This window comes from Schistocerca piceifrons, chromosome 3 (genome assembly GCF_021461385.2).
Source record: "Schistocerca piceifrons isolate TAMUIC-IGC-003096 chromosome 3, iqSchPice1.1, whole genome shotgun sequence".
Classification (NCBI taxonomy): domain Eukaryota; kingdom Metazoa; phylum Arthropoda; class Insecta; order Orthoptera; family Acrididae; genus Schistocerca; species Schistocerca piceifrons.
The window spans coordinates 84,859,858-84,981,753 of NC_060140.1; the positions used below are offsets into that span (position 1 = coordinate 84,859,858).

At 42.3% G+C, this 121,896-nt stretch overlaps 1 protein-coding gene across 2 annotated transcripts; it reads right to left on the reverse strand.

Moving 5' to 3' along the window:
• Window positions 1-51,053: 51,053 nt before the first annotated feature.
• LOC124789570 (mitochondrial cardiolipin hydrolase) lies at window positions 51,054-119,203 on the reverse strand. 2 transcript variants are annotated; one of them, XM_047256975.1, is made up of 4 exons: window positions 118,901-119,203; window positions 107,078-107,262; window positions 51,710-51,940; window positions 51,371-51,499 (listed from the first exon to the last, which is right to left on the reverse strand). In XM_047256975.1, exons 1-3 carry the CDS (start codon window positions 119,137-119,139, stop codon window positions 51,735-51,737), a joined length of 630 nt encoding a protein of 209 aa, XP_047112931.1. In that variant the 5' UTR covers window positions 119,140-119,203; the 3' UTR covers window positions 51,371-51,499; window positions 51,710-51,734. The 2 variants fall into 2 exon arrangements, with proteins under 2 accessions (XP_047112930.1, XP_047112931.1); XM_047256974.1 differs by lacking the exon at window positions 51,710-51,940 and having other exon boundaries at window positions 51,054-51,499.
• Window positions 119,204-121,896: the final 2,693 nt, after the last annotated feature.

The following is a 121,896-nucleotide window of genomic DNA, read 5'->3' on the forward strand; positions in this document are numbered from 1 at the left end:
CCCTTATGTCAATGGGCTGGATGTTGGATGGAAGTGGTCTTCTACAGATTGCTATGACCTGCGTCTTTGTGGCGTTGAAAGACAGTCCCCATTTCGTTGCCCATTCACTCAGCTTATTACATGCTTGTTGCAGTCTTGCCTGGAGGTGTGCAACATTCATACTTCGGGAGTAAATGGCTGTATCATCGGCGTATAAGGATAGGTGTGTTCTGGCCGTCAATGGTAGGTTGGATGTATACAAGATGTATAACAGTGGTCCCAGAACACTGCCCTGAGGTACTCCTGCTTTGATTGGTCTGGTGGACGATGTACCATCTTGAGTGCGGACATGAAAAGTCCGGTTTTCTAGATAACTCTTCAGGAGTGTTGCGTGTGACACGGGGACCCCTATATCTAGGAGTTTATAGAGGAGTCCCTCGTGCCACACGCAATCAAAGGCACGAGAAACATCCAGAAATACAGCCCCGAAGAATTCTTTGCTTTCCATGGCGCTGAATGCTTCCTCAACTAGGCATAGTAGCTGCTGGGTGGTGGAAAGACCTTGGCGAAAGCCGAACTGGACGTCTGGTATCAGATGTTCTGCTTCCACATGCTGTTGAAGTCTCTTTATGTATAAACGTTCTAAAAGTTTCGATATGGCAGATAAAAGACTGATTGGTCTGTAATTAGCGGGTGATCGAGGGTCCTTTCCTGCCTTCGGTATGGCGACAACCTCTGCATGTTTGAAGCTTATAGAGGTCTTTACCAGCTGTTCTGAATTGAAAAGGGTTGCAAAGAAGGCCCTTAATAGTTTGCAGTAGTATCTTATAGGCCTCCTTGAATTCAATGATGATGGGAGGAGGTTTCTGTTGTGATTGGCAGGAGAGCCAACACCGTGTTACTAGAGGAGGCCGAAAGGCACGCGGTTTAGCTCACGCAGGCTGGCGTGAGGTCTGGAACAGGACAAGGAAATTAGAATTTAGAAAAAACGGACGTAGCTGGTGGAATACTTAACTTTAATCCATTAATGGTGAACGTCGGTCTTGACGGTACATGATTCACAGTATCAATAGTAACTGGTAATGGTGCCTTGCTAGGTCGTAGCAATTGACGTAGCTGAAGGCTATGCTAAACTATCGTCTCGGCAAATGAGAACGTAAGTAGGCAGTGAACCATCGCTAGCAAAGTCGGCTGTACAACTGGGGCGAGTGCTAGGAAGTCTCTCTAGACCTGCCGTGTGGCGGCGCTCGGTCTGCAATCGCTGATAGTGGCGACACGCGGGTCCGACGTATACTAACGGACCGCGGCCGATTTAAAGGCTACCACCTAGCAAGTGTGGTGTCTGGCGGTGACATCACAGTTTCTGTGCTCTTGTAGAATTCTGGGCCGTTGTAGCCGAGGTGTCACTTTGGTCGGTTGGTTCGGCGCCCATAGCCGCGAAAGAGTTGTTTGTTGATATGGCAGCACTCGTAATTTTTCGGGCAGGAGCCGTCCGAGTGGCTGGATTGAATCCCTCCTCATCAGCGATGGGGCGGGACTTCAATCGCGAGGCAGTTAACGTGATTCTTCGTCAATGTGAATATCCAGGAGATACTGTAAACCTGCCACTGTCCATCGGATGTTGTTACTCGACTCCCAGGAATGTTTCAAAGCACAGGCCGTTTATAGCGTTACTCGCTTGCACAGAAGTCGGCCTGGTGCCTGTTGTCTTCTATCGCGAAGCATTTACTGTGACTCATCGTCAATGTCAAGGTCTAAGGGTAGCAATAAACCTGTACTGGTGGATCGGAAACTACTACTAGACTCCCAGTAAAGGTCCCAACCGAAGAAGGTATTAGGCGTTACTCGCATGGACAGAAGTCGGCATGATGGCTGTTGTATTTAATCGTGATGCTGTTTCTGTGTTTCATCATCAATGTGAAGGTAAAAGGGTTTCAGTAAACCAGCAGTGATGCATCAGAAACTACTAGTAGATTCCCAATAAAGGTCCATACCGCAGACCGTATTACTCGTTACTCGCCTGGACAGCAGTTGGCATGGTGCCTGTTGTATTCAATCGCGATGCAGTTTCTGTGTTTCATCGTTAATTTGCAGGGCCAAGGGTTAAGGTAAAACTGCCCCTGTCCATCGGATATTGTTACTGGACTCCCAGGAATGGTTCAAATGAGAGACTGTTTATAGCATTACACACCTGGACAAAAGCCGGCATGCTGACTGGTCTATTCAATCGCAATGCAGTATCTGTGTTTCATCATCTATGTGAAGGTCCAATGGTTACAGTAACCATGCTGTAGTGCATCACAAACTTCTACTAGACTACCAGTAAAGGTCCGAACAGTAGACCGTATTAGGCGTTACTCGCTTGGACAGAAGTCGGAATGGTGCTTGTTGTATTCAATCGCGATGCAGTTTCTGTGTTTCATCGTCAATGTGAAGGGCCAAGGGTTACCGTAAAGCTGCAGTTGTGCATCGGAAACTACTAGTAGATTCCCAGGGAAGGTCCAAACAGCAGACCATATGTGGCGTTACTCGCCTGGACAGAAGTCGGCATGTTGCCTGTTGCATTCAATCGCGATGCAGTAATTGTGTTTTATCGTCTATGTGAAGATCAAGGGTTACAGTAAACCTGCCACTATCCATCGGATATTGTTACGGGACTCCCAGGAATGGTTCAAATGAGTGACCGTTTATGGCGTTACTCGCCTGGACAGACGTTGGGATGGTGCCTGGTGTATTCAATTGTAATGCAGTTTCTGTGTTTCATCATCAATGAGAAGGTCCAACCGTTATAGTATACCTGCAGTGGTGCATCGGAAACTACTAGTAGACCCCCACTAAAGGTCCAAACAGCAGACCGTAAGTGGCGTTACTCGCTTGGACAAAAGTCGGCGTGGTGCCTGTTTTATTCAATCGCGATGCAGTTTCTCTGTTTCATCGTCAATGGGAATATCCAAGAGTTACAGTAGACCTGTCACTGTCCATCAGATATTGTTACTGGACTCCCAGGAACGGTTCAAAGCACATACTGTTTAAGGCGTTACTCGCCTGGACAGAAGTCGGCATGATGCCTGTTGTGTTCAATTGCGATGCAGTTTACGTGAGTCATCGTCAATGTGAAGGTCTAAGGGTAGCAGTAAACCTGTACTGGTGCATCGGAAACTACTACTAGACTCCCAGTAAAGGTCCCAACCGAAGAAGGTAGTAGGCGTTACTCGCCTGGACGGAAGTCGTCATGGTGGCTGTTGTATTCAATCGTGATGCAGTTAATGTGTTTCATCGTCAATGTGAAGATCCAGGGGTTACAGTAACCCATTGTTACTGGACTCCCAGGAATGGTTCAAATGTGAGACCGTTAATAGCGTTACTCGCCTGGACAGAAGTCGGCATGGTGCCTGGTGTATTCAATCGCGATGCAGTTTCTGTGTTTCATCATCAATAAGAGGGTCCAAAGGTTACAGTAAACCTGCACTGGTGCATCGGAAACTACTAGTAGACTCCCAATAAATGTCCAAACCGCAGACCGTATTATTCGTTACTCTCTTCTACAGAAGTCCGCATTGTGCCTGCTGTATTCAATCGCGATGCAAGTTCTGTGTTTCATCGTCAATGTGGAGGTCCAAGAGTTACAACACCTGCCGCAGTCCATCGGATTTTGTTACTGGAGTCCAAGGAATGGTTCAAAGCAGAGACCATTTAAAGCGTTACTCACGTGGACACAAGTCGGCTTGGTGCCTAGGATTACAATCGCGAAGCAGTTTCTGTGTTTCACCGTTAATGTGAAGGTCCAAGAGCTACGGTAAACCTGCAGTGGTGCATCGGAAACTACTACTAGACTCCCAGTAAAGGTCCCAACCGCAGACTGTCTTAGGCGTTACTCGCCTGGACAGAAGTCGGCATGTTGCCTCTTGCATTCAATCGCGATGAAGTTAATGTGTTTCATTGTCAAGGGAAGGGCCAAGGGTTACAGAAAACCTGTTGCTGTCCATCGGAGATTGTTACTGGACTCCCAGGAGTGTTTCAAAGCAAAGACTGTATAACGTGTTACTCGCCTGGAAAGAAGCCGGCATGGTGCCTGTTGTATTCAATCGCGATGCAGTTTCTGTGTTTCATCGTCAATGTGAAAGTCCAAGGGTTACAGTAAACCTGCCAGTGTCCTTCGTATATTGTTACTGGACTCCCAGGGATGGTTCAAAGCACAGACCTTTTAAAGCGTTACTCGCCTGGACAGAAGTCGGCATGGTGCCTCTTGTATTCAGTTGTAATGCAGTTTCTCTGTTTATAGCCAATGTGAAGGTCCAATGGTTACAGTAGACCGGCCACTGTACCTCGGATATTCTTACTGCAATCCCAGGAATGGTTCAAAGCACAGACCGTTTAAAGCGTTAAGCGCGTGGACAGAAGTCGGCATGATCCCTGTTGTATTCAGTCGTGATGCGGTTTCTGTGTTTCATCGTCAATGTAAAGCTCCAAGGGCTACAGTAAACCTGCCGCTGTCCATCGGGTATTGTTACTGGACTCCGAGGAATGGTTCAAAGCACAGACCCTTTAAAGCACTACTCGCCTGGATTGATGTGGGATTGTGCCAGTTGTATTCAATCGCGATGGAGTTTCTGTGTTTCATCGTCAATGTGAAGGTCCAAGGGTTACGGTAAACCTGCAGTGGTGCATCGGAAACTACTACTGGACTCCCAGTAAAGGTTCCAACCGCAGACTGTCTTAGGTGTTACTCGCCTGGACAGAAATCGGCATGTTACCTGTTCCCATCAATCGCAATGAAGTTAATGTGTTTCATCGTCAAGGCCAAGGGCCAAGGGTTGCAGTAAACCTGCCGTTGTCCATCGGAGATTCTTACTGGACTCCCAGGAGTGTTTCAAAGCAAATACCGTATAACGTATTACTCGCCTGGACAGAAGGCGTCATGGTGCCTGTTCTATTCAATCGCAATTTAGTTTCTGTGTTTCATCGTCAATATCAAGGTCCTATGGTTACAGTAAACCTGCAGGTGTGCATCGGAAACTACTAGTAGATCCCCAGTAAATGTCCAAACCACAGAGCGTATCAGGCGGCACTCGGCTGGACCGAAGGCGGCATGATGCCTGTTGTATTCAATCGCGATACTGTTTCTGTGTTTCATCGTCAATTGGTATGTCCATGGGTTACAGTAAAACTACCGCTGTCCATCGGATATTGTTACTAGACTCCCAGGAACGTTTCAAAGCACGGACCGTTTAAAGCGTTAAGTGCTTGGAGCGACGTCGGCATGGCGCCTGTTGTATTCATTCGCGATGCAGTTTCTGTGTTTCATCGTCAATGTGAAGGTCAAAGGGTTACAGTAAACCTCCCGCTGTCCATCGGATATTCTTACTGAAGTCCCACGAATGTTTCAAATCACAGACCGTTGAAAGGGTTACTCATCTGGATTGAATTCGGCATGTTGGGAGTTGTATTCAATCGCGAATCAGTTCCTCTTTTTCATCGTCAATGGGAATGTCCAAGTGTTACAGTAAACCTGCAACTGTCCATCGGATAGTGTTACTGAACTCCCAGGAATGGTTCAAAGCACAGACTGTGAAATCGTTTCTCGCCTGGACAGAAGTCGGCATGGCGCCTGTTGTATTCAATCACGATGCAGTTTCGGTGTTTCATCGTCAGTGGCAAGGTCGAAGGGTTATTGTGAACCTGCAATGGTGCATCTGAAACTACTACTAGACTCCCAGTAAAAGTCCCAACCGGAGACCGTATTAGGCGTTACTTGCCTCAACAGAAGTCTGCATGGTGCCTGTTGTATTCAACGGCGATGCAGTTTCTGTGTTTCACCCCAAATGTGGAAGTCCAAGGGTTACAGTAAACCTACCGCTGTCTATCAGATATTGTTACTGGACTCCCCGTAATGGTTCAAAGCACAGATAGTTTAAAGCGCTAGTCGCCTGGACAGAAGTCGGCATTCTGCCTGTTTTATTGAATCACGATGCAGTTTTTGTGTTTCATCGTCATCTCGAAGGTCCAATTGTTACAGTAAACATGCCGCTGTCCAACGGACATTGATACTGGACTCCCAGGAACGGTTCAAATCACGGTCCACTTACAGCGTTACGCGCCTGGACAGAAGTCGGCATGGTGCCTGTTGTATTCAATGGCGATGCAGTTTCTGTGTTTCACCGCCAATGTAAAGGACCAAAGATTACAATAAACCTGCCGCTGTCCATCGGATATTGTTACTGGACTCCGAGGAATGGTTCAAAGCACAGAGATTTTAAAGCAATACTCGCCTGGATAGATTTGGGATTGTGCCAGTTGTATTCAATCGCAATGCAGTTTCTGTGTTTCATAGTCAATGTGACGTACCAAGGGATACAGTAAACCTGCCGCTATCCATCAGATTTTGTTACTGTCCCAAAGCACAGACCGTTGAAAGCGTTGATCGCCTTGACCGAAGTCGGCATGGTCCCTGTTGTATTCAATCTCGAAGCAGTTTCCTCTTTTCTTCGTCAATAGGAAGGTCCAAGGGTTACAGTAAAACTGCCGCTGTCCATCGGATATGGTTACAGGACTCCCAGGAAAGGTTCAAAGCAATGACCATTTAAAGCGCTACTCGCCTCGACAGAAGTCGGCATTGTGCCTGTCGTATTGGTTCAAATGGCTCTGAGCACAATGCGACTAAACTTCTGAGCTCATCAGTCGCCTAGAACTTAGAAATAATTAAGCCTAACTAACCTAAGGACAGCACACACATCCATGCCCGAGGCAAGATTCGAACCTGCGACCGTAGCGTCTGTCGTATTCAATAACGATGCCGATTCTGTGTTTCATCGTGAATGTGAAGGCCCAAAGGTTACGCTAAACACGCCGCTGTCCATCGAATATTCTTATAGGACTCCCAGGAAAGGTTCAAAGCAATGACCATTTAAAGCGTTACTCGCCTGGACAGAAGTCGGCATTGTGCCTGTTGTATTCAATCACGAAGCAGTTTCTGTGTTTCATCGTCAATGTGAAGGTCCAAGGATTACAGTACACCTGCCGCTGTCCGTCGGATATTGTTACTGGACTAAAAGCACAGACCGTTTAAAGCGTTTCTCGCCAGGACCGAAGTCGGCATGGTGCCTCTTGTATTCAGTTGTGATGCAGTTTCTGTGTTTCATCGTCAATGCGAAGGTCCAAGGGTTACAGTAAACCTGCCGCTGTCCGTCGGATATTGTTACAGTACTCCCAGGAAATATTCAAAGCAATGACCATTTAAAGCGTTAAGCGCCTCGACAGAAGTCGGCATTGTGCCTGTTGTATTCAATCGCGAATGCAGTTTCTGTGTTTCTTCGTCAATGTGAAGGTCCAAGTGTTTCAATAAACCTGCAGTGGTGCATCGGAAACAACCACTGGACTCCCAGGAAGGTTTACAAGCACGGACCGTTTGAAGCTTTACTTGCCTGGACAGAAGTCGGCACTGTGCCTGTTGTATGCAAACGCAATGCTATTTCTGTGTTTCATCGTCAATGGGATATTCCAAGGGCTACAGTAAACCTGTAATTGTTCGTCAGAAACTACTGCTAGAGTCCCAATAAAGGTCCCAACCGCAGACCGTATTAGGCGTTACTCGCCTGGTCAGAAGTTTGCATGGTGCATGTTGTATTCAATCGCGATGCAGTTTCTGTGTTTCATCGTCAATGTGAAGGTGCAAGGGTTACAGTAAACCTTCCGCTGTCCATCGTATATTGTTACTGGACTCCCATGAATGGTTCAAAGCAGAGATCGTTTGATGCATTATTCGCCTGGAAAGAAGTCGTCATGGTACGTGTTGTATTCAAGCGCTTACCTTAATCGCTTCAGTAGCTACTGCTGAATGCACTTGCGAAGCAGTTGATGAATTCCATCTTCAATGTGATAGCGCCAATACTACAATAAACATAAAAAAGTACTTTTGTTACAAGTTATTTATACTCGCAAGAGGTTCATGAGCTTACCGTAATCGCTTCAGTACCAATAGAAACGTCGTATTAGATCATGTTGTATGCAATGGGGAAGCAAATACTGTGTCCCATCCTCAATCTGAGAGTGCCAAGTCTAGAGTAAACATGCAAGAGTGCATAGGTTACAAGTTACTCAGGACGGTGTCTCCTCTAACCGTAACAGCATAAGTACCAATTAAATCGACTGGTTAGACAATGTTGTTGCTATGGCGAATCAATTTCTGTGTACCATGATCTATGTGACAGTGCTGAGGCTAGAAAAAATGCAAAAGTGCATCAGTTACAAATTATTTACACCCAGGAGAAGTTTCAAGCGCTTACCGTAATCGCTTCAGTAGCATAGAAACGTCGCCATGGCTACTGCTGAATGCAATTGCGAAGCAGTTGCTGAATTCCATCGTCAATGTGATAGCGCCAAAACTCGAATAAACAAGCAAAAGTGCTTTTGTTACAAGTTATTAATACTCAGGAGACGTTTCATGAGCTTACCGTGCAATGGCGAAGCAGTTTATGAATTCCATCGCCAATGCGATAGCGCCAATACCAGAATAAACATGAAAAAGTGCTTTCGTTACAAGTTATTTATACTCAGGAGAGGATTAATGAGCTTACCGTAATCACTTCAGTACTAATAGAAACGTCGGGTCAGACCCTGTTGTATGTATGGCGATGTAGCTGAAGATGAAATGGGAGATACGATACTGCGTGAAGAGTTTGACAGAACACTGAAAGACCTGAGTTGAAACAAGGCCCCGGGAGTAGACAACATTCCATTAGAACTACTGACGGCCTTTGGAGAGCCAGCCCTGACAAAACTCTATCACCTGGTGAGCAAGATGTATGAGACAGGCGAAATACCCTCAGACTTCAAGAAGAATATAATAATTCCAATCCCAAGGAAAGATGGTGTTGACAGATGTGGAAATTACCGAACTGTCAGTTTAATAAGTCACGGATGCAAAATACTAACGCGAATTCTGTACAGACGAATGGAAAAATTGGTAGAAGACGACCTCGGGGGAGACCAGTTTGGATTCCATAGAAATATTGGAACACGTGAGGCAATACTGACTCTACGACTTATCTTGTAGACTTAGATAAAGCTTTTGACAATGTTGACTGCAACACTCTATTTCAAACTCTGAAGGTGACAGGGGTAAAATACAGGGAGCGAAAGGATATTTACAATTTGTACAGAAACCAGATGGCAGTTATAAGAGTCGAAGGGCATGAAAGGGAAGCAGTGGTTGGGAAGGGAGTGAGACAGGGTTGTAGCCTCTCCCTGATGTTATTCAATCTGTATATTGAGCAAGCAGTGAAGGAAGGAAAAGAAAAATTCGGAGTAGGTATTAAAATCCATGGAGAAGAAATAAAAACTTTGAGGTTCGCCCATTACATTGTAATTCTGTCAGAGACAGCATAGGACTTGGAAAAGCAGTTGAACCGAATGGACAGTGTCTTGAAATAAGGATATAAGATGAACATCAACAAAAGCAAAACGAGGATAATGGAAAGAGTCGAATTAAGTCGGGTGATGCTGACGAAATTAGATTAGGAAATGAGACACATAAAGTAGTAAAGGAGCTTTGCTATTTGGGGAGCAAAATAACTGATGATGGTCGAAGTAGAAAGGATATAAAATGTAGACTGGCAATGGCAAGGAAAGCGTTTCTGAAGGAGAGGAATTTGTTAACATCGAGTATAGATTTAAGTGTCAGGAAGTCTTTTCTGAAAGTATTTGTATGGAGTGTAACCATGTATGAAAGTGAAACTTGGATGATAAGTAGTTTGGACAAGAAGAGAATACAAGCTTTCCAAATGTGGTGCTCCAGAAGAATGCTGAAGATTAGATGGGTAGATCATGTAACTAATGAGGAGGTATTGAATAGAATTGAGGAGAAGAGGAGTTTGTGCCACAACTTGACAAGACGAAGGGACCGGTTGGTAGGACATGTTCTGAGGCATCAAGGGATCACAAATTTAGCATTGGAGGGCAGCGTGGAGGGTAAAAATCATAGAGGGAGACCAAGAGATGAATACACTAAGCAGATTCAGATGGATGTAGGTTGCAGTAGGTACTTGGAGATGAAGAAGCTTGCACAGGATAGAGTAGCATGGTGAGCTGCATCAAACCAGTCTCAGGACTGAAGACCACAACAACAACAACATTCTGTTGGAGGTTGAACTTGCCGTCATTTTCTAGGGGATGGGGGATTAGGTTAGTGGACGTAGCCCAATTGGTCTATTTTCTCGCCATTTTCGTGGTGTGACGCATTATCCTGCTGGAATTTGAAATTCTCGCCAATTTTTTTCTGGAGGGTTAGGTTAGTGGAAGTAGCCCAATTGACCTATCATCCCGCCAAAATCCGCCATCTTGGATGGCGTCATGCGCTGTTGCCAAGTCTACAGGCCGCCATCTTGGATGACGTCTTCGCCTCCATCTTGAATAAATGTGGCAACAATGGTATGAGGGGATATACACAGGTTGTCCCACTACTCTTAGGACCCATACAATATTGGCTACCAGTTTATTGTTTTTCAAGTATCTAGATCGCTCCCACATGAGCACAATGTGCTCCCTACAAAAACATTATTTATTACTAACTGGACATGAAAACGCAGATACTTCCACTTCTAACGACATCCTAACCAACACAAAGCAACCCATCCAATACTAACCCATGTTCCAGTGGAACACCTTGGTGACTGCAGCATAAGTCTCCAGGCGTGCATTGGAACAGAACCTCCTTCTTCCCGTGGAGAGCAAGAGCACTGCGTGGCTAGCAGTCGTCACAAGCCTTTTGCAGCGTGAGACTTTCTGGAAGAGAGTGAATAGGGTTCTGGAAGATACCGACGGGGAGGTGGAGCCATGCCGACTCCATCGCCATGGCCAGCAACACTAGGTTTCTGAGTTGAGGATCCATGGCACTTACAGCTCGATCGAGGCGGTCCTACATATTCTCCATTGGATTTAAATCCGGGGAGTTTGGCGGCCAGCACTCTCCCTAGTGCTCTTCGAACCACAACACGTACACAGCGAGATGTGTAACACATTGCAGTGTCCTGTTGGTAGATGCCTTCGTACTGAAGAAAAGCAAACTGCATGTACGGATGTCCATGGCCACCAAGGATAGATGGATTCTTGTGTTGATCCACTGTGCCTTCTAGAGTGACGAGATCACCCAGAGATTACCACGGAAATATTCCCCACACCACAAAGCTCCCTTGTCTGGCCTGGATCCTTCCGACAGTTGTTGCAGGGCCGTACACGCCAACAGCCAACATTCAGTTACGGTACTGACGTGCAAATTTTAGCCTTTATCGCCAATGAACAGTATTCAACATGGATGCACGAACCGGGCGCCTGCTGCAGGGGCCCATACTCAGCAGTGTTCGCTGAACGAACGTTGAGTAGACATCGTTGGTAGCCCCGTGGTTCACCTGGGCAGTCGTTAGCAATTGCAGGTCCATTCGCCCTTTTACATCTCAGCATCCGTCGTTCACCGTGTAATCTGCGGCCCTTGGGCACCATCGTGGACTCGGCACCGTTTTTGGATAGCACCATTTTGTCTTGCATGTTGTACATTACCACGGCGGCATTCGGACGGTTTAGAAACTTAGGCGTTTCGGAAATTGTTCCGCTCTTGGCCCGCAAGCCAATGATTGTGTCCTTTTGGAGGTCAGATAGATAAACCGCCCCGTTTCCGCATTAGAACAACGACTGCACTGTTTTCCGCCTCCCCCCCCCCCCCCGAAGTGCTTTGTATACCCTCCACTGCTAGTACTGCCAGCTGCAGTCTGTCATTGTTACTGCACGTTGACGTTGAACATAGGCGGTAGTCACATTACTGATACTAAAATGTAGACTTTCACGGTCGGAAATATCATGTCCATTATAATTATCCGGGCTGTTATGCCGTGGTCGGTTGGTGAATTCTGTGTCAATTCCCAACGTTTCGTCTCCGACTGCGGGAGACATCTTCAAGGGGGTCCGTAGGTCGATGGAAGGTCCAACACACCCACTGGCTCGCTACTGACTGCCGCTAAAGTCCGTGTCCGCGCGCTCCCGCGCCGCAGCGTGACGCCACGTGTTTTGAATGGAGGAAGAGGTAGACGGCAAATTACATTTCCTCGATGCGCTTGTTTTTAGAAACGAAAATGGTAGTTTGGGCCACTCAGTATACCGCAAACCCACGCACACAGGCCGTTATTTGCACCGGGATTCGAACCACCACCCACAACAGAAGCGGGATGTTATCAAGACGTTAACGGACAGAGCTAGAAATATCTGTGAACCTGGGTTGCTCGACGCTGAGATGGAACATCTCCACAATGCACTAATGAAGAACGGATATTCTTCCGTCGAAATAAAACGTGCGTTGAGGCAGCCACGCAGAAATCATAGTGAAGTACAGGCTACTGCAAAATCTAAGGTTTTCCTGCCGTTTGTTAAAAATGTAACGGAAAGAATAGGGAGGATCTTGACGAAGCGGAATATTACCGTAATTTACTAGCCCACCAGGAAGATACAGGAAAACCTTAAGCCTGCCAAGGACTCTCGCAAACCATTTGAAAAAGCTGGAGTGTGTAGGATCCCATGCAGCTGTGGAGATGTTTATGTGGGTACCACTAAAAGAACTGTTTCTAAACGTTTGGAAGAGCACAAGGGCAATTGTAGAAGAGGAGAAACGGAACGATCAGCTGTTGCGGAGCATGCTTTCCAGCCAGGGAACCACAATATTCGTTTCGAGGAGACGCAAGTACTAGCGGCCACAAGCGGATATTACGAAAGGCTCTACAGGGAGGCAATCGAAATCGCTAAACACCCTAATAATTTCAATCGAAAGGAGGAGGGCGTGAATTTAAACGGTATATGGATGCCGGTGTTAAAGAAGATGTGTACCACCCGTCCACTACTGGGTGATGGCAACGGCGATCGACGGCGACGGACAGTGGCCAATTGCACTGACGTTTTCAAAACACGTGACGTCACGCGGGAGCGCGCGGACACGGACTTTAGCGGCAGTCAGTAGCGAGCCAGTGGGTGTGTTGGACCTTCCATCGAGCTACGGACCCCCTTGAAGATGTCTCCCGCAGTCGGAGACGAAACGTTGGGAATTGACACAGAATTGATCAACCGACCACGGCATAACAGCCCGGATAATTATAATGGATAGTCACATTACTGTGACTGGACTGACAACGTTGATCATTTTTCCATATTTCGTATTGTGGATGGCTCTCTTGGAACTGTCCTCGCCACTTATAGTAACATAAACGCGAACTTTTTAACTCAGCACGTCAGCACTTACATCTTGTTTACCAGGTTGCTGAATAACAAACTGAAACTCACTTATTCTCAAAGCCCACCTTGTTAGTCTGGAACTTGGGTCCTCTAAGGTAAATGCCCATTTTAATGCGGCATGGTCTCTGATCACTGTAAGAGGAGGAGGATGAGATTAGTGTTTAACGTCCCGTCGACAACGAGGTCATTAGTGACGTAGCACAAATTCGGATCAGGGAAGGACGGGAAAGGAAATCGGCCGTGTACTTTCAAAGGAACCATCCCGGTATTTGCCTAAAGCGATAAAGGGAAGTCGCAGAAAACCCAAAAGGGGATGGTTGGAAGTGCATTTTAACTGTAATCCTCCCAAACGTGAATCCAGTCTGATAGCCACTGCGCTACCTTGTTTAGTGTGCTCATTGTAAATTTTCTTCCTGTCAAGAAATATCTGTCATGTGTTGCACCAAGAACTAAAGCACGAAGCTCCTTTCCTGTTGCAGTGTTAATACATGCTGCTTTATTTAATCGCCTGGAAGCATATGATGTTGGGTGTTAATGGCTGTCGGTTTCTTGAGACGAAATAACACAACAGCAAAGTTTGAAGGCTCTGTTGTGAGAATGAAGACCTTCCCGAAATCTGGACAGGCTAACACTGGAGCTGTGATTAGAGCGATTTTAAGTCCTCCCATTTCCTTTTTGCATTCTGTCGACCAACTAAATGTAGTTTCCTTTTTGAGTAACTGTGCTATATGCTATATTTGCATAACTGGCTATGAAACGTCTACAGAAATTCTCTAATCCCAAGACTGGTTGTAGTTCCTTTAAATTCTGTGGTTCAGAAAAGTTCTTGATAGCTTCAATTAATTTTGGATCAGGTAATCGCCTTCACTGCTCTTAACATATCGTATGTGGTTCACTTGACATATATCTATTGATAAACACAGATTTGCGCAACTTTTATGTTCGAAAATTGCTTGAAATACCTCAGTACGGTGCTTCGTGTTTACACTGAAAGCTATTACGTCGTCCAGGTATGCAAGAACCTGTGCTGATGTGAGCCCTCATAGAACTGAATTCATCAGGTGCTAAAAGGTGACTGGCGTATTGCGATGTCCAAATGGCATATGGAAGTATTTAAGTGTCCCTGTTGCTGTAACAGATGAAGTTTTCGCTTCGTCACCTGGACTCACTGTCAGTTTAACTTATCCACTTGTTAGATTGTAAACCGAAAAAATACATCTGCCCAAGTGATTCAGGGTATCTACCAAGTTCGTTAATGAGCAAATGTCTGGTGTGGTTGCTGCATTTAGAGCTCGGTAATCAACGCAAAAACGGAACTGTGATTCCCCATAAACGGACTTCTAACAATAACAGCTGGTGAAGACCAGGCTGGATCTGCGCGACCTTGCTTCTAGTAGTTCTTTAGTCATTTCTTCTCTTTGGCTGAATGGTACTCTGTAGGGTTTCTGAGTGATCCGCGCTGCATTTCCAGCATGTATACGACGCTCAACCAAATGAGTGACAGGTAAATTTGAAACTTCTCGGAAAAGATCGTCATACTCCAATAAAATAGGTGCTAAAAATTGCTGCTCTTCAGCTATCAAATGTTCTATCTTTCACCAAATCTTGTTCTTAATTTCGACTTCTTGTTGCAATTTTTCAGTACCACTATAAAAATCTGTCTTCGTAATTGCGACATTTGAAACCTCGTTTGGAATCTGTATCAAATCACTTTACTTATGCTCGACAATTTAGCAACCGTCATAACAGCGCATTTTGTCTGGTGACTCACAATTATCGGCCGTTTTTTACATTGGGGCGACTTGACTTCGACATAGATTGTTTTTACTGCTCCCTGGAGAATTTGCTGATGCTGATGAATTTGTACATCATCTCGGAGGGTTTGAACTGATGCATCGGTTGCGTGGTCCAGTACCACAAGTTGAGTACTGCTGCTCGTTTGCTACCAATCTGAAAAACGATTTTCTAGGAAGCAGTTACTACGCCCTGGTCTGACATTTCCTTCTGTGACAAAAGTCTCTGTCCCGTTAGCATACAAGAAATTAAATCCAAGTACACCACATAGCGCAGTTCATTATTTGGAACTACTTGTAGCCTCGCTGTTTCTTTTTCTTGACCTAAACGTAATTCGGGTTCCGCCATTTAACCTGTGTGCCTTCGAACATGGCAGTCTTAACTTATCCTTTTTGTCAATGTAACAGCACGTTAGTGAGGTCTGTGTTCCTGTGTCAGTAAGTAGCTTGATTTGTCATTCACACCGGCCTTGGTGGCCGAGCGGTTCTAGGCGCTAGTGTCCGGAACCGCGAGACCGCTACGGTCGCAGGTTCGAATCCTGCCTCGGGCATGGATGTGTGTGATGTCTTAGGTTAGTTAGGTTTAAGTAGTTCTAAGTTCTAGGGGACTGATGACCTCAGAAGTTTAGTCCCATAGTGCTCAGAGCCATTTTTTGTCATTCACGACATACAGCACCAACCACAAAGTCATTGTCGATCTCATTTGTGTTCGATCAAACAAGAAACACTAGTAATAGGGCAAACTATGTTTCAGGACAATTTGTTAGTGTGAGTTGCCTAGATTCAGGGACAACCCTATTTTTCTCTTTTGAATGACAGGTCCTTGTTCTGCTAAGAGTAGCATGACCCCCTGGGGATAAGCCATCCTTTTGATTGACAGATCCTTAACCTATTGTTCAGTTAAGTGGGTTTCATTGCCACCCCACCTCTCCCCCTCCTCCCCCACAACTCTGGAAAATCCATTCGCCGGTACAAGCACACTTTTGTTATCAATTTGATTGACTAATTAATTAAATCTATCAATTAATTAACCCCTCCCTCTCAGGGAATCCCCCCAGCCCTCCCCCACCTCGAAATTTGTGGTAAAAAGACTCAGTTGATCGACCATTTGGAGGGAAATCGATTGCAGTGTATGGAATATTGTTTATTTAAACACTTTATGGGTTACGAGACTGTGTATGGAACATAGTTTATTCATTTATGTAAGGGATTTGGCTGATGGCAGGTTAACGATTGCGGGGTATAGAATATTGTTTAAACATTTTAGACAATGTGTCAAATATTGTTCACATAAAAAATTTACTGACATATAGAATATTTAAACCACTGTGACGCTTTTTTATTCTGATCGTGCAAGGAATACAGTCATGTAACACCAATACACGTAATTACACTGTTAAAAAACTTTCGATCACGAAGCATTCACCGTCTACTGAACAGCTCAGAATACCATCCACTCTGGCTGCCTGAAGTCAGCAGGGTGCACCGGGGCCCCACAAAGCGACATGTCCGTCAACGGCTGCGCCACGCGCCGGTGTCCAAGAGATGTCCGTTCGGGCCTTGCGACTGACTGACAGGATGTTGCGCAAATCCCCGAACAAAAGCTTCAGGGGGCAGCAATCCTTTGACACCTGATACCCAAGAAATTCCTGTCAAAACGTGTGCTCTCTGTCTTTCTCCTCCTGTAACGTCTCACTGCCGGGCCAACATGCACCTTCAGTTGAGGTCAGACTGAACCACAAACAAAGCAGTGTTTACCTGGTAAAACCCTGTGGATTACCGACACACGTGAGAATTCCTACCAAGGCAATTGCCTGACTGACAATGGAGTCCACTGGGGGCTCTAAGCTGCCATCTGTGCTGCAGAGGACGGCTCTCATGACAGCAAATTCAATTATATAGCATAAGATATACTGTTTATTTATAAAATTTAATTCCCAGGGGCTGTATATCACTTTTATTTGGTGGGAAAAGCTCACACCCAGCAACTACATGTCCCAATTATGTAATTACTGCTGCAGATGGGAGGTGTCGTCCTTTGGAGACTTTTCATGTGTGTGCTCACCTTGACATGCAGTGATTAATTGAGCTAGTGGACAGTGTCACCACCAGAGACTGTCCCACCCCCTTTCCCTTCACCTCCTCGTTCCCCATCCATCTTAGAAAAAATTGGTAGGAAAGAGACTCATTCTGTGCTGCAGAGGAAGGTTTTCACGACACGAAATCCAAGTCAGTCAATAATATATTGATATATATTCTTTCTATAATTAGTTTGCAGGAGGTAGGCTTCCCCCACTTGGGTAGACATCATGGCAGCACCCTCCACCCTCGCTCCCCATGAAATAATAACCGTAATCACTAGGGAATGGAATGAAGTGCATTGTAGAAGCCACCGTCTGGGGTCTCCCGATTGTGTGTCTATCCTCAGGGCGCCGCCACGAAGATCAAAACAGCCCAATGTCCTAATTGCAGATCACGTTACTAAATACCATCAACTATGGGCCGGATACCGGCCTCTTTTGAGCTCATGATCCCCAAATGAAGCATCAAGTGGCGGCATTCTGTTGAACGACAAATTCCAAACTCGCTTCATGTCTCTGTTTCTCTCAAGAGGCCATGCCCTTATTGTCTGTGTGAAACATCTCCAAACACGAAGATGGAGGTTTTCATCTCTCCTCAAAATACAGTATTCATATTGGCTAATGCTGGAGACAAAGGGAAGCTGACGCAATTTCGATATCAAAAATAGAGTGAAATAATCCATTTGCACTACCCTGTCAAATTAATTGTTTAACAATTTACAGGAGTCAAATACACTCACTTCCACCTTACAATGATCCTTCTTCATAATGAAACATATTTTCAACGTTTGAATATAACATGCAAACCTTATGCAGATCAGATAATGAAATTTCCGTTAGAAATAGATCATAGCGCTAAATATATCCGAGGTCTTGTACACATAGATGTTTGAGAGCATAAACATCCTCCTCCACCACAACATTTCCAGTCAACATATGTGGCAAAAAAAAGTCCTGACGATCATGAAATGGGTCGTCCACTGACTTCAGGATAGCTCCGTCTGCGCCAGCTGGGAGAGGGAGACCCACACCTGCGCATGTCATGCCTGCCCGTACCAATTGCATGCATGCACCCAGTACAACTATCAGAAACCATAAATTGATCAATCAGGCATTTCACATCGTGATTGGGTTTTTAAAAATGTTATAGAGTTTCTAAATTAGTTCTCTCCACTACACTTGCAAGGAGGGAGGTAGGTTCAACTGCGTGATAGAATAGTGACAACAGCAAATACCACTGCAAGACAGACCCCACTGCAATGAATTGAGAAGCACTAGCGATATGCTGCCGTAGCTAGATGTCACAGATTGCTATCAATTGGGAATCTGATGTCGCGATTGGGTTTTCCCTAAATTGCTTCCTTCCGCTACATTTGGAAGAAGAATGAGGAGAAAGTTTCCACTGTATGACAGGGCAGAGACAACAGCAAATGTCACTGCAAGAAAGAGTCCACTCGATGTATTGAGAAGCGCTAAACACGACGCACTTAAACCATGACCCAGCCTGTAGCAGCAGTTACCATGGGTAGATGTCGGAGTACGCTGAAACACTGGAATATCTCGCGCACTCACCTCCCAGACGTCCGAACACAGTGCACCCGTCGACTCGTACACCAGCGCTGGCGTTCGGGGACCAGAAGAAACTGGAGCCGCAGCCGCGGATGGGCGTGTATGCCAGCGTGCACCATCCCTGGCGAAAATCAAAAGTATAGCAACAGTCGTTTCGTACCAATATGAAACTGAATACTCGATTTACATCCATGATGTGACAGAGAAATGGGCTACTTCGCAAACATCTTTGTTCGTCTAGAGGAGGGCACCGAAACAGGTTTTCCATCAATGGTCATGATTTGGAAGTCCTCTGATGACTGTGGTTTGGAATGGTTTGCTTTTAACGATCGCAGGTAGATAGTGCTCTAAGTCGCACACAGATCACACAATTGTGTATGAGTTGATTGCAGGTTGTACCACACAAGTGATGCGGCTCGAGAGAACAACGGTAAAAATTGTTAAATGCGTGATAACATCTCCCTCTCAATCGATCACTCCATCTACTTACTATCGTCCTTTAACGCAGATCCATGTAAGTTTAGAAGCAGATGGCTCTTTTTCGCAGGAAAACATCAAAGACAGCAGTTGACTTACAAGTATCAGTATAACCTCAATAGACATACTGTAGAATGTTAGCATACAGCTGACGCCGCAAGGTTGTGATTAGCGGAGAATACAGAGAAGCACATTGTAAATACTATTTGTTAGAGTTTCAAACATCTAAATAGTCCTGCACAGGATAAAACACGCAATCCATCCTGTAGCTGTGTACTGCAGTCGCCCCAAGCGGTAATACAACGCTCTTTAGCTCAGGAAACTTTATAAAAATTTATAAAGCGATTACCGCTAACTTTGAGGTCATACTTGGGCTCGTGAGCCGACATATATACATTTATTACTCTATATTTTATGATCATCCACGATAAGCATCTTACTCCAATCGTCTTATCACTGTTGATGCAGAATCACTGTTTGCCTGGCTCCGGTGCTTCCATGTCAATGTTTTTTCACATTCCTCTTTCTGTCGCATATTCCTTCCCCTGTACAAGAATTACCCACACCAAGCAGAAGACATGCAAGGACTCCCGCATTTCGGCGTATTTTCCCTCCATTTACACGTATTATCCGTCCATTTTTATCCATTTTATATCACATCTACACATGCAATCATGACACCACTCCTTGTTCCATATTCTAAAATTGCTTGTAAGTGTAGTACAGTTGCCAAACCTTGCGTAAATGCATTATCTTTCCCGTCAGACGGTATAGTACAGCACTGTGCTCAAGTTCATCCAGTTATCTCCAACCTATCCTATATGCATGCAAGTGGATCATCAGGGAGAGGGCAAGTCATGCATCTCTGGAGTCCTTTGTAGTGTTTGGGTTACAGAGAATCGATGTTTCCTTTGATATGTAAGGTAGTGATTTTATCACTTTACAGTTTGCCGCCATAGTTTATCGTAGATAAACTTACTTGAGGAATGTATATCGTGCGCTGGGGATATATTTCTTACATTGGAGTATTAACAGCGTTCAATTCCGTATGATTAATAGGACAGAAGCTGCACTGCTTTAGCGTTATAGCACGTTTTAAGTGCAGAACTGTGTTGCCTTAGGAATGCATGTATTTGTTATCTCTTACCAATACCTTCTTGGTACTGACCTCACACACTAGAACAATTCTTCTAAATCGATAGCGCAGTAGATTTACGTAAAATGCTTCAAACTATGTCCGCCTAGCGCTCCATCATGCGTATACCATATGCTTCTTCTTCATAACAACCTGTTATATCATCACAACACTTTCGTATCTACTACACACCGATAAGAGATGCTACCCTCCTCGATATGTGCGGATCTGCAGACATCTTGTGCACTTAGTAGGGTGCTGAGATTGGTGCGGAACAGTAGTTACAGACTCGGCTTGCTCTGCTCCTTTACAGGATGTGGAATGCGGCTGTTTACTTCTAGTCAACTGCAAATTAGATCGGCTATTATCCTAAGAATGCGAGAATGCTTTGTGACTCCCATCCACATAGGGAAAGACGGGCGATCGTAATTGTAAATTACGCCCTATTATCGAGGTGCTAGAAATATGTAGATCGCTGTCTGGTATATTTTGGAGTGTGTGTATGTGTATATACAGGGTGTTACAAAAAGGTACGGCCAAACTTTCAGGAAACATTCCTCACACACAAATAAAGAAAAGATGTTATGTGGACATGTGTCCGGAAACGATTAATTTCCATGTTAGAGCTCATTTTAGTTTCGTCAGTATGTACTGTACTTCCTCGATTCACCGCCATGATTTCATACGGTATGCTCTACCTGTGCTGCTAGAACATGTGCCTTTACAAGTACGACACAACATGTGGTTCATGCACGATGGAGCTCCTGCACATTTCCGTCGAATTGTTCGTACGCTTCTCAACAACAGATTCGGTGACCGATGGATTGGTAGAGGCGGACCAGTTCCATGGCCTCCACGCTCTCCTGACCTCAACGCTCTTTCATTTATGGGGGCATTTGAAAGCTCTTGTCCACGCAACCCCGGTACCAAATGTAGAGACTCTTTGTGCTCGTGTTGTGGACGGCTGTGATACAATACGCCATTCTCCAGGGCTGCATCAGCGCATCAGGGATTCCATGCGACGGTGGGTGGATGCATGTATACTCGCTAACGGACATTTTGAACATTTCCTGTAATAAAGTGTTTGAAGTCACGCTGGTACATTCTGTTGCCGTGTCTTTCCATTCCATGATTAATGTCATTTGAAGAGAAGTAATAAAATGAGCTCTAACATGGAAAGTAAGCGTTTCCGGACACATGTCCACATAATATATTTTCTTTCTTTGTGTGTGAGGAATGTTTCCTGAAAGTTTGGCCGTACCTTTTTGTAACACCCTGTATATGTGATCTGTCTATATTCGCAATCTAAGATATGGTACTCGAAAAGTAGTGGAAGGGTGGTTTAGCGGTGATAGAGAAAGTAGGAAGCATGCTGCCATGTCACTGGTCGGCGTTGAAAAACTGATGAAATTGCTAAAATTGATTGCGCTATCAGCTGTGACACTTATTACATTACATCGACGATGTCTTTTCCATCCCATCCGCCCACTGGTACGCCGTTGATTAGCACATAATGATTGACTGACATCACTTGTTTGAGATGGGGAAAGTCCTGGTGGAGGGGCAACAACTTCCGGAGATGGCTAGCACCGAAACAGTGATCGCATACATGACTGCAATATGAGGAATCATTCGAAACAGAACACTGAGCCATCTGCTACCCTATCACTGTGAAAGATGAGTTTAAATGTAGAGGTCATCATTCATATTCCGACAGCTGTTTGGGAACAGTCCACAATGCCGGAAAACTCTTCCAGTTTCTGTACATTGTGACTGTCTTTTATTTTAATCATCCAGTGCGCATGTTGTAGGAGCAGCAGCAACATGATTTACACCATACTATGTCCGGTTCACTATGAGAGCCAAGGGACGAAACATGTTAAGGTCACTTTAGCACCTGAAACATACCTCGAAAGCGTGATGGAAAAAAATGTATGAGTGTGTAGAAAGCTGTAGTAATACAGGGCTTGGATCTGTTACAGCAGAAAAAAACAGTGTATCAGACAACAAAGCAGGAACCTTCTCTTGCGAATGATAGTCTGTGGGATGCTCCAATGGATCAATACCTGTATATTTAATAGGATCGCCACATGCCAGCATATAGCTATATATAACTGAAGACAGGGATGGGGAAAAATTTTCTCGAGTTCTCTGGAGGATGATATTAGCGGAGCTGTTATAGTTCCCAGTTATTCTCTGTTGGATGGTACAAAATAATGATGATAGAATGTTTGGGTGACAGAGTGAATGCTCCCTGAGAGACGCATATCGCCTTTGGAGTGCAGTATGTATATGTAGTTCAAAGACACACAGCAATGCGCTAGGAAAACCCTCGTCCTTCTTCCAGTTCCCATACTGCCTTTTAGACTACCTGGTGTTATAGGAGAAAGCTTCAATTTGGCGCTGACCTTACACATTATACACCATATGCAGAGATACGACAAAAGACCCCATTTTCACAGAGTGGTCAAAAAAGATGGACCTGACACATTAACTCAGCTCAACTGGTTTCTCCACGGGATGCAGAAGGTGGTAGATACAGTGCACTCCGACTTCTGCTCAGTTTCGACTTAAATTGGGACGATCACAGTGACTAAGCTGCAGGGAGGGCGGGGAAATGACTGAGGAACAGTTACGAGATGGAGAGGGACTGTTTGAAGCCACGTTGGGGTTTTGCTGTAGCAGATAGGTTCGAAAAAGGTGATTCGCTTCGGGATGTGAGAGTGGTACGATTGTGATTCACCAGTGGTTGTAACCATTAAAAGACATCTCCACAGGATCCAACGCAAGTATGTGGTTCATAGGAGAGACTTCACTACAAATCACAGACAGCATTTCTACCAGAAATCGAAACGCTATCAGCAACTCTTGTGTCTGCATGTAAACCCAAGACCACTTTTTAAGCAGGTGACGGTAACACAGTCGTTGTGATCGTGTTTTTAATAGTGCGGTCTTTACACGAAGTGTATGTTGCCAGCGGGAGAATCCTTCTGTGGTCACTTCAGATATCGGTTCTCAATAGTGTTCCTCGAAAAGAATATCGTTTTGAGTGCAGCCTGACTATTGAAAAAGAAAAACTTCTCGACATGCAAAGTGACTCTCATGATCAATTTAATTAATTAACCTATGAATCTGAAAAATGGTTCAAATGGCTCTGAGCACTATGGGACTTAACATCTATGGTCATCAGTCCCCTAGAACTTAGAACTACTTAAACCTAACTAACCTAAGGACAGCACACAACACCCAGCCATCACGAGGCAGAGAAAACCCCTGACTGCGCCGGGAATCGAACCCGGGAACCCGGGCGTGGGAAGCGAGAACGCTACCGCACGACCACGAGATGCGGGCTATGAATCTGATATCAGTGACATGCCGCCTGGTGGATAGAGGCAATGGCTATGGAACCACAGATATGATTCTTAACTTGACGTTTTCTTTCGTTGGGATGATATCTTTCCACAATATTTGAATCTCTCACCTGTACAGGGAAAGACGACCATCGTAATAAAATCAGATGTACTACCAAATTTATAAAGTGATACGCAGTATAAACTTTATACACACATCAAAAGAAGTTTTGCATCACCCCGGTTCCCAGACCTCCTGAAGATAGACGTTGACTGTGGATATTGTAGCACAGACACAGTCCCTTTGACTGTTCAGAGATGTCATTAAACCCGCCTAAAGATGTAAACAACCATGCATGAGCACTGCCTATTAGATGGAGGGGGGTCCGATGGCCAATCAGTTCCAGTCATTCCACCAGCAAAGAGGTACACAGCTCATGTTGTCTGTAGTTCAACCATGCCTAGACAGTCAATACCACGGTTCTATTGAGTCGACATTGCCATTTTGTGCCAGGAAGGGCTCTCAACAAGGGAAGCGAAGCGTCCAGGTCTCTCAGAATGAACCAAAGTGATGTTGTTCAGACATGGAGGAGATACAGAGAGACAGGAACTGTCGATGACATGCCTAGCTCAGGCCACCCAAGGGCTACTACTAAAGTGGATGACCGCTACCTACGGATTATGGCTCGGAGGAACCCTGACAGCAATGCCACCGTGTCGAATAATGCTTTTCGCGCAGCCACAGGAAGTCGTGTTACGACTCAAACTGCGCGTAATAGGCTTCATGATGCACGACTTCACTCCCAGCATCCATCTTTGCCACCACGACACCATGCAGCACGGTACAGATCGGCCTAACAACATGCCGAATGAATTGCTCTGGATTGGCATCACGTTCCCTTCACTGATGAGTGCCGCATATGCCTTCAACCAGACAATTGGCGGAGACGTGTTTGGAGGCAATGCGGCCAGGCTGAACGCCTCAGACACACCGTCCAGGGAGTGCAGCAAGGTGGAGGTTCCCTGCTGTTTTGGGGTGGCATTATGTGGGGCTAATATATGCCGCTGGTTGTAATGGAAGGCGCTGTAACGGCTGTACGATACATGAATGCCATCCTCCAAGTGATAGTGCCACCATATTGGCGAGGCATTCGTCTTCATGGACGACAATTGGCACCCCCATCGTGCACGTTTCATGAATGACTCGCTTCAGGATAACGACATCGCTCAACTAGAGTGGCCAGCATGTTCTCCAGACATTAACCCTATCGAACATGCCTGGCATAGATTGAAAACTGTTATTTATGGATGACGTGACCCACCAACCACTCTGAGGGATCTACGCCAAATCGCCGTTGAGAAGTGGGACAGTCTGGACCAACAGTGCCTTGATGAACTTGTGGATAGTGTTCCACGACGAATACAGGCATGTATCAATGCGAGATGACTTGCTACTGGGGATTAGAGGTACCGGTGTGTACAGCAATCTGGACCACCACCTACCATACACTGTATGGTGTTACAACATGAAATGCGTGGTTTTCATGACCAATAAAAAGGGTGGGAAATGATGTTTATGTTGATCTCCATGCCAATTTTCTGTACAGATGCCGGAACTCTCGGAACCGAGGTGACGAAAAATTTTTCTTTTCTTGTGTTTAGTTAGAACTTCTCTGTGCTGTTACTTTAACAGAGAATCTGAAAATGAGGAGGCATCCTGTGGCACTGGTAGATCTTAGCAGTCCATCATGTGAAAAAAGTGAACTTAATGTTCTAGTCCTGTGATGTACGACATGACAGATAAGAAAAGATGTTTTTCTACCTGATGAGAGAATACTTAGAAGGCATATAGCCCATGTCAAATTCGATGTGTACAGTAAACAACATCGCTGCCTCAGATTGGGTAAAGTAGATTTTTTAATCTGGTGGGTCTATGTTGGGGTTGGAATTGTTTAGAAATACTGTATATGTCCAAGCTGCCGCTGCTTGTTTTGCAGTGAACTGCAGCTGGCTGCAGTGGCAGTCACGGGGATTCGGGAACTGGAAGTAACAGATTATCTCAGCCTGGGTCGGGTACAAAGAACGTGCCGACCTGACTGATCTTACCCACAGCACCTAGTGCTGGCAAAGTGGTCAGCGTACTGGGTGGCGCGACATATGTGTTATGTGAGCGAAGATTCAAAATGATAGATTTTTACACTGGACGTATAGATAACTTCCAAATTCCTACCACTCCAGACATTCCCAGATGCTTTCCACGGCCAGGTGTGGTGCACTCTGACATACAGGCATCTCCGTGACTGCGACTATAGCCATGACTGTTGTTCCCTCCGGTCCGTGAACGCTGGTGCCAGGGTTGTAATAGTGGACAGGCACACCATGTATGGACACTGGGATGTGTGAGTGTATCAGCGATCTCTCACATGTACCCATGACAACTACTGCTCCTGACTGGGTCATAGTTTAAATGTGTCATAGTTAGGCCTTCTCATTACATCGTTTTTTTCTCTATTCTGTCACGTAGTACATCCATCCTCCCTCCTTCTGAATATAGCGGAGAGAAGCAATTTAGGAAATCTGTAGTACTTTTGAAAACCCAATAACGACATGAAATTCCTGATTGATCAATTTATTGTTTCTGATAGTTTAGTTCAGGTGAGAATGGCCGGTGCGGATGTGGGTCTCTCTCTCCCAGCCAGCGTGGATGGGGCTATCATGCAGTCAGTCATCAGAATTTTTTTTCACCATATATGTGGAGTGGAAACGTTGTGGGTGAGGAGGGTATTTATGCTCCCCAACATCGATGTGTACAAGACCTCGGATGTATTTAGTGCTACGATCTATTTGTGACAGAAATTTCATTACTTGATCTGCATACGTCTGTGTGTGATACTCAAACGTTAAAAATATGTTTTATTATGAATAAGTATCATCGTAAGATGGAAGTGAATGTATTCTGTGATCTATTTGAATCCTGTAAATTGTTAGTTAACTTGACAGGGTAGTGTAAATGGATTATTTCACTCAATTTTTGATATAGAAATTGCGTCAGTTTCCCCTTTGTCTCCGGCATTAGCCAATATGAATATAGTATTCTGAGGAGAGATGCAATCCTCCATCTTTGTGTTTGGAGATGTTGGTTCACTCAGACAAGGAGGGAGTTGCCTCTTGAGAGAAACTGAGATATGAAGCGAGTTTGGAATTTGTCGATCAACAGAATGCCGCCACTTGATACTACATTTGGGGATCATGACCTAAAAAAGGCCGATATCCAGCCCTTAGTTGATGGTATTTAGTAACGTGATCTGCAATTAGGACATTGGGCTGTTTTGATCTTCGTGGCGGCGCCCTGAGGATAGACACACAATCGGGAGACGCCAGATGGTGGCTACTATACTGCACTTCATTCTATTCCCTTGTGATTACAATTGTTATGTCATGGGGAGCAAGGGTGGAGGGTGCCGTGATGATGTCCACCCACGTGGGGGAAACCTGTCTCCTGCAAACTAATTAAAGAAAATATATATATCAATATATTATTGACTTTCATGTCGTGAGAACCTTCCTCTGCAGCACAGAATGAGTCTGTTTCCTACCATTTTTTTCTGTGAGGGGTGGCGAGGGAGGAGGTGAAGGGAAAGGGTGTGGGACACCCTCTGGTGGTGGCATTGTGCACTAGCTCAGTTAATCAGTACATGTCAAGATGAGCACACACATGAAAAGTCTCCAAAAGACGACATCTCCAATCTGCAGCAGTGTAATTACATAATTAGGACATATAGTTGCTGGATATGAGCTTTTCCCACCAAATAAAAGTGAGATCCAGCCCCTGCAAATAGAATTTTATAAATAAACAGTATATCCTATGCTATAAAATTGAATTTCGTGTCATGAGATCCTTTCTCTCCAGGACAGACGGCAGCTTAGAGCCCATGGTGCAATCCATTCTCAGTCAGGCATTTGCATCGGGAGGAGTTTTCACATGCATCGGTATTCCACAGGGATTTACCACGTTAACACTACATTTTTGTGGTTTGGTCTGATCGCAACTGGTGGTGCGTGCTGGCCCGGCAGTGGGATGCTACATGAGAAGAAAGAGAGAAAGCACAGGAATTTCTCGGGTATTAAGTATAATGCTTTTGTTTGGGGATTAGCATAACATCTGGTCTGTCAGTTACGGGTCCTGAGTGGACGTCTTCTGGACACTGGCGCATGGCGTGGCTGCTGATGTGGACACGTCGTTTCACAGGGCCCCGGTGCACCGCAACTACAGGCAGCCTATGCAAATGGCATTCTGTGTGGGCCAGTGGACAGTGTATGCTTGATTGAAAGACTTTTAACAGTGTAATTACGTGTGATGATTGTTTCATGACAGTATTCATTGTGCAATCGGAATGTAAAAGCATCACAACTGTAAATATTCCATATATCATCTTCTATCCAGTAAATTTTTTAAATGATAAATTTTTGACACATTGTCTTAATTGTTTAAACAATATTCCATACCATGCAATCGATATCCTGCCAGCCACCAAATTTCTTACACAAATGAATAACTATATTCCACACACCATCTCATATTCCATAAATTGTTTAAATAAACAATATTCCATACATTGTCTAAATCCTTTAAACAATTTTCCATACACTGCAATCGATTTCCCTATAAATGGCCTATCAAATGGCTCTTTTTTCCACCAATTTTCACATGGGGGGGGAGGGGAGGGAGAATGCTGGCAGAATTCCCAGAAGGTGAGGCGTTAATTAATTGATAGATTTAATAATATCAAATTTATATCAAAAGTGTGCTTGTATTGGTGAGAGGAGTTATCAGAGGGGTGTGGAGGAGGAGCAGGAGGAGGAGCAGGAGGAGGAGGAGGAGGAGGAGGAGGAGGAGAAGGGGAGGGGTGAGTGGCATAGGAAACCAATTAACTGAACAAGGACAGACTATCCCCAGGGGTCATAATCCTCTTAGCAGAACAATAGGTTAAGGACTTGTCAATCAAAAGAGAACAATATGTTTGCCCCTGAATGTAGGCAAACCACATTAACAAATTGTCCTGAAACATAGTTTGCCCTACTACTAATACTGTCTTGAGAAGGGGACAGACAGTGTGGTGGCAAGTACGCACCTCTGTCGTTCAGTGATCTGCCAAGTTGTCTCGCATTACTTTCTCTTTTACTGCAACAATCTCTCAATATGTGACCCTGTATCCCACAACTGGATCAAATCCGATTCTCCTTACTGTCTCTATGGTTGTGACCAGCCTTCTTCCGTCTGTAATATTCTACATTTGTGTTGGACACGTGACAAACTCTTTTTGGCATAACATTTGGCTGTCTTAATGCTTCCACAAGGCCAGCAGCTACTTCTACTGGTCCCTGAAACGTCTACATCGCACCAGTCGGACTGCTTTGCTCACTGCCTCGCCATACAGTCCGTGGATGAACGTGCCCAGAGGTCTACAATCGGCTTTGAACAGCTGAACACGATTCTCAGTCGTCTTCTACCAGCTCGTACCTTTGAGCGCTAATATCGAATTCTATCGGCAGACTGCCCAATAAATTCGTCTTGTCTCATCAGCAGACTATGAAGTTGCTCTACGTAGAATCTGATGGTATTTTTGAGTTTGAATATCTGAACAACTGTCGCTATTAATTCATTGCAACTTTATGATTTCACGCAAGTGGGCTCCGTGCTAATGAAGTCTTGTGCGGCTCCCCAAATTCTTAATTTCGCAACTACTAATCCATCTGAATCAGTCCGCGAACCCAACAAGGCAGATCCTTCGAGTTCCTGCAAGAATACTTTTACGTCTTCCTCGGGTTTCCTGCTAAACACTGGTACTGATGGCAATAATGAGAAATTCCTTATAGAGCCAGCACTGTAAGAGTTCTCATTTCACAAGTCATGTGGAAGGCTGCGGTCACTTCTGTCTGTTTTTAAGCGCTGAATCTCGTTTCGCAAATCGTCTGTATAACTCGGATTAGATTCTGCCATATTGATTAATGTACACTAAGAAAATCACTCTACCACACAAAAAGTTTTACAAATGCATCACTGCCTTTCGTACGGCGCCAGATTTGAGTAAACAAACCTGAATTCCAGCGTTGGATGTCCCCCTAACATCGGATGATCTCGATGTTGATGTTCACCGAGGTTAAAGACGCTTTAAACAACAAGATATCGACACTTGCGAAAAAAAAAAAGCCAAAGCTCAGAAGCTCATGTGACGTGTAAAGTGGGTTAATGATGTCTCACTGGCGCCAGATGTCACCACAATTCTGAACAACGCCACGGTGGACGTGTCACACGATGGGAAGGTCGTCACAGCCCCTCTCATCCACATTTCATCCCTTCTTTTGACATCGCAGCTCAGAATCTAAACGAAAAAGCCTCAGAGGGTGGGATAAAGGGCGTCAATGAAACCACTCCTTTCCATGGGGCGATGATTCCCACACATTTCTCCATTGAAAATTATAGTTCGCAGTGTGATGAGCAACAGTAAGATTCTCCTGACAACCTCTGACACTGCCGACACCCTCGGACTTGTCAACCCTTCTCCATGGACGTTGTTGACCATGATCGCACACGTTTGGAGTGCAGCACGGCCGGAATTTTTGCTCTCGTGTACAAACTGAAACCACTAGAGACCATTTAAAACATTCGACGAAATCCTTATGCTATTGCAGTGCTCCTACTTCACGCCCTCCTGTGGCGTGATCAAGGAGAGGTGCGACATTGACGCATGTAAGAATAAAATAGCAAATGGTCCTTCTAGGAGTCCCCAGTTTGGCAGAATTCTTGCTGGCACCTGTCCACATTTATTGAGAATTTTAAAAACGTACCTTCACAGAAGTTTTAAAAATGTACCTTTATAGAAAAAAAACCGAAGTAGCCTGAGGTGCCTGTAGATAGAAAACCACGTGACACATCTCCAAGTACAAGCTTGCAGGCGCCTAGGAGCAGTTCGCAGGTTTCTTGTGTAAGGCACATTTTTAAAATACTTGATAAATATGAGCAGGTGCCGCCGAGGTTTTGCCGAAGTGGTCGCGTCTTAGAGTGAGCCTTTGCCGTTTTCTTCACACATTTTTCATTGTGGCCTCTCTCCATGTTCATCCCACAAGAGGGCGTTAAACAGAAACACTAATAAAGTAAATCTTGAGGTATTTCTCTACAATTTTGTAGCACTGCGACGTCTCTGTATACGAGTACAACAGCATCGTACATGAAATGCCTCGTGGAACTTCAGACTTCATCCACTGGGTCATATATATATATTGTCAAAAGTAATGGTCGTGTAAACCCTTGCGGCATGCCCAAAGTTACTTTGATGCCTAAAGTGTTGCCTCTGATGAGAATGACGTGCTGTGTTCTGTTTGCTAGAAAGTGTAGCACAGAGCCATACCAAGATCATCCTATGCCGTTGGCAGAACTGCCAAAGCTGCATAAACCCCCCCCCCCCTTTTTCCTAGAAAAATTGCATCTCTACAATTTTCTTCTACAAAGGTTTAGTAAATTTTGTAATCTGTAACGTAGATTTTCTATAATATAGTAACAAATTATTACTTACATGAGCTATATACATGAGAAATATTGCATGCAATAAATTAAATGTATCACTTTACTAAATAAATTGAGTAACTTTCTTATACAATTGAGAGTAAAACAAAATCTATGTCTTGTTGTTTATGGCAGCTACTGTACATTGATTTTAGTCCAGTCTATATAAAGAACAGATTTTATTTGTTCTTCTTAAATTATTAATAGTGCAAAAAATATCAACAGGAAATAAAAGAAACTATGGCTATAATTAATGGCTAAGCACACATTCCTTGAAACGTCTCCATAAGAGTCATCCCATTGGTTTTATTGAGCTGACTTTGGTTTTCCGATATTTCTTGGCACCTCCTTTGGTGCATATCTGTGCTTTGAACATGCTTTATTTGACAGCCACAGTAGCATTTCAGTATTTAGCTCTTCTTATTTTTCAATTTTTTTTTATTTCACGCACCTGTATGTCTATTGAGTGTTTATGTACTCTCACAACGATGTTTCATTTCTTGAGGGAGAAATACATCCATGGCAGAGGCAGGCGAGTATTCAAATTTGGAACATCTTTGAAATATAGAAAGGACTTGTGCCATAACTATGTTTATTATGCATCTAAGCTATGTTTGTGTGTTTCCTTTCATACTACTTCTCTCATCTGCTTGAGATAGCGCATGAATGTTTGTATTTGATACTTCAGAATGCCTTGATACAGGGGTACAGTTTCTTGGATGTTGATGCCAGTTCAACCAGCTTTTATGTAGAGTTTGGGTAGAGCTATGCTGGGTCAATGAGGAGTTAGTGGCCACTGGTCAACAGCTATTTTGTAGGCTGGCACTTGTTTTCTCTAACCATTTCTAGCGCTACCTGGGTACGCTAGTCTGGTAGTGCGGAACCTCCTGAAGATGTTCTTCCTGGTCGTCTCTAATGGAGTAATCGAGGAAGCTGGAATGTGTAAGACTTAGCTTAGTCTGGGGTTGTAATGCGTTTCTTTCAAGTATAAGCATCGAAAAATCATGCTGGATAATTCATGTCAGGCAGCGAGTAATAGTGTTAGTGTTAATACTAGAAAAGGACCATGCACAATACCTCTCGAAGTAGGGTAATTTTTTTTCTTTGAGAGATCACGTGTTAATACCATATATATCAGTTTAGGTTGTGCACTAAGCTTCTCTAATTTATCTAAGAGAAATGGAATATGTACATGGTCATATGCTTCTTTGACATTGAGAAATACCACAACCATAATTTGTTTCTCTCGTAATGCAGTTGTTGTATCAATACTGACAATACTGACAGCTAGGGTGTCTATTTAATTATCAATTCATTTCTAGCAAAGCTGCATGGTCATCCACGGTAACTGTTCTTTCGGGAACAGATACTACCGTTATATATAGTATATAAATTGTTTATGATCCCCTGCGCTTTTCTGAACCATATTGACTCTTGGGCGTTAATTGAGAGCTTTCCAGCCCACACTGTAGTTTTCTTTTAATAATACGCTCCCGAGTTTTTGTGATACATGATAATAATGCTATCGGTCGATAGCTGGAGTACAAATTAGAGTCTCTTCCTGTTTTTAATATTGGTAAAAAGCGTCGTCAAGGACAGTCCTCTTCATAGCTCAATGGATGGCTACTGTTTTCGCCTACAGCCGTTTGCGTTTCGCAGGTGAAAGCTGTCAAAAGGGCTGCCAAGTTTCAGGGATTTCCTCAACTAGGCTAAGTAGCAAAGAGTACATGTACAGTATTAAAACTTTATGCATGATGCGGCATTATTCGGGCATCTCAGTGTTTATGGCGTCATATCTCTTGAACTATGTATGGTACCAAAATATAATTCAGTAGGTGCATTTAGTGGCATTTGTGGAAACTGTATGCAAAATTTATTGCGAATAGACTTAGTACATAAGTACCGTAATAAATTTAAACGTCATGCATGATGCGGCAGTTTTTCGCGCATCTCATGTTTATGATGTCATATCCCCTGAACAATGATTGGTAGATAGTCCTTAGTCCCACAGCGATTGTTGCCTGACATTGAGGAATATATGCACCAAGTTTGGTGACTCAATCGGTCCAGTGGTTTAGGAAGAGATGTGGAATAAACTCACATACATACATCCATTTTATAATATGTATGGATTCCGTTTCTCTAAGTTGATCTCTTGATCTACCGCAACTTAGCAATGGGAGTGTGTTGTAACCAAGCTATGTCTAAATTCCGTTAGTTTGCATTTATTACGTGTGAATTCGTTGTGTGTTCTGCATATGTTCATGCTAGAATTCTTCTTTTGTTGTTCGTTTTCATTGAATTCTCGGGATCTCCGAATTTCTTGTAGTGTGCGGGATTGTGTGACAGCATCCATGTGTTTCTCAAATGGCGTACAGAGCCTTTAGCTCTGGTACTCTATCTACTTTTGTTGTAGCCATTTAGTAGTCTTCCGTGTGACCGTGATTTCATTTTCAAATAATATTTTTCACGACTTCATTGTTTTTCAGTGTTTCTTATGTGAGTTACATCACATGTGTTTCGACCCATGGGAGCTTCCAGACCAATGTAACCATTCCTCGTTTTGCTCTGAATATTAAATTCAACTTCTTGGTAAATGTGGTATTTATAGAATGGTCAGTGGTTTTTATGCATGTTTACTGAAGCAGAACCTTTTTCATTTCTGAGCTGTACAGTAGTTGATGTACTCTGGGACGAGAAATTCAAAAAAGATTGCCAGATAATTTGTCTATTCAGGAGACGATAGCCAATCTTCACCCTCAAGTCGCATTGTCTCAAATGAAACCGAGTATGTCTGGCATTTTCACTAAAATTTACAAAACTCGCTTATACAGCGACAAGAATGAAATAGAATCGGAAAGGAATCAGTTTGCAAAATAAGTCTTGGTCGAATGTAACCAACACCATTGAATTTTATACTGAGGTATTTCAAGATTGTGATTCCACTGGAGAAAAGCGTTTTGGAAATATAGCCAAATTTTCAATGGCACTACTCACGCTACCAATATAAAACTCAAGTGTCGAACATGCTTTTTCGACATACAGTGTAATTAAAAATAAATTACACAGTAATCTGTCTCTTGAAGTACTTCAAAGTATCATGATGGTAAGATTTATATTGCTGGGGTTTGTGTGTCAAATTCGTTCAGTCCACTCGTATGCTCGAATTATTCAGTATGTATGATTACAAACATGTTGTTGTTGTTGTTATTGTTGTGGTGGTGTTCAGTCCTAAGACTGGTTTGATGCAGCTCTCCATACAGTAAAGCTGCATGCCCTCGGGAAAAATTATGGCTGTAGTTTCCCCTTGCTTTCAGCCATTCGCAGTACCAGCACGGCAAGGCCATTTTGGTTAGTGTTACAAGGCCAGATCAGTCAATCTTCCAGACTGTTGCCCCTGAAACTACTGAAAAGGCTGCTGCCCCTCTTCAGGAACCACACGTTTGTCTGGCCTCTCAACATATACCCCTCCGTTGTGGTAGCACCACCTATGGTACGGCTATCTGTGTCGTATCACAAATGTGCAGGCGGTAAAATGCAACATGGTACTCAAGCCTTTGATGTTTTGTAAGTTGAAATCGGAGCACATTTTTATCATTTCCGAAATATTTTTGTTCCATGTTATAAATTAGAAGAATTCGTGTTGAGCATTATTTTTCCCCATTATCATTATTGTCTTAACTCTCAGATTTACTGACCTTGAAGATTGTTAACAAACAGCATTACTAAATATTTCAGATAATGAATCAAACATCCTTACATAAAAATGCCTATTTTTATGTCAATTATCAGCATCACAATGCTTATCATAATAGGGCATTTAGATTATAAGTTGCATTGTATAAAATACAACTATGTAAATAAAATCATCTTTCTTCCTACAAAAATATTTTTATTAATAGTTCAACGTTTCTATCAAACAAATAAGCCTATTCAGAATTTTAGGGGGTTTGAAGGAAAATTTAGGGGATTTCGAATTGCTCCTAGGGGGAACGTTTTTTAGGAGTTGGCAACACTGGCACACGATCGGTATGCTTTGAAGAAGTTGGTAGCAATATGGTAGACAGGGGAAAACTTTTCTCATGTATTTATGTCTACTTCGTTTTGCTTCTCTTGGTGGCTATGTACACACCCGATTTTTGTGTACACATCTATGTCAATGTTCCTTTAGAATAATATAAGCTTCATTGGCGTCCTCATCTAATTAATTTTAAAAATCAGTACTTCAATGTTCTATGTCCATGTATTAATATTAGGCCTATGATCGTTCAGTAAAACAGTTGCATTATAATTATGAACATCCACATTCCTATTACTTTCTCTATGAAGAAATTGTGTCTGTTTAGTTCTGTTTTTTCACTCTTATCCATTACTGTCATCCTTCTACGCCGCACAGTCTGAAACAAGTATAGTTTTCATATAAGAAGGAAAGTCAGAAGTCATAGTTACTCAAAATGAAGAAAATAAAAATTAGGAAGTTACTTCGAAGTTTCTGGTAACGATGCCACATGACCACAAAGTTATTCCTGCAGAAGAGTAAACAAAATAATGGCGCCAATATACAGTGTTAGTTACAGATTTCACTACTACAACATTTTGATTTCTATTGCTGATCATCGATCTAGCAGTTGTTACAATGTAACTGCCCGGTATGCGTATGTTACTGCAAATGAACCATGTAAACATGAACATCCCTAGAATGCGATTTCACGAAAAGATGTTACTTTCCTGTATAATTTCTACCATAGTAATTATCAATCTCTTTATTCATCCATTAACAATATACATTGAATGGATGTATTCAATTGCAATAAAATTTCTTACATTTAATTTGTTTCAAAAATTTGGATAATAAATACAAATACTTTATATCAGTATATATAAACAATATTACTTTTCCATATTCAGATACTCGTCAATGTTATAATATCTATGTGTTACTAAAAATTGTTTAAGATCTACATTGAATTTATGAAATTCTTTAATTTTCTTTATTGTAGCGGGCATTGCACTAAAAAGTATTTTGGGCTGGTAGTTTACACTTTTTTGGCAGAGCGCTCCTTTGTGGGTCTCTCTGCGAAAAACAACTCTGTTCCTTGTTTAACGTTTATGAAACTGATTATTTAATGTTGAAAATTCCTCGTGAGTTTTCAGAAAGCATACACATTCATTGATATGTGACTGTGGGCTTTCCCGGCGTAAACTGTTGACGAATGTTTCTCGGATCTCCAGCCAGGTGGTAGCGTTGATATACTGTGACGTTTCGGGAAGTGTCATACTACCCATCTTCTGGCGAAATGTCGAGATTCGCAGATAGCATGGTATTTACGAGGGAAATCCCAAAAGTAAGGTCTCCTATTTTTTTTATAAGTACATAGACCCGTTTATTTCTACAATGGTTTAAATCCGTTTACAGCTTGAACATTTAGCTATTTTTCGACATAATACCCATTTCTGTCGATGCATTTTTGTAGACGCTGTGGCAGTTTTTGTATGCCCATGTCATACCAGCTCGCCGCCATGCTGTCCACAAAGTTATAAAACTCTTCTTTCACCTCGTCATCGGAGCTGAATCGCTGGGACCACAATTAATGCTGATAGGTACTGTGAGACTCTGAAAAAGCTCAAACGGGCAATTCAAAACCGAACAGGAAAGTTGAGCAAGGGCGTAAACATTCTCCATGACAACACTCGCCCACACATCGCTCGGCAAACCGTTGCTCTCCTGCAGCAGTTTCAGTGCAACAGAATCACCCACCCACCCTATAGTCCTGACTTGGCGCCCAGTGACTATCACCTGTTCATTGGTTAAAATAACATTTGGCCGAAAAGCGATTCAGCTCCCACGCCGAGGTAAAAGAAGAGGTTCATAATTTTCTGAACAGCATGGCGGCGAGCTCGTATGACATGGTCATACAAAAACTACCACAGCGTCTACAAAAATGCATCGACAGAAATGGTGATTATGTCGAAAAATAGCTAAATGTTGAAGCTGTAAACTGATGTAAAACATTGTAGAAATAAACAGGTCTATGTACTTATATAAAAAACTGGAGACCTTACTTTTGGGATTACCCTTGTATACGCGTGGTCACCCCCCTCCACTAGACCTCGGGAGGCTGCGGTGTACCGGCATCTTGCATCTTGCGCGCACTGGTGGGGGTACCGGTCGCCCCCCCCCCCCCCCCCCGTCCTTGTTCGGTGTTCGGTTCTCGGTATAAGCATTCTGTCTGCGGCGGAGGACGTTGATGGGTGCGCTCCCGACGGATTGCTGTTATCGCAGAGTCCCATGCAGCACAGGCTGGTATTCCTCAGCCCTGTTGACCAGGTTGTCGTGAATTCTTATTTCTAGGGATTCTTTGATAATACTTTCCCAGAATCCAGATGCCCAGCACAGCACCTTCATGTTTTCGAAGTTGAAGATGTGTTCTTCATTTATGCCTGATTTTTCTGTGTGACCTAGTCCCACACATCTGATATGTTCTTCACAGCGTTTAGATATACAGCGCTGTTTCTGTCCAATGTTAACCACATTTGCATGGGATGCTGTACATTCCTGGTGCGTTAAGTTTCAGCAGGTTATTGGCAGAACCTAAGAGCTCCCTCTTCTTCAGTGGTGGGCGGAGAAAGGTTTCAATACTGTATTTGCCCAGAAGTTGTGCAAATTTGGCCGAGAGCGGACCCACGTACAGAAGGAACATGAGTCGTTTATCTTCTTCTTCTTCTTCTGGGGTTGTCCCTCTTCCTTTTAAGCGACCTGTTGATCTGCACTTCACTGTAGACATTTTGGTGGAAGACTTCCCTCAGGTACTGCAGCTCAGATGGTAGGCTGTCTTTGTTGCAAATGGCATGATCCCTATGCACCACGGTGGTCAGTACTGTTTGTCTTTGTGCTGGATGGAGGCAGCTCGTTGCATGAAGGTATAGCTCTGTATCTTCTTCCTATGTACTGCATGACCTAGTGAACCATCTGCCTTCCTCTTGATTAGTATGTCAAGGAAGGGGAGGCATCCATTTTCCTCCATTTCCATCGTAAATTTGATATTCAGATGGATGCTGTTGAGGTGCTCCAGAAACTCATCTAGTGCCTGTTTGCCATGAACCCACACGACAAAAGTGTCGTTGACATAGTGGAAGAAGTGCTTTGGTTTCTGTCTGGCAGTTTGAAGGGCCACCTCCTCGAAATGTTCCATACAGAGGTTTGCAATTGCAGGAGCCAGTGGAGAGTTAGGTGAGTATTTATACTGGTAGAACTTTGTTTCATTACCTTGTACGGAATTCCGTCAATACCACAAGATATTTTATTTTTTAGTTTATTAATAGTATTTCTAACTTCACATTCTGTTACTGGGTACAGAAACCATTGTCTTTTCACAAGTTGGTACTTTTATGTTTTTGTTGTTACACAGACTTTTAATTAGGTTCGGTGCTATGTTCATATAATGTTCATTAAATATATTGGCTATCTGTTGACCATCTTCTATCACATTAACCTCACTTTTAATTTTGAAATTATGGGTCTTGGTTTTACATTTTCCTATGCTATTTTTTATAACCTTCCAAATTGATTTTGATTTATTGCTTCCCTTGTTAATGCATGAATCACTGCTTAGCCTTTTTGCTGCCTGTAAAACTTTCCTATAGACCTTTCTATATTTCCTATAGTATGGTCTTACTGTTGTATTTATTTTAACGTGTTTGCTTTGGTTTCTAAGCGTGACTGCTGATTTTTTAATCCCTTGTGTTACCCATGTGTATGTCTTCTCACTGACTTTAATTCTTTTTAATGGGAATGCCACATTGTAGCAATATTTATAATCAGTAAGGAAACTGTCATACTTTTTTCCTACGTCATCAGTTTGTTCTATGCCCCACTGCCCCCTTTTTAGCATACTATTAAGGACCCTTATGTTGTTTGAATTAATAAGTCTTCTTTGCACATATTTTTCAGTGACTTTGCATTTCTTATTGTTCTCATTCCTTATCATTTTTAAAGCCATATGGTCAGAAAAGCTTGTATCTGTTACTTCAATATTGTACTCACAGCTTTGTTTGTTGGTAAATATCTGATCAAGTGTTGTTTCAGACCCATCCCCATATCTGGTAATTACCTGTATGGTAGGTTGCATATTGTATGACTTAAACAGATTTAATAATTGTATATTGTTCTTATTACTTTTGTTAAAGTCACCAAGAACTATTGTGCATTTTGACCTGTCTCTCAATTCATTTAAAAGATCATCAGATTTAATAACTGTATATTGTTCTTATTACTTTTGTTAAAGTCACCAAGAACTATTGTGCATTTTGACCTGTCTCTCAATTCATTTAAAAGATCATCTATATAATATAGGAATTGGGTAAGGTCACCTGATGGGGATCTATAGATGCAAGCAATGATAGTTTGACAGTCTGTAAGTTCACAAAAGAAAACATTTAAAATCTTTTTCTACACACTTCACCTTGCTAAGTTTTACCTCTTTAGATTTAACATTGCTTCTAACATATATGCATACACCTCCACAATAAGTTTCCCTGCAAAAACTACTTATTAAGTCAAAGTCTGGTATATCTGCTGCACAAATCTGAGTGTTCCGAAGCCAGTGCTCATTGATACATAGCACGGAAACCTCCATAAGATTACAGTTTAAAATTACTTCCAGCTCACACGTTTTGTTGCCTAGTCGTTGGACATTCTGATACAGCAAAGTCAAGCCACCTAGATTTGGTGCACAGCTCACCTTAGTGTCCCCTTGGAGCACAGGTTTCTCATAATCTAACTTTGTAGTTAATGGTGGTGGTTGAAGATTAATAGGCCTAGATCAAGACTTGTAAGAAAAAGTCTTGGTCATCACTGCATGTTTCCCTGCTTGAGACTTTGAATTGTTTTCTGCAGTTTTGATTTATCACTTACAACCTTTTCAACAGCCTGGCATAAAGTTAATTTAGCAGAGTAATTAAAGTGCTGTCCATGTTTTGTGTAATAGTCCCTTTTGAAAGTGCTTACGTTAATTACTGTCACATTATTAAAATGATCACAGATTTGGTTGTATCTAGTATTAGTTTTTGATACTTCTTTGTTTATACATGAAGCTTCAGTCAAGTCATGTTGATATGGTATGTTCACCATGATGCTATTTGTAAGTGTGAGGGCAGAGGTTGCATCAGATGCTTGATTTTTTCTGACATCATTTGATCCACCAATTACAACAACAAAATGTTTAGTAGACAATTCAGGGAAGTCAGTTTTACTAATTGGTATGCAGGGCAGAAAGTTTGTAGTACTTCAATTTTTGATGTTCACCTATTTGAAATTTTAACACATGACAAAAAAGGTATCATCAAGAGTTATGAATATGAAATTAATTACTTCCTTTGCCACTCTTAACAGCTTCGTACACACGATTTTCTTTGTGCACACATATGGCCAAGTACCTTTCAAATTGTATAAGTTTTATTGGCCTCTTTGTATAATTAATATTAAAAATCAGTACTTCCATTTTTGTGTTCACGTGTTAATTTTATGATGACAGCTCGCTCCTGGAAGAGAGCACTCGTATATGCAATAAATATCGACTACAAGAGAACATACTTTCCTTAAATTAATAAGTTTCCAGACTCTTTAGAAAAGGAAAAAAGAAAATATTGGAAGGGGCAGGACGTGAATCAACAAATCAGCTGTACTTGACTTCTTAACCCAATACTCTACACCATTTGCCACCAAGGACACTAGAAATGTCACATTCGGTTTCGTATTTAGACACCCCAAAGACTTAAACTCCCATTGTGTTTTAGCTTATATTTAATTATAGCAAATCCTAAAATAATGATGATCCTCAATATTTGAAGCAGCATATATTCTTAGGACATACATTGTTGCTTAAGACTTATCAAATATGACTTCTCCAACTTCTCAGAACTCGATACGACCATGAAAGTCGATACACGTCTCTGACGGTCAGAACTGGGGACATACATGTCAATGTGACATCATGGAGCAGTGTCATCGAGGTAAAACTAGGATCTCCCACTGTTGTTGGAGGGAGTGCCATGGCAGACGTGTGGAGTGGGGAAACCCACAGATTCTGGTCGGGAGTGCTGGTAATAGCCCTAGCTGGAATCACAATCTGCCTTTCGGCGAGTTTGTTGGGCAGATGCAGCAGTAGCAGCGGGGGCCATTTTCTGCTGCATCTTGTTATCAACCAATCTTTGGTATCCTTTGCAGCCTCTGTAATTTGTCGGATGTTTGTCTTCGCAGTTTCCACAAATGGGATCTGTCTTCTTTTCCTTTTTACTTAAACTAGTCAAATGTGGGCCTGCACATTTTACACTTATTTGTTTCCGACTGCAATTCTAGCTGATGTGACAACTGTTGGCACTGTCCAGGGCCCTCATGCTTGTTATATTTTCCTCTCCTCACCTAGAAGCCAAGAATTAGTCTGACACTGAAAAGTCTCTTCACCTCATCACTGTTTTAAGAGCTCAGCAAGGAAGTTTGGTTCTTTCTTATGCCCTTCCCCTTTTCTCATTGTGGAGCTGGTTTGGTAAATTAGTGCATGATCGTGACCTCAAACCCTCCCGCCACTAGTGCAGCCTGTATTTCACTGGAAACCTCCTCACTCAATAGATCCCCGATGAATTCTTGTAACACCTGCTTTGGCTCCACAGTGTATGAGTGGAACTCTATCTCCTGCTTTTTTTAGTTCCTTTTAGAGTTTATGATAGACTTCCATTGACTTTACCTGCATCTTAGTCATTCTGGAGTGGTAGACTGTAAAACTACTATGTTCTGCAAATATCAGTCTTTTTCCTTGCAACTATATTATTTCACTTCTTAATTTTTCTTTTCTGGAACTTTGAGCTTATAAATAAACTTCACTTCCAAGAAAAATTGCTATTATGGGACACCCTGCAGGAGTTTCAATGTTTGTATCAGTGCTGGAATTTCCATTCAGTTTTTCAACCTGAAAGTAACACATAGGCATTACTTTAATTGGAGACAGTAAGGTGCATTAAAATTTAATTTATACAAATGTCCCAATTTACGCCCAGAACTATATGTTCACTCTAACATATTATGTAACATGAATCATATTCATTCAATACATGATGATTCATCAAGTGTCACAAAGAAACTTTTGCTAAGCTTTGTCCTAAGTATGAGATGTTTCAGATTTTCCATTCTGTAACTGTTGGTGCAGAATGTCTTCTTCATTTCATCCAGCAGTAAGTACAACAATGTATCACAAACACTAATTTGAGAAATGTGGGTCTACTTGCACAAACTCCTCATGACTGAACAACAGGCTACTTACACATGGTGCCATCAGGCAGCACACTTGGTGCCAGAGCACTCAAGTAAAGTACTTTTAACTTCTATTTTTTTCCGTATTGTAGTGAGATGTGGCTTTCCTTCCAACTTTAAAAACAATTTCAGTATGTTAACTACATTTAGTACACAGCAAGGTATAACATAAAATGAACCAAACGTAAAATAGCCACTGACAACATTTTTCACTGAAAATCCTTCAAATTTTATGCTGCAGAATACTTGGAAACAAAGTATCACAGTAATGATGATCAATATCGAAAAAAACAGACACTTCATCATTGAGCTGTGATGTGAAACTATGAGATATGAAACAAATCAATAGTGTGCGCCAGTTTCCTCAGAATCGAATGAGAGGTATTACACAGAAGTACAGAAAATATGCAAATGCAAAATAAATCATTTATAATTTTTTACAGGAAAAGGAGAACCTCTACTAATCTCAAGAGTTGATGTAGTTTTGCTTCATTTACACACAGTATTTTTTTACAGTTTAATGATATTTCACTGTTTACAGCAAGAAAATCAGAAAACTCAATTTTCTCATGTACTGCTATCAGCTGCTTTGTAGGAACTGCAATTTATTTCCCCATGTAGTCTTTTCTCTTACTATTGCTCATTATATGTTTCATTATATATAAAAACAAAGATGAGGTGACTTACCGAACAAAAGCGCTGGCAGGTCGATAGACACACAAACAAACACAAACACACACACAAAATTCAAGCTTTCGCAACAAACTGTTGCAACAAACTGTCGCAACAAACTGTTGCCTCATGATGAGGCAACAGTTTGTTGCGACAGTTTGTTGCAACAGTTTGTTGCGAAAGCTTGAATTTTGTGTGTGTGTTTGTGTTTGTTTGTGTGTCTATCGACCTGCCAGCGCTTTTGTTCGGTAAGTCACCTCATCTTTGTTTTTATATATAATTTTTCCCACGTGGAATGTTTCCTTCCATTATATTGATATCATTATATGTTTCTAACTCTAACAGTACATCAAACAACTGTTTACCCATTGGAAAGCCCAGTAGCTGAAACACGCAGTTAACAAAACATATCTCTCTGCCTTTGGTTAACTCGGTTACATGATGGCGGACTTCGCACAGCCACACTAAATTTTGGCTCATGGATTGCAGTCAAGTTCCATTCCACATACTCCCTATTCTATGACGAAGCTACACCATCTGTCAGACGTTTTTTGTGTCACCTTGCGATACTGCATTATGTTTGTCCCTCATCTCCATACGACAGCTATTCACATTAGAGCCAGTTCTACCCTTGGTAAATGAGGGTATCCATGCCCCATGTAACAGGACATCCTCCTCTAGCATTACTTTTCCTCAGCAGTAATTGTTGATACCAGTATTATTTTTTGAATTTTAGACATGTCAATATTATCTAAGTAGCTTTTCTGAAAACTTTCATATAATTTTATACATAGTATGTTATATTTCAAGCTAAAATTTATGACAAGGAAGTACTTTATAAAATATTTTAGTTTTGATGTTATAATTAATAAGTACTAGTTCTAAATGTACCATTAAAATTATTTTTTTAGAAAAATTTGAAATTACAAATTATTTGCACACTTAAAGTTTCTATTATTAATTATGCAATCCTGTACTGTTTACTATGTTTATTTCTGGATTCATTTATGAAATAATCAAAATTAATAGTGTTAAGAAAAAATTGTAAGCCCTTTGGAATATCGTTATTTCCGCAGAGTGTGAGAGTCACAAGCTTGCCTCTGATGTGATCAGACATATTGTTGTATAATATGTGTGAACAATGTAATTTCAGCTTTGTTAATGTGAACAATCAAAATACTGTATGATACACTAAAATGTGAGAAAACCAATGGAAAATATATTTACATAAAAAATTCTGCAATAACAATCTTCCAATTTATTTAGTTCAAACCAACTGTGAGAACCTGATGTTAGATTTTCAGCTTCAAGAATCAGACCCCTAGACAAGAAGAACTGGATCCATCTCAACATGATAAGCTAAGTAAACTTTATAGTTTGTTGTAATCTTCTCTCAAATGTTCATAAAGGACTTTGCTTATTAATTACTTGGACTGGGCATTTTTTAAGGTGGACGATAGATGGAAGAAGAAGGGAGACTACAAGTGCAATGGACCCTGGCTTGAAAATGCCCTACACCATGGAAGGAGGAGGGAGGACGCCCCAAGAAAAGAAAAGGCAGTGGCAAAGGCGACTCCAAAGTGCCACCTCTGTTTCGCAATTCATGCCCACAACTTCCACACTCACCCGTATACCAGCAAACGGTAACGCTACATTTGCAACATGCGAATCTATCAGGTAAAAACATGACAACTATGCTCCAGGATGATCACAAAACAAGGTAATTTTGCCAAAACGCTACAAAAACTCCAGAGGGAGAGTCCTAAGGTAGCAGCAGCAGTATGAGGGCGACACACTCCACAAACGCTTCTACTGTGTCCGTCCACCAGTCGTTCTGCGTCCTCTGACAACACATCTCCTTTTATAATCTCAAGCCTGCCTCTTGTGACATCTAGTGGTCAAGTCTGTATCGAATATGGATGTCCGAATACTTTTGATCAGATATGGGGCCATTCTCTGTTTACATGCCCTTTAACATACACACAACTTGTTAGAATTTTCTGTCAAGTCTGTAAATATAATTTTACTTTCAGATTTGTTGAATGCTCATGCTTGGCTCTCCTTACACTAATTTTGGTATTGTTCAGTTTTTGTTTGTCTGCGGCATTTTGGCTGCTTTTAAATTTGCATTGCAGCTCATTTCTAACGGTCTGTCAAACTACGGTGGGTTTTTTCATCCCTCACAACTTTGATTGACACATACATGTCTAAGGTGCATTGCACAATACATTTCAACTGTTGTCTATTGATGCTCAACATTTTAGGCCCTGGAGACAAATTTTTCTAGTTGAATGCTCAAGTAATCTTAAATCTGATTTTTGTCGCTCTTGCTGAACAGAAATATCTCACCACTTACATTCAGTTTCCTACATACAACCATATTCAGTGTTTCTGTAACTGCCTTATAACAACTCATTCCCTGTCCTAACACTAATTAAATTGAAAAGTTTGGGTCTGCTGGTGACCAGGAGATCTAATATGTTGTCTTCACGAGTCACTTTTATGATTAGCTGCCAGATGTAATTTTTGGATAAGGCATTTGCAACAGTTTCACATGAGTACCTTTTCCCACTACCCACCTTAATCATTTGTCTCCCAGCCTACAGCCGACAAATTGAAGTCTCCTACTTAATACTAAAACATGGCCAGAAAATTTATGCAAAATATTCTCCAAAAGTTTTTCCTCAAATTTTTCCAGAGGCAAGGCTTTATAAAAGTATCTGATGACCATGTTTGATCGTTTAACACTTATCTGCACTCAAATATTTCACAGTAGTAATCTATACTAACCTCATTAGATATTGTCACATTTTTACAGCTATAAATATGACCACACGATTGGTGTTCAACCTATCTTTGCAGTACATATTCCAACCAGAATTTAGAAATTCACTGGTATTAACATATGGCTTCAGCCAGTTTTCTGTCCCTTGTACCACTTGGACATTTATAAGTGAAGCTAATTCTGGGGACCTTTGACTCTCCTGTACCTGGTGTCTCAAACCTTTTGGTCAAACTGAAACAGGTGGGTGCACAACAGATTATATGAAATAGGAAACCAACAGTCAGAAATGCATGTTTGTTGTTTTTTGGTCATACATATCATACATCATATAACAACAACGTAGCTCACAGTAATTGTTCAAAGTGACGACCACCAACCTCAGGGCATGTATTGCATTGGAACATGCAGTTCTGTTGTACACTGTAACAGACAGCAGTTGATAAACAGCGTACACTACTGACTACCAAATATACAGCACACAACTTAGCTCTTAGCAAGTGTGTCATGTGACAACCACACGCATCTCACCAATGCATTAACCTGTGCCATACACACACTGCTATCCCTGGTGCCAGTTGGCCATTGATGTGTCCATGGTGAGCTACATAACTGTATATGTACATGACACTTAGTCAAAGATGGAACATTACTTGGCCCAGGAGGTGGCAGAGAGGCATTTTTTGTACGGTGTGGCAGGATGTAATGCTCATAAAGCAGCACGAATGTACAGAGAACACTTCCCAACAGGCATCATCCTAATAGGAAGAACCAACTTAGGAAATATGGGGTCATTCACGCCACAGAGAGCTGGCCAAGGTTCCTGCCAAAGACACATCTGCACACCTAACTTTGAGGACATTGTGTCAGATCGTGTGGCCGACCGCCCAGCAATAAGCAGCCATCACTTTGCCAGTGAAATGCACATTTCAAAGGATACAGTGTGGAGAGAACTGGGGAAGGGACTATCGATGCTGGCTGCCTCGGTACTCAAGTTGTACGTTATACATCATTTAAAGTGGATTCTCACTGTTTAGTAATATGTAAATAGATGTACTATTGTGTACCATATTTGTGCCATGTAACAAGCATCTGTGAGCAATATGTACAAGGACATGGCCTTTTGGACAAGGTGCTGTGTGCTTTTAAATATTTTAGCAATGACAAACGTTTATAATGCACTGAGTTTTATCCACTTGACATCTTGTGCATAAAGTTCAGTGAAAAATGAACATTTCACTACAAAAAAAATGTTTAAGACCTGAAGATGACAGCTAAGACTTGAAACTGGTTGTCTTGAATAAAGGATATTTTGTGTGATCTTGGGTTTTGAATGATTTGTAAGAAAGAAATGTAAAGTCTTCAGTAATGAAGTGGGATACCTAGGCCATATCACCAACGAAGGCTGAATCCAATCATCCGATGCTAGTGTGAAAGCAATAAAAAAGCTGCCTCATACAAAGAACATCAAAAAACTAGACTCTTTCATTGTAAAAGTAAATTACTACAGCAAATTCATCAAGGGATTGGCTTGAATCACTGCACTACTAAACCAGCTTCAAAAGAAAACTGCACATTACAAATGAATCATGCAGCAAGAAACAGAACTTTTATAGTTTAAGAAGGAAATTATTAATGGAATGAAACTGTTGCACTTTGACCCTACTCAAACTATGGTATCAGCTACTGATGCATCATTGTATGGAATCTGAGCAATATTGTCTCACAAGTACCCATATGAATCAGAAAAATTCATCACCTTTGATTCAGGCCAGGTACAGCCAGATTGAAAAGGAATCACTTTTCAGAATCTACAGTGTCAAAAAATTTCTCCGGTATTTGTATGGAAAAGTTTGAACTGATCATAGACCACATGCCTCTGGCTTCAGTATTTCACCCAAGCAAGCAGATATCAGTAATTGTAGTTCAGAGACTACAAAGATTGGATATAACAATGAAATCCAATGCAGGTCCACAGAAAACCATGGCAATATTCATGCCTTATCAACTTGCTCACTGGTCTGGATGAAAAATTCCATATACCTGAAGACTTCTGCTTGCAACTTTATGAAGAAATTAATAAACAGATAAATTCATTTCCCGCTGATCACGAAAAATTGTAAAGGCATGAACAAATGATGCAGCACTAAAAATGGTGTCTTATTATGTGAAACATGGAAACCCAAACTATTTCCCAAGAAACACAACTTTTTGCAGCCATATTTTGACAAAAGGATTGCAATGACTTGTTACTTCTCCAGACATATTTTACAAGGGTTATATCCAAAAGGTAATTTGGAAGATAGTTCATGATGGACACTAGGGCACTGTCAGAATGAAGCAAATAGCAAGAAGATGTTGCTGGTGGCCAAAAAAGGACAAAGGAATTGAAGAAATGGTGTGATGAACTTTATCAATAGATAAAACAAAATCCAAAAATCGATTTTCAGAACAAGTCTCAAGAACAGAACCATAGGAAAGGATTCAAAATCATCATGCTGGATCATTCTAGATAGCATCCTGGTTCGTAAGAGTGGACACACATTCATAGTCCTCGTATACGAGGGTTGCCCAGAAAGTAATGCACCGCATTTTTTTTTTCTTCAACAATTCTTTATTGAGCATAATAAGAATTACACACATGAAAGAATGGCATTTTATCTACAAATCCTATTTTTCCACATAATCACCATCCCATTCTATGCGAAACACGGGCGTGTATGCAATGTCGGTACCAATCCATGTCCTGGTGGTGGAGCCAGTGCGTCACTGTGTGAATCACCTTCTCATTATCCTCAAAATGTCTTCTACAAATGGAATCCTTTAATGGCACAAACAAGCGGAAGTCCAAGGGGGCTAGGTCAGGGCTGTAGGGTGGATTGGGTAACACCCTCCAATCCTGTTTGTGATGTGTTTAGCAGTCCTAAGACTTGTGTGGGGCCGAGCATTATCGTGTTGCAGCAAAATATCTCCTGGGTTTCTGAGGTCACCGGAAGCATGTCTTAAGTTTTGTTAATGTGTTGACATATGTTTCTGAGTTAATGGTACCACATCACATCAGTGATAATCACATCTTCACAGTCCCAGAACACTGTGATCATGACCTTACTGGCGGAAGCAGTTGCTTTAAATTTTTTCTTCTGTAGGACGTGGGAATGGTGCCATTCCATTGACTGTCATTTTCTTTTGGTCTCAATATGGTGAACCCAGGTTTCATCACCCATCACAATCCATCCAGGAATTTTGCAACAAATGCTTTTTCTGTGCGATTTGGGATCCAGTGTTAGACACTGCGAGACCCATCTTGCACACACTTTTGAATAGCCAAGAACATGGATAATTGCATCCACACTTCCTTTGCTGATTGACAAATGCAGCACCAACTAACTGCCAAGTCGTAATCCGTCTGTCCTCGCGAATGATAATGTCATCTCGCTGCAACATGTCAGGGGTGACAGCTGCGGATGGTCTCCCTGACTGCTGCAAATAGTGGAGCTGTGCCGAACAGCCTTCTGATGACATCACCCTCCATGCCCAGTAACTAACTGTGCTTTCTTCAACAGCAGATGCTCCATAGACTTTGCAAAAGCATTTGTGAATATTCCCCAGTTTGTTTCTCTACAGTGAGAAATTCAATGACGGCACATTGCTTGTAACATAATTTACCTACAGGTGCCATTTTGTAACTGTCCTTCAGCTACACTATCTGTTGGAAGTGACGGAAACTTGGTGCGCTCACTCAGGAAAAACTGTGGTGCATTACTGTCTGAGCAACCCTCGTATATGTATTTGACATAACGTCAACTACAGAAGCCACACTAAAGGCACTCCAAAATTTTTTTGTCACAGGATTCCCCAAGACCATTGTTTCTGACAATGGGGCACAATTTGTATCAAAGAAATTAGAAGATTTCTAAGGCAGGAATGGCATGGAACACATGACTACAGTTCCATTTCTACAGTTCCATTTCACACTGCTTTGAATGGTGGAGCAGAAAAATCTGTCAGACCTTTCAAAGAAGTCGTGAAAAAGGCTAACCAAGAAGGAGAGAACAAGAAAGATGCTCTCCAGAAAATGCACATCTCCAAATCCAATAACTGGAAAACCACCAACTGAATTGCATGGCTGGCAGCGAAGTACCACATTGTAGCTGATTCTCACATCAAAATAAGATACAAACCCAAAGAAGAGATCCTAGTTCCAGATCAGTTATCAGCTATATGACAAAAATTTCTCAAATGAGTTGTCAGTTGGTTCACCATGGATCATTGGCAGTGTAATCAAACAGCTGAGAAATATCCTATACATCATGAAACTGCCTTACCGACCTGTCTATAGGCATCAAAATCAGCTCAGAAAATGCAGCATTTTTAAGAATACTGGACAATACAGAACTGAAGATGAATGGCACTTAATTCAACTACCTCCTGAACCAACAGTACAACAGAATAAAAATGGACACAGGGACAACACTTCACGGACTGGATCAGAAAATATACAGATTGAGGTGAAACATAATGAACTTTAAGAAATCAACAAGGATTTGCTGAAGTGGGTACACGACAGCCCATCCTGAAACTAGCTGGATAGGAAATGTTGTGTCTCAAGTGTTCTACATTTTTAAAGAATTTCTATCCAGGTATAGAAGTGCCATGACTATCAGTACTGTATTCAATTGTTAATTTGCCGTGCTTGTGTATTTTACAGAACGTATGATAGCACAAACCTATTGCTTTGTGCTCTGTGTTAATAAATATGCATATTAATATATACGTTGTTTCAATACTTACATTAATTACAACTAATGTGGCCACTAAGTAATAAACATGTTATCTGCTAACAAAGTGAGTGGCACAAGGTCACATAGAAAAGCCAAATAATTGCATAACCTTAAGACAAAGTTCTTCTACAAAGCAATTGGCTCTCTCTCTCTCTCTCTCTCTCTCTCTCTCTCTCTCTCTCTCTCTCTCTTTCTCTATCTGTCTCTCTCTCCTGTTTTTTAAACAAATGTTTAACATCATGAAAGCATTTGCATTTAACTAATTTATCTTATTGAGCACAATACACAGTTTCTCACCATTTTGTACAGCATCATCATTAATTAAAATGGAATTAAAAATCATCATCAAATATAGTAACACTAATAAAATATGACACTAACAAGTAGTACCATTATCAACATAATTTCAGTCCTGCATTGATGACTCAGTATAAAACCAATCACAGTTATTGAAACCAATCACAGTTATTGCAATAATGGCACTATCACTGAAAACAAAGTATAAAAATGCATTACTATCAACACGTATCTAGTGAAGGTCGTGAAAATTCTGTCCATAGTTTTTCAAATTCACTAACAAATGGTTGAACAATATCTGTCTGCGAAGTAACAATGACATTGTCCCAGTTGCCACTTATGGCCTGTAATGTCCAATTGAATGAGCCGGTTGCGAGAAGTTCATCATCCACAATGAAAAATTTGTGGTGCATCAAGTATGGAGATTTCTTCATACGAACTGGTATACCTGCACAACAGTTTAAATCAGTTCAATAAAATTAAATGTATGAAACATATAGTAGAGATGAAGATATTAATATGAGTTAGTTCCATTTCATTAATTGGTAAACTCACTCAAACCGGGGCAGGAAATTTATAAAATCATTGTGTTTCTGTAATAATATATTTTTCTTACTTTAAGTTATCCTTAAAAGGTGAAGTAATAATGTAACTGTACCAGGAATTGAACCAGGGTCTTCTCACTATTTTACAGACTGTGATACTATCGTCAAATGCAAGACAGTGTGCAAGTGTGGAGCAACTTTGCTATTTTGGACTGCAGGATATTTTTGAAGCTTGAGTTCTGTTGTGGGACCAGGCTTCAGCATCAACACCCTTGCAATAAGGTAACTGGTGAGAAAGAATAACTGAACACTTGTATGACAATTCTTTCTCAGCATGCCTTTCTCTGAAAAAACAACATATCACATATGAATGGTGACACTGATACAGAAACTGATCTGTTTTGCTGGATCAGTCTTCAGCAAATTTTTTGGAAGTAATTTGGTTTTGTTGCAAACATCAGTAGTAAAAATCACAGCAGTTATTTTAGTCTCAATTCATAACAGCATACTGCAATGAAAATTGCAAATTTCTTGGACAGAACATACAAAAGAACAAGCTGGATATCTGTTAAACGTTCTCAACCTAGTAGTCAGAGATAAATGAGGTGGAATGCTGAATGGCTAGTGTTATCCAAATGCAAATGTACAGATTAACATAAAAATCAACCTAGTACTGGTGACTCAGTTCCAGCACGAGGAACTTTGATGTTCCATAAGAAGGTCCCTAACTTTCAACAAGAATGGGTTGGTAACTGTAAATCTGTCCACTTACATTATGTTTTAGTTCAAACATATGTATATGTATGGCTGTACTCAGATGGCAAATAATGATAATAAATTAAAAACAACATATCGACATAAACCTAACAGACCCACACGAGACCCAAAAAACTGTGCATATAAAAGATGACCCTCCTGAGGTGGGGGGTGAGGGTGGGGGTTGGTGGAAAGATCTAAATGTTGTGGCATGGAGACGGAGCTATGAAAAATGACCCAGCAAAGGAGAGTAAAGAATGACAGGCAAGACAGAAAGGCACAGGTGGCCCTCATTAGAAGTGAAAAAGTTAATAAAACACTGTCACACCTACCGAATCACTGTAACAATCTGGCCCCCCTTGCACGCCGCACGCATGCAAGCACACAAGCACGCACGCACACACGCGCACACACACAAGCACACAAAGTTGATAAGATTGTGTACTTGGTCAATTTTAAAGAGCTCTGCCAAAAGAAGGAGTAATACGGAATTTTCGAATTTTATCCATTTTTGGTCCTCATCTGTCAGTTAGAGGACCAATAGGATGAAAATCAGTGTGGGTTTAGGCCTCTTAGAGGTTGTCAGGACCAGATCTTTAGCTTACGGCAAATAATGGAGAAGTGTTATGAGTGGAACAGGGAATGGTATCTACGCTTTATAGATCTAGAAAAGGCATATGACCGGGTTCCTAGGAGGAAGTTATTGTCTGTTCTACGAGAGTATAGAATAGGAGGCAAACTTTTGCAAGCAATTAAAGGTCTTTGCATGGATAGTCAGGCAGCAGTTAGAGTTGATGGTAAATTGAGTTCATGGTTCAGAGTAGTTTCAGGGGTAAGACAAGGCTGCAACCTGTCTCCACTGTTGTTCATATTATTTATGGATCATATGTTGAAAACAATAGCAGTCTTGCATATGCGGATGACTTAGTGGTGACGGCAGATTCGATTGAAAGTTTGCAAAGTAATATTTCAGAGCTAGATCAGAAATGTAAGGACTATGGTATGAAGATTAGCATCTCCAAAACGAAAGTAATGTCAGTGGGAAAGAAATATAAACGGATTGAGTGCCAAATAGGAGGAACAAAGTTAGAACAGGTGGACAGTTTCAAGTACTTAGGACGCATATTCTCACAGGATGGCAACACAGTGAAAGAAATGGAAGCGAGGTGTAGCAAAGCTAATGCAGTGAGCGCTCAGCTACGATCTACTCTCTTCTGCAAGAAGGAAGTCAGTACCAAGACTAAGTTATCTGTGCACCGTTCAATCTTTCGACCAACTTTGATGTATGGGAGCAAAAGCTGGGTGGATTCAGGTTACCTCATCAACAAGGTTGAGGTTACGGATATGAAAGTAGCTAGGATGATTGCAGGTACTAGTAGATGGGAACAATGGCAGGAGAGTGTCCACAATGAGGAACTCAAAGAAAAACAGCGAATGAACTCTATAGATGTAGCAGTCAGGGCGAACACGCTTAGATGGTGGGGTCATGTTACACGCATGGGAGAAGCAAGGTTACCCAAGTCACTCATGGGTTCAGCAGTAGAGGGTAGGAGGAGTCGGGGCAGACCAAGGAGAAGGTACCTGGATTCGGTTAATAATGATTTTGAAGTCACAGGTTTAACATCAGAAGAGGCACCAATGTTAGCACTGAATAGGGGATCATGGAGGAATTTTATAAGGGGGCTACGCTCCAGACTGAACGCTGAAAGGCATAATCAGTCTTAAATGATGATGATGATGATGATGATGATGATGATGATTGGTCCTCATCTTCACCCTCACAGCTGAGTACTTGACCCTGACTACCTAATGAAAAGATGGATAATAACCAAGGAAAAGAAACTGAAAAGCATTTGACCTGGGTAGAACTAGAATCAGCAGGGAATCTTATGAAAGGAGGAAAGGCGCAATATGTAGATAATGTTAATAATGGATGACATATTGTCATGATAGAAGCTGAAACTGTATAATATTTTTTTAAATATTTATTGTAGCAATGGCTAACTGCAACTAAGACCATTACAATATATATTATTAAAAATGTTGACATGGTGTAAGAAGAAATGGTAAGAGCAATTGGAGTTATAGGGAGGCAGTAGCTATACGCTATGACAAAGATAATTGGGAAGGAGATGAAAATACCTCACAATATGAAAAAATGAGTAACTGTCCATGTCTTCGAGAAAGAAAATGAGAGAATTTAAGAAAAGTGCAGGGGTGATTGATATCCCACAGCACAACAAGGTGCTAAGTTGAGAAGGACATACATGAATAGCAGACAGGTTCTGGCCAGAGATCAACAACAGTCGTAACATTTGTGGTAAGGGAGTTCAGAGGAGAAATTATTATGCATATGGGTCCACTTTGTTGATTGCCTTCCTGGGTCTTGAGAAAATGTTTGATAGTGTATGCCACATTAAACTGTGGAGGCTCTGGAGAACAAAGGTACGAAAAAATGGGAACTGACAAGATGAAAGAAATGTACCATGGAAGTAAAAGATGTATTAAAATAGGAAATGGTGCAACAGATCAAGTGAATCAGAAAAGACATTTTAAAAAAGAAATTGCAATTTCACCCTTACTTTTTGTGGTTGTCATGCATGACAATGTACAAGGTGGCAGGAGATGGATGGGATAATGATAAGTGAATGGCCTTTGCTGATGAACAAATGATCTGGAGACATAAGGAAGATAAGGTTCAGTAGCAGTTACACTAGATTCTCACTAATCTGGTCATTCCTGACACACATGGGTGCTAGATTTTTGAGTGTCTGAAATTTATTTGATTCGTTTATTTTGTTTTTTATTTATTTTGAAAACATATGGGATATAGTGTACTGTACTTTATTAAAACAAAGGATACAGTTTTAAAGCATAGAGGATATAGTTTATTAACCCGGCGGTGCACGCACCTGGAAACAGGTGGCAGTACACGCAGCTGGTCTCACAGATCCTTGCAGTTTCTATCTTTCTGAATTTGCATTTAGATGTATATTATGGAGGGAAGCGTTATTAAATGAAGTAATATCATTAAAAATCAGTTTAGTAAATATATTTAAGGGATAAATTTAATATTTTGGTCAAAAATATTTACACAAGTGGAGATACATAAAATTTAGCTTTTATCAAATTAATGCATGTATTCAATCAGATATTTTGCCGATACAGTCTCGGCACACAGTAACAGAATGTTCAAGGCAAATGCATTTCTTGCAGTTCTTAACTATATCTTGTTTTCTGTTTCTGCTTCTGTAGTCCACGCACCGTCCTCGTGAAGTCGCAGTTGATTCCACTTCAGAAATTTTCACACTGCAAAGCTCTCCAATTCTCTCAGTTATCTTCCTTGGCAATATTTTTGACATTACTCTTTGCTGAAGATGATCATGCAGGAGCGCAAAAGAAAGCTGCCTCAAAAACTCTCTTCTTCTCAGTTGTTCTTTCTGATTTGAGTTGAAAATAATAGCAGCATTTATCGCAGCTGTGTTCATGATGCTATAAAATACAACCATTGGCCATCTTCTTGTGTTTCTGGCTACATTATATGTTGCACTCATTCCATCTACAACATCAACTCCACCCTTAGTATGGTTATAGAAAGTGATAATTTCTGTTTTTTTTATAATTCCCTATATTTTTGTCAATATTTCCATTGTGGTGCATCGTTGACAGTAGTAATACCACTCTATTTCGTTTCGGCACATAAGAGACTAAGGTGCAATTTTTCTGAAACCCAAACATAGATGACTTTTCTTGTCAGTTTTTAGTGTTAATAAATCCCCTTGGGACTTATCTCTTGTTCCTCCTCATGGTACCAACGATGGTCGTCTTCTTCGTACTCAATGTGTTTGAAAACTCATAACTTGTAAAATAATTGTCGCAAGTTATGTTGCAGCCTGTATTCAGGATAGGTTGGCAAAGTCTCTGAACAAGTTCAACTGGTCTGCTGTCCTGTCTGTAAGGGCCTTCAGGCTGTTGCCCAACACATACCTCCGTGTTGAATGTGTAAAACATTCTGGCATCCACTGCTGCAAAAATCTTTACTCCCTACTTGTTTGGCTTATTTGGCATGCACTGTAGGAATCTGCATCTTCCACGGAATGCTTCTAGTTTTTCATCAACTGTCACGTATTCAGAAACTGTATAAGCCTTCTGAAAGTTTTCAACAATTAGGCTGAACACCTGTCTTATCACTGCCATGTGATCTGTTTTCTCCCTTTCCATTCTCGTTTGTTTATCGTCGAATCTGAGGCATCAAAGGAGAAAACGAAATCTGTTTATGCCCATTGTGAGATGAAATATTTCAACTCCTGTGCCATCTGTTCGCCACAAATCTTGCAGACTTAGTCGATGGGCACGCATTACACCAGCATAGTACAATAATCCCAAGAAGTCCTTTACTTCAGCTTTATTAGTTTGTTGTGCATCTCTTTCCCTTGAAAAGTTTCCCTGGATACTTTGAATGTACCTATTAGTGCAGTCAACGAGTATGTGTATAATGTTTTCATCAAAAAACAGTTCCCAGAACTGTAGAGGATTTGTAGCACTTTTCACAGCACCTTTCACACCTGGTAAATGAGTTATGATGTTATAACAACGTGTGCAGGAGTTCTTTAGTGGAGCACGTGAGTTCCATACTGTTCCGTCTTTACCGACAAACACATCACTGTCAGCACATCACATCACTGATTCATCACTCGACGTTTTTTGTTCGGTGCCGGAATCACTTTTCCACTCTGGATCCTGGATGTCTTCAAAGTCGATTCCTCCATCTTCAGAATCACCACAGCCACTTTCAGCCATTACTTCTTCGATCAAGTTCCTAATTCTTTCCTCCTATGCCTCGTATGAATAAGCCATGATGCAGTTACAACACTTACAAAACACTAAAATAAGGTACAAAGCACAAAAAATCTGTTCTACCACTAAACTAAGCAGATACCACAAATAAGCGCGCGTGAATAACCTTGGCAGAGCTAACAACAAACTGACACTAGAGCACGTGGCTGGCCTGTGAGACCCTAGACCTCTTTGTTGTGAGCTAACCAGAAGTGCTATTGTTGAAATACCAGATACACCATAACAAATGACTCCTATTACACTAACTTAAAGGTAATGCGAAGATAGCTTCTTGGAAACAACTTTCAGACATTGCATTAATGTGAAAATATTCTCCTTGGTCTGACAGACCACCTGCATGTACTGACGGGTTAAATCTAAAAATACATTAATTTTCAAAGAAAACTTAATCCTTGAGTGTACAATATACTGGACGTAATTATACAGTCGTATCACTCACTATGAAACATGTCCCTAATTTTTAACTGTCACAATGATGATACGCGATGGTGGCATACTTTATCATGCAACTGCTTTACAAGCATTGCATTGGTACTGCATGTAACTGGTTGTTGCGTAATGTACTCCAGGAAGACCTCTGCAGCTTCAGCACCAGCAGTTTGAGTAATCTTCACGCTCTCTTTTCCTCTATCCTCTTCTTCATCACTTTCCTCATTACTTTCTAGCACACTTTTGATTATTTCTTCATCTGTTAAAAGTTTAGTCCATATCACAGTTTTCCTCATCCAGCCAGTTAGTAACATCTTCATCATCAATTTCTTCTCCTCCTAGAAGGTTGTGGAACATGTCAGCGTACAAAGTAATTGATAATTCCGAACTGACTGGCTCATCACAGTCATTCACTACTGAAGCCAACTCAGCATCAATTTTCTCCAGCTCTTCATTGTGGCAGCGCTCTCCACTTTATCCCATGCTTTGGCTGCTTGGAAAACAACATCACGTATGTTAACTGCTTTTCACGCCTTCAGCAAAGTCTCGATAAGAGTCGTTTTCACTTTCGTTCAGCAAGGAGACGAGAAGTGGATGCCAATAATGACGTTTAATTAATTCCAGAATTCCCTGGTCCACAGGCTGGATTAGGGTCGTCACACTGGGTGGGAGAAAGAGTGCTTGTATACCATTTGACTTTAGAGACACATCTGAAGGATGACTGGGAGCACTGTCAATTATAAGGATAGCTTTCAGTGGAAGCTTGTTCTTTTGCTCTTTTCTCACTGCTGGTAGAAATGTTTCATGGAACCACCAAGACAATATTTGTCGCCCATCCACACTTTTTTCTGAATACAATACTGCACTGGTAAAGCATTTATGTCAGTGTGTTGAAAACAACGTGGATGTTGGGATTTTCCAATCAACATAAGCGGTAGTTTATGACTCCCATTTGCATTACAACAAGCCATTAATGTTACGCACTGTTTCTGTTTCTTGTAACCACGAGCTTCCTTCTCATTGTTGGCTACTAATGTTTCTGAAGGAAGCATCTTGTAAAAGAGTCCTGTTTCATCAGCATTACACAGGGCATCAGCATCCTTATTGTTAGCTGAGTGACAATTCGCTCGCAGCAAACAAGTAACTACTGCCAAGTTGTTTGTTAAATGCAGCTGCTGTTTCCTTTATAATCAGGCCACTGACTGGAATTCCTTTACTGCGTTGTTGTATGAACCATCTATAAACAGCTACATCCAGTTCTTCATTCTCACTCTTTCGCATAACCTTCCGTTTTTGCAACTTACTATCCATTTGTGTTGAGTACTGTCGAATATCATCATCTTTCTTTTTGATGTCATAAATAGTTGCTCGTCCAACACTGAAGTCAGCCAGCAATTTCTTTCTACAAAGAACCTCGATTTAACTTATCTAAAATTTCGAGTTCCTGCTTGAGGTATAGCGTAACATGTTTCCTTTTAGAAGACATGATTCCAAACTGTAAAAAAAGCTGCAATTTCAAATACAGTACATAAAACAATGTTTAAGCAAGCATTTTTGTGCATGATAATTCATTGGGCACGTGTTTTTGGATATGCGCCAGATTACTGAGAGGCTAGAATATTGAGGGCCGGATTAGCAAGAGCATAGTGTACATGCAGAGGTAGAGTTGGTTGGATAATACTGTATGAAATGCGAGGACAAGTGAGTTCTTGAGTGAGACCATGAAAAGAGAGAGATTGGATTAATGAAGTTAAAGGGACCAAATGACAAGGTCATTAGATGCTCAATCCTTTGTGAGTCAAGATGGGAATAGTCCCCAGAGGGGAAGGACACAAAAGATAAATCCCAATTAACTCGATTGTGTCCAAGAATGAAAAAAACCGAAAGATAGAAGCAAGCAAATGTGAGAAAGGGGTAAAAGGGCGAAGGCGGAGAGTTGTCCCTCTCAGAAACCAGCTGGAGGCCCAACAGGACACGTTATGTGACCGGAGACACACCTTCTGCACCTGACTGATGCTTCCAGACCCTGCATTACCATAAGAAAACTACCTATAGGGACACAATAAAATCTCTGGAATGGGAGCAACGATGATGAGTATGTCAATCAACAACAGATGTAAAAGAATAATATGAATTAAAAGGGCTGCAATGGCCGACAAGGCTTCATGTACAAATACAAAACCATCTCAGCTACTTCGGTATTATCCGCCAGCAGCGGAGGTAGCATGTTGGTACAATTAAGATTTCACCATAAAGTGGCAAAATTAGGGCAGTCCAGTAGATTGTGGACACTGCGAGACATACTGACAGTGGGGTGGATCCTCATGTCAGAGGATGTGGCTGCGGGTCAGCCAAGTGTGGCCAATGTGAAGCCAAAGGACAGCAGATGCCCTGTGAGAAGCATGAAGGGAAGACTGCCACATTCTCATGGTCCCTCTTTATGGTTCACAGTCTACTTGGAGGAACCAGGGGACACCAATCTGCATTCCTAGCCTCCAACAATTGCTGGCGCAGAGTAGACCAAAGATCTGGTTCCTGCATCCCCATCTCCAAAGTCTGCATCCTGGTAGCCAACTGGGGTCATCTGTGCCCAAATCAAAACCATAGAACATGAACACAGAGAGGATTTAAACGACTATACGTCAGTCGCAATTGATAGAATAGAAGACAATTAAAAATAGGCATATGGAAAATGGGCTAAAAAAGACACCATACAGAAACAGAGCTCCAAAACTAAAAATTAAATGGCCTTCGCCATACTGCTTTGACAGATAAAAAGTAAAACACAGTCGATAGCCCGCACGTCATTTGCTAAAACGGCTGATAAATCAGTTGGCAAAACCAAGCTGGAACGTAAATGGCTAAAAAAAGGGCATTCCAATAGGAAGTGGTGGACAGTTAAAATTTGGGCGAAATATGTACAAAGTGGTGGGGTAGCGCCACTTACCAAATGATGATGGCTAGAAAGGCAGTGCCCAATACGCAGCCAAGTTAAAATAATCTCCTGGCAGGAGGGCTGAGAGGAGGTTGTCCATGGTGCTGAGTGAGGTTTAATAAGCCAAAGCTTATTCCCATGAAGGGAGGACCATTGACGATGCCAAAGTGACACCACCTCCTGACAGACGACAATGCAGAGGTCATTGGAGGTAATATAGGTACCCACAGGCTGAGGTATGAGGACTGCAGCCTTCGCAGCAGCGTCAGCAGCCTCGTTTCCTGGCCAACCGACCCACAGAAACATGACACTGGCTCCACCAAGAGTGAGCAAATGACAGTTTTCCTCGACCCGCTGCACTAAGGGATGAGCAGTGTGCAGCGCACAGAGACTTTGAAGGGCACTGAGTGAGTCTCAGCAGAGGACACAATTGAAAAGGCTGTGCTGCCAGATGTACTCTGTGGCCTGATACAAGGCAAAGAACTCGCCTGTAAATAATGAGCAATGTGCTGGAAGCCGATACGAAAGAAACGGGTGCCAATGACGAAAGCACACCGGACCTCATGGTCAGTCCGAGAGCTGTCAGTGTATGCAAAGGTACTAATGCGAAATTCCATGCCAAGGTCGTGAAACTGAAGGTGATAAACTGAGGCTGGAGTAGTGTCCTTAGGCACCGAATGAATGCCAAGGTTAACATAGACCGCTTCATGAAGCCAAGGGGGTGAAGTGTTCACATCCATTGGGAAAGCTGCAGGTAGTGTGAAGTTAAGCCACCATAGCAAGTGCCGAAAGCGGACTCCAGGAGGTAACAGAGAAGAGGGAGGAGCCCCATACCGACGATCAAAGGAATCATCAAAGAAGGAGGCATAGGAGGGGTGGCCACGTATGGCAGACAAACGGGATGCATACCTGTTGAGGAGAGAGTCACAGCGGTAGGACAGTGGTAGTTCAGCAGCATCAGCTTATAGACTCTTAACCGGGCTAGTGTAAAAGGCATCAGTGGCCAAACGGATGCCACGATGGTGGATAGTATTGAGATGCCATAAAAAGGACAGATGTGCAGATGCATAAACAAAGCACCCACATTGGAGTTTTGAATGGACAAGGGACTGGTACAAATGGAGGAGGGTGGTTCGGTAAGCACCCCAGGAAGTACCGTTGAGGACACGTAGGACAGTGAGGGAAAGCATATAGCGGGCTGCCAGGTAAGACACATGGGAGGACCAAGATAATGTCCTATTGAGCATGGGCTCCAGGAATTTCGTAGTTTCAACAATGGAAGAGCAACAGGCACAAGATGTAAAGATGGTTGGAGAAAGAAAGTGCACCATCAGAAATTCATACAGACAGTTTTGTCAGTGGAAAAGCGAAAACCATTGTCGATGCATCTGGAGTAAAGAGCATAAGGCAGTGCTGAAGATGCTGCTCAGTGAGACAGGTCCATGGAGAACTGGAATAGATAACAAAATCGTCAACAAAAAGGGAGCCAGACATGCCTGGGGGGAGGGGGGGGGGGGGGGGGGGGGGAGACAGGCCATTATAGGGTTAATGGCGATAGCGAAGAGGACGACGCTTCGGACGGAACCCTGAGGCACACCATTTTCCTGGATAAAGGAATCCGATAAGGCAGAATCCACATGCACCTTGAAAACTCGGTCATGTAAAAATGCCAGACAAAAACAGGGCAGGCGCCCATGGAAGCCCCTTGTGTAAAGGGTACAGAGGATACTAGTTCTCCAGCGGGTGTAGTAGGCCTTCTCCAAATCGAAAAACATGACCACAGTCTGGGATTTCCGCAGAAAACTATTCATGACATGGGTGGACAAAGTAAAGAGATGGTAAACTGCTGAACGCCATGCTCGAAATCCACACTGTGCATTCATTAGTAAATGGCGAGACTTGAGCCACCACACCAGCCGGGCATGAATCATATGTGCCATCATCTTGCAAACACATCTGGTAAAAGAGGTGGCGCGGTAGTTGGAAGGAAGGTTTTTGTCCTTACCGGGCTTAGGTATGGGTATGATGGTGGCTTCATGCCAGTATCCAGGAAATGTGTCCTCTGCCCAAATGCGATTGTACGTGTTAATCAGAAAATGCTTGCCCACAAGAGAAAGGTGCTGCAACTTCTGAATGTGGATAGTGTCTGGACATGGGGCGGAGAATCGTGATGAACTGAAAGCATGTCATAGCTCCCTCATTGAAAAGGCAGCATTGCAGCACTCACAATTTGAAGAAGAGAATGGTATCGCATGAGCATCCTCCACTCGTTTCTAATGGAGGAAGGTAGAGTGATAGTGGGAAGAGCTGAAAACTTCCGCAAAATGGCGGCCCAAGGTGCTGGAGATAGCAGTAGGGTCCACGATGACATCGTCAGCTACTGTCAGGCTGGAAATTGGGGATGGATCTTGGTTCCAGATCGCCATTGGAGGTTGGCCCACACAACAGAGGTAGGTGCGGAACTAGTGAATGAAATCCAGCTAGCTCTTTTGCTATCCTGAAGAACGTGACAACACTTTGCATACATCTGTTTATAATAAATGCAGTTTGCCAGTGTAGGGCGGTGGTTAAATATGCGGAAAGCACGTCTCTGAGCGTGAATTGTGTCGTGGCATGCCTCAGTCCACCACGGGACTGGGACAATACGTGGTAAAAAGGAAGTGCGGGGGATGGAATGTTCTGCAGCAATAAGGTTCAAATGGCTCTGAGCGCTATGGGACTCAACATCTGAGGTCATCAGTCCCCTAGAACAGAACTACTTAAACCTAACTAACCTAAGGAAAATCACACACATCCATGCCCGAGGCAGGATTCGAACCTGTGACTGTAGTGGTCGCGCAGTTCCAGACTGAAGCACCTAGAACCACTCGGCCACACCGGCCAGCTCTGCAGCAGTAACGATAACGTTTGTGAGATGTTCTACCTGGTCATCACAACTGGAGAAATTTGTTCTTTGAAGGTAGCCAGGGAGGAGTCAGAAAGGAAAGTTGGTGCTCCAGTGTTAAGGCAGAAGAGTTTAAATCGGTTCAGAAAGTCAGCCAAGAGGGCACCTCTCTGAAAGGTCCTGGGAGAATCTCAAAGGAGATGACGCATATTAAAGTCGCCAAGTAGCAAAACTGGGGGAGGTAGCTGCCCAATAAGTTGAAGGAAGGCTGCCCTGGTGACAGTGAATGACAGAGGGACATATATGGTACAGGGGAAAAAGTCAGGTGGGGAAGGAAAAGGTGGGCAGCAACAGCTTGAAGATTGGTAGTTAGGGAGATGGGTTGACTATGAATGTCATCCCATATGAGCAGCATGGAACCCCCATGAGATGGAAAGCCGCCTTCAGGGGGAAGGTCAAAACGAATCAGTAAGAAATGTGAAAGCTCACAGTGGTCATGAGCATACAATTTTGTTTCCTGAAGGCAGAGTACAAGGGGACGCTTCGACACTAAAAGCAGCCGTAAATCCTCTTTGTAAGACTGAAGGCCGTGAATGCTCCATTGGAGGAGAGTCATGAGGAAGAGATGTAGGGGTGTCACCTCAGCAGCTGCCGACTGACAGTTGGGGAAGAGGTGCTACTACAGGGCACTGGAGCAGGAGGATCCTGCTCCATGGGGTCAACAGAAGCATCAGCTTGCTTGTATGGTTGGTCTGTGGAGTCCAATGGTTGTTGGTGCACACAAACGACACAGAGGCTGGCCGGGCTAAGGTATCACATGGCGATACCATCGAAGAGGATCTTCGATGTGGTGAAGGAGAAGACCGTTTGCCTTTGGTGGACTTCTTCGAGCCTTTCCAGTCAGATGAAGACTCAGATGTTGTTGGGCTGGAGGGACGGAGGAAGTCTTCACGAGAGTATTCCTTCTGTCCTTTCCGGCCCACTGGTTGTGTAGCTGGTGGTTTCACCCCCTGAGGTGAGAGTTTGATGGCTAGACAGGGGGATGGGAATGCTACCTTGACACTGGGTGATTTCACAACCTCAGAGCTGAATTGGAGGTAGCTTGTCTGCATGGCCAAGTCCTTCACGGAGCGAGGAGTAACAAGAAGAGAACTATAGGTACCAGACGGGAGAATGCAGTGTTTGTGACTAGCCAGTAACTTGCGAGCGACTGGATAAGACACCTTTTTCTTTACCCAGATCTCTTGAACAACCCACTCATCAATATACACTGCAATATCCTGAGAGGAGGCAGCATGGCCGCCATTGCAGTTGATACACTAGGGAGGAGGAGGTGGACAATCACCCTCATCTGCACCCCTCCAACAGGTGACACATTTGGCTGGGTCTCGACAAGACATTCTAGTGCTGTTGATAATGGTAGCAGCGAATCAGGTTCAGTATGTACAGCTGGATGGTGATAATTTCATAGCCTGCTTTGAGCTTGGATGGAAGCACCACCCTATCAAAGGTGAGAAAGAGAGAGCGGGTGGGCACTAAGGAGGAAGCTACCTCTTTTATTACAGATTGACGGCAATGACACCCTGATCAGAGAGGTAAGACTGGATTTCAGACTCAGTTAGACCGTCAAGCAGCCTGGTGTAAATTACACCATGGGAAGAGTTTAAATTTCTATGGGCCTCGACACGAACAGGGTGATCGGGGAGACGCGAGGCAGCGAGCAGTTGTGCTTGAGAATCAGAAGTGGTCTCCAAAAGCGAAGTGCCATTCCATAAATGAGAGTAGGATTTCGCAGGGCCAGCAATTGCATCTATACCTTTCTGAATAATAAACGGATTTACCATGGCTAAGGACTGACCGGCTTCAGTATGTGAGACCACGAGGAACCGTGGTGCAGCGGGAAGGGTCTTTGAATCATTAGCACCATTACGTTTATGTTTTGTAGACGCTGAGTGGGAAGATGATTGACTCATCACGAGGAAATCCCCCATGATTGCCACTGTCTCCGATGGCGCACTCCTTCCAACTGGGGGGCCCCTTTCACAAGGGGGTGCACCCACCTTAGGTGATTGTTCACACCTCAGGAACACGTGACCTATAGGCAATTTGGGAAGTTTACGGCTCAGGCAATCACCCCTTCCTGGGCCTGGCCTGTACCAGGGGGTACGAGCGAACCCTACCTGTCGACCCCGGGCTGGGAATTTTGCGTTACCCAGTCACCTGTTACGCATCAGATCCGTGGACCAGCCTTCAGGAGCACACAGGGAGGAAGAAGAAAAAAGAGGATCCTCAAATGCCAAAATGGAGGAATGAGAGGAGAAGGGAAACAGAGAAAGGAAAAGGGAGTGAAAAACAAAGGTGAGAATGTGCTTACGTCAGCAACAGAATGCGGAACATTCCCAATAATACCTCACATGTTCCCCAACGGAGGGGAAAAAGAATAGCAGAGGATAGACATGCAGCACGGATGGGAAAAAATGCTGCAAAGGCTGGGGCCTCATGGTAGCCACGCAAGAACCCGCCAAAGAGTGGTGAGCCCCTCAGGGGCGGGGGGGGTCAGCATGTTCATTCCCTGGTATCTCAATGTGCCCAGGGGTCCATACAAAGATGACCAATCGTCCAGCTTGATAGAGATAATACAGCAGATCCTCGATAGTCATAACCAATGGGAGTTGAGGGTGGCACTGTTCAACAGCTGTACGAATACTCAGGGAATTCACTATTGATCAAGAACGACTCACCAGTGCAACAAAGAAGGTGGCTGAGGGCTTGAGCAATGGCAACCAATTCTGCAATGAATGCACTACATCTGTTCAGCAGGGTGCTTAGTTCACTGCATCTTCATACATATAGGCAAAACAGATTCATCTGCTGACTACAGAGCCAACAATGTATACCAAGTATGAACCTGGAAATGCATCTAGGATGTCCAGAAAAAGTCAGCAGAAAAACGTAGGGTCTATTATGTCTATCAGTCCAAAGGGAAGGTCGAGTCAGAACTGGAGATGTGATACTCACCATGAAGGCACATGTGATTTCTGCCGGGCAAAGAGGCAACAGTGCGGAAAAATGGAGTTCACAGCAGAGACTATATATAAAGACTGCAATCATGATTTCAGAGCTTGGCCTCTGTTGTGGGAAGCAGATCTCCCTTCCAGGAAAAAGGAAATAGTAGTTCAGGTGCTCAGGGGAGCAACGAATATGTATGCCATAGTTCAGCAGCAGTTGTTGGCACCTGATCTGTACGGTACGGACGCCAGCCACCATGAGCACCCTGCTCACAGGGCTGATCTGAGAGGCCCCTGGCGCAAGTCAGAATCCACAATGGTGCATCAAGTCCAGCAACCACGATGCTGAAGGTGATGCTGAGCCATACACCTGGTTGCCATAATCATAATGTGGCAGGATCAGAGCTTTGTAGAGCCGCAAAAGTGTGAAGCAGTCTGCACCCAGATGGTGTTACTGAGACAGCAAAGAGCATTAAGGTGTGACCAGTCCACTTGCTCAAGTTGACAAAGATGGGAAAGCCACATCAACCGGACACCTAAGACCAAATCCAAAAATGATAAGATTACACCACACTTTTGGTCATTGAGGTACAGTTCCAGTTGGGGATGGACCGTAGATGATAAGGTGCATAACACAAGTCTTGGCAGTGGGAAACCAGAAGGCATGGGTGAGAGTCCAATACTGTGCCTTTTGTATGCCACCCTGCAGTTGAAGTTCAGCAATACCCATAGTTGAGGAGCAATAGCAGATGCAAAAGTCATCGTCATACAGGGAGGGTGACACTGTAGACTCCACAGCAACAGCTAAACAATTAATAGACTACAAAAAAAGGCACTCTCAAAACAGAGCCTTGTGGGACCCCACACTCTTGTGCATGGAGGCAGTGTGGGAAGCATCAACATGAAACCGGAAAGTACACTGAGACAAGAAGTTCTGAATAAAAGTTGGGAGTTAGTCCCGGAGCCACTTATTCATGAAGGGTAACGAGGACATGGTGACGCCATGTGGTGTCACAGGCACTATGCATGTCGAAGAAGACAACGATGAGATGTTGATGCCAGACAAAAGCTGATCATATAGCAGACTCCAGGCACATCATATTGTCAGCAGTATAATGACCACGACGAAAACCATCCAGGGACAGAGCCGAAAGACACCAAGACTCAAGTACACTAGTAATCCGGCACACATCTAAAAACATGTGCACAATGAATTATCATGCGCAACAATGACTACTTAAACAATGCTTTAGAGACTGTATTTGAAACTTAGTTTTCTTTATAATTCATAATCATGTCTTCTTAAAGGAAACATGTTACGCTAGACCTCAAGCAAAAACTCGAAATTTTAGATAAGTTAAATCGAGGTTCTTCGCAGAAAGCCATTGCTTCCTAGAGTACATTATAACAACCAGATACATGCAGTACCGATGTAATGCTTTTAAAGCGGTTGCATGATAAAGCATGCCGGCCAGTGTGGCCAAGCAGTTCTAGGCGCTCCAGTCTGGAACTGCGCAACCGCTACAGTTACAGGTTCGAATCCTGCCTCGGGCATGGATGTGTGTGATGTCCTTAGGTTAGTTAGGTTTAAGTAGTTCCAAGTTCTAGGGGACTGATGACCTCAGATGTTCCGTAGCGCTCAGAGTCATTTGAACCATTTGATAAAGCATGCCACCATTGCGACAGTTAAAAATTAGGGATATGTTTCATAGTGAGTGATACGACTGTATAATTATATACAGTAAACAAACAAAAACTAAGTTTTCTTTGAGAATTTTTGGATTTAATAAAGTATATCCGCTATGTTTCAAAATTGTATCCTTCCATTTAATAAAGTACAGTACACTATATCCCCTGTGTTTTCAAAATAAATAAATGAATAAAAAAGTTTTCAGACAGTGAATAATCCAGTACTTCCACTAATCCGGCGCCCATGTGAGACAGGAATCGCCAGATTAGTGGGTGTCTAGTGTACCAACACAGCCGTCAGCTCACTATTTGTTTGAGCAACTTGCAGAAAACATTAGTGAGGCTAATTGGGCAATAGCTGCCTATCTCACTGGGGTGTTTACTCAGTTTCAGCACTGGGAAGATCACAGTTTTTCACCAATGAGATGAGAACTCACATTTGCTCCAGATACAGTTGAAAATGGTAAGGATGTGACGTTGGCCGATATGTGTTTGAGCATTTGGCTCTGTATGCGGTCTGGACCTGGAGCTGAAATCAGGGCAAGGGGCTAGGAAACTGAGAAATTCCCACTCAATGAACGGGGCATTAAAGGTTTGCAGGTGATGTGAAGTAAATGGTAAAGGAATGTTGCTCTACCTGCAGTTTGAGGAAACGAAATGCTGGGTCATAATTCTGGCACAGAGGCTCAGGCATAATGAAAAGCAAACTATTCAGCAACAGCATCTGGATCAGTGTAGACATCACAATTCACAGAGATACCAAGTACACCCACAGTGTACTGGTGTCCACAGAGGCATTTAATCTTTGCCCAAACATGCAAAGGAGGGGTACGTAGTCCAATGGTAGCAACATATCGCTTCCAGCATTATTGTTTCTGTCATTTGACCATGTCCCAGACCTGGGCACAGAGCTGTTTAAAGGCAATAACGTGCTCCACCAACAGTTGTCACTTGTGGCATTCAAGAGCCTGCCTGCAATCTCTAATGATCTTGGCGATTTCAGGAGTCTACCAAGGTACTGCACACCTCGTCACTCCAAATTATAATGCAACTCGTCATCAGTCTGTAAAAGGAAATCTTAGTGAAAAATGATACCCTTTACCACATTCAGACTTTTATTGGGTGTTACAGTGACAGGAATGTCACCCTGCTTGCTGCCAGTGAGCAGCGCCCATGATTGAGCAGGGAGTAGGCAGTTTTAAGAAGAATAGAACCACATTTCATCTTTGCAATTGCTTCCACTTCTCCAAACCTGTCTTCTAGGTGTACAACAAAGAACAATGGCTTTGTGGTAAAACAGAAATCCCAGTTCATCCTAGAACAAACCCAGTATTAGCAGAGTATTTCCCACCTTGTCTCTGAGCCCAATGTTCCTCCCATAGTGTAGCCATAGAAGGTAACATTTTAGGGTCAGGCCTCTCTGCATCATAATACATCCTAGCTTCAGTAGTGATTGCCAGTGTTGTGTGGCCACTAGCAAAGAAAGTTTAATTCGCTTCACTTGTATATTTTCTGCCAGGGTACTACACACACTGTATAGGGGCTCTTCCCACTGGCACCACACAGCCACAGCAACGGTTGCCTGGCCAGTAAACCATTGCCCGAATTCCCTGGGCCCAAGCGATGATGGATACATACTCATTGGCTTGCATGGGGAGTTTCCAGCTCAGGCACCAGCAGTGCAATCCCTGCATGGTCAGTGGGCTAGTACCGTGCAGATACTTTGATGACCCCACCACCTGTCCCCCTCACAACCTAATGGCTACCATGCTGGGTTTTGGGCGTAGTATTACTGCAAGAAAGAAGGGTGCAAAGAGGGAAAGGCACAGAAGATGGAATACACACTGCACTGGGTGACTTTCCCTGCATGATTTGCACTTCTGTAACATTCAAAAAAGAAGTAGCAAGCCAGACCCAATAAGGGGACCATATAATGAAAAGTTGTAGAATGCCGGAAGGTAAGAAAATGAATGTCCAAAACACAAACCAGATCCAAGCACATCATAGGACGTGGTGATGTGTCAGCCAAGTGTGGCCAATGCTAACTGAACAGAACGGTAGATCCTCTGCGAGAAACACAAAGGAAATGGTTGCGGTTACCTTTATGACCTGCAGATTGTTCAGAGAAACCATGTCACGCCAATCCATGTCCCAAGACTCCAACAACTATCAGTACTGAGTCGACCGAAGGTCTGGTTCTGCTACCCCCCCATCTCCTAAGTTGGCATCCTAATAGCCAACTTGGCCAATCAGTCAGTACGTTCATTCCCCGAGATCCTGAACAGCCACAACCAATGGGTGTTGAGGGTAGCACAGCTCAATAGCCTGAAGACTATGCATGCCAATTAAGAATGTCTCCCAAGTGACAAAATGAAAGTACTGAGAGCTCAAGCAATGGCCACCAATTCTGGAGTGAATATACTGCATTCGTTTGGTAGGGAGCACAGTTCACGGCACCTTGCATTTGATTAGGTGAAGCTGGTTCATCTGTTGACCACGGCGCCGTCAGTGTAAACTACTTCCGAACCCAGAAATGCATCAAGGACAGCCAGGAACAGGTAGTGTAAAACCATGTGGTCAACAGTGTCTTTTGGTCCAAAGGACAGGTCGAGTGTGTGGAGCCAGATCCAAAGATGGGATACATGCCATGGGTGCATATGTGATTGCTTCCTGACAAGAGGTGACACTGGGGGATGTTGGAGTTCAGAGCACACCACTGTAAGCGAACTGCTATCATGACCTCAGTCTGGGACGTTGTTGTGGGAGATAGATCTCCCTGCCATGAAAAAGGACATGGTAGTCCAAATGCTCAGAAGAGTAGCAAATGCATTGACAGCTGAGGCAAACGCATCCCGGTCAACATTGTTGAAAGTCCATCTGGGTGGATACTAAGACAAGTCATGCTATGGAAGGGACAGGATGGTCAGAAAATGATCACTGTCACACAAGTCATCATGGACTCTCCAAAGGATGGAGGGGAGAGGACAGGGCTACAAATGAAGAGATCAATGGCTGAATGAGATACATATACACCACTGAAGTGTGTGGGGGCACTGGCATTCAAGCAACAAAAGCCAAGCTCTGCAAGCAAAGTTTTGATAGCTTTACCATGGCCAGTGGTCGTAGTTCCACCCCATAAAGGGTTGTGGGCATTGAAGTCACTCCCAGATATGAAAGGGTGGTGGGACCTGATGAATCAGTGTAGACAACATGTTCCGAAATACTTCACTGTCAGGACGGAGACACACATTACAGACAGTAAAATCCAGAGGCACCCTCACACGAATAGCCACAGCCTACAAAGTCATATTGAGTGGTACATTTTCGCCGCAGACAGGACACAGCCCAGAATGTGTGAAAACCCCACCCAATGCCCTCTCACAGACAGCTTGGTTCTTCAAATAGTGCCGATAGCCAGGAAGGGTATGGGTTTGCAATGCTAAGAACCAAGTTTCTTGGAGGGCAATGCAGTAAGCTGGAAAACGCGTGAGAGACGTCGTAGCTCAAACAGATGGTGGAGAAACTGCTACAGTTCCACTGGAGAATCATGCTATCAGTATTGAAAACAATGAGGAGGTAGGTCACCTGGTCATGAGGATATGGCATCAGTACACATTAGATCTGAAGCAGGTTGTGTGGGAAGATCCGGTGCCACAGATGCCACCGAGAACTCCACCAGTCGGAACATGTGGGGCCCAGTGACAGAGGCATCTTTTTCTCCTTTGGTAGATTATGATGTCCATGTGGACTTGTCTGGTCTAGCTTCAGCAACAGAGGAGGAATGTGAAGTGTGAAATCCAGCAACCTGTGGCTCCTTCAGCTGGTATGCAGTTGCAGATCAGTGGAATCCTGAGAAGAGAGTATCCCAAGGGATCCCTCTCAAGTGAGGGACACAGGAGGAGCGTGTTGCTTCTTCAGGTTGTGGTAGGGGATCGCCATCCCCCGTAGTTGGGGAGTCGACACACCTAAACTGCGTGTGGGGGAAACAGCAGAAGGAGGGCCCCCACATCAGGGGAGTGGGTCTCTAGAGAGGATGACAACATCATAGCTGTAGCTAACGTCATCATTATACATACAGGACGCGTATGATCATATTTCTTCTTGGCCTCCTGATGACTGAATGGGTCAAGAGTCTTGTATTCTTGTTACCCTCCTTTCTCTCTCTTGAAGACTGTATCCAAGTGAACAGGGGGAATAATGCTCCCCATAGCTGACACAGATGGGGGGGGGGGGGGGGGGGCGGCACAAGGAGCATTCATATTTAACTGTCACTCATAACCTCCACAGACAGGGCTGGTGTTACGATGCAAAGACATGTGCCTGAATCTCATGCATTTGAAGCACTCAGTGGAAAGGAGACATGCGGTTTCACATCACCTTGATCTTTTCAAGTAATGAGTCACCTTCAAAAGTCGAGATGAAGGCCCAGTGTCAACCTTGATGTCCTTTGGTCCCAGTTGGACACGATGGACAAAATGCACACCCTGTCATTCCAAATTTGCATGTAACTCGCCATCAGACCATAAAAGGAGGTTACGGTGGAAGGTGATATCCCATTAACATATTAAGGATGTTATCGGGGAGTGGAGGAGGGAGGGAAGGGAGGAGGTGATAAAGTTATGTCACCAAGCTTGACACAGGCCCATGCCATGACTGAGTAGAGGATGCCGTTTTAATCAGAACTGAACCACTTTTCATTTTTGAAATCACTGCCTCTTTCCAAACCTACCCTTGAGCTGTTCAACAAAAAATAATGGCTTTGTGGCCATAAAGGAATCCTCGTCAGTCCTAGAGCAAACTAAGAATTGTGGGAAGTATTTCTCTCCTTGACACTTATTCCTACGTTCCTCGTACAGAGAAGCCAGCGAAGGAAATACTGTGGGGTCAAATTTTGTCACATTGTAGTAATTGTTTCCTTCAGCAGAGACTGCTGAGGCCTTGCGGCCACCAGTGAAAGAAAGTTTACCCCACTTCATTTGGTATTTGCTGGTCATCTGCCTTGGTGCTACCCACTCCAAACGGGTGCTCTCACTAAGGGTGCTACCCCGCAACAGCAACAGCAATAGCAATCTGGACAGTTAATTGATGCCTGAAGTCCCTGTGCCCAGCCACAATGGGCACATACACCTTGGCATACACAGGGACTTTCCAGCTCAGGCACCAACAGGGCGATCCCTGTGTGGTCAGGGGACTACCAGAGTGCATGTACCTGATCACCCCCCACCCCTCCCTGCACTTATAGGATGGCTACTGTGTTGAGTTTTAGATGTAACACTCTTGCCAGAAATTGAAGGTGCAAAGGTAGAAAAGCATGGCAGGTGGAATGTTCATCACACTGTGCATCCTTCCCAGCACTATCCACACAGCTGTAAAATTTGAAGGGGAATAGTAAATCAAACCTAACGATCGGGAATACGTAGTAAAGGACAAAAAGTTGAATAAAGTGCTAGAAGATAAAAGAAAGCTAGTGTCACAAATCATAACCCAAATCCAAGCATAGTCGGCAGCTAGCAAACTATCCACTGGAAAGAAAGGAGGAAGAGACTAGTACAGCACAGAAAAGGAAGTAGCCCTGTAATACCTGGGCCCCATGTTACCCAAGTACATACTCTCAAAAGAGATGTGAGCCCCCTGGGGGAAATTAAAGTTAAAACATATTGCTACTAGTGAGAACAAAACCAGCAACTTCATGTTTACAACACTTCAATGCTACACATACTGTTGCAGAGAACTGTTGAAAAGCCTGAAATGGTTTGTCCTTAACTGCGCTCGAAAATCTTCAAACGAAGTCTATTTTTTTTATTTATATAAATGTGTTATACTTCTTTAGTAAATAGATGTCTTGGTAATGACCTTCAAAACCTACAAGTATTAAGAAAAAGGACCAGTTTATAAGATCCTGTGTAAGACTGGAATCTAGGTCAGCTGCCATCAAGGGTCTAGGCAGCAAAAGGATAATGTACAGGGTAATTATAATTAAAGTTAAACTTTCAAAACGCTGTAGAAATAACACCACTGGTCAGAATGACATCAAATTACAACGGAATATTATCGGAGAAGGGGGAAAAACGTATGGCAGAAGAAAAAAAAAATAGTGTGAAAATTGATCAATAGCTGGCGTTGTATGTCTCAGAATATGCAAATGAAAACACCTCTCATGCGCACAGCTCACTAAAGTTAGTATAAACATGCCGGGTAAACAGCTTTTCCTCCTTTCACATCTGCAATGTTTGCCAAGACTGTCACACTGCTGGATCACGCTCTGCTTGTAAAGCTGTACTCCAATAATGATGACTGTGCACACATCGCTCAGCAGAAGTTCCGGTCACTGAAGGGTTTGAGAAAAGGTGTTGGCCCGATGGCCACTGTGAGTCTGGAGAAAATGATCGGAAATTCGAAAAGACGCATTCCTTAGGTGTGCAACCTGGTACAGGCAGGAGACAAATTGATTTGATGTCAGTGGAAGCAGTGGCCACTGCAATGCAGGAGGAGATGAATGGTGGTGTGCAAATGTGTGGTGCACAGAGAACTGCCCGAACATTGGACATACTCATGAGCATGGTGCGTAAAATCCTACGAAACATCCTTCTTTGCTATCCATTCAAAATTACCTATGTACGAGTTGCTTTGTGTTGGCCTGCCAGCATGAGAGACCTTTGCTTTAGAATTTCTTGCTCGCATGGAAGTGGACAATGATTGGCCGTGGTAGCCCACTTCCATCTGACAGGATATGTCAATACACAGAATTGTCGAATATGGGCAATGGAAAATTCACACACAAATCACCCAGTACCATTTCATCCTGAATAGGTCACTGTGTGGTGTGGGTTTTCGGCATCATTTATCATGGGACCATATTGCATTCATCATGGCAGTCTACAAACATATAATAAGGCTGGAGAATAAACTAGGGACTAATGGCACTGCACGAAGTGTCATATTAAATGGCCACAGTTCCAGCATCAGTTACCCCCGCCCTCCCCAAGTGTGTGTGTGTGTGTGTGTGTGTGTGTGTGTGTGTGTGTGTGTGTGTGGGCGGGCACGCGTGCGCATTTCCTCTGGATTAGGGGCATTCAACGACAACGTTATATGAAATTAGTAGAAGCAAATATGGTTAAAACAGAGAAAATGTGAGAAAAGAGAGAAAAAGCTATCTGGGACAAAACTGCACTCATTCTCATCAAGTCTCACTCAGGATTGCCTGCACGCGCGCGCGCGCACGCACGCACGCACGCACGCACACACACACACACACACTAAAACTTACCATGGAAGACAGCATTAAAATTAATTAAATTCAGATCTTATAAAACTTGCACTAACATGATCGCACAACTTGCATCCCACATCAAAGGTTTCAATAACAACAATACACTGAAGCATCAAAGAAACTGGTATAGGCACGCATATTCAAATACAGAGATAAGTAAAAAGAGATAAGTAAATGGGTAGAATACAGCGTCGCGGTCGGCAATGCCTATATAAGACAAGTGTCTGGCGCAGCTGTTAAATTGGTTACTGCTGCTGCACTGGCAGTTTACCAAGATTTAAGTGAGTTTGAATGTGGTGTTATAGTCAGCGCACAAGCGATGGGACACATCATCTCTGATGTAGCGACGAAGTGTACTGTGAATATCAAGAATCTGGTAAAACATCAAATCTCCAACATTGCTGCGGCTGGAAAAGGATCCTGCAAGAACAGGGCCAACAACGACTGAAGAGATTCGTTCAATGTGACAGAAGTGCAGCCCTTCCGCAAATTGCTACAGACTTCGATGCTGGGCCATCAACAAGTGTCAGTGTGCAAACCATTCAATGAAACATCATCGATATGGGCTTTTGGAGCCAAAGGCCCACTTGTGTACCCTTGCTGACTACATGACACAAAGCTTTATGCCTCGCCTGGGCCTGTCAACACCGACATTGGACTGTTGATGGCTGGAAACATTTTGCCGGGTTGGAAAAGTCTCGTTACAAATTGTATCGAGTTGACGGATGTGTACAGGTATTGGGACAAACTCATAAATCCATGGACCTTAGTCTGTTCAAGCTGGTGGAGGCTCTGTAATGGTGTGAGGCGTGTGCAGTTAGTCATATGGGACCCCTGTTACATCTAGATACGACTTTGACTACCGACGCGTACGTGAGCGTCCTGTCTGTTCACCAGCACCCATCCATGTCCAATGCGCATTTCGATAGACTTGGGCAATTCCATCAGGAAAATGTGACACTCCACATGTTCATAATTGCTACAGAGTGGCTCCAGGAACATTCTTCTGACTTTACTTCCACTTGTCACCAAACTCCCCAGACATGAACATTATTGAGCATGTCTGGGATGCCTTGCAACACGCTGTTCAGAAGAGATCTCATCCCTTTGTACCCTTATGGACAGCCCTGCAGGATTCATGGTGCCAGTTCCCTCCAGCACTATTTCAGACATTTCTCGAGTCCATCCCATGTCGTGTTGCGGCACTTCTGTGTGCTTGTAGGGGCCCTACACAATATTAGGTAGGTGTACCAGTTTCTTTGGCTTTTCAGTGTATATTTCTAACAGCAGTCAGGTTGCCTCATGGAGTAGGCCCCTGTCTTCAATCTGCTATATAGACTTCTAAATCCTAATTAAAATATAATGTTTTTCCCAACATATCTGATGAAAATTTTGGTGATTGGTTAGTACAGTCTGGATGGGAGGTCAATTGGTCTACATTTTGTTCTGGTCTTCTCTGTCTCTTTTCTGGCAAAGTACAACAATTACAACATTGTTCCAGTTTAGTGAATTGTTTTCCTTCACAGACATTCTGGAAATAATTTTGCAATTTCCTTCAGGGGTATTTTCTTTCTTCGTACTTAAATTGGCACTGTACATCTCGCCTAGCATTACTTTGGCAATTTCAGTATCTGTTTTTCTGATTAATCATTAGAACTATGCACAAAATTAACAATATCTCAGAATTCTTTTACAGTTTTCTTCCTGTTGTTAGTTACTGTGCTATCTTAACTAATTAAAAGTGATGTCTACCCTACAAAGCTTGACATATACTTTTCTTTATACTATGAAAAATCCAGGTGGAATGGAACAATTTAATGAAAGATATATTTGTTACTCGCCATATAACAGATATGCTGAGTCATAGAAAGGCACAACTAAAAGACTGCTGGAAAGTTAGCTTCCGGCCAACAAAGCCTTTGTCAAAAATAGACAACATACAAACACGCACACATTCACGGAAATGCAACTCACCCACACACGACCACAGTCTGGCAGTTGTAGCCAGATTAACTTCCCAACAGTCTTTTTGTTGTGCCTTTCTGCAACTCAGCATCTCCACTGTATGGTGAGTAGCAACTATCCTTTTCATTACATTGTTGCTTTTCTTATACTGATTGTTTTCAGTTATTTGTCATATTTTCACTGTACCTTCGAACACACTCTTAGAAACTTATTTCAGTAATTTAGTTTAACTCACCTATTCTATCATGTTCCAGTTACTGTTTTCTTGAAACCCTTATTTTTTCTTTAACAGTTGCCTTGTTCCAATTTTAGGATTATTTCCTTTGTCATTTTCATAACTGCTTTTGCTATTTGTGTAAGTACTTTTGTTGAAGAATTATATCTTTTTCAATTGCTGTATAATCTTCATTTTCTAAGATGCTGATCTTCAGGGTGAGAAGAAAAGAAAGGCAACTTACGGAACACTGTAGGAGATGCATTAATTTCTACACTAAACAGTTAACAGCCACTGGGGAGTGGGCAGGAAAACTAACACTTAAAGTTACCCCTTCTGTGTATGACAGTCTGAGAATGCATTTATCACATAAAACGGAACTACCAATCACAAGGAAAGGCTCACACTATGTTTTCACTTGATACACTTTTCAGATAATGCTGTACTGCATAGTAGTATCACAGGTCTCCACAATTTTAACGAAGCATTTCTAGTCTCCTGCATCCATAGTTAGTGGTGAGTCTGTGTCTCTCACAAGCCATTAGTGCACAATATGTTGTCTCAGTAATAATTCCAGATTGCCACACTGGCTCACAGTGGGAGGATTCTGCATTCTCTCAAAGCAACCAAAGACACTAAGTGTACCTTCACAGAATGTGTATTAGGCCCAATTCACTCAGAAATGGCATGAAGTGGACATGGCCACTCTCTCACACCATCTCGATGTTAACAAATGAGACAATTCACATGGAGGTGGCATGGTGGAGACATCACTTCATGGTCCGCACCACATCCATTTGCAGGCACAAGTGGGGCACCAAAGTGACACGTGGCAGAGGCATTCAAGTGATGTGCTTCTGTTTTCAGTTTTGAAGTCATCCGATGTAGCTCAAAAAAATTTGTTTTATGTAGATGAAGCAAAGCTACAACCAACTCTGTAGATAGTTCCCAGCAAAACTTTTACCTTTTTGTATAAAAAATTAAAAACCACTGTTTTGGGATTCATGCCTGTTCTCTGCTATGCAGCCTTTCTAGTTCGATTTTGAGAAAACTACTCAATCAATATATATATATATATATATATATATATATATATATATATATATATATATATATATAAAGAAAGATGATGAAACTTACCAAACAAAAGCGCTGGCAGGTCGATAGACACACAAACAAACACAAACATACACACAAAATTCTAGCTTTCGCAACCTATGGTTGCCTCGTCAGGAAAGAGGGAAGGAGAAGGAAAGACAAAAGGATATGGGTTTTAAGGGAGAGGGTAAGGAGTCATTCCAATCCCGGGAGCGGAAAGACTTACCTTATGGGATTGGAATGACTCCTTACCCTCTCCCTTAAAACCCATATCCTTTTGTCTTTCCTTCTCCTTCCCTCTTTCCTGACGAGGCAACCATAGGTTGCGAAAGCTAGAATTTTGTGTGTATGTTTGTGTTTGTTTGTGTGTCTATCGACCTGCCAGCGCTTTTGTTTGGTAAGTTTCATCATCTTTCTTTTTAGATATATTTTTCCCACGTGGAATGTTTCCCTCTATATATATATATATATATATATATATATATATATATATATATAAAACAAAATGATGTGACTTACCAAATGAAAGTGCTGGCAGGTCGACAGACACACAAACAAACACAAACATACACACAAAATTCAAGCTTTCGCAACAAACTGTTGCCTCATCAGGAAAGAGGGAAGGAGAGGGAAAGACGAAAGGATGTGGGTTTTAAGGGAGAGGGTAAGGAGTCATTCCAAACCCGGGAGCGGAAAGACTTACCTTAGGGGGAAAAAGGACGGGTATACACTCGCGCACACACACACATATCCATCCACACATATACAGTGTGTATATGTGTGGATGAATATGTGTGTGTGTGTGTGTGTGTGTGTGTGTGTGTGTGCGCGCGCGAGTGTATACCCGTCCTTTTTTCCCCCTAAGGTAAGTCTTTCCGCTCCCAGGATTGGAATGACTCCTTACCCTCTCCCTTAAAACCCAAATCCTTTCGTCTTTCCCTCTCCTTCCCTCTTTCCTGATGAGGCAACAGTTTGTTGCGAAAGCTTGAATTTTGTGTGTATGTTTGTGTGTGTGTCGACCTGCCAGCACTTTCATTTCGTAAGTCACATCATCTTTGTTTTTAGATATATATTTTTCCTACGTGGTATGTTTCCCTCTATTATATATATATGGGATGGATATATGGGATATATGGGATGGATATGTGTGTGTGTACGAGTGTATACCTGTCCTTTTTTCCCCCTAAGGTAAGTCTTTCCGCTCCCGGGATTGGAATGACTCCTTACCCTCTCCCTTAAAACCCACTTCCTTTCGTCTTCCCCTCTCCTTCCCTCTTTCCTGATGAGGCAACAGTTTGTTGCGAAAGCTTGAATTTTGTGTGTATGTTTGTGTGTCTATCGACCTGCCAGCGCTTTCGTTCGGTAAGTCACCTCATCTTTGTTTTTATATATAATTTTTCCCACGTGGAATGTTTCCTTATATATATATATATATATGCCAGTTTACATTTGCTGGGTTATAGGACACAGGCTGCTGCATATCAAATATAACAGTGGAAGGGGAACGATACCTCTCTCAAGTCCTTACAGCTGCACACTACGTGAATTTGTGACTCATGTTTCTCTTTCATATGTGGTTTATGAAGTCTTCAGTTAATATTGCATTAAAGGTTATTTTTATTTTAAAACTAGAGGTAGACAATGGCAGGTCCAACAGCAGTAAAGCTGCATGCCCTCGGGAAAAATTACGGCCGTAGTTTCCCCTTGCTTTCAGCCGTTCGCAGTACAACAACAGCAAGGCTGTTTTGGTTAGTGTTACAAGGCCAGATCAGTCAGTCATCCAGACTGTTGCCCCTGCAACTACTGAAAAGGCTGCTGCCCCTCTTCAGGAACCACATGTTTGTCTGGCCTCTCAACAGATACCCCACCGTTGTGGTTGCACCTGCGGTACGGCTATCTGTATCGCTGAGGCACGCAAGCCTCCCCACCGACGGCAAGGTCCATGGTTCATGGGGGGGGCTACACTAAGTAAGAAACATAGAATCGTTGTAGACACTATGATAAAGAAAAGTGCGGTATGATAACAAGTTTTTTCTGGACAGCGTGCTCTTAAAAATGAAGTCATCCAAAGGATACAGACACTCTTTGAAGTATGGATTGTTGCCACTTCCTTCCGAAACACATCTACATAATTTAGTAAAGGGTCTCAAATGCTCACATGGAATCAATATGCATACTGAGGAAGCAATTCAAGAATTATTTTCAGGGAAAACAAACACTTAGATGTGCTGATTTCTGATGAAATTAAGTTCCAAGAGGAACTGCATTTCAGTAGCACTTCATTCAAAGTTGATGGATTTGTCAATTTAGGGGAATATACTCCGGATGAATGTAAGAATAAACTTGCAAATCATGCTCTGGGGTTTATGTTTGTATCTCTACTGCATACCTGGATCCAACCTGGTCCTGTGTACACTAGGCGCAATGCAACTACTGGAGACGTCATCTAACAGGTACTGGTTGAAGTAATTATCCAGCTACAGCATGCCGGGACAGGAATTATTGCATTCGCTTCTGATGCCAGTCACCCGAATAAAAATGTCTGGCAATGTTTAGGAATAAATGGAATAAAAAATAAGGTTACCTGCTCTGTATCAAATCCAGTTGACAAAACTAGAAGAATTTGGGCATTTTCAGATGCTACTCATGTAATGAAATGCATAAGGAATAATTTTTGTGATAATTCGGAGGTACTTTTCGGCGATGAGATCATCAACTACAATTTTTATCAAAGAGTTTATGAACAAGATAATTCCTAAGAATTTGCCAGATTAAAAGTCTGCCCCAAGTTAACTTTCATCCATTTGTATCCATTTCAACAAACTCGCATAAGATTAGCTCTGCAGTATTCAGTAACTCAGTAGCCAATGGAATAAAATTCTTCAGGGAAATTGAAGTGGCAGGATTCGAAGGCAGTGAATCAATGGAATCATTCACTACATATATGAACAACTTAGTGGACGCACTTAACTCATTTCCTAAGGATGCTTTGTGCAAAAACTCCAAGACTCACTAAATGTTAATGAAATGGAAAAGCATTCTTGCCAATAAAAGTAACAGCTTTGCTTCTAAAAGAACTTTCCAGTTTCTGGGGGTAATAATTGAAAGTACATTAGGAATATTTGAATACTTAAGGAACAGAGGTTTCAGCTACATCCTGAGAGCAAAATTTAATTGGGATCCAATTGAATGTCATTTCGGTATCATAAGGTCTCTGAGTTGTAACAATCACCTGTCAGTAATAGACTTCCTGAGCTTGCACATGTTATAGTGTGTTTACATTCCTGCTAAACTTTAATTGCCTTCAGTGGAAACTATGATGATAATTTTCTCTGATTTCATACGAAATCCAGATGCGGATGTTAGCTAGAGATTTGCAGCAAAAGAACAGAGACAGAGTTCTGGAACTGGAAGACATAATTAAAAAAACACTTTGTGTACCACATAACTTGGAAGGGCTTCAACATGGTCCACAACATATGCCGGAGGCTCTTTGACACTCCTCAGCAAAAGAAAGTTTAGTTTATCATCTGGCATGTTACGTGGTGCTTCAAGGACGAAGATTCACAAAATGCCTGAAGTCTTTGTTCCTTCTAAATGGGAATTCATCTGAAAAGCCACTTTTTACTGGCATCTATTAAAGATTCCTACAGGAAGGATATTGATTACATACCCAATGAAAGGCATCTTCAATATTCTTATCCAAGTGGAAAAAATCATTGCGATAAAACTGCGTGAGGACAGCTTATGGGGCAACATCTTTTATGAATGTGTAAATAGTCTGAATCACATTAGTCTTGAAATATCAAATGTTGAGTGCTGTAAGATCATGAGATGGACATCATTCCTAAGCTGATTCTTCATTACATGAAATGCCAGTTTTGCATGGGCATTAAACAAATGCGGAAGGACCTGAAGTCTACAAAGACTACTCGGAAACTGTCTAAACTGGTAGACAACTGATACCCACTGAGGTAAATTAACTATATCCACATACCTTTCATTTCGTTACATAAATTTCTTGAACAAACCAGTTCGTGTGCTGTGATTGCCATGGTAACATATACTTTCGTGAGTCACAAGCAAAGCAGATGACTTCTTGTGGTGGAACTGATGAACTAGGAGATTCAGCACACTTTCTCTTCTACTCACTATGATTCTATGTTTACATCATATTTGCTCCACAATATACATCACAAATGATTAATATTTACTAAAATGACACTGTCATGAGATGATTGTTTAGGATGTTAAACAACATAGTTATTGGCATCCTTTTGGAATATGAATGCATGCATTAAGTGAATCAGTCTTTCCACAAATATAACATTGTTGTAATGATTAGCCATGAACACAAATAAGCTTTTTCTTACAAAATGTGTGGTAATATCGACATTTGGAAGGGTATAGAAAGCTGCAACACCATACCAAGTACAGTCGAAGCCGAATATAAAATGGTTTGATACACTGTGGATTCGGATATAATGCAGTATAAAGTACGTTCCCTGAAATAAAATATCACTTACAAATGATTTTTGCAGTCTCAGTATAATTTAATAAACTGTGAAAGAAATCTTATTACAGGCAGCTTGTAGCCTTTCTGCAGTAAAATTTATTGCTACAACCTCCAAGCTCTCTAAACAATAACCAAAATATCAGCATTGTTGCTGGACAGAAGCTTTGAATACACATATCATGGTTAACACTGTGATGTGGTCAAAAAAATGACTATGCAACAGTGTTTGGCAATAACCAAAACGAGCGAAACCATCACGTGGATTATAGATTATTCACTCATTGTCTAGATTTCTGTGTGCTTGTTATGATGTCACAGAAGCAGAAAGCATATTCTGTGAGTAATAAATTAAAAATTATTGATCATGTGACGAATAGTGACACTAAAGAAAGTTTATCATGTGAGTGTGGTGTAACTGAAGGAACAATCAGGGGATGGGTGAAAGAGGAGAATAAACTCAGGAGTTTTGTAAACACAGTTTAAAGTGATGTGGAAAAAAGGACTAAACCAGGAAAAGACAGTGAACTTGTTGTATGCCTTTATAGGTAGTTTTTAATAAATAGAATTGAAGGTGTGTCAATTTTAGGGCCAATTATTAAACCCTCAAGCTAAAAAATTTCACTCTGATTTACAAGGCAACGAAGGTTCGATAAATTCTGACAGATGGCTTTCAAGACGTCACCAAATGACCACTAAAGGAGAAGCAAGGCCTTGTGACAGTGACTCTGCTTCATAGTTTCATGGTACATGAAAATTTAAATGATAATCAAGCACATATTATGATGAAATGGGGCTTTATTATCGATTGCTTCCAACCAGAACTCTCAATTGCGGGGTGGGGGGTGGGGGGTGGGGGTTAAGAAGAAAAAAGGCGGCCAGGAAATAAGACATGTTTGAAAATGAACACAGATAGAATAACCCCCATTTTTCCACAAATAAATTGGGCAGCCATATGCTGAAACCTCTTTGTACAGGTAAAAGTAAAAGGATGAAATGTTTCAAGCATGTAAACATGTCATCATTACAACTCAATTACAGGGATTCAAAGAATGCTTGGATGACATGTGCCATTTTCACCGGTTTCAAGAAGAGTTTGTTCTGTCACTAAGCAAGCATCTATGGTCACTTACGCCGAGAGAACCAGCTCTACTAATGCTTGATCCACTGTCCAGCTCATTCACATGCTGATGTATTGTAAACAGAAGATGTAAAAATAAAAACTTTGTTTTTTGCCGAAAACACAATGGCACTAATTCAGCCACTGGATCAGGGCATCATATGAGCATTCAAGGCTCATTATTGCCATGAACTGCTGACTTCAACAGTAAATTCAGATGAAGAAATGGAAATGTTCTCGAAATCTGTTAATCTAAAGTTTTGTGTATTCAGCAGATGTGGGATGGCAAAGTTTCGGTCCGACCAATATTAGAAATTTCTGGAACAAGTGTTCCATTGAGAAAAATGCAACAGATGGACACAGTAGTGATGTGGATTTCAACAGCAATGACATTTAGTCTGCATGTAATTTTCTATGATGCAATATTGATCTAGAAGACTAACTGCTGGGTAGTCATCAACAATGAAGAACTGATTTCGGAGATCATAGATGACAAGGACATTACTGATGCTCTTCGAAATGAGGGTAGTGAAGCAATCGAGAATGAGGATGACGAAGCTGAAGAAGAAAGTACAGATGATGTTCCCAGTACAGGTGAAATGTTGGATAATATAAACAAAGTGATTACGTGGATGGAGTTATAAAGTGAACCTGATGAGCATAAAAGAATATGAACTAAAGAAACTGTTTGAAATGACCTGCCAAAGAAAGCTTACTGACTTCTTTAAAGCAGTAGAATAGTAACATACTGTAGCTTGCAGACAGTGATATAAATTATCATATTGTATTTGACAGTGTACCACACTGAAACTAGTGTTATTATTTGGTCAACATTTGGGTGTAGCTTGTCTAAATTTTGTAGCCCATTTGGCAAATTTCTGAAATGTTTTACTTCTAACATTCTATAAATTTAAATACCGTAGTACAGTATGTTTAATATTGCATTATGTGTTTTTCATAACTTTCCATGCGTAGTTTGCCATTACACAACTCACACTTGATATACTGCCTGTCAATAAACTTCCATGTCGGCCGTAATGTCTCTGATTCTCTCACCTTGGTCATCTCACGAGACATATGCGGGAGGGAATAACATGTTTTTCGAACATACATCCTTGGAATTTCAAGAGTAAAATCTTTCATAATACACAACTCCTCCTTTGTAGCAACCGCCACTGGAGTTTTTTTTTTTAGCATCATCATAATGCTCTCTAGTTTTATAAATGATCCCATAATGAAATTTGTCACTCTTTGTTGAATCTGTATCTCTTCTGTTAATACTGCTTGTTAAGGGTCTCACAATAATGAAGAATAATCAAGAATTGGGCAACCATGTGGGTGAATTACATTTCCTTAAGATTCTTCCAATGAGTCTCAGCCTGGCGTCTGGTTTTCCCACAATACTTCTATGTGATGGTTCCAATTCAGGTCACTCCAGACAGTTACTCCTAGGTATTTTACAGTTGTTACTGTTTCCAGTGATTTTTCACTAATATCATAATGTAACATTAATGGATCCCTTCACCTGTTTATGAACAATATGTTACTTTTATTTACGTTCAGGATCAACTAGCAGTCCCTGCAGCAAGCACCAATCCTCCACAAATCTTTCCGTTTGTAAACAGTTTTCTGGCATTGCAACCTTTGCTATAGACAACAGCATCATCTGCAAAAAGTCCCACAGACCTTCATCCAGTAGACCGGTTGTGCAGGGTGTTGACTTCTAGAGGTACAGATGAAAGAGGTGAGTAGAGGAGAATGAGACAAAAAAATAATCCTAATAAGGAAAGGATCCCTGGGGATCGAATGTGCAGATACGCATTTGAGAACGTACGCATTACAACATTATACAGTCCTCATGGCCATTCATGAGAAGACAGGCTTCAGCACATCTCTTCGTTGACACCTGTACATGTTCAAAAACCCAAGGCTTGTTCAGAAAGCATGACAAAAATTCATAAGGTGTTCCTGGAGTTTGAAACTATAAACCGAGCTGGAATACATCAAATATTTTGAATATCCCCTCAAATAAAATTCAAAATGGTTCAAGAAGACAGAAATCCTGGCGGGGAGGGGGAGGGCGGAGTACACGCACACGCTACAGTATAGGAAAGCCATGACCAATACACTTGTCATCGAAATGTTATTTACCAGTACTTAGGTCTCAAGAATGATAATAAAATCAAGTGAGATAATTTTATTACTCTGTAATTTATGCCTTGCTCGTGATGTTTCAAAATAAATGTAGCTTTAGACATTAATAGCATTGTGACATTGGCATGAGTGCATTCATGCATGTCATATCAGGGAGGCCATTGGATTTAAGACCTATGTTCATTAGGTTTATTTCTTTGTTTCATTTACCTCTATTTGCCCCTCCATTTGTCCCTGTAATAGTCAAACACTATGTACTCCATGTTAACAGTAATGGCTCTACAACACTCCTTTGCGTACTCCAGAAATTACCTTTACTTCCTCCTATAAAGTCATCAATCCAGTCACAAATCTGGTCCAGTACTCAATTTTGTTCACTAAACAACAGTGTGACACTGTGACACACAGTGTGACACACGGAACCAAAGGACAAAGGAAGCCAGATGGTTGTAATGGATGAACGGCTTAGGCAATGGAAAAGGTATATGAATTGGCATTTAGCAACATGAAATGCAAGAACACTGAACAAGACTGGAGGACTACAAATTCTGAAAAAGGAAATGAAATGGAATATTAGCATCTGGAACACACACACATTGTTTTACAGCTGTAGAGGCAGAGGATTTGAAGGCACAGGTTTTCTGGTTGACAATGCTCATAAGCCTGTCATACTGAAATTTAAGCCTGTTGGTGAAATAATCTGTGTATTACAAATGAAAGTCCACTTCTTCAATATATCCTTTACATGTATGTACAGGGTGTTTCAAAAATGACCGGTATATTTGAAACGGCAATAAAAACTAAACGAGCAGCGATAGAAATACACCGTTTGTTGCAATATGCTTGGGACAACAGAACATTTTCAGGCAGACAAACTTTCGAAATTACAGTAGTTACAATTTTCAACAACAGATGGCGCTGCGGTCTGGGAAACTCTATAGTATGATATTTTCCACATATCCACCATGCGTAGCAATAATATGGCGTAGTCTCTGAATGAAATTACCCGAAACCTTTGACAACGTGTCTGGCTTCACATGCAGATGAAATGTACTGCTTCAGCTGTTCAATTGTTTCTGGATTCTTGCGGTACACCTGGTCTTTCAAGTGTCCCCACAGAAAGAAGTCACAGGGGTTCATGTCTGGCGAATAGGGAGGCCAATCCACGCCGCCTCCTGTATGTTTCGGATAGCCCAAAGCAATCACACGATCATCAAAATATTCATTCAGGAAATTAAAGACGTCGGCCGTGCGATGTGGCTGGGCACCATCTTGCATAAACCACGAGGTGTTCACAGTGTCGTCTAAGGCAGTTTGTACCGCCACAAATTCATGAAGAATGTCCAGATAGCGTGATGCAGTAATCGTTTCGGATCTGAAAAATGGGCCAATGATTCCTTTGGAAGAAATGGCGGCCCAGACCAGTACTTTTGGAGGATGCAGCGACGATGGGACTGCAACATGGGGCTTTTCGGTTCCCCATATGCGCCAGTTCTGTTTATTGACGAAGCCGTCCAGGTAAAAGTAAGCTTTGTCAGTAAACCAAATGCTGCCCACATGCATATCGCCGTCATCAATCCTGTGCACTATATCGTTGGCGAATGTCTCTCGTGCAGCAATGGTAGCGGCGCTGAGGGGTTGCCGCGTTTGAATTTTGTATGGATAGAGGTGTAAACTCTGGCGCATGAGACGATACGTGGACGTTGGCGTCATTTGGACCGCAGCTGCAACACGGCGAACGGAAACCCGAGGCCGCTGTTGGATCACCTGCTGCACTAGCTGCGCGTTGCCCTCTGTGGTTGCCGTACACGGTCGCCCTACCTTTCCAGCACGTTCATCCGTCACGTTCCCAGTCCATTGAAATTTTTCAAACAGATCCTTTATTGTATCGCTTTTCGGTCCTTTGGTTACATTAAACCTCCGTTGAAAACTTTGTCTTGTTGCAACAACACTGTGTTCTAGGCGGTGGAATTCCAACACCAGAAAAATCCTCTGTTCTAAGGAATAAACCATGTTGTCTACAGCACACTTGCACGTTGTGAACAGCACACGCTTACAGCAGAAAGACGACATACGGAATGGCGCACCCACAGACTGCGTTGTCTTCTATATCTTTCACATCACTTCCAGCGCCATCTGTTGTTGAAAATTGTAACTACTGTAATTTCGAAAGTTTGTCTGCCTGAAAATGTACTGTTGTCCCAAGCATATTGCAACAAACGGTGTATTTCTATCGCTGCTCGTTTAGTTTTTATTGCCGTTTCAAATATACCGGTCATTTTTGAAACATCCTGTATGTTCCAACAGAAGATACAGAGTTGGTGGAAAAAGATATATTCTATAAGCAATGGGACCAGGAAATAGCAAGGGTGGCAAAGCATCATGTTAAGGTGGTTATGGGGGACTTCAGTGCTCAAGTAGGAAGAGAAATTGCAAATAGGAAAGCAGCTGATAAAGAGAGTCTGCATGGAGCTTCTAATGACAATGGTATCAGACTAATTGCTTTTGTCATGGACAATAACATGATTATTAAAAGCACATGGATGCAAAGGAAAGATATAAGGGAAGTTACATGGTGCTTCCCATATGGGATCACAAAAAATCGATTGATCACCTACTAATAGACAGATGACATGCTTCAGATAAATTAGAAGTGGATAGTTGTGGTGCAGATGGAGATAGTGATCATTATTTGGTAAGAATCAAATACAGACAGAGGATAGATAGCCAATTACAGACACACCAACAAACTATTGTGCCAAGGTTTGATGATGCTAATTTAAGAAATTATGAAAATACAATACAACAGTATAAAACTATTTTGACAAACAGACTTAATGAAGCCAAAGATCAGGCAGGACAGGGTATAGAAGAAATATGGGAAACAGTCAAATGTATAAAACAGGATACAACTGAAACTGTACTGGGTAGATAGAAGTAACTGAGAATCCAGATATGGTTTGATGACAATTGTAGGAGGAAGATAGAAGAAAGGAATGAGGCAAGAAAAAGATATGCTGCAGACGAGAACAAGAATTACTGTGGAAGAATACCAGGAGAAGAGAAACGAACCAGATAAGTAATGTAAGAGGAGAAAGACCGTATTTGAAAAACAGTGGATTGATGAATTAGAAGAGAGAAAGACTGCTCAGAAAACAAGGAAATGCTATATGTGGCTGAAAGATATAAAGAAAGGGTTCCTACTCAGAGCAGTTTTCTGTAAAGATAAGGAGGGAAATCTGATTGGAGGAAAAGATCAGATTTTGACAGATGGGTGGATTATTTTAGTGAATTATTGAAGACAGAATTGGAAAACATAGGTGAAGTAGATGCTGCGACGATAGAAGAGGTGGAGCAGGAAGTAAACAGAGAAGAAAAGTACCAGGACAGTGTCGAGTAACCTACACTGGAAGAAGTTAAAGCTAGTATCAAGACTCTGAAAAACAATAAAGCTCTGGGAGAAAACAACATTACAACAGAAATGATTTAATATGGTGCAGAAAAACTAATTATGGTTTTGCATGAGATTATAGTGGAAATATGGCGAAAACAATATGCCGGAATACTGGAATACAGCTATACTCTGCCCTATACATAAGAAACATGACTGCGTGAATTATAGAGGAACTGCACTACTCTGTATAGAATTTAAAGTATTAGGAAAAATCATGGTGGGGCAACTCAGTACATATGTAGGAAAGTATCTAGGAGACTACCAGTGTGGTTTCAGAACTAATAGATCCACTACAGATCAGATTTTTACCATCGGACAGATCCTTGAAAGATGTTATAACATCGATGTCCACCAGCTGTTCATTGATTTCAAAGAGGCTTATGATAGTATCAAAAGGGATCAACTCTGGAAGGCAATGTAACTAAGACTGGTCCAAGTGACTTTGAGAAGAATATTATGTAAAGTAAAGGTTGAGGGCACTTTATCAAAGGCATTTGAAGTTAACCAAGGACTGCGACAGGGTTACATGCTCTCCTCTATTCTGTTTGTCCCCTTGGCAAGGATGATGCAAAAGACAAAAAGTGGCAACCGTGAGGGAACACTATTTAATAGAGTGACACAGGATCTTGCATATGCAGATGATATTGATTTGTTATCCAGGAGGAAACAGGACCTGGAAGAAAAACTTGAAAAATTAGAAAGATATGGAGCAGAGCTGGGGCTGACAATCAGTCAAAGGGCAAGTATATGTTAACATCTAGGAAAGGTATAGTGAAGGAGAAAGAAGCATGACTTTGAATGGGCAAGAATTTGAACACTGTAAGAGCCTTTAAATATTTTGGGTCACTGGTAACTGAGAATAATGATATGAGAAAAGAAATACATGCAAGGATTACAGCTGGTAACAGGAGCAACTTCGCACTGATAGAAGTATTTAAGGCAAGAAGCCTTAGTAGGAACCTGAAGCTGACAGTGCATCATACAGTAGTGAGACCTATGGTGATATATGGTTCAGAGACTTGCAAAATGATGAGTTTTTGCAGAGATGGAAAAGGAAGATACTTAGGAAAACCTTTGGGCCAGTGAATGATAGGGGTTTTTGGTGACTCAGAAACGATAAGGAGACCAGAGAGTTGTACAACAAACCAGATATCATAACAGAAATTAAGAGTGATAGACTACATTGATTGGGACATGTAGAAAGAATGGTGAGAAGCTGCACAATCAAGAAAGCTTTCAAAGGAAAACTAGGTGGACGCTGTGTAAGGGGCACACCAAGGACCAGATGGCTAGACAATGTGGAGGAGGGATTGACAAGAATGGGAGTTAGAAGATGGAGAGCCAAGGGAGTCAGCAAAGAAGAATGGGCAGAGATTGTCCAGGAGGCCAAAGCCCTACACAGGCTCTAGTGCCAAGGAGTAAGTAAGTAAGTACGTAAGTAAACAACAGTGTGACACTGTATCGGACACCTTCAAGTAGTCGAGAAACACGGCATCAACCTGGACATCTCTGTCTACAGCACTCTGTATTTTATGGATGAACAGAATGAGCCGAGTATCTTAAGTTCTCTCTACAGAATCCATGTTGGTTTTTATGGAGGGGTTTCTGTTCTCCAGAATGTACAGTGGGGGCCGTTAATGAATGGATTTTATAGTATAAAGTCTGATTTTCATTTTTCACTTGATGTTCACCAGTGCCTCCTGCCTGGCGGTTAATTGCACCATATCAGTCATGTTGCACAAAACCGGACAGAACCACTTTGAAACTCATGTGTTGAACCATCAGCAGCTAAACTCATGTGTGGCTGACGAGGTAATGCTACCAAACTGCACGTCTACAATTTGGCTGTCCAATAGGGAAGGTTGGAGGCGGTCATGTGAGGGTGGAACCATGGCCAGCCAGCGGGAATAGACACGCCATCTGCTCTCTTCTGCTGGCGGCTTCCGACCTGACCAGATGCTCTCCTCTCCTGATCTTCTGGGCAGCAGCCAATTCAGTTTTGGCGGCTTCTCTAGGCCTGCCTTTCCTTTTTACGTCATTAAACATCCATGCATTTAAAATATGTTTGATTTTTCACCTCAATGGATTTTTTTTTTTTTTTTTTTTTTTTTTTTTTTTTTTTTTTTTTTTTTGGGGCGCAAAACTGCTATGGTCATTAGCGCCCAGTCCGTGACTTAGGAAACAGTAAAAAACCGAAAATGGAAACCAGCAGCAATGTTAACGAAAGTCATAAAATTGAAGAAACTAAAAGCAGAAGGAAGGCTTAAAAATCCACTACAGAAAGCGGTTGGTTGTCCCCAAAAAAAGCTTCAAATGACTAACGTCATTTCACTGGCACTAATAAACTTGAGAACGCGGTCGGCTGAGTGCGTGTCATCTGCTAAAATCAACGATATATCAGGCGACAGCTGTAGGCGGGAGCGTAACGGATTAAAGTAAGGGCACTCAATTAAAAGGTGTCTTACCGTCCACAGCTGAGAGCAGTGGGGACAGAGTGGGGGAGGATCGCCGCTTAAAAGATGTCGATGGCTAAAAAGACAGTGCCCTATCCGGAGTCTAGTTAAAATTACCTCCTCCCGACGACGCGTTCGGGAGGAAGAGGTCCAAGCACAAGGAAGAGCTTTCACGTCCCGCAATTTATTATGGGGAAGTGTCGACCAATGGGCGTGCCATAAAAGAACAACTCAACGACATAAAACGCTCCGTAGATCGGCGAAGAGAATCGATTGAATAGCTGGCCGAAGAAGAGAGACTGCAGCCTTGGCTGCAATATCGACCACCTCATTTCCACAGATACCAACGTGTCCGGAGCCAGAGGAACGCCACCGAGACGCCCCCCAGGTGGAGCAAGCGCAGACAGTCCTGAATCCGGTGGACCAGAGGGTGCACAGGGTAAAGAGCTTGGAGACTGAGGAGAGAGCTGAGAGAATCTGAGCAGATAACGTACTGTATCCGCTGATGGCAGCGGATGTAGTGGACAGCCTGGAGAACAGCATAAAGCTCCGCAGTATAAACCGAACACTGGTCGGGAAGCCGAAAGTGATTTGGGGTGTCGCCAACAATATAGGCACTCCCTACACCTAACGATGTTTTCGAGCCGTCGGTGCAAATAAATGTGGCATCCGTTATTTGTGCACATAGACCAGCAAATGCCCGACGATAAACAAGTGAAGGGGTACCATCCTTGGGAAATCGACAAAGGTCACGGAGCAGGCAGATCTGGGGACGGAGCCAAGGCGGTGCTGTACCCCAAGTTGTCAAGAAGGTTTTAGGAAAGCGGAAGGAAAGAGAATGGAGCAGTTGACGGAAGCGGACTCCTGGTGGTAGTAGGGAGGAGGGGCAGCCTGCATACCCTACATCAAAGGAGGCGTCGAAAAAAATGTCATGGGCTGGATTAGCAGGCATGGAAGACAGATGGCTAGCATAACGACTCAGAAGAACTGCTCGCCAATTGGACAGCAGAGGTTCAGCAGTCTCAGCATAAAGGCTTTCCACAGGGCTGGTGTAAAAAGCTCCAGACACTAAACGTAATCCACGGTGTTGGATAGAGTCGAGACGCCGAAGAATAGACGGCCGAGCAGAGGAGTAGACTATGCTTCCATAGTCCAATTTCGAGCACACTAAGGCGCGATAGAGGCGGAGAAGGACCACTCGGTCCGCTCCCCAGGAGGTACCATTCAGGACACGGAGGGTGTTGAGGGATCGCAGACAGCGAGCCGAAAGATAGGAAACGTGGGAGGACCAGCACAATTTTCTGTCAAACATAAGACCCAAGAATTTAGCGACGTCTGAAAACGGAAGGTTGACAGGTCCTAAAGGTAAGGAGGGTGGAAGAAACTCCTTACATCGCCAAAAATTAACACAAACGGTCTTACTGGGAGAAAAACGGAAGCCGGTTTCGATGCTCCAAGAGTGGAGGCGATCGAGACATCCTTGAAGACGTCGTTCGAGAAGGCTGGTCTGTTGAGAGCTGTAGTAGATCGCAAAATCGTCCACAAAGAGGGAGCCCGAGACATCAGGAAGGAGACAATCCATAATTGGATTGATGGCAATGGCAAACAGTACAACACTCAGCACGGAGCCCTGGGGTACCCCGTTTTCTTGGGCGAAAGTACGGGAGAGAGTAGTGTTCACCCGCACCCTAAATGTGCGCTCTGCCATAAATTCGCGAAGAAAAAGGGGCAGCCGACCTCGAAAGCCCCAAGAGAACAGTGTGCGGAGGATGCCGGTCCTCCAACAGGTATCGTATGCTCTCTCCAGATCAAAAAATATTGCTACTGTTTGGCGTTTGCGGAGAAAATTGTTCATGATATAAGTGGAGAGAGCAACAAGATGGTCAACTGCAGAACGATGCTTTCAGAATCCGCATTGGGCAGGCGTTAAAAGACTGCGGGATTCCAGCCACCAAGCTAAACGGTAATCCACCATACGGTCCAAAACCTTACAGACATTACTCGTGAGAGAAATGGGGCGATAGCTAGAGGGGAGATGTTTGTCCTTTCCAGGTTTCGGAACAGGAACGACGATAGCTTCCCGCCATCGTCTGGGAAAAGTACTGTCGGTCCAAATTCGATTATAAAGGCGAAGGAGGTAACACAGACTATGGGTTGATAAATGCAGCAACATTTGGACGTGGATACCATCCGGTCCTGGGGCGGAGGAGCGAGAAGAAGAGAGTGCATGTTGGAGTTCCCGCATGGAGAAAACAGTATTGTAGCTTTCGCGATTTTGAGAGGAGAAAGCAAGAGAAACACTTCTTCAGGAGAAACACTGGCGGGTAATTTGAAGAGCTCGAAATCTCAGCAAAGTGCTGACCCAACGAATTAGAAATTGCGACGGGGTCCACTAATGTATCATGCGCGACAGTGAGCCCAGAGACCGGGGAGAAACTAGGCGCGCCTGAGAACCATCGAAGCCGACTCCAAACTTCCGAGGAGGGAGTGAAGGCGTTAAATGAGCTAGTAAAGAATTTCCAGCTTGCCTTCTTGCTATCGCGGATGACACGACGGCATCGCGCACGGAACTGTTTATAGCGGATACAGTTGGCCAAAGTAGGATGGTGGCAGAAAACGCGGAGAGCACGTCGCCGCTCACGTATTGCATCACGGCATGCCTCGTTCCACCAAGGAACTGGGGGGCGACGGGGCAATTCGGAGGTGCGTGGTATTGAACGTTTCGCAGCTGGAAGAATAACGTCGGTAATATGTGTGACCTCATCGTCGACGCTGGGAAAGTGACGGTCATCGAATGTCGCTAGAGACGAAAAAAAGTGTCCAATCAGCTTGGGCAAACTTCCAGCGTCGCGGGCGCAAGTATGGCAGTTGAGGCAGCAGGCTAAGGACACATGGAAAGTGGTCAGTCGAGTGTGTATCATCAAGGGCGAACCATTCAAAGCGCCGAGCTAGCGGAACAGTACCGACCGCAAGGTCCAAATGAGATAAATTTGTCGTGGAGGCAGACAAAAATGTAGGGACCCCCGTGTTGAGGCAAACTAGATCCGCTTGGTGGAAGACGTCTAGCAATAGTGAGCCACGTGGACAAGGATGTGGAGATCCCCAAAGCGGGTGGTGGGCATTGAAGTCCCCAACCAGCAAATAAGGGGGTGGAAGCTGACCAAGAAGATGAAGGAGATCAGCTAGTGCCATTGGTGTGGACGATGGAATGTATACAGTACAAAGAGAGAACGTGTATCCGGAAAGGGAAAGACGGACAGCGACAGCTTGGAAGGAAGTGTTTAAGCGGATGGGGTGATAATGGAGAGTTTCATGGAGAAGAATCACGAGTCCTCCATGTGCTGTAGTGCCTTCAACAGAGGGGAGATCATATCGGACGGACTGAAAATGAGGGAGAACAAAGTGGTCATGGGGACGCAGCTTTGTTTCCTGAAGACAGAAGATGACCGGCGAGTAGGATCGTAAGAGGATTGACAATTCATCCCGATTGGCTCGAATACTGCGGATATTCCAGTGGATAATGGACATAGGGTAAACAGAAAATGGAGGAATGTGACCAAGGTTGCTGTCAACTCAACGACTGCTCGGAGCTTGCGACCGACAGCATGGAATGGCATTCAGCCGAAGGCAGAAGATCCTGATCCATAGGTTGTTCAGGAGCAGCTCCTGCCACCAGCGATCGGCCAGTTGATCGGCCGCCAGCAGTGCGCCTCGGCGACACAGAAGAGGCCGAGGGCGATTTCCGCCAGGTGGTGCTGTAGATGGGACACGCCTTGGCGGAGAAGGAGAGGAACTGGGTTTCTTTGTAGCCTTCTTGGAAATATGATGTTTAGATGAAGGAGGAACAGATGGTTGGGAAGTTGCGGTACGTAAAAACTCTTCACGTGTATGCTCTTTTTTCGAAGTCTTGGTGTCTGACTTTTGGGCTCGAGATTTAGCAGAACCCGATGAAGGGTGAGCCAGAGAGTGGGCAGGCGAAAGTGGTGAGGTTGAACGGGCGATCTTTGCGCTGGCCGATCTGACGACCGTGGCACTAAAGGTGAGGTCGCAAGTCTGCGTGGCCACCTCCTTTATTGACCGAGGAGAAGCAAGGACAGTGCACGGTGGGCTGTCGACTGGCGAATAATTTTCGAGCAGCAAAGGTCGACACCTTTTCCTTCACTCTAATTTCCTGGGTGAGCTTTTCGTCCTTAAAAACGGGGCAATCTCGAGAGGAAGCAGCGTGGTCACTCATACAGTTGATCCAGCGAGGGGATGGAGATGGACAGGCACCCTCATGGGCATCCTTGCCACACGTAACACATTTGGCCGGATTGGAACAGGACTGGCTGGTGTGATTGAACCACTGACACCAAAAGCAACGCGTAGGGTTTGGGACGTAAGGGCGAACGGAAATTATCTCATAGCCTGCTTTGATTTTCGATGGGAGTTGAACTTTTTCAAATGTCAAGAAGACAGTGCAGGTTGGAATGATGTTCATGTCAACCCTTTTTATAACTCTAAAAGCTGTTACGCCCTGGTCAGACAGTTAGTGCTGAATTTCTTCGTCAGACAATCCATCGAGGGAGCGTGTATAAACGACTCCATGCGAGGAATTTAAAGTGCAGTGCGCTTCAACCCGGACAGGGAAGGTGTGGAGCAGAGAAGTACGCAGCAATTTTTGTGCCTGGAGGGCACTGACTGTTTCTAACAACAGGGTGCCATCCGTAATCTGGAACAAGACTTTACAGGACCTGCAATTGCATCGACACCTTTCTGAATAATGAAAGGGTTGACCGAGAAACAACAAGGAACTGTGGCAACAATGGAAGAACTGTCTGTGGCTGAGACTCAGTGAACTTACGCTTGTGAGCAGACATAGTGGAAGGTGAGGAAACCATTGCGGAAGAATCCCCCATGATTACCGGCGTCTCCGATGGCGCGCTCCTCCCTTGTGGGGGCCCTCTCTGAGGGCACTCCCGCCTTAAGTGATTGTTCACACCTCAGGTCACACGTCCCGACAAACGGACGGAGGGACCAATCGGCACTTTCGGAAGGTATCAGCTCGGGTAATCACCCCTCCCTGGGCCTGGCCATTACCAGGGGGTACGTACGTGTCCTACCTGTCTACCTGGGGCGGGGAATTACGCGTTACCCCGTCACCGGCTACGCACATAAATGCGTGAGTCGGCCTTCAGACACGCACAGGGAGGAAGAAAGAGAAAGGAAAGAAGAGAGGTCTCAAACGCCGCAGCAGAGAAAAGGGTAAAGAGAAGAGGTAAGGAAAAGAGAAGGACAAAGGAAGGAAGAAGACATACAAGCAAAGAAGGCGAAGAATGCGTTACATTTACGAGCGTCTGTCTCCGGACGTAGGCACAAACCATACTCCCAGATGGGGAGAAAGGGAAGGAAACAGCCAGTGGTGAGGGGAGGAGGGGCGAAGATGGGGGATGGGGAAGGATGCGGAAAGGGAAGGTATGCAGCCCGGAAAGGAAGGAAGGCCACATTAGCTCGGGGTCCCGTGCTCGCTACGCACGTATCCACAAAAGAGTTGTGGACCTCCTGGGGAGACCTCCTCCACCTCAATGGGTGCCCACTGCTTTCCCCTCCTCGCCAATCCTGACACATTAACAAGAACATCATAATGGGTGAGCATAGAACATATTCCATAATTTTACTACACACTGACATCCACGATGTAAGCCCATAATTATGTGGTTTACTACTGAGAAGAGTGGTGTTATGAATGATAAAGGACAATTGAGTAGAGTATGACACTATGAGAAGGAAAAATAACAAAGCAGAGTGTTTAGGAGGGATGAAAAGGCAATACTTCCTCCTTACACCTTAATGAAAAGAGTAAATACACCACTGAAATCCTTAAAACCATATCACACATGTGGCTGATTACAAAAAAATCAAATTAATATCTATTGCATAAAATCTTTGTGTAAAATATGTCTGCCTGATTACTAAAACATATGTTAATAAGTAACAAAAAAATTCCTATAGTGAATTTTTATCTCTGCAGAACTGTGTGTGCCGATGTGAACAAAATTCACAGTACATGACAATTAACTTAAGAAAAGATGTAAGATACAATAGCACCACAAATTAACGTGACTGGCCGATCACCTAACAAAATTTGGATGAGAAAAATGCTCTGTTACATATTAAAATGACTTTAAAACATGTTTGACTCCAAATTTTAAAACTCCCGCAACACTCATGTTGTTAGCAGATTAAATTGACGCACATCAGCGAGTTCCAATGACTGCCCTCCTTTCAGAAAGTAACACATATATAGTTAAAATAAGATATACAGTAGGGTTAAATTGTAAGCACTGAACACTGGCTGATTATCTTGTCCTGGAAGATATATGTGGATCATAGGTCAATGGCCTATACTAAATCTGGTGAGCATCACTTCCTTCCATCTCTGTTACTGGGCGGACATACATCATGGTTAAGAATTGGTATTCACTGGTTACAGCTTCTTGTTCATTACTTGCAACTACTGCTCTTCCCATTGACTCAAAATTTAGACGAAGACAGGATGGTTTTGCACTGCGCTATTGCTACATTTTTGTTTGGCTGCTGCATCAAGTATATTATTGTCCCCAATTCCTACATTCTGTGATATTTCTCTGAGTTGTAAATTTTCAGGTAAGTGTCTTTGATGTTGTGAATAATTTTTTTCTGTCTGATACATTTACGCTATTGACTATAGGGCACACAGGAAGTATGAGCAGTTTTAAAATTTCCTGTCAGAGTCATTTCTTATCCTCTCAAATACCTTTTGGAAAATGTGAAGTTCCATGTCGTATACACTATACTTATTATGGTAAAGGACCTTTAATAATTTTTGTGTAAGAACAACAGAGAATCTGGATAATTTTTATGCTAATTTAAAACACAGTTATGAATGTTTTGAGAAGAGAACTGTTTCATGTTTTCTCAATGATGTCCTTACAGTAGTCTGCAGGGGGAGGGGGGTTAGACCTGGGGGGTATGGAGACTTTTTCATATTTTGGAGGATCTATGGTGACTTAAGCAGCCATAAAAAAGGTAAAGTTCCCGCACTGTTAAAGACCTCCGTAGCACTGACTTAAATCATATTCTTAAACGAACAGGTCACTAAAGTACATTTTTGCCTTTCCATGAGGGCTGGGGAGAGAGAGAGAGAGAGAGAGAGAGAGAGAGAGAGAGAGAGAGAGAGAGAGAGAGAGGGAAGGGGATGGAGGGCTGTCCCCCCCCCCCCCCCCCAACTCCCCCCTCACCCATCCCCTGCCCCCCCCCCCCCTCCCCGTATGGGAACCAGTGTGAGTTCTGTTTCTAAAATTCAGATCAGTTTTTTCAATATTCCATGGTGCAACCTGTTTCAATTGTTATTTCTGATGTTAATGATTGTGACTTCTAATCTGACAAGGCATAGTGCTGCTTGGATATCAAATGAATATGTTGTATGTTGCTTGATTTTTTTTTTTTTTTTTTTTTTTTTAATACAGCATGACAATACCTTCAGAGCACATGACTCAACATGAGACAATGTCACCTCACTGAGAGCAGTGACTCATCCGATTCGGTGCATAGGATGAGTGTCAATGTGATTTGTTAAGTACTTATAGCCAGCCAACCACTCGCATTGTGGACAAATTTACAATGCCTTTAGATAAGACAGACCTGTTAATCTACATAGTTCAACAGCAATCAAGTCTAGATCGAACAAGTGCCAGGTTTTAAAACTACAGGAATCTCTCATTTCAATAGGTTCACTCACTAAGGCATCAGCATGTTAAGTGCTATCCAACATCCTTTATCATCATAATTAGTCCCATAAATCTGACTGAGCAGTTAAAATTTAAAACAGTACCATTCATGACCAGGGAATATTTGCAATCTATGGATTTTTTCCCCTAATGAAAATTTCAACCTTTTTTGTGTCCATTGATCCAACCTCTTAATTATCATCCATCAAATAATGACTCGAGAAGGAACAGAAATTTGAAAATCATGAATTAATAAGGAGCACCTGACTAGACTCTCTACTGTAGACATTATGCCACTGATGGTGATGGCACAAAAGCGTATTTCCATGACGGGAGGATCTGATAGTAAGCCTCCAATTATATAATGAAAATTTTGTTTACTCAATAACAACACATGAGAAGGGGAAGGAGTTCTCATTCTCCCCATTCATAAAGTTGTTTGACAATATTGTGCATCCATGTGCTATTGCAGGTTTTCTCAGTATCAAAGAAAGGCCCACAAGGCACTATTTGTACAGGGATGTTTCTTGTACTGCTAATTGAGGAGGGTGAAATTATCCAGGGTGGAGTGCTATCTTCTGAATCCATACAATGGATAGCTAAACAGTATTCTGAATGACAGAACTCACACAACACAATGGTTACGGCTGAGTTAAGAGTCTTTTCCATGCCAAACAGGGCAATGTTGCAATAGCTGCAACACATTAGCAAAGTGGCCATCAGTCTGAATTCCATGCAGGCAGCAAGGAAAGTTTCTTTTGATCACAAAATAAGGTAATGCAGACAACTATTCTGAAACTTAGCTGCCTGAGTGAGATATATTTAATGACAGAACCAACTCCATTTTCTCCCACTGTGAATGACAATTATACATCTCTGTGTTGCTCAGCATAACACTTAGCCACTTTCTCTCTGCATCTGACTGAATGTGCGGTTTTTGATGGCTGAACAGGTGATTTGAAAGTAGTGTTTTATCACTGCCTGGATTGCATCTTATGGAGTGAAAACTGGGATGTCATCATTTAATACAGCAGTGAATGGAAATATACAGACTCTACGAGAAATCCTTCTCACTGACTCCCATATATTTGTTGAAGGAGTGATATGTTTTATGTCACAAAAACCCACCTCATGACATCTTTTACGCTCATTGAAAATCTTCCTAGCTTTATCCTTGCTATTTGAAAACCATCTAGATAGTCTGTGGGCAGTCTGCTTCTGAATCTTCACAGCAACTGGGCAGTTCTTAACATTTTGGAGACCAATCCCAAGCATAGCTTGAGCGACAACTTTGGGTTAAAAAGACAGCACCCAAGTACAAGTCAGGCCGCGATTTTCTCAAAGCATAAGCCACCTACTGATGAAAACCGGACTCATTTCGCAGGAAAACAATATGCGATGTCTCCCTACCTGCCCCTTGACGGGTGCTGCCTTCTGTTGTCAACTTTTAAAATTATTTTGAAAGAAACATTAGCAAACATAACAGCTGCCGTTGTGAATGGCTGATACAAGTGATTGCACTGGCAATTTCATGTATGTACTCATTCAATTTCACAGTTTTCTATAATTCTGCTGCAAGTATGTCACATCTCTTCAGTGAGCAAGAAATTTTGGAAGCTCAAGAGGAAGAAATTACTCAATAACTCACCTCACACATTTTTCTTGGCAGAATAATTACATTTTCTGTCGTTATTTTAAAATGTGTACTGCATCAAAGAGCTAAAGTAAATATGGAAAATAAATATTTAAGCTTGGCCCCTTTTTAGTACGTATTACTCTTAAAGATACATCCATCAATATTTGCCAGTAATGCTTCAAATAACAGCACAAATAGCTGGTTTCCTAGGCTCAATTTTCTTTTAAGTGGCCGGTCTCCAGAGTGTTAATGGCAATTAACAATCACTGTACGCTTATGGAATAGTATGATTCTGAAAATGAGGCAGATTTTGGAATGGGTGCAACAGCAGCTTTGCGGATGATATTGGACTCACCCACTCCTGGACACTGTGGCAGCCTTCTACCACAGTCACTGTCTGTAAAGCACATAACCAGCTGTACTGGGCATCCATTACTAGAGCTTTCATTGAAAATCTGCTCTCACTCCTAGGTGATTTAAGCTAGCTAGGTAAGTAGTCACCGGAACACAAGTCATTTTCCACTTTCTATAAAGCTTTATCTGCAAGGGCAAGAGTGCGTACTGTGAGGTCTATGATAAAGAATAACCTCACTTCAGTTCTTAAATGTGGAATTTTTCACATTTTTATAGTGCCAGGTGTTCTAATAGAAGCTTAACAGAAAGCATGTGAAAACTCTAAATCAAGAGTGTGATTTTTGGGGAAAATTTAAGTTTATTGTAATTATAGGGTTACGAAAATAGAGGTTTGTAGCAGTAGACAAGAAACTCAAATTCACTGAAACAGAAATGAAACTGCATGCAAGATTCTTTGAGCAAGACCCAGTATCAAAGATGAATATCTATACAAATATAAATTGAATTATATATAAAAACAAAGATGAGGTGACTTACCGAACGAAAGCGCTGGCAGGTCGATAGACACACAAACAAACACAAACATACACACAAAATTCAAGCTTTCGCAACAAACTGTTGCCTCATCAGGAAAGAGGGAAGGAGAGGGAAAGACGAAAGGAAGTGGGTTTTAAGGGAGAGGGTAAGGAGTCATCCCAATCCCGGGAGCAGAAAGACTTACCTTAGGGGGAAAAAAGGACAGGTATACACTCGCACACACACACACATGTCCATCCACACATACAGCTTGAATTTTGTGTGTATGTTTGTGTTTGTTTGTGTGTCTATCGACCTGCCAGCGCTTTCGTTCGGTAAGTCACCTCATCTTTGTTTTTTTATATATAATGTTTCCCACGTGGAATGTTTCCCTCTATTATATCAAATATAAATTGAAATACACCACTACACTTTTCTGTCTGTATGTGAAGGCTAATCTCTGGAACTACTCTATGGATTATGGTACAATTTTCCCAAATAGACAAACTGATTCACAAGGTTTGTTTATACAAATTACTAGTGTTACACCAGACAAGGTGTCCAGCTGTCGATGCTTAGAACTACCTGTAGAAATCCAGGAGGGTTACTAGTAAGCTTATAATTGGAGTTTCTATCAACCACTACTCATCTCCAGATGTAACCACACATAATCTTTGGAGGAGACCTTAAAACTAAAAACTAAACTCCTCCCGAACAGGCCATGAAGGCCCAAAAGTACCGACCGGCCGCTGTGTCATCCTCAGCCCACAGGCATCACTGAATGCAGATATGGAGGGGCATGTGGTCAGCACACCGCTCTCCTGGCCGTACGTCAGTTTCTGAGACTGGAGCCGCCACTTCTCAATCAGAGGAGACTATTATCCAACAATCAGTCGGGATCTTTCAGTTTTGTTATTGATGAGCATGACAATACATTTTGTGAAACATTTAATTGATAATTATCTAGAACAGATAGTTTCTGTGCTCACTCATGATAGAAATATATTGAATCTAATGGCAACAAGTAGATCTGACTTCCTTGAGGATGTCCACTAGGAAAAGTGTATCAGTGAGCATGAAGCAGTTGTAGCAACAATGGTCATCAGAGTACAAAGGCAACTACAACAGTGAGAAAGATTTACACGTTCAGTAAACTACATGAATAGGCAGTAGTATCTCAATGAGGAACTTTAAACATTTAACTCTGGACAGGGGCATATAGAAAAACTATGGCTCAAGTTTAGAAGATTAGTTGACCAATCACGGGATAGATATTTACCTAATGGAACAGTTCATGATGGGAGGGACACTCCACGATTTACAGTCACTGTAAAGAAAATAATGAAATAGAGACTACTGCGTGACAAGTGTAAAACAATACGTGGGTACACAGAGAATGATTCTTCCTCTTCTGCTACAGTGCTCAACTATCAGGCTTGCTAGTAGCGGCTTGCCATACACTTCTGTCTTTGGCCTTCCTCTTGACAGTATGGGTGGTATCCTCCATGATCTGGTTGATGTATGCTAGTCTCAGTCTGCATCTTGTATCCTTCCCTTCTACTGTTCCTTCAATATTAATTCTGATGATATCACCGTGTCTCAGAAGATAGCTGATCCATGTGTCCCTCCTGTGTTTGATGAGCTGTGGAGCACCTCTTTCTTTGATATTTTGTCCATCCAGGAAATCTTGAGCATTAGACAGAATACAAATATCTATGGAGTGAGCACTTGGATGTGCTAAATGAGAATTCTGTCTGCAACATATCCTGCAGCTCAAGTCACATGATTTTGGGAAGGGCATCTTAGCCCATATAGCTCTTAGTGTACTTTGAGTGTTATTACTTCGCTGTTACAGATAGGTGACCTTCAGAAATACCATCAAACTTTGAGTATGTGTTTTACAAACACCTTAAAAATTTGATACCAGGAAGTGAGCTGGCTTAAAGAAGTGAAGAGCAATGGTATTGCACTTTGTCACCACAGTGTCACAGCGCAGATTCTACCAACCCCCCCCCCCCTTTTTTTGTAATGGAATAAGAAGTGAAAGCCAACAATATTTTCTTATGTTTTCAATTGCACTTGTTCTTATTGTCAGATTAATTATGTTACAATGACACTGTAGAGGAAACTGTCTCATGCAGAAAAACTTAAGATACACGCAAGGGTTTGAGAACCTGCATACAGTGGAGGAAATTAATCAGACTGTCATGTATAAATTTTATCTGCATATGAACATAGCACAAATACATAAACACTGACTGGCCATTTACTCAAACACACTTGCAAATTTATCTATCATTTGTCTTGTAAACATATGGCCATAAAATCACAGAATTTATCTCTATAAATAAGACTTTATAATGCCGTGCCTCAATATTTTTCAGCATATTAAGTGACTCATATCAGTATGACATTTACAGTTATATATTTGTTGTACACATCTATGAAAAGTAATTGGTCTCTTTACATCCGTAGCAACGATAACGTGCAGAAAAACAAACTGTGCTCACTTCATAGATGTACGTACTCTATGACATTAGACAGTGTGACGCTAAATGAAACAATCCGCTGTCAAGGGGACAATGTGTTGAGCATTCGCTGACTACTGCAGCAAAGAAATTCGTAGCTAAAGGTTACTAGTGGTACCAAAGTTAGTATCCAAACACTTATGAATGTGACAAACTGCAATTGAGGGTAGCAAAGCAAAGACAGAAATGATGAACTTCATTCATGGTTCTTTACAAAGAAAAACCAAAAGTATTACCCCACTTTAATTCTTTTTCCATTGCAAAGATGACTGAAACAAATATTAGTGTCAGCAGCATTGAGAAACAGTGAAACTGTGAAAACTGAACAAAGCCTCATGGCCCAACAGATTCCCTGTTACAATTCTACACCAAATTTGTGGCCGAATTAGCTTCTCTTAACCATAATATACCATAAATTCCTCCAACAAAAATCTGTGACTGGAAGAAAGTACAGGTAACACAAGAAGGGCAGCAGGAAAAACTACTGTAAAAACTGCTGTCAAATATCCTTGACATTCATTTGTTGTAGAATCTTAGAACACATTCTGATCTCAAAAGTAATGACCTATCTTGAACAGAATGACCACATCTATCTCAACCAGCAAGGATTTTAAAAAAAATCAATCATTCAAAACCCAAATTATACTTTTTTCCTCCTTACATTCTGAAAGTCATAGATCAATGCAGTGAGACAGGCGCAGTATTTCTCAAGTTCCAAAAATCATTTGATTTAGTATCAAACATACACTAGTACACGTGTATGGAATTATCAAGCAAAGTTTATCAGCAGACTGAGGATTTTTTGATAGGAAGGACAAAGCATGGTATCCAGGATGGGGAGTTAAACAGATTTAGACATAAAGAGGTGACAGACTTAAAAATAGTAAGGAAATGCAATCAGTCCACAAAGGAGATTGTTTCCAAAACATTCATGTGGCCCATCCTAGAATAGTGCTACAGTGTATAAGAATCAATCCAAGTACAGCTATCAGGGAATTTTGAATTTAAATATAAAAAAAGACAGTACAAATGATCACTAGTTTGTCTGACCCATGTGAGAATGTCACAGGGATGCTGAAAGAACTGAACTGGCAAATGTTTGACAACAGAAGTAAACTATCCCATGAGCAAGTGACAAGAACCAATTGTAAGTGATAAATCTAAGAAGCCTCAATAATCACACCCTTAGGGATCACAAAGACAAGATTAGACTAATTACAGTATGCACAGAGGCATTTAAGCAATAATTCTTCCCACACTCCATATGTGAATGGAAAGGGAAAAAGCTCTAATAACTGGCACAATGGAAAGTACACTCTGCCATGCACTTCATAATGGCTTGCAGAATATGGATGTAGTAAAAACATAATCTGGGATGCAAGTGTTGGAGGAACCAGAAAGCATGCATTCTAAGCACTGGTACTTCAACTGCAATAAATGATGGGCAAATTCTTGAATGAGGTCTAAGAGGACTTGATCGTTTAACTCTCTCTGAGTGGGTAAGAGGCACAGCACACTGGTATTACAAGTGAAATATGCTCCGATACAGCTGTAAATTTTAGCCAAGTGCTAACTGTTATGGCTGAGGTTCATTAAGAATTGCCCAAAAAGAACAAAAGCACCACCTATAAGAAAGTAGATCGTGTCATTTTGTAGGCCACTGTCATTCACGTGAATTTGGTCTGCACTGTTTTGTTGTGGGAAGCATAAAGTTGAGATATTTTAATGTCTTAGTTTAAATGATACATCTGGTGCCTTCATTTATTACTTCCAAAAATTATATATTGTTACTGATTAAAAGGCATCCACTAAGTAAACAAATACCATAATGTGAAACACGTATATCATCAACTGTACAAACCAGTTATCGACAGACAGTAAACTACAAGCATGACATTACCAACTTTTCTCCAATATGGAATTTTGGAGCCTTTATTGTCTGCCATTCCAGTTTCAGCAATGACACGAACTCTGACTCCTCGAGAATGCACAGTCTTCACAGCATCGGCAATATCTTGGATGGTGATCATATATATGCATATGTCTAATGTTCTTTTTGCACTTTGCAAGAATTTTATCAACCTCCTGCAAGGAAATTTGTACCAATTACAAACTTTAAACATCTTATAGCAAATACATATGTCATTGATTATGTGAATGTGACCTACATCAAAAAAATATGTTATATGATTCAAGTAGGTATTGGCTTAGTGATTTTCTAATGCTTCTGTGACTAAGTATGCTGCTGAACTGTTGCACAAACAAAAGAGCACTAACAATATAATATTCTTCATGGTTTTGTTAAACCATCATTACCCACATCACAATGAAAATGTGAAGTTATGTAAACACTGGAGTTCTTATAAGCTATAAGCATACATGTCTGACTACACTTATTACAAATATTATAACTTATTCTGTATTTATTAGGTAGAACAAAGTGGGTAATTTTAGATGAAAAAATTCTCATATCACACACACACACACACACACACACACACACACACACACACACACACACACAGTTTACACAATTGGCATTGGTCATTATTCATTTAGTGACTCCACAGCTTATCTTAAAAATAACAAACATTTAAATCATAATCAATGACTCAAAAGTCATTTATGTTACTGTTTTCTTGATTCGTTAGTATATAAGGATAAATGGGTCGTATGTTGTTTGTTCATGTTGTGTTTTCACTCCAGGACACTAAAGGGGGGAAAATGTTACATTGCTATTAAACTATCATAAAGTGTACTACCCCACATTTTATTCAATGGAAGTCAAAATTTATAGGTTATGCATTATTTAATTACAATTACATCTCCAATGGTTTGTTGAATACCAAGTTAAGTACAAAATTTCCTATTCTTTAATCATACTGAAATCATAAATTTATGGGAGTTTAGTAATCTATGGTAAATGAAATTGCACACAATGCTAACAGCAACCTCGGACAGACAAAGCAGTTATCTGTAATGAAGCAGGCTACTGTCTGAAAAAGCTGCACAAATGTTTAGTCCGATTTTGATATGATTTCGTAGTGGTGACAATACCATTTAATGGCAGTTTTCATTCTCTTTCTTATGGTATACAACAAGACGTAAGATAATGTAAGAAAATTCTTTTCAAAACAAAATTTAAAATTTTAATTTAATTTTTTTCAAAAAGTACATATTTTAAAATTTCCATGAATTGTTAGTGTTGCTGTAAATCACAGGCGAAAATATAATTATGGGATGATAATTTCTTCACTACTAAAAAAAAGAAGACTGAAGCTCTATTTCCAATAATTCAGCTGTGTTCTCACGTTAATTATTACAACATTACTAATATTGACATTTTTGTGAAAATAAACATGAACACTATTGTGATAAAGATTAAAGTAAATAGTCCACAGTAAAACTAACTATTGACAGGATCTGTTTATCATTTTCAATTTGAAACAGCTTCATTCATTTGGTACACACCACTTTCAAGTAAAGAATAAGTTCTTCCAGCAGAAGTCAAGGGATTTACTTACACAAGAAAATCCATTACTGATACCCAGAGAATATCAGAATATAAATGGCACAGCTGGATGAAGAAAAGTTATTTTCACTCCATCAAGTTCTTCATTTTTCTGTAAAATATATCCAATCAACAGTTTGCTTGACAGACAAAAGTTGTTTTGTTTTAGGGCTCAAAAACAACTGGGGTCATACACGCCCAAGGCGAAATTATGGAACAAGTGAGACAGAGGAGTTAAAAAATGACTATATGTCAATCCCAATTGACATAAGAGAAGACAGCTAAAAACAGGGATGTGGAGAAAGGGCTATAACAGACACCATACGGAAACAGATGTCCAGAACTAAAAATTAAATGGCCTTTGCCATATTGCGACGATGGATAAAAAGTAAAACCCGGTCGACATCTCACACGTTGCTTGCTAAAATGGCCGATAGCTCAGACGGCAAACTCAAGTGGGAACAAAAACGGTTAAAAAATGGGCATTACATCAGGAAATGGCGGACTGTTAAAACTTGGGGGCAATGTGTACACTTAACAAATCATAATGGCTAAAACACATTGCCCAATACCCAACATAGTTAAAAATTACCTCCTTCCGGCAGGAGGGCCGAGAGGGCGTCATCCGAGCTGCTGGGAGAGGCTTAATAATCTGGAGTTTATTCCTTTGAAGGGAGGGCCAATGGCAATGCCAAAGTGACATCACCTCCTGACAGACGGCAACACAGAAATCATCAGAGGGTATATAGGAACTAGTGGGCTGAGGTACAAGGACTGCAGCCTTCGCAGCAGCGTCAGTAGCCTCGTTTCCTGACGGACTGACATGACCAGGAACCCATAGAAACATCACAGTGGCCCCAACAAGAGTGAGCAAGTGACTTTTTTATGGACATGGCGCACTAAGGGATGGCCAGTATACAGCGCACAGTGACTTTGAATGGCACTGAGAGAGTCTGAGCAGAGATCACAATTGAAAAGCCTGTGTTGCAAGATGTACTCCATGGCCTGATACAGGGCAAAGAGCTCGGTTGTAAATACAGAGCAGTGTTCCAGAAGCCAATATCTAAAAACGTCAGCACCAATGGCGAAGGCACACCCGACACCACGGTCAGGCCGAGAGCCATCAGTGTACAGAAAGGTACTATCACGAAGTTTCATGCGAAGGTCGTGAAACTGAAGGCGATAGAGCAAGGCTGGAATAGTGTCCTTAGGAGGCAAATGAAGGCCAACGTCAATACAGACTGCCGCATCAAGTCAAGGTGGTGAAGGGTCCACGCCCACCAGGCAAGTTGCAGGTAGTGTGAAGTTAAACCGCCAGAGCAAGTGCCGAAAGCGGACTCCAGGAGGTAACAGAGAAGAAGGCCATTCCCCATAATGGCGATCAAACGAGTCATCGAAGAAGGAGGCATAAGATGGGTGGCCATGCATAGAAGACAAACGGCATGCATACGCGCTAAGGAGAAAGTCACGGCAGTAGGACAGTGGTAGTTCAGCAAGTTTATCACACAGACTCTGAACCCGGCTAGTGTAAAAGGCGGTAGTAGCCAAATGGGTGCCACAATGGTGGATAGTGTTGAGACGGTGTAAGAGGAACGGACGTACAGATGCACAAACAAATCACCCATAGTCTAGTTTCGAACGGACAAGCGACCGGTACAAATGGAGGAGGGTGGTTCAATCTGCACCCCAGGAAGTACCACTGAGGACACGTAGGACAGTGAGGGAAAGCACATGGAGGGCTGCCAGGTAAGACACATGGGAGGACCAAGAGAGTTTCCTACTGAGCACTGGCCCCAGGAATTTCATACTTTCAACAAATGGAAGAGCAACAGGCTCAAGATGTAAAGATGGTGGGAGAAACAAAGTGCACCACCGGAAATTCATACAGATAGTTTTGTCAGTGGAAAAACGAAAGCCATTGTTGATCCTCCGGGAGCAAAGATGATCAAAACATTGATGAAGACGCTCCTTAGTGAAACAGTTCCGCGGAGAACTACAATAGATGGCAAAATCATCAACAAAAAGGGAGCCCTAGATGCCTGGGGGGAGGGGGGCGGAGGGGGGGGGGGGGGGTTAATGGCGATAGCGAAGAGGACGGCACTCAGGATGGAACCCTGAGGCACACCATTTTCCTGGATAAAGATGTCCAACACAGCAGAACCCACAAGCATCTTGAAAACTCAGTATTTTTAAAAGTCCTGACGGAAATGGCACAGGCTGCCATGGAAGCCCCATGTGTAGAGAGTACAGAGGATATCAGTTCTCCAGCAGGTGTCGTAGGCTTTCTCCAAATCGAAAATCACGACCACTAGTTGGTTGATTTAAGAGGGGGGAAGGGGGGGGGGGGATGGGACCAAACTGCTAGGTCATCGGTCCCTTGTTCCGATTAAAACAAAGCCACAAGAGTAAGAATGAAACAACACAAAACGAGGAGAAAGGAAAACCACAGGAACGACAGAAGGATAACAAACGCTACAAAAGAGGACAAGAAAACCACAGAGAGGTGCAAGAAACAGGGAGAAGAGATTAAAACAGATTACCATGGCTGGCTGACCACAAGAAGAAAAAGGAGAAGCCAGCCACTCTGCAACAACACATTAAAACCTTCATCCTAAAAGCACTTGGGTGGAGGACACAGAGAGACAATGGACATGCGCTAAAACTTTGATCAAATGATAAAACCCACCCTCATGTATAAAACGTAAAACCAAATCAGCCGAGGAGTTGTTGTCTGCTAAAATCAATGATAACGAATCCGGCAACCGAAGATGATGTCACAGGGCAGGCAACGTAGGGCAGCATAACAGTATATGGGCCACTGTCAACTGTGCGCCGCACCGGCACTGAGGTGAGTCATCGTGGCATAGGGGGTAGCCGTGTGTCACCCAAATGTGGCCAATGTGGAGCCGGCAGAGAACCACGGAGTCGCAGCGAGAGGCCCGCATGGAAGACTTTCACACATTTGTAGTCTCCTTAATGGCTCGCAGTTTGTTGTGCATACTGAGACTACGCCATTCCATCTCCCAAAGCCGAGTAACCTGCTGGCGTAATATTGAATGCAGGTCAGTGATGGGGATGCCGATCTCCAGAAGCAGTTTCCGTGTAGCCTGTTTGGTCAGCCTGTCAGCAAGTTCATTTCCTGGGATTCCAATGTGACCCGGGGCACAGACAAACACCACTGAATGATTGGACCGTTCCAGAGCATAGATGGACTCCTGGATGGTCGCTACCAGAGGATGGCGAGGGTAGCACTGGTCAATAGCTTGTAAGCTGCTCAGGGAGTCAGTACAGAGAAGAAATGACTCACCAGAGCATGAACGGCTGTACTAAAGTGCACGAGATATGGCCACCAGCTCTAAAGTGAATACACTGCAGCCATTGGGCAAGGAATGCTGTTCAATATGGCCTCTGTGGACGTAGGCGAAGCCAACATGACCATCAGCCATCCACCCATCAGTGTAAACCACTTCAGAGCCCCAGAACATGTCAAGTGGAGAGCGGCGGGGTTAACTGAGTCCTTAGGGCCATGAGAAAGGTCCAGGCGAAGCTTCGGCCTAGGTTTACACCATGGAGGTGTACGTGAATGGACCTCGAGTAGAGGTGGTAAAGGGAAGGACTCCAGTTCGGACAGAAGGGATCAGACGCGAACCGCAACCATAAGCCCTGACCTGAGCCACCGATGTGGGAGATGAACTGCAGTGGTTGGGAAAAGGAGACAGTAATTCGGATGCTCAGGAGAACTATGAATGTGTACAATGTAACTGGTGAGCAGTTGTGCACGCCTAACCTTTAATGGAGGAACTCCGGCCTCCACCAGAATGCTGGTCACCAGACTCGTCCTAAAAGCTCCCGTTGCTAGTTGAACACCACATTGGTGCACTGAGTCAAGTAAATGCAACGCTGAGGGCACTGCTGAACCATAAACCTGACTCCCATAGTCAAGGAGAGGCTGAACAAGGGCTCTTTCGAGATGCAGCAGCATAGAGCGATCTGCACCTCAGTTGGTGTTGCTCAGGCAGTGCAGGACACTGTGGTGCTGCCAGCACTTCCACTTAAGCTGACGAAGGTGAGAAAGCCAAGTCAATCAGGAGTCTAAAGCCAGTCCAAAGAATCGATATGTCTCCACTATAGTGAGTGGATCGGTCTGGTTCCGGATGAATGGTACAACACCAACAGAAGTGCATGACACACGATTTCGCAGCTGAAAACTGGAAGCCGTGGGCTAGAGCCCATGACTGCGCCTTGTGGATGGCTCCCTGTAGGCGCCACTCAGCAACACCAGTACTGGAGGAGCAGTACGAAATGCAAAAGTTGTCTGCATACATAGAAGGTGAGACAGACGGCCCTAAAACTGCTGCTAGACCATTAATGGCCAATAAAATCAGAGGGACACTCAATACACAGCCCTGCGGGACCCCATTTTCCTGGACGTGGGGGGGAACTATGGGTGGCACCAACTTGGACATGGAAAGTACGGAGCAACAGGAAATTTTGTATAAAAATCAGAAGAGGGCCCCAGAGACCCCTCTCATATAATGTGGCAAGGATATGATGTCACCAGGTCGTGTCATAAGCTATTCGTAAATCAAAAAAAGATGGCAACCAGATGCTGGCATCTGGATAAGGCTGTTCAGACGCCAAACTCAAGGGACATAAGATTATCAGTGGTAGAGCGACCCTGGCAGAAACTGCCCTGGCGTAGTGTCAGTAGGCCACGTGACTCCAGGACCCAACACAACTGCCATCTCACCATACATTCTAGCAGCTTACAAAGAATGTTGGTAGGGCTAATGAGCCAATAGCTGTCCACATCAAGTGGGTTTTTACCAGGTTTGAGCACAGGAATGATGGTGCTCTCCCGCCATTGTGATGGAAAGACGCCACCGCACCAGATCCAGTTGAAAATGATGAGGAGATGTCACAGTATTTTTTGCAGATTTGTTTAACTTTCACAGTGTGTCTGCAGATTCTTTTATTCCCTGTGTAACCCATGTCTTTGTTTTGCTTTTAATTTTGACTTGTTTAATAGGAAATGCGGTATCATAACAATGCCAATAATTTACTAGGAATGACTCAAATTTTTTATCTACATTACAAGTTGATTCTGTGTCCCAAGTTATAGTTTTTAACATGTGATTAAAAACCCTAACGCTGTCTTCATTTACAAATCTTTTCTCTCTGTATTTTTCATATACCACTGGATCCTTAATAGATATATTATATAACGTTAATGTGACTGCCTTATGATCCGAGAACCCCATCTCTATTGCTTCAGTGATATGCTCACACTTATTCTTATTGACAAATACTTGATCAATTATTGTTTCAGACCCATTTAAACATCTAGTGTCTTCTGTTACTGTTGCTGTCATATTATAAGATTTCAAGTGTGCACCAGGGAAATGTGTTGGGACCCTTGCTGTTTATGTTGTACATTATTGACCTTGCAGACAATATCAACAGTAACATCAGGACTTTTGAAAGAAGCTGCATAAATATTCAGTCGGATCTTGATATGATTTCAAAGTGGTGAAAAGATTGGCAACTTGCTTTAAATGTTCAGATATGTAAAATTGTGCACTTCACAAAATGGAAAAAATGTAATAGCCTATGACTACGACATCAATGAGCCATTGCTGGAATCAGCCAACGGAAGCATCCGACTCAACCCGTCTACTTTCACCCATGACATAATGGTGTGGGGTGTGATGTCATTACGGTGCAGAGCTTATGAGTTGGTTGTTTTTGTAGATGTGTTGTTGTATTTTATGGTGCCCTCTGGTAGTGGATGTGGACATGCTGAGTTTATATTGTGTATTGCATTCATTTGAGCTTTGACTGTCTTTGTGCAAACATGATTCTGAGATTAGGTAGTTGGTTTGGTAACGTGGGTTGTGGAAGTGTTCTCAGTAAGTGATTAAGGTTCTTCTTTGTTTATGTGTTTGGCACCTTTGCTAGGACCGATTAGTCTGGTGTTTGTTGTGCGGAAAGAAGTCTAACTTTTTTTTATTGTTTTTACATTAGGTATGGGTATGACAGAGAAGTTCATGAGTGTATCACTACGTTCTGAGATGGGTGATGATATGATGTCTGTCATACAGTTTCTGCAAATGTTCGGTCTATTTTTAATTAACATAGTGAATATAAGGTATTTGGGTTTTTGAGTTGTGGGGGTTTTGGTTCCACTATTCGGAGTTGTAGGTGTTGGTTTTTTGGAATTGATAATTATGGTTGATCTATATGGGACTAGGGAAATGTCCAATTACTGTCGTTTTGTTGATGTAGCGGAATGCTCTAATTTAAATTTTCTTTTATATTATTTGTTTTGGGGTTGTGTGGTGTTTTCTTTTATTGTTGTATATTTGGCTTGTCCCCGCCCTAAACCCCCAATTTTCCACAGTTGTCCTGTTAATTCCCTTATATTTTTGGAGTACGGCGTTATTGTCTCATTTTTTATTTTTGTTTGTGTTTGTTGGCATATGTCTGTAGTGACATCATTGCAGTCATTCCTTATATGCTGGAAGTAGCCATTTTAAGCTATATTGATGACTTTTTTTGTGTGTCAAAGCAGACGAGTGAAATTGGACGTTTCTGTAATGTTGCAGAGAGTATGTCCCATTGTATCAGTTATTAGGGTTTCTTTCCATTCTATTCATGTATGCAATGTGGGATGAATGATTGTTTATATGCCTCTGTGTGAGCAGTAATTATTGTAATCTTATCCTCATGATCCCATGTGAGCAATACGTAGGGGGATTGCAGTATATTCCTGGAGTCATAATTTAAAGTCGGTCCTTGAAACTTCGTTAAGACTTTCTTGGGATAGTTTACCTCTACCTTCAAGAGTCTTCCAGTTCAATCCCTTCAGCATCTCTGTGACTCTCTCCTACAGATCAAGCAAACCTGTGACCATTCAGGCTGCCCTTTTCTGTATATGTTCTATATCCCTTGTTAGTCCAGTTTGGTACAAGTCCCTCACACTTGAGCAATATTCTAGGGGGGTTCACACGAATAATTTGTCAGCAATCTCCTTTGTAGACTGATCACACTTCCCCAGTACTCTAACAAAGAACCGAAGTCTACCACTTGCTTCTTCCACAACTGAGCCTATGTGAGCATTCCATTTCATATCCCTAAAAAGTGTTACACCCCGCTGATTTGCAGGCTGTAGATGTAGATGAGTATTGGAAATAAGGCTTCAGTCTTCACTGTTTTTTACTAATGAAGAAATTATCATCCCAATTTACATTTTGGCCTGTAATTTACAACAGTACAAGCTACTCAAGGAATAAATTGGGAAATTTTAAAATACATACTTTTTTAAAATAAATTAAAAGCTTTAAATTTTGTTTTGAAAACCATTTTCTTTTAGTAACCTATATATTATTGTACAGCATAGGAAAGGGAGTGAAAAATGCTGTTAACGGTATTCATCCCAGATTTGTAGCACAATTAGGAAATAATCTACAGCAATTCTAAAAACTGCCATTTCCTGTATTTAGGTCCATTTATGACTTTGCAGCTCTGTGACGATTTGACATATCTCAGTAAAATTTCGTATTTTTCAAAGTCTATACCAACAATAAATTTGAACCAAATGTCAAGAAACTCTAAGATAATGAGGTTTAAACCCCATATTGATTTGAGATAGAATAACCCAAAGTGAAGTAATGTATCATGGCACATACAGGGTGTTTCAAAAATGACCGGTATATTTGAAACGGCAATAAAAACTAAACGAGCAGCGATAGAAATACACCGTTTGTTGCAATATGCTTGGGACAACAGTACATTTTCAGGCAGACAAACTTTCGAAATTACAGTAGTTACAATTTTCAACAACAGATGGCGCTGCGGTCTGGGAAACTCTATAGTACGATATTTTCCTCATATCCACCATGCGTAGCAATAATATGGCGTAGTCTCTGAATGAAATTACCCGAAACCTTTGACAATGTGTCTGGCGGAATGGCTTCACATGCAGATGAGATGTACTGCTTCAGCTGTTCAATTGTTTCTGGATTCTGGCGGTACACCTGGTCTTTCAAGTGTCCCCGCAGAAAGAAGTCACAGGGGTTCATGTCTGGCGAATAGGGAGGCCAATCCACGCCGCCTCCTGTATGTTTCGGATAGCCCAAAGCAATCACACGATCATCGAAATATTCATTCAGGAAATTGAAGACATCGGCCGTGCGATGTGGCCGGGCACCATCTTGCGTAAACCACGAGGTGTTCGCAGTGTCGTCTAAGGCAGTTTGTACCGCCACAAATTCACGAAGAATGTCCAGATAGCGTGATGCAGTAATCGTTTCGGATCTGAAAAATGGGCCAATGGTTCCTTTGGAAGAAATGGCGGCCCAGACCAATACTTTTCGTGGATGCAGGGACGATGGGACTGCAACATGGGGCTTTTCGGTTCCCCATATGTGCCAGTTCTGTTTATTGACGAAGCCGTCCAGGTAAAAATAAGCTTCGTCAGTAAACCAAATGCTGCCCACATGCATATCGCCGTCATCAATCCTGTGCACTATATCGTTAGCGAATGTCTCTCGTGCAGCAATGGTAGCGGCGCTGAGGGGTTGCCGCGTTTGAATTTTGTATGGATAGAGGTGTAAACTCTGGCGCATGAGACAATACGTGGACGTTGGCGTCATTTGGACCGCAGCTGCAACACGGCGAACGGAAACCCGAGGCCGCTGTTGGATCACCTGCTGCACTAGCTGCGCGTTGCCCTCTGTGGTTGCCGTATGCGTCGCCCTACCTTTCCAGCACGTTCATCCGTCACGTTCCCAGTCCGTTGAAAATTTTCAAACAGATCCTTTATTGTATCGCTTTTCGGTCCTTTGGTTACATTAAACCTTCGTTGAAAACTTTGTCTTGTTGCAACAACACTGTGTTCTAGGCGGTGGAATTCCAACACCAGAAAAATCCTCTGTTCTAAGGAATAAACCATGTTGTCTACAGCACACTTGCACGTTGTGAACAGCACACGCTTACAGCAGAAAGACGACGCACAGAATGGCGCACCCACAGACTGCGTTGTCTTCTATATCTTTCACATCACTAGCAGCGCCATCTGTTGTTGAAAATTGTAACTACTGTAATTTCAAAAGAAGGCTATGTCTGCCTGAAAATGTACTGTTGTGCCAAACATATTGCAACAAACGGTGTATTTCTATCGCTGCTCGTTTAGTTTTTATTGCCGTTTCAAATATACTGGTCATTTTTGAAACACCCTGTATGTTAAACTATCGTAAGTTTAGTGTACTTGGTGTACTAAACAGTAATTCGTTTAACCAGTGATCTGTACACATGTCTAATGAACTCAAAATAAATAATAACATAAGCTCAGTTGTAGACATGAGGAAGATTTCGGGCTACTGGGAGGATACTGGAATAATACAGTCAGTTCATAAAGCAGACTGCTTACAGATCTCTTCTACTTCCCATCTTAGAATATTGCTCAAATGTGTGGAGCCCACAACAAATGTCTCTAACAGAGGTTTTTTGATGTATACAAAGAGGGGCAGCACAAATGGTTATAGGTTTGTGTGAACCACAGGAAAGAGTCACAAGGAACTGAACTGGCAGACTCTTTAAGATACACACACACTGTCCTGTGAGAGCTTTCTTAGAAAGTTGCTAGAACTAAGTGATGAATCTAGAAATAAACAACACCCTATGTACGTTGGTAAGAATGAATGTGTAATCATGTCTTTATTGTCTTTTTGTATATAAATGGGTTCGGATACGTGTACTGTCTGTGGGAATCATATCGGGGGTATCAGTTATAAGAATAGTAAATGTTACTCAGACTGAATGTGAAATCATGGTTAATTTCTGTATTCTCCTTACGTGAAAAATTTGTAATGTTTATTTCCGCATTCTATTTTGACTTGTTCTATATCTACATAATAAATAAAATATAGCTCCCATACGGTCCGCGAATGAAAAATTAGATTAATTCACCGTGGGCAGGTGGTTGATAGCAAGCATTCCTCCAGTGCTCCGGACGTGAATGAAATTTGAAAAAGCTCTAAAACTTGTACAACGAGAAATGCCCTCTGCCATGCAGTTCACAATGGTTGTGTGTCTGTAGCCGAATACAACGGAGCTACGCAAACCTACAGAATGCAAACAAGAATATACAACAGTATAAACTTTGCATGTACAACTGCTTTATTTTAAATTAAAATTATTTAATTGACATACCTCAATTTGTAGTCTGAACAGTCTTCATTTCCACAACTACCACAGCGATAAATGTGTTGTCGACAATTCACACCTTTATCAGTAAAAAATATAACCTCATTCACTACCGGGTAATTCTTTCTAGTGGGTTTCCTTGGCTTATAATACTTCTTGTAACTGTACCAAATAAGTTCTGACAGTATAACACTGATTACAATGGCACCCAGCACTTTTGGCTTAAAAGAGGACAATTTCTCCATTTGCTCGTCTGCACTTTTTTGACTTACGCGCGCCTCTACCTTAAGGCCCGTCCACACGCAACGATCTGTCTGCGCAAATGTCTGCGCAACAGATCGTTGCGTGTGGACAGGAGTTTTGCACCAACCTGAGGTGTGTGCAAATATGGAAGTTGGAGTTGGAGGTTTGAGCGAAACCTCTCAAATCTGTGGGTTCAAACCACATCTGCGCAGACAAGTTGGAGCGTGTGGACAGCAGATCGCCGCAGATCTGGCGCGAAACAGCTGTTTGCTCAGTCTAGTGTTTGTATTTGTGCGCACAGGGCATTAAAATGGCCGATACTCGTCAGTGTTCTCGAGAGTTTGTAAGTGAATTGATTGAAATATATATAAACCACCCATGTTTGTGGAAGATTAAAAGTAAAGAATACAGTGACGAAGACAAAAAGACAGCAGCATACAATGCTGTAATTGAAAAATTGCCGGCAGTTGCCGCCACGGCAAACAGAGAAACAGTAATAAAAAAATAAAAAAATTCGTTGCGAACTCTGTCTAGAATTCAAAGTGAAGTTTTGCATCTTGGAACAAAAGTTTGTAACAGGTTGCTTCTACACAGTAGCGAACTGAAAATGCCTACTCAGAAACAAAGTAAACCATAGCTCATTGGTCATGTAGGTATATAATCTCTAATAATATAGGCTTACTGTGTTTCAAACACGTCTACAACATTAAAAATATTATCTGTAACTTTGCAGACTTAATTTACTTGACTTGCCTTCATGAACTCATCCTACAGGACAGCGTAAATAGCTTCACATGTGTTGGGTATTATTTCACTCAACGCTTGTTTCGGTATTGCCGTTGAAAATTCCAAATCATTGTAGCTCCTTCCTGTTGCTACAAATCAACGTTACTGCCAGCCGTTCATGAGGAGAAATTGCCATTCTCATGAAGTATTTTTTCTCATAATATGAGGGGTTACAAGCTTTAAGAGATAATTATAAGTTTCGACATCCATCCGCAAATACTTTCGACAGTCGTTAGGTTCGCCCTGCAACTCTCGCAGTAAATTTACGTGAGAAAACTGCTTTCGCTTTAGCAGCCACTGTCTACACCATTTTTACCGCTTTCTCTGTTTCCTGCGGTTGGTCTGAATGTTTTTTGCAACACAAGTTGCGAACACAGACCACAACAAAACTTCCTCCATTTCTATATTTCAAAATAACTGAATTAAATTTTTGACGTTTACGGAGAGCGTAGTCGCTTGCCACTGATATTTCTTTTCTACACCGACAGATGGCGGGCGAGTAGTAGATAGGGGTTTGTGTCGTGTGAACACACCACATTTGCAGCGATCTTTTGCATGTACAGACATCTGCGCCGATGTCTGCGCAGACAGATCGTTGTGTGTGGACCGGGCTTTACTTTAGCATACCGCGTTCAAAGTTCTTGTTTGAAAGATTTTACAAAAGTGAGGAATGTATAATCAACTGGCTTCATAGCGCTCCCCTTTAATTTCATGTAATTTTAATGCTTTTCATAAAGCTTATTGGTCTTCTTTTCATAATATTGTGATTTCGTGGTTCTTGCGGGTTGTGGGGGGGAGGGGGGGGGGAGTTTAAATATAATGGTACATTTAGGTCTGCGGGGAACTTTCACCTCGGAGCAAGGCAGTGGGTCAGGGAAGTTTAGTGGATATAGACTGTTTACAGTCCAACTCACTGCGACATACAGCAACAGCAGAGATTTCATGGAAGTGGTCAGAATACCACTGTCTTCAAAACACTTCGACCAGCGAGCAGTACACTTGAAGCTGTTGCATTATTCACGGTTTGACGCTGACACAAGAAAATGTAAACAAAGTGTCGAGAATAACAATTTCCGAAGAAGAAAGGTTCTAGCATAACAACCACGAAAGACCGCAGCAATCAGAACACAGAGGGCAGTGGGCAAGAACACGTAAACTGTAAGAAGATACACGATCACAAATCTACGAATTCCGTGCCCTCATATCAGCAAAATGAACAACTGGATAAACTGTCTTTGCTCAAATCAGTATGAAGCTGGCTTAATAAGGAATCAAATTCACCCCATATTGCCAGGGATACGTATTATCAAAATACACATTCTGTGATTCCTGGGGTATATCAATTAAATGCATGATCTCTAAAAGTGGGGGGAAGGGTCTGGCAAAATCTCACCAGGTCTCATGGAGGTGGATGAAAAATCTCACATCAACTTTCTAATGGAGAGAATATTCATTATTATAACAGATAATTGTTGTTTTGTATAATTAAGCCTGAGCATAGAAAATATTAAAGTGCCCACCAATCTTTATGACCTCTCTTAAATAACAGAATATTTCAATGTGTCCATTTACAGGATTCCGTCATTTGAAACATGTGCTTACAAGTGATAGATTTCATTTGGGGAGTTCTCCGCTGCACTGGTCGAAATCACTGCATGTCTGAGAGTCAGTCCTGGCATTCAGTAACACATATAAAGCTGATGTTTTTGTGTTCAATATGAGTTTCTTAAGCGGCATGTCGACAGGTTGAAACACACATCTGAACAAAAAGTTAAATGTTTGTGGCAGGAAGCTAAGCTGAAATTCTCTGATAAAAATTCTCTTAGTGATCATGTTAATCGAGAGACTGAAAAGCTACATAATCATATAGTTCAAAGGAATGTATAAATAATGTTGTCTTTCATATAGCGAGTTTTGTGGAAGGGAAATTTAAGGAGTCCACACCATCTAAGAACATTGGGAAATGAGGAAGA

Coding starts and splice junctions, on each gene's coding strand:
- LOC124789570 (XM_047256974.1), bottom strand. CDS start 119,139: ATGGAGAAATTGTCCTCTTTTAAGCCAAAAGTGCTGGGTGCCATTGTA. Junction 107,263..118,900: donor TGTTCAGACTACAAATTGAG/GTATGTCAATTA, acceptor ATTTCCTTGCAG/GAGGTTGATAAAATTCTTGC. Junction 51,500..107,077: donor TCCATATTGGAGAAAAGTTG/GTAATGTCATGC, acceptor ACTGTTGTGCAG/GTATACCAGTTCGTATGAAG.